Source organism: Hyla sarda, chromosome 1, assembly GCF_029499605.1.
Source record: "Hyla sarda isolate aHylSar1 chromosome 1, aHylSar1.hap1, whole genome shotgun sequence".
NCBI lineage: Eukaryota > Metazoa > Chordata > Amphibia > Anura > Hylidae > Hyla > Hyla sarda.
Genome location: NC_079189.1, coordinates 286,131,187 through 286,275,365, shown reverse-complemented (window position 1 = coordinate 286,275,365; position 144,179 = coordinate 286,131,187). Strand labels below are relative to the sequence as shown.

The window sequence follows — 144,179 nt, the reverse complement described above, 5'->3', positions numbered from 1 at the left end:
CCCTCTGCGCGACCTTCAAAAAAAGCCTATCCAGTAACATCAAAGATGTGCTGGCCGCACGAGAAATCCCTGCTAACTTGCATGAACTTATTCATCTGGCCACCCGCATTGACATGCGTTTTTCCGAAAGGCGACAGGAGCTCCGCCAGGATATGGACTTTGTTCGCACGAGGCGGTTTCTCTCCCCGGCTCCTCTCTCCTCTGGTCCGCTGCAATCTGTTCCTGTGCCTTCCGCCATGGAGGCTATGCAAGTAGACCGGTCTCGCCTGACACCTCAAGAGAGGACACGCCGCCGCATTGAGAACCTATGCCTGTACTGTGCCAGTACCGAACACTTCTTGAAGGATTGTCCTATCCGACCTCCACGTCAGGGAAGACGCACTCCGATTCCGCACAAAGGTGAGACAGCTCTAGGTGTGAACTCTGCTTCTCCACGTCTTACTGTGCCTGTGCGGATTTCTTCTTCTACCTTCTCCTTCTCAGCTGTGGCCTTCTTGGATTCCGGATCTGCAGGAAATTTTATTTTGGCCTCTTTCGTTAACAGGTTCAACATCCCAGTGACCAGTCTCGCCAGACCCCTCTACATCGCCTGAAATTTTATATACCTGTGTTGTGGTCTACCTGGACGATATTTAGATTTTTTCTTCTAACCTAGAAGAACACCGCCGGCATGTCCGCATGGTTCTTCAGAGACTTCGGGACAATCAGTTATATGCCAAAATGGAAAAATGTCTCTTTGAATGTCAATCTCTTCCCTTCCTAGGATATTTAGTCTCTGGCCAGGGACTCCAAATGGACCCGGACAAACTATCAGCCGTATTGGATTGGCCACGCCCCTCCGGACTCCGAGCTATCCAACTTTTCTTGGGGTTTGCCAATTACTACAGACAATTTATTCCACATTTTTCCACTATTGTGGCCCCCAATTGTGGCCCTAACCAAGAAAAACGCCAACCCTAAGTCCTGGCCTCCTCAAGCGGAAGAGGCGTTCAACCATCTCAAAACTGCCTTTTCTTCTGCTCCCGTACTCTCCAGACCTGATCCATCTAAACCCTTCTCACTGGAGGTAGACGCCTCCTCGGTGGGAGCTGGAGCTGTACTCCTACAGAAATATTCTTCCGGACATGCTGTTACTTGTGGTTTCTTTTCTAGGACCTTCTCTCCGGCGGAGAAAAACTACTCCATTGGTGATCGAGAACTACTGGCCATAAAACTGGCTCTCGAGGAACGGAGGCATCTGCTGGAGGGATCCAAATACCCAGTTATTATATACACCGATCACAAGAATCTCTCTTATCTTCAGTCTGCCCAACGTCTGAACCCTCGCCAGGCTAGGTGGTCGTTGTTCTTTGCCCGTTTTAACTTTGAGATTCATTTTCGCCCCGCTGACAAGAACATTAGGGTTGACGCTCTCTCTCGTTCTTCGGATGCCTCTGAAATGGAAGCTTCCCCGCAACACATCATTCCTCCTGACTGTCTGATCTCCGCTTCTCCAGCTTTCATTAGACAAACTCCTCCAGGAAAGACCTTCGTCCCTCCACACCAGCGCCTCAGGATTCTCAGGTGGGGACACTCCTCACACCTCGCCGGCCATGCTGGCATAAAAAAATCCGTCCAGCTCATCTCTCGTTTTTATTGGTGGCCTACCCTGGAAGCTGATGTTGCTGATTTTGTTCGGGCTTGTACAGTCTGTGCCCGGGACAAGACCCCTCGCCAGAAGCCTGCCGGTCTCCTCCATCCTCTGCCTGTTCCTGAGCGACCATGGTCTCAGATTGCTATGGACTTTATTACTGACTTACCTTTATCCCATGGCAACACAGTTATTTGGGTGGTCGTTGATCGTTTCTCCAAGATGGCACATTTTATCCCTCTTCCAGGTCTTCCTTCTGCGCCTCAGTTGGCGAAACAATTTTTTGTGCACATTTTTCGCCTTCACGGGCTTCCTACGCATATCGTCTCGGATAGAGGCGTTCAATTTGTGTCGAAATTCTGGAGGGCCCTCTGTAATCAGCTTAAAATCAAATTAAACTTCTCGTCTTCTTATCATCCCCAATCCAATGGGCAAGTGGAAAGAGTTAATCAGGTTCTTGGTGACTATTTGCGACATTTTGTTTCCTCCCGCCAGGATGACTGGGCCGATCTCCTACCATGGGCCGAATTCTCGTACAATTTCAAAGTCTCTGAGTCTTCCGCTAAATCCCCATTCTTTGCGGTGTACGGCCGTCACCCTCTTCCCCCCTCCCCACTCCCATGCCTTCTGGTTTGCCCGCTGTTGATGAGGTGACTCGGGACTTCTCCACCATCTGGAAAGAGACTCAAAAATCTCTCCTACAGGCCTCATCCCGGATGAAGAAACATGCCGACAAAAAAAGAACTCCTGCTGTCTTTTCTCCTGGAGACAAAGTGTGGCTCTCCGCCAAGTATGTCCGCTTTCGTGTCCCCAGTTATAAACTGGGACCACGTTATCTTGGTCCTTTTAAAATCAAATGCCAAATCAACCCTGTCTCCTACAAACTCCTTCTTCCTCCTTCTCTCCATATTCCTAATGCTTTTCATGTCTCTCTCCTTAAACCATTCATCCTTAACCGCTTCTCTCCTAAGGTTGTTGCTTCTGCTCCTGTTTCCGGGTCCTCTGACATCTTCTCGGTTAAAGAAATTCTGGCATCCAAGACGGTCAGAGGTAAAAAAAAAAATTCTTGTAGATTGGGAGAATTGCGGCCCGGAGGAGAGGTCATGGGAACCCGAGGACAACATCCTTGACAAGGACCTTATCCACAAATTCTCAGGTTCTAAAAAGAGGGGGAGACCCAAGGGGGGTGGGGGGGTACTGTTACGCCGAGCGCTCCGGGTCCCCGCTCCTCCCCGGAGCGCTCACAGCGTTCTCCTGTTCGCAGCGCCCCGGTCAGACCCGCTGACCGGGTGCGCTGCGATAATGTTCCCAGCCGGGATGCGATTCGCGATGCGGGACGCGCCCGCTCGCGGTGCTCATCCCGACCCGCTTACCAGACTCGCTCCCCGTCTGTGCTGCCCCGGCGTGCGCGGCCCCGCTCCCTAGGGCGCGCGCGCGCCGGGTCTTTGCGATTTAAAGGGACGGTGCGCCACTGATTGGCGCATGGGTTTTAATTAGTGTCTTCACCTGTGCACTTCCCTATATTACCCCACTTCCCCTGCACTTCCTTGCCGGATCTTGTTGCCATTGTGCCAGTGAAAGCGTTCCTTGTGTGTTCCTAGCCTGTGTTCCAGACCTCCTTGCCGTTGCCCCTGACTACGATCCTTGCTGCCTGCCCGGACCTTCTGCTACGTCCGACCCTGCTCTTGTCTAATCCCTTGTACCGCGCATATCTCAGCAGTCAGAGAGGTTGAGCCGTTGCCGGTGGATACGACCTGGTTGCTACCGCCGCTGCAAGTCCATCCCGCTTTGCGGCGGGCTCTGGTGAAAACCAGTAGCAACTTAGAACCGGTCCACCGACACGGTCCACGCCAATCCCTCTCTGACACAGAGGATCCACCTCCAGCCTGCCGAATCCTGACACACAGTTGTTTTTTTTTAAATGGGAAAAGGGGGGTGATTGAAACTTTTATTAGGGAAGGGGTTAAATGATCTTTATTCACTTTTTTTTGCAATGTTATAGCTCCCATAGGGACCTATAACACTGCACACACTGATCTTTTACATTGATCAATGGTTTCTCATAGGAAACCACTGACCGATGATTCTGCCGCTTGACTGCTCATGCCTGGATCTCAAGCACTGAGCAGTCATTCGGCGATCGCACAGCATGGAGGAAGGTAGGGACCCCCCGGGCTGTCCTGTAAGCTGTTCGGGATGCCGGGGTGCGGCGATCCCGAACAGCTCCCTATTCTAACCGGCATTAGTTTACTTTCACTTTAGACGCTGCATTCAACTTTGAACGCCACTCCTAAACCGTGATCAGTGCCGTGCGCTATTAGCCACGGGTCCCGGCCGTTGTTAGAGGCCGGGCCCGACCCGCTTGGCGTGGCCCTTTGTTACAAAATGGGAGCGGACTCATAATGTACATGTATGTCATGGGTCCTGTAGGGGTTAAGGGGTTTAGTTTCCCAAAAAGTGTGCCATGTGTTTTTTTTATTTTTTGCTGTTCTGGCTCCATGAGGGCTTCCTAAATGCGACATGGCCCCCAAAACCATTTCAGCAAAATTTGCTCTCCAAAAGATCCTTGCCTTCTGAGCCCTCTAGTGCACCCACAGAGCACTTTACATCCACACATGAGGTATTTTCATACTCGAGAGAAATTGGGTTACAAATTTTGTGGGGCTTTTTCTTCCTTTACCCATTGTAAAAATGAAAAAAAGGGCTACAAGATTTTGAGTTCTCTCCTCTACTTTGCTGCTATTCCTGTGAAACACCAAGGGGTTAATAAACTTTCTGAATGTCATTTTGAATACTTTTAGGAGTGCAGTTTTCATAATGGGGTCCATTTTGGGGGATTTCTAACATAAAGACCCTCAAACCCTTTAGGTGTTTCACAGGCATAGCAGTAAAATTTACATTTTTTACACTGGCATGTTCTTGTAGACCCAGTTTTTGAATTTTTACAAGGGGTAATAGGAGAAAAAGCCCCCCAAAATTTGTAACTTAATTTCTCTCGAGTAAGGAAATACCTTTATGTGAACATAAAGTGCTCTGTGGGTGCACTAGAGGGCTCAGAAGGGAAGGAGCGACAATGGGATTTTGGGAGTGAATTTTGCTGAAATGGTTTTTGGGGGGCATGTCACATTTAGGAAGCCCCTATGGTGCCATAACAGCAAAAAAAAAAAAACACATGGCATACTATTTTGGAAACTACACCCCTCAAGGAACGTAACAAGGGGTCCAGTGAGCCTTAACACGCCACAGGTGTTTGACAACTTTTCGTTAAAGTCGGATGTGTAAGTGAAAACATTTTTTTTTTCACTAAAGTGCAGTTTTTCCCCCAAATTTACCATTTTTACAAAGGGTAATGGGAGAAGATTCCCCTCAAAATTTGTAACCCCATTTCTTCGGAGTATGAAAATACCCCATTTTAGGACGTAAAATGTTCTGCGGGCGAACTACAATGCATTTGGCTTTTGGAAGCAAATTTTGGAAAGCAAATTTTTCTGAAATGGTTTTTGGGAGGCATGTCATTTAGGAAGCCCCTGTGGTGCCAGAACAGCAAAAAAAAAAAAAAAAACACCCACATGGCATACTATTTTGGAAACTACACCCCTCAAGGAACATAACAAGGGGTACAGTGAGCCTTAACACCCTACAGCTGTTAAAGTTGGATGTGTAAATAAAATGTTTTTTTTTCACTATAATGCTGGTTTTGCCTAAAATTTTAACCCCTTAAGGACGCAGACCTTTTTCACCTTAAGGACTGAGCCCTTTTTCGCAATTCTGACCACCGTCGCTTTACGAATTAATAACGCGAAAACGCTTTTACCGAATATTCTGATTCTGAGATAGTTTTTTGTGACATATTCTACTTTATTTTGGTGGTAAATTGTCGGCGTTACTTGCATCCTTTTTTGGTGAAAAATCCCAAAATTTCATGAAATTTTTGAAAATTTTGCATTTTTCGAACTTTGAAGCTCTCTACTTGTAAGGAAAATGGATATTCACAATAAATTTTATTTTTATTCACAAATACAATATGTCCACTTTATGTTGGCATCATAAAATGGACATATTTTTGCTTTTTGAAAAAATTAGAGGGCTTCAAAGTAGAGCAGCAATTTTCAAAAAATTCATGAAAATTGCTAAATCTGAAGGGACAGATGTTACAGAACTACAACTCCCAGCATGCCTGGGCAGTCCAGGCATGCTGAGAGTTGTAGTTTGGCAACATCTGGAGGGCTACCGTTTGGGCACCACTGTAACGGTGGTCTCCAAACTGTGACCCTCCAGATGTTGCAAAACTACAACTCCCAGCATGCCCAGACAGCCTTTGGCATGCTGTGAGTTGCAGTTTGGCCTTCCTAGTGGTTGCCACAGTAAAGATCGTTTTACTTTCTCTTTCAATTCCCCCCCACACCGTCGCTTCCCTACCTGATCCAGTATCCAGCAGTCTCCAGCGAAGATCCGGGGTCCCCAGGCATCTTCTCCTGCAAGTACCGGCCTCCATCTTCTTCCCACAATCCTCTCGACATCCAGGGGTGGGCACAATGGGGGGTTGCCATGGCAACCCACTGTTCTGCTCTGCCATTGGTCAGAATCAGTTCTGACCAATGGCAGGGGATAGGAGGAGATCGCAGCTCTGCAACCTCACTCCTAGCCCTCAAGATGATCGGGGCTGTCATAGGAGAATATGCCCCCCAAAATTTGTAACCCCATCTCTTCTGAGTATGGAAATACCCCATGTGTGGACGTCAAGTGCTCTGCTGGCGCACTACAATGCTCAGAAGAGGAGGAGCGCCATTGAGCTTTTGGAGAGAATTTGGTTGTAATAGAAGTCAGGGGCCATGTGTGTTTACAAAGCCCCCCATGGTGCCAGAACAGTTGACCCCCCCCCCCCCACACACACATGTGACCCCATTTTGGAAACTGCACCCCTCACAGAATGTAATAAGGGGTGCAATGAGCATTTACATCCCACTGGCGTTTGACAGATCTTTGGAACAGTGGGCCGTGCAAATGAAAAATTACATTTTTCATTTTCACGGACCACTGTTCCAAAAATCTGTCAGACACCAGTGGGGTGTAAATGCTCACTGCACCTCTTATTACATTACATGAGGGGTGTAGTTTCCAAAATGGGATCACATGTGGGGGGGGGGGGTCCATTGTTCTGGCACTATGGGGGCTTTGTAAACACACGTGGCCTTCAATTCGAGACAAATTTTCTCTCCAAAAGCCCAATGGCGCTCCTTCTCTTCTGAGCATTGTAGTTCGCCCGCAGAGCACTTTACGTCCACATATGGGATATGTTTTTTTTCCCTATTTTCCCTTGTGAAAATAAAAATTTTTGGGTAACACCAGCAATGTTTTTTTCATTTTCCCATCCAACTTTAACGAAAATTCATCAAACACCTGTGGGGTGTTAAGGCTCACTATAACCCTTGTTACGTTCTGTGAGGGGTGTAGTTTCCAAAATGGGGTCACACGTGGGTATTTATTTTTTGGGCGTTTCTGTCAGAAACGTGATCATAATTCTGTCAATAGTGATCATAATATAATACATTATAACTTGTTCTTCAATAAGGGAATCTCTCAAGGGGCCACAAAAACAATGAACTTTAGGAAGGCAAAGTTTGATCAGCTCAGAGAAGCCCTTAACAATATAAAATGGGATATTGTCCTCATAAACAGGAATACTGACACTAAATGGGAGACTTTTAAAGATATCTTAAATTATCATTGTGATAAGTACCGTATTTATCGGGGTATACCACGCACCGGCCTATAACACGCACCCTCATTTTACCAAGGATATTTGGGTAAAAAAAGTTTCTTACCCAAATATCCATGGTAAAATGAGGGTGCGTGTGTGCGCGTGTATACCCCGATACACCCCCAGGAAAGGCAGGGGGAGCCGCTGCCCGTTCTGTCCCCCTGACTATCGGTGCCGGCGACCCATTGCACCGGTGCGTCCCCTGCGTCATTGCCATGCACGGCGCAGCGCACTGACGTCATGCGCCGCGCCGTGCAGCGCATAGCAACGACGCAGGGGATGCACACCGGAGGCCTGCAGCAGCGCGGACCCGACCCCGGCAACAGGTAATTATGCCACCGGGGATGGGGGGAGGCAACGGGGCAGCGGCAATGGGGCGCCGGCACCGATAGTCAGGGGGACAGAACGGGCAACGGCGCCGATAGCCAGGGGGAGAGAAGGGCCGGCAGCAGGGCTCTAGACCCCAGGAAAGGCAGGGGGAGAGAAGCGGGCAGCGACGGCCTCTCTCCCCCTGCCTTTCCTGGGGGTGTATCGGCGTATAACACGCACATAGACTTTAGGCTAAAAATTTTAGCCTAAAAAGTGCGTGTTATACGCGGATAAATATGGTATATACCTTATGGGAATAAAAGGGTCAGAAATAAAAGAAAACCAATATGGATGAATAAAAACATTAAAGGGGCAATAAATGACAAAAATAAAGCATTTAAAATACTAAAACAGGACAGCAGTGAAGAAGCATTAAAAAGCTATAGAGAAAAATGTAAAATATGTAAAAAAAAACTAATAAAAGCTGCAAAAATAAATACAGAAAGACTCATTGCCAAAAAGAGTAAAACTAACCCCGAAATGTTCTTTAACTATATTAATAGCAAAAAGGTCAAAAATGAAAGTGTGGGCCCCTTAAAAAATGATGAGGAAGAAATTATAAACGGGGATCAGGAAAAAGCAAATATATTAAACAAGTTCTTCTCCACTGTATTCACCGAGGAAAATTAAATGCCAGGTGAAATACAATGTGATAAGGTAAAATCCCCAGTACAGGTCACCTGTCTAACCCAGGAAGAAGTACAGTGCCGCCTACAAAAAATCAAAACAGACAAATCACCAGGTCCGGATGGCATTCACCCCCGTGTTCTAAAGGAATTAAGAAATGTTATAGACAGACCACTATTTTTATATTCCGGAACTCTATAGCAACAGGGACTGTTCCCCTGGACTGGCGCATAGCAAATGTGGTACCAATATTTAAAAAGGGAACAAAAAGTGACCCCGGGAATTATAGACCTGTTAGTTTAACCTCTGTTGTATGTACATTGTTTGAGGGTTTTCTAAGAGATGCTATTTTGGAATATCTTGATAAAAATAAATGTATGACCCCATATCAGCATGGCTTTATGAGGGATCGGTCCTGTCAAACTAACCTGATAAGCTTCTATGAGGAGGTGAGCTTCAGACTGGACCAGGGGGAATCGCTGGATGTCGTATATCTGGATTTTTCCAAAGCATTTGATACGGTGCCACATAAAAGGTTGGTGCATAAAATGAGAAGGATCGGGCTGAGGGACAATGTGTGTAAGTGGGTAAGTAACTGGCTCAGTGATAGGAAACAGAGGGTGGTTATTAATAGTACTTATTCTGATTGGGTGACTGCTACAAGTGGGGTACCACAGGGGTTCGTCTTGGGTCCTGTTCTGTTTAATATATTTATTAATTGACCTTGTAGAGGGGTTGAATAGTAAAGTAACAATCTTTGCAGATGATACTAAACTCTGTAAAGCGGAAAACACAATAGAGGACAGTGCACTGTTACAACTGGATCTGGATAGGTTAGAGGTTTGGGCTGGGAAGTGGCAAATGAGGTTCAACACTGATAAATGTAAGGTAATGCACATAGGGAGGAAAAATCCGGGCTGGGATTATGTATTAAATGGGAGAACACTTGGGACGACTGACATAGAAAAGGACTTAGGAGTCTTAGTTAACAGTAAATTTAGCTGTAGTGACCAGTGTCGGGCAGCTGCTGCCAAGGCTAATAAAATCATGGGGTGCATCAATAGGGGCATAGATGCCCATGACAAGGAAATAATTCTACCGCTGTACAAATCACTAGTCAGACCACACATAGAATACTGTGTACAGTACTGGGCACCAGTGTACAAGAAAGATATAGTGGAGCTGGAGAGGGTTCAAAGACGGGCAACCAGGGTAATACGGGGAATGGGATGACTACAGTACCCAGAAAGATTATCAGAATTAGGGTTATTTAGTTTAGAAGAAAGAAGGCTTAGGGGTGACCTAATAACTATGTATAAATATATCAGGGGGGCCATACAGAGATCTCTCCCATGATCTATTTATACCCAGGACTGTATCTATATCAAGGGGGCATCCTCTACGTTGAGAGGAAAGAAGGTTTCTACTCCAGCACAGACGGGGGTTCTTTACTGTAAGAGCAGTGAGACTGTGGAATTCTCTCCCGGAGGAGGTGGTCATGGTGAACTCTGTAAAAGAGTTCAAAACGGGTCTGGATGCATTTTTGGAGAGTAATAACATCGCTGGTTATGTATACTAGATTTATAGGGACAGAACGTTGATCCAGGGATTTATTATGACTGCCATATTTGGAGTCGGGAAGGAATTTTTACCTCTAGTATGAGGGTTTTTTGCGGTCCTCTGGATCAACTCAGTATGGACTCAGTAGGGATATAGGTTGAACTTGATGGACTCTGGTCTTTTTTCAACCTCATGAACTATGTTACTAGAACTGCTATAAAATCAGCCACCCCTGTGAAAATCACCAATTTAGGCCTCAAATGTACATGGTGCTCTCACGCCTGAGCCTTGTTGTGCGACCGCAGAGCATTTTACGCCCACATATGGGGTATTTCCGTACTTTGCTTTACAAATTTTTGGGTTGTAATGGGGCAACATCAGCATGTTAGTGTAAAAAAATGAAAACATTTACACAGGCTGGTGTAGACCCCAATATTTCCTTTTCATAAGGGGTAAAAGGAGAAAAAGCCCCCAAAATTTGTAACGCAATTGCTCCCAAATATGGAAATACCCCATATGTGGCCCTAAACTGTTTCCCTGAAATACGACAGGGCTACGAAGTGAGAGAGTGCCATGCATATTTGAGGACTAAATTAGGGCTTGCATAGGGGTGGACATAAAGGTATTCTATGCCAGTGATTCCCAAACAGGGTGCCTCCAGCTGTTGCTAAACTCCCAGCATGCCTGGACAGTCAGTGGCTGTCCGGAAATGCTGGGAGTTGTTGCTTTGCAACAGCTGGAGGCTCCGTTTTGGAAACACTGCCGTACGATAAGTTTTTCATTTTTATTGGGGGGGCAGTGTGAGGGGGTATATATGTAGGGTTTTACCCTTTATTATGTGTTAGTGTAGTGTAGTGTTTTGGGGTACACTCACACGGGCAGGGGTTTACAGTGAGCTTCCCGCTAGGTGTTTGCACTGCGGCACAATATTTGCCGCAGCTCAAACTTGAAGCAGGAAACTCACTGTAAACCCCTGCCTGTGTGAATGTTCCCTGTACATTCACATGGGGGGGGGGGGCTAACCTCCAGCTGTTACAAAACTACAACTCCCAGCATGCACTGAGAGAACGTGCATGCTGGGAGTTGTACTTTGCAACAGCTGGAGGCACACTAGTTGGAAAACCTTGAGTTAGGTTCTGTTACGTAACTCAGTTTTTTCCAAGCAGTGTGCCTCCAGCTGTTGCAAAACTAAAACTCCCAGAATATACTGATCGCTGAAGGGCATGCTGGGAGATGTAGTTATACAACAGCTGGAGGTACGCTACTACAACTCCCATCATGCCGAGACAGCAGTTTGCTGTTCGTGCATGCTGGGAGTTGTAGTTTTTCAAGATTTAGAGGGCCACGGTTTAGAAACCACCGCACAGTGATCTCCAAACTGTGGCCCTCCAGATGTTGCAAAACTACAGATCCCAGCATGCCCAGACAGCAAACTGCTGTGTGGGCATGCTGGGAGTTGTAGTTTTGCAAGATCTAGAGAGCCACGGTTTAGACACCACTGTATAGTGGTCTCCATACTGTAGCCCTTCAGATGTTGCTAGGCAACAACTCACCGGCTTCCGTAGTCTGTACCAGGGAGCCACACCTCATTGCCACCGATAAGTGACCGCCGGTCACAGCACAGTTTCCCTGTTCTGCTCGGACTACAGTGGGTGGTGAGAGCGGGGGAACCGTACTTTAACGGCCCCGCTATTGGTCGGTCTCTTCTGACTCATCAATAGCAGGGATATGAGGGGTGGCACCCCTCCCTCAGGGGGATCAGGGTGTCTTGGACAGCCCTAATCCCCCTTATTTTCCGGGTCACCGGAGACCCGTATGACCCGGAATCGCCGCAGATTGTGGGTCTGAATTGACCGTGATCACCGTTACGATTTCAGCAGGCATCCCGGTCTGGTCCCTGCCAGTTGAGTGTCAGGGACCAGAATTCCAATGGGCATACAGGTACGCTCTGGGTCCTTCAGGTACGCTCTGGGTCCTTAAGTACCAGGGAGCCAGGGCGTACCTGTATGCCCTAAGTCCTTAAGGGGTTAAAGGGGTACTTCGCCAGAAACATCTCAAACACATTACTGGCTGTCACGCCCCCTCCCATAGTCCTGAATGGAGGGGACGTGGCATCATGTACGCGGAAGCTGCAAGCCTACGCGTACCGGATGCCGCCGCTACCGGCCTGGAGATCACTGGGGTCCCCTGCGATCTAACATCTAATCCCCTATGTTTGGATAGGGGATAAGATGTTTCCAACAGACTACCCCTTTAAGGTCAAAATGAGCTTCGTTCTTAAAGGAGATCTGCAGCCATAGAGACTTATCCCCTATCTGCAGGATAGGTAATATGTTCTGATTGCAGGGAGTCCAAATGCTGGGATCTCCGCAATCTCCTGTACGAGGCCCCGGCCCCCTCCATGTATCTCTATAGGAGAGGCTGAGATGCAGCGTTCATACATCCCCACCTCTCCCAAAGATCTGTATGGAGGGGGCGTGTCGTCGTCTTCAGTGAGGTCGACAACACGCACATTAGCAGTGCAGAGCTGCGGTAATTCTGGTGAAATGAAGAAAACTGTGTCCCTGTAGCGGAATGTGACCCTCCGCACAGGAACACACTTTTCTGCTTTACGGCCTGCTCCCTCTCACTCCTCAACCCTTATCCTAACCCCTAACAGCAATCAGCACTGAGAAGGTCTCTGAGCACTGAGCTCAGATCACATTCGGCTACGGGTCACAGTATCACCGAGTCCCCATACGTTCCAACGTTCGGAATCCCCACAATCAGACACTTATCCTCTGCGGATAAGGCCCAGATTTATCAAACTGTGTGAGAGAAAAAATAGTGTTTTTCCCACAGCGACCAATCTCAGCTAACAACCTCTGGAAAAGTGAAAGCTGAGCTGTGATTGGTTCTTGTGGGAAAACTACTCCATTTTTTCTCTCTCACATAGTTTGATAAATCTGGACCTAAGTATCACAAAGCTGAAGTTGATTTCTTATTCGGCCAGTTTCTTATTCACTGAAGTTGGTTTCTTATTCGAGCATTGTCTTATAGATGACTATGACTAATAGACCTTTTCTCCACTTACTTCTCTGCAGTAAAACATTTTTATACATAAATGTTAAATATTATTTGGGAACAATCAGATTAATAAAAAAAAATCTAGATTGTTTGTGCATTTACTGAAAAAAACAATATTAAACAATGGATGAAAAGGTTTGCATTTTGAATAAGTAACTGATTAATTTAAGGGGTTAAACGCCGTTGGGCCACTAATCTAAGGGTTGAAATAGAAATAGTAAGGGCCCCTCCATAATACACAACTGTATCCAGCCTGGCCCAAACTGTGGATTGGCATGAAAACATGTGTCAACCTTGCCAACTATATATGTTTTCTACATTTTGAATAAGTAACTGAGGACTTTCAGGGGTTAAACGCCGTTGGGCCACTAATCTAAGGGTTGAAATAGAAATAGTAAGGGCCCCTCCATAATACACAACTGTATCCAGCCTGGCCCAAACTGTGGATTGGCATGAAAACATGTGTCAACCTTACCAACTATATATGTTTTCTACATTTTGAATAAGTAACTGAGGACTTTAAGAGGTTAAACGCCGTTGGGCCACTAAACTAAGGATGGGAATATAAAGTGTAAGGGCCCCTCCATAATACCCAACTGTATCCAGCCTGGCCCAAACTGTGGATTGGCATGAAAACAGGTGCCAACCTTGCCAGCCATATACATTTTCCACATTTTGAATAAGTAAATGAGGTATATCAGGGGTTAAACACTGTTGGGCCACTGACCTAAGGGTGCAAATAGAAAGAGTAAGGGCCCCTCCATAATACCCAAGTGTATCCAGCCTGGCCCAAACTGTGGATTGGAAGAAAACAGGTGCCAACCTTGCCAACTATATACAGTTTCAGTATTTGAATAAGTAACTGAGGAATTTAAGGGGTTAAACGCTGTTGGGCCACTGACTTAAGGGTGGAAATAGCAAGAGTAAGGGCCCCTCCATAATACCCAACTGTATCCAGCCTGGCCCAAACTGTGGATTGGCATTAAAACAGGTGCCAACCTTGCCAACAGTATACATTTTCAGTGTTTTGAATAAGTGATGAATATAAGGGGTTAAACGCCATTGGGTCACTGAATTAAGGGTGGAAATGTAAAGAGTAAGGGCCCCTCCATAATACTCAACAGTATCCAGCCTGGCCCAAACAGTGGATTGGCATTAAAGCAGGTGCCTACCTTGCAATTTATATACATTTTCTGCATTTTGAATAAGTAACTGATAATTTTAAGGGGTTAAACGCGGTTGGGCCACTAACCTTAGTGTTGAAAAATAAAGAGTAAGGGCCTCTCCATAATACCCAACTGTATTCAGCCTGGCCCAAACAGTGGATTGGCATGAAAACAGGTGCCAACCTTGCCAACTTAAAACATTTTTTGCTTTCTGAATAAGTAACAGGTGATTTCAAGGGGTTAAACGCTGTTTGGCCACTGACCTAAGGGATAAAAAATTCATAGTAAGGGCCTCTCCATAATACCCAACCTTATCCAGCCTGCTCGAAACTGTGGATTGGCATTAAAACAGGTGCCAACCTTGCCAACTTTATAAATTTTCTACATTTAAACGCTATTGGGCCACTGACCTAAGGGATGAAATATAAAGAGTAAGGGCACCTCCATAATACCCAACCGTATCCAGCCTGACCCAAACAGTGTATTGGCATTAAATCAGGTGCCAACCTTGCCAACTATATGCATTTTCTACATTTTGAATAAGTAACTGATGAATTGAAGGGGTTAAACGCAGTTGGGCCACTGACCTAAGTGTTAAAAAATAAAGAGTAAGGGCCTTTCCATAATAATCAACTGTAGCCAGCCTGGCCAAAACTGTGGTTTGGCATGAAAAGAGGTGCGAACCTTGGCAGCCGTTTACATTTTTCTACATTTTGAATAAGTAACTGAGGGATTAAAGGGGTTAAATGCTGTTGGGCCACTGACCTAAAAAATAGAAAGAGTAAGGGCCCCTCCATAATACCCAACTGTATCCAGCCTGGCCCAAACTGTGGATTGGCAGGAAAACAGGTGCCAAGTTTGCCAACTATATACATTTTCTACATTTTGAATAAGTAACTGAGGAATTTAAAGGGTTAAACGCTGTTGGGCCACTAAAGTGAGGAAAGAAATAAGAAGAATATTGGCCCCCATGTTTTTTTTGGCCCCCCATTCTTTTTTGCTTACAAAAGTCGCTCGTGAGGCTAAGCAATTTGATGTGCGACTTTTGTGGGTAAGCATAAAGTACCAATCAGCCCTACCTAAGAAATTTTCAGTTTTCACTTTGCTGTGGTCGGGAATTTATCAAGTGCGAAAGTCGCACTTAAGCAAAAAAAATAAAAAGTTGCAAATCCCCTTTAAAAAGTTGCAAGTGTAAGCAAGGTCAGACCTAGCTTAAAAAAACTTGCTTTTGATAGCATTTTTAAAAGTCACTTAACCACTTAAGGACCAAGGGCGTACCTGTACGACTGTGGGAATTTCGGTCCCCGCCCGATCAGCAGACACCCTGCGCAAATGCCAAGGGGGGGTCATCAGACCCCCCCATGTCAGCAATCGCCGATAATTGCAAGTGAATACACACTTGCGATTTGCGGCTATTTCGGGTCATACGGGTCTATGGTGACCCGGAAAATAAGGGTGATCGCGGTTGTCCAAGACACCTACGATCCCCCTAAAGTGATAGGAGTGAGGTGGCAGGGGTGCTACCCCTCCTATCCCTGCTGTTGGTCGTATAGACGCAACAACCAATAGCAGATCTGGGGCGGGGGTGTTAACTTTCGGTTTACCCATTCTGCCCACCCACAATAGGCGGGGCAGAACGGCGAAACCGAAGAGGACCGGCGACGAAGTCCACATACCCTGCGGGCGACGATTGGTGTCGGAGATCGGCGGGCGGTGATGTCGTGCGGCAGGCTCCCTGGATTCTACAGAAGCCGGTGAGTTGCCTAGCAACATCTGGAGGGCTACAGTTTGAGACCACTATACAGTGGTCTCAACTGTAGCCCTCCAGATGTTGCAAAACTACAACTCCCAGCATGCCCAGACATCTATTTGCTGTGTGGGCATGCTGGGATTTGCAGTTTTGCAACACCTGGAGGGCCACAGTTTGGAGATCACTGCAAATCCGAGCATGCCCAAACAGCAAACAGCTGTCTCGGCATGCTGGGAGTTGTAGTTGCGTACCTCGAGCTGTTGCATAACTACATCTCCCAGCATGCACTTTGGCGATCAGTACATGCTGGGAGTTATGCACAAATAAACAGAAAATAGAAGAAAGTTAACAAAATCTTTATTAAAGTGTATCATTGATTAGAAAACAATAGTACAAATACATAATAAAAACAAGGCACCGAAAAACACTACAGATGGGTAGGTGAGGACTGGAACTAAGTATAGAGAGGTAATAAATATAAATATGAGGTCAAAGGGCAATAAGAGTGAATGTCAGAAGTGAAGACGCACCAAATTGCTGCTGAACGCAAGCACGAGGGCAAGGAGAAAATAAACAAAGGGATCAGACCCAAGGACCAGAGGGAACAAGTATGCCAGACCTTACCTACCAACCCCAACGATTGTTTCACCACTAGATGGCTTCCTCACCCTCACACCCCCTGAGGAAGCCATTTAGTGGTGAAACGATCGTTGGGGTTGGTAGGTAAGGTCTGGCATACTTGTTCCCTCTGGTCCTTGGGTCTGATCCCTTTGTTTATTTTCTCCTTGCCCTCGTGCTTGCATTCAGCAGCAATTTGGTGCGTCTTCACTTCTGACATTCACTCTTATTGCCCTTTGACCTCATATTTATATTTATTACCTCTCTATACTTCCAGTTCCAGTCCTCACCTACCCATCTGTAGTGTTTTTCGGTGCCTTGTTTTTATTATGTATTTGTACTATTGTTTTTTAATCAATGATACATTTTAATAAAGATTTTGTTAACTTTCTTCTATTTTCTGTTTATTTGTGCATAATTTTTTCTGTATTTTTGGTGGTGCTTCTATCATGCACATTACTTACCTCTTTGAGGTATAGTCTCTTATGTAGGTGTCTACATGCTGGGAGTTGTAGTTTTGCAACAGCTTGAGGCACACTTGTTGGAAAATACTGAGTTAGGTAACAGAACCTAACTAAAGGTTTTCCAACCAGTGTGCCTCCAGCTGTTGCAAAAGTTCAACTCCCAGCATGCACGGTCTGTCAGTACATGCTTGGAGTTGTAGTTTTGATACAGCTGGAGGTTTGCCCCCCCCCCCCCATGTGAATGTACAGGGGCAGGTTTACAGTAAGTTTCCGGCTTCAAGTACGAGCTGCGGCAAATTTTTCGCCACACCGCAAACTCCTACTGGGAAACTCACCGTAAACTCTGCCTGTGCGAATGTGTCCTAAAAACACTACACTACACTAACACATAATAAAGGGTAAAACACTACATATACACCCCCTTACACTGTCCCTCCCAATAAAAATGAAAAACGTATTGTATGGCAGTGTTTCCAAAACAGAGCCTCCAGCTGTTGCAAAACAACAACTCCCAGCATTTCCGGACAGCCACTGACTGTCAAGGCATGCTGGGAGTTTAGCAACAGCTGGAGGCACCCTGTTTGGGAATCACTGGCGTAGACTTCCGCTATGTCCACCCCTATGCAATCCCTAATTTAGTCCTCCAATGCGAATGGCGCTCTCTCACTTCAGAGCCCTGTTGTATTTCAAGGAAACAGTTTAGGGCCACAAATGGGGTATTTCCGTGCTCGGGAGAAATTAAACTACATATTTTGGGGGGCTTTTTCTCCTTTTACCCCTTATGAAAAGGAAAAGTTGGGGTCTACACCAGCCTGTTAGTGTAAAATGTATTTTTTTTTTTTACACTAACATGCTGGTGTTGCCCTTTACTTTTTATTTTCACAAAAGGTAAAAGGAAAAAAAGACCCCAAAAATTTGTAACGCAATTTCTCCTGCTGACACTAATATGCTGAGGTTGCCCCATTACAAGGAAAAAATTTGTAAAGCAATTTCTCCTGAGTACGGAAATACCCCATATGTGGGCGTAAAATGCTCTGCGGGCGCACAACAAGGCTTAGGAGTGAGAGAGCGCACTATGTACATTTGAGGCCTAAATTGGTGATTTGCACAGGGGGGGGGGGGGCTGATTTTACAGCGGTTCTGACATAAACGCAAAAAAAATAATACCCACATGCAACCTCATTTTGGAAACTACACCCCTCACGGAACGTAACAAGGGGTATAGTGAGCCTTAACACCCCACAGGTGTTTGACGAATTTTCATTAAATTTGGATGGGAAAATTAAAAAAAAATGTGTTCACTAAAATGCTGGTGTTACCCAAAATTTTTCTTTTTCACAAGGGAAAATAGGAAAAAAGCCCCCCAAAATTTGTAGCCCCATTTCTTCTAAGTAAGAACATACCCCATATGTGGATGTAAAGTGCTCTGCGGGCGAACTACAATGCTCACAAGAGAGTGAGTGCCATTGGGATTTTGAAGAGAAAATTTGTCCGGCATTGAAGGCCACGGGTGTTTACAAAGCCCGCATAGTGCCAGAACAATGGACCCCTCCCACAGGTGACCCCATTTTGGAAGCTTCACCCCTCACGTAATGTAATAAGGGGTACAGTGAGCATTTACGCCCCACAGGTGTCTGACAGATTTTTGGAACAGTGGTCCGTGAAAATGAAAAATGTAATTTTTAATTTGCTCAGGCCACTGTTCCAAAGATCTGTCAAATGCCAGTGGGGTGTAAATACTCACTGCACCCCTTATTACATTCTGTGAGGGGTGTAGTTTCCAAAATGGGGTCACATGTGGGGGGGGTCCACTGTTCTGGCACCATGGGGGGCTTTGTAAACGCACTTGGCCCCTCCCTTTCCAAAAGCCCAATGGCGCTCCTCCTCTTCTGAGCATTGTAGTGCGCCAGCAGAGCACTTGACGTCCACACATGGGGTATTTCCATACTCAGAAGAAATGGGGTTACAAATTTTGGGGGTAATTTTCTCCTATTACGCCTTGTAAAAATTGAAAATTTGGGGGGGAAAAATGCATTTTGGTGAAAAAAACATTTTTTTTTATTTACACATCCAACTTTAACAAAAAGTTGTGAAATACTTGTGAGGAGTTAAGGCTCACTGTACCCCTTGTTACGTTCCTTAAGGGGTGTAGTTTCCAAAATAGTATGCCATGTGTTTTTTTTTTGCTGTTCTGGCACCAAAGGGGCTTCCTAAATGCGACATGCCCCCTAAAAACCATTTCAGCAAAATTTTCTTTACAAAAGCCAAATGTGACTCCTTCTCTTCTGAGCATTGTAGTTCACCCGCAGAGCATTTTACATCCTAACATGGGGTATTTCCATACTCAGAAGAGATGGGGTTACAAATTTTGGGGGGCATTTTCTCCCATTACCCTTTATAAAAAAAGTAAATTTTGGGAAAAAACTGTACTTTAGTGAAAAAAAAATTATTTTCATTTACACATGCGACTTTAACAAAAAGTCATCAAACACCTGTGGGGTGTTAAGGCTCACTGGACCCCTTGTTACGTGCCTTGAGGGGTGCGGTTTCCAAAAGGGTATACCATGTGGGGTTTTTTCTGCTGTTCTGGCACATAGGGGCTTCCTAAATGTGACATGCCCCCCAAAAATCATTTCAGAAAAACTCACTCTCCAAAATCTCATTGTCGCTCCTTCCCTTCTGAGCTCTCTACTGCGCCCGCCGAACATTTGACATACACATATGAGGTATTTCCTTACTCGAGAGAAATTGGGCTACAAATTTTGGGGGGCTTTTTCTCCTATTACCCCTTGTAAAAATTCAAAAACTGGGTCTACAAGAACATTCGAGTGTAAAAAGATTTAGAATTTTCTCCTTTATTTTGCTGTTATTCCTGTGAAACACCTAAAGGGTTAACACACTTACTGAATATCATTTTGAATACTTTGAGGGGTGCAGTTTTTATAATGGGGTCAGTTGTGGGGTATTTCTAATATGAAGGACCTCCAAATCCACTTCAAACCTGAACTGGTCCATGAAAAATTCAGATTTTGAAAATTTTGTGAAAAATTGGAAAATTGCTGCTGAATTTTGAAGCCCTCTGATGTCTTCCAAAAGTAAAAACACGTCAACTTTATGATGCAAAGATAAAGTAGACATATTGTATTTATGAATCAATATATAATTTATTTGGAATGTCTATTTTCCTTACAAGCAGAGAGCTTCAAAGTTAGAAAAATGCTAAATTTTACATTTTATCAAATTTTGGAATTTTTCACCAAGAAATTATGCAAGTATCGACAACATTTTACCACTAACATAAAGTAGAATATGTCCCGAAAAAACTTTCTCGGAATCAGAATGAAAGATAAAAGCGTCTCAGAGTTATTAATGCTTAAAATGACAGTGGTCAGATGTGAAAAAAATGCTCGGGTCCTACAGTGAAAATTGGCCTGGTCCTTAAGGGGTTAGAAAGTTGCAGGACATGCTGGGAGTTGTAGTTGTGCTCCTTGGGTAGACGATGTGTGGCGGGTGACAAGCTTGTCACCCCCCTGCACATCACGACTACATCTCCCAGCATGCCCTTACTGTAAGGAGTTGTAGTTGTGCTGCACAGGCGGGAGATGTGCAGACAGGTGACAATAAATTTACTAACCTTACTAACCTGTAGGGTTTTTTGGGTTCTTCTCATTTCAGATCTGTTTATTCTGTGGACCACTTCAGATTTGGTGGACTACATTGATGACCAGAGTTTTTTTTTTTTGTTAATGTTAATAAAATGGTTAATGAGAGCTTGTGAGGGAGTGGTTTTTGGAATAAAAATATTTAAATCTGTTATGCTTTTTTTTTTTTTTTCTTTACAGGCTTAGTAGTGGAAAATGTCTTATAGACAGAATCCATTACTAAGCCAGAGCTTTGAGTTAGCCCCAAAAATTAACCCCCAATTATTACCCCGGTACCCAACGCCACAGGGGTGCTGGGAAGAGCTGGTACCAACAGACCTCGAGTGTCAAAAATTATGCTCCTGAGCCTAGGCGGTAACAGGCTGGCGTTATTTAGGCTGGGGAAGGCCAGTAACAATGGTCCTCGCCCGCCCTGGTAACATTAGGCTGTTGCTGCTTGGTTGGTATCTGGCTGAGAATTAAAACATGGGGAACCCTATGCGTTTTATTTATTTTTATTAAAAAGAAATACATGTGGTTCCCTGTATTTTCATTCTCAGCCAGATACCAACCAAACAGCAACAGCCTGATGTTACCAGGGTGGGCGACAACCATTGTTACTGGCCCTTCCCAGCCTAAATAACGCCAGCTTGTTCCCGACACCCCTGTTGTGGTGGGTACCAGGGTAATAATTGAGGGTTAGTGCTAGCTGTTTTTGTGGCTAACGCTAAGCCTGGCTTAGTATAACAATAAAAAGGGAGAAAATGTATATAGTTGGCAAGGTTGGCACCTGTTTTCCTGCCAATCCACAGTTTGGATTCAGTTGGGCATTATGGAGGGGCCCTAACTCTTTAGATTACTACCCATAGATTAGCGGCCCAACAGTGTTTAACCCCTTAAAATCACCAGTTCCTTATTCAAAATGCACAAAATGTATATGGCTGGCAAGGTTGGCACCTCTTTTAATGCCAATCCACTGTTTGGGCCAGGCTGGATACAGTTGCATATTATGGAGGGGCCCTTACTCTTTCTATTTCCACCCTTAGGTCAGTGGCCCAATAGTGTTTAACCCCTTACATTCCTCAGTTACTTATTCAAAATGTAGAAAATATATATAGTTGGCAAGGTTGGAACCTGTTTTATTGCCAACCCACATTTTGGGCCAGGCTGGATACAGTTGGGTATTATGGAGGGGGCCTTACTCTTTAGATTCCTACCTTTAGATTAGTGGCACAATGGCGTTTAACCCCTTAAATTCCTCAGTTACTTATTCAAAATGTAGAAAAAGCATATAATTGTTAAGGTAAGCACCTGTTTTAATGCCAATCCACTATTTGGGCCAGGCTGGATACACTTGGGTATTATGAAGGGGCCCTTACTCTTTATATTCCCAATCTTACCGTAATTCAGTGGCCTAATGGCGTTTAAACCTTTAAATTCCTCACTTATTCAAAATACTGAAAATGTACATAGTTGGCAAGGTTGGCACCTGTTTTAATGCCAATCCACTGGTTGGGCCAGGCTGTATATGTCTGGTTATTATGGAGGGGCCTTAATCTTTCTTTTTTAACCCTTAGGTCAGTGGCCTAACCGCATTTAATACCTTAAAGGGGTACTCTGGTGCTTAGACATCTTATCCCCTATCCAAAGGATAGGGGATAAAATGCCTGATCGCAGGAGTCCCGCCGCTGGGGACCCCCGTGATCATGCACGCGGCACCCTGTTTGTAATCAGTCCCCGGAGCGTGTTCGATTACCGGCGACTACAGGGCGGGCGGCGTGTGACGTCACGCTCCGCCCCTCAATGCAAGCTTACGGGAGGGGGCATGACAGCTATCACGCCCCCTCCCGTAGGCTTGCATTGAGGGGCGGAGCGTGACATCACACGGGGCGGGTGCGTGATGTCACCCGCCACCCTGTAGTTGCCGGTAATCAGTCCCGGAGCGAACACGCTCCGGGGACTGATTACAAACAGGGTGCCGCGTGCATGATCCCGGGGGTCCCAAGCGGTGGGACTCCCGTGATCAGGCATCTTATCCCCTATCCTTTGGATAGGGGATAAGATGTCTAAGCACCGGAGTACCCCTTTAAATTCATCAGTTACTTATTCAAAATGCAGAAAATGTATTTAGTTGGCAAGGTTGGCACCTAATTTCTTTCTAATCCACTGTTTGGGCCAGGCTGGATACAGTTGGGTATTATGGAGGGGCCCTTACTATTTGTTTTTCAACACTTCAGTCAGTGGCCCAACCTCGTTTAACCCCTTAAATTCATCAGTTACTTATTCAAAATGCAGAAAATGTAAATAGTTGGCAAGGTTGGCACCTGTTTTAATGGCAATCCACAGTTTGGGCCAGGCTTGATACAGTTGGGTATTATGGAGGGGCCCTTACTCTTTCTATTTCCACCCTTAGGTCAGTGGCCCAATAGCGTTTAACCCCTTACATTCCTGTTACATTTTCAAAATGTAGAAAATGTATATAGTTGACAAGGTTGGCACTTATTTTCTTGCCAATCTACTGTTTGGGCCAGGTTGGATACAGTTGGGTATTATGGAGGGGGCCTTACTCTTTAAATTCCTACCTTTAGATTAGTGGCACAATGGCGTTTAACCCCTTAAATTCCTCAGTTACTTATTCAAAATGTAGAAAATGCATATAGTTGGCAAGGTTGGCACCTGTTTTAATGCCAATTCACTGTTTGGGCCAGGCTTGATACAGTTGGGTATTATGGAGGGGCCCTTACTCTTTATTTTTCAACCCTCAGGTCAGCGGCCCAACAGCGTTTAACCCCTTGAAATCACCTGTTACTTATTAAAAATGCAGAAAATGTATATAGTTGGCAAGGTTGGCACCTGTTTTAATGCCAATCCACTGTTTGGGCCAGGATGGATACAGTTGGGTATTATGGAGGGGCCCTTACTCTTTACATTTCCACCCTTAATTCAGTGGCCCAATGGCGTTTAACCCCTTAAATTCATCACTTATTCAAAACACAGAAAATGTATACTGTTGGAAAGGTTGGCATCTGTTTTAATGCCAAACCACTATTTGGACCAGTGTGGACACAGTTGGGTATTATGGAGGGGCTCTTACTCTTTATATTCCCACCCTTAGATTAGTGGCCCAACAGCGTTTAACCCCTTAAAATCACCAGTTACTTATTCAAAATGCTAAAAATGTATAGTTTGCAAGGTTGGCACCTGTTTTCTTGCCAATCCACTGTTTGGGCCAAGCTGGATACAGTTGTGTATTATGGAGGGTCCCTTACTCTTTCTATTTCCACCCTTAAGTCAGTGGCCCAACAGCATTTAACCCCTTAAATTCCTCAGTTACTTATTCAAATACTGAAACTGAATATAGTTGGCAAGGTTGGCACCTGTTTTCATGCCAATCCACAGTTTGGGCCAGGCTGGATATGGTTGGCTATTATGGAGCAGCCCTTACGCTTTCTATTCCCACCCTTAGATTAGTGGCCAATGGCGTTTAACCCCTTAAAATAATTAGTTACTTATTCAAAATGCAGAAAATGTATATAAATGGAAAGGTTGGCACCTGTTTTAATGCCAATCCACAGTTTAGGCCAGGCTGGATACAGTTGGGTATTATGGAGGGGCCCTTACTCTTTATATTCCCACCGTTAGTTTAGTGGCCCAACAGCGTTTAACCTCTTAAAATCACCACTTATTCAAAATGCAGAAAATATATATAGTTGGCAAGGTTGGCACCTGTTTTAATGCCAATCCACAGTTTAGGCCAGGCTGGATATGGTTGGGTATTATGGAGGAGCCCTTAGTCTTTACCTTTCCACCCTTAATTCAGTGGTCTAATGGCGTTTAACCCCTTATATGTCTCAGTTACTTATTCAAAATGTAGAAAATGTATAAAGTTGGCAAGCTTGGCACCTGTTTTCTTGCCAATTCACTGTTTGGGCCAGGCTGGATACAGTTGGGTATTATGGAGGGGCCCTTACTCTTTATTTTTCAACCCTTAGGTCAGTGGCCCAACAGCGTTTAACCCCTTAAATACCTCAGTTACTTATTCAAATACTGAAACTGTATCTAGTTGGCAAGGTTGCCACCTGTTTTCTTGCCAATCCACAGTTTGGGCCAGGCTGGATCCAGTTGGGTATTATGGAGGGGCCCTTACTCTTTCTATTTCCACCCATAAGTGAGTGGCCCAACAGCATTTAACCCCTTAAATTCCTCAGTTACTTATTCAAAATGTAGAAAATGTATATGGCTGGCAAGGCTGGAACCTGTTTTCATGCCAATCCACAGTTGGGCCAGGCTGGATACAGTTGGGTATTATGGAGGGGCCCTTACTTTTTATATTCCCACCGTTAGTTTAGTGGCCCAACGGCGTTTAACCCCTTAAAATCACCAGTTACTTATTGAAAATGTATATAGTTGGCAAGGTTGGCACTTGTTTTCTTGCCAATCTACTGTTTGGGCCAGGTTGGATACAGTTGGGTATTATGGAGGGGCCCTTACTCTTTATTTTTCAACACTTAGGTCAGTGGCCCAACCACATTTAACCCCTTAAATTCATCACTTATTCTAAACACATATTTTTTTAATCTATTTTTTACTGTAGTTTTTTTCAGTAAATACACAATCTAGATTTTTTCTTCTGAATCTGATAGTTCACAAATAATATTTAACATTTATTTAAAAAAAACAAAACAGATTTACTGTAGAGCAATAAGTGGAGAAAAGGTCTAATAGTCATAGTCATCTATAAGACAATGCTCGAATAAGAAACCAACTTCAGCTGCAGTACTCCTTTAACCCCTTAACGACCACGGACGTAAATGTACGTCCTGGTTTGGCGGGACTTCCCGCACCAGGACGTGCATTAACATCCTGTGTATGACCGCGAGCATCGCGCGGATGTCCGCCATTAACTCCTCAGATGCCATGATCAATACAGATCACGGCATTTGCGGCAGTGCGGTACTTTGAATGGATGATCGGATTGCCCGCAGTGCTGCCGCAGCGATCCGATTATCCAGCATGGCGGCTGGAGGTCCCCTCACCTGGCTCCAGCCATCTCCTGGGGTCTTTTGCTCTGGTCTGAGATCGAGCAGACCAGAGCAGAAGATGACCGATAATACTGAGCAGTGCTGTGTCCTATGCATAACACTGAACAGTATTAGCAATCAAAGGATTGCTATAGATAGTCCCCTATGGGGACATAAAAAGTGTAAAAAAAAAAAAAGTTGAAAAATGTAAAAATAAAGTAAAAAAAAGTGAAAAATCCCCTCCCCCGATAAAAATGGAAATTGTCCGTTTTTCCCATTTTACCCCCAAAAAACGTAAAACATTTTTTTAATAAACATATTTGGTATCGCCGCATGCGTAAATGTCCGTACTATCAAAATATGTTAATTATCCCATACGGTGAATGGCGTAAACGTAAAAAATTTAAAAAGTCCAAAAATGCTGCTTTTTTGTCACACTTTATAAAAAAAAATATAAAAAAATGATCTAAAAGTTTTATATATGCAAATGTGGTATCCATAAAAAGTACAGATGAAGGCACAAATAATGACCCCTCATACCGCCCTATATACGGAAAAGTTAAAAAGTTATAGGTGGTCAAAATAGGGCGATTTTAGATTACTGATTTTGTACAAAAAGTTTTAGATTTTTTTTAAGTGGTACAAAAATATAAAAGTATCTAGCCATGGGTATCATTTTAATCGTATTGACCCACAGAATAAAGAACAAGTCATTTACCGTAAAGTGTACAGTGTGAAAACAAAACCCTCCAAAATGCGCAAAATTGTGGTTTTCATTTAAATTTCCTCCCTAAAAATTTTTTGGGGGGGGTTCGCCGTACATTTTATGGTAAAATGAGAGGTTTCATTACAATGTACAATTGGTCACGCAAAAAACAAGCCCTTATATGGGTCTGTAGATGGAAATATATAAAGGAGTTATGGATTTTAGAAGGCGAGAAGGAAAAAACGAAAACTCAAAAATAAAATGGGCTTGGTCCTTAAGGGGTTAAGGGATTAAATAGCAAGGGTTAATTTCCGCTGTAAATTCTGGGCAGTGAAGATCCACTGAGTTCAGGTAAGAATTTTCATAGTGTGCATTGGGCCTTATGAATTAAAAACTGTGAGGAGGAAAAATGTAAACGCAGAAATCCGGCTGCGCCTTAAGGGGTTAATGTTATGGCTGCTCGGTGCATATATGTATACATGCAGCTGACTACAGAAACGAAAGGCCAGAGCCCTCACAGCCAGGAATGTTCCCGCAACCACTGCACCGCAAATATCAGACACGCGGACCCGTCGTTTCGCCTCACACACTATGTACGCCATTTGTACCTCGGAGTCCCTACACCCCGGTCATGTGATCACGGGCACGTGACCTGTGACGTCAGGTCCTTCTAGGGGATGGGAACTAGCCGCTACGGTGAGGAATGGTGTTGTTAAGATGGCGGCGCTGCAGGAGGAACGGAGTTACGGACTGTCCTGCGGGAGTGTCGGCGGAAGGGTGTCCGTCTTCCATGTGAAGCTAACCGACAGCGCCCTACGAGCCTTTGAAAGCTACCAGAACAGCCAGGTACACGGGGCAGGTAGCCAGGAGGCGGGCAGGACTGGGGTGACCCCTTGTTGGGGGGCTCCCCTGCTGACCGAGCACCCCTAACCCCACCTCCTCTGTACGGTAAAGGGGGCACCGGCATGTATAGTGTTTAATGGCATTGTGGGGCCTTGTACCTGACTTTACTTTGGCCAGGAGGCTGGTCTCTTAGTGCCTGCCAAGTAAGTGCAAGAGTTGGGTGACCTCCTTATAAGGACCTGTTCTAATCCTCCATCCACCCCTCCCCGGGCACTGTGTGACCCAGACAGCTTCTTCACACTGGCCCTATGTAGAGTCCAGTATTCCCTCACTCCAAGGTATGCCCCCAGCATTACCTCAGGAAGTTGGCATGTGCACCTGTGCCTAGGCACAGGGTGTGTGACCTGGCCCCCACTAGGTGCTGCCCCCTGGGCTTTATATATAGAGTGGTCAGACCTGTGTGTGCGCCACTTGTCTCTATAGAGGGGCATATAGTTTCTTTACCTTTGTATTGCATGTATTCTGCTTGGGCACCGGAGGGACATTGCTCTTTACTAGCGGATATAGGGGGTGGAATTACAGTGATCCCTCAAATTACTTGTTCCAGGATGACCATTGTATGAACCTGTTAATTGCTTCTGAAGACACCAAAATGTCATCCAAAAATAAGAAAGTGAGTTAAAGAAAAATAAGTAGAATTTTGGTAAAGCAAGTCCTTACATATAAAAGTAATATAGATCTGCTGGAAGATGTAAATCACTGTCTATGTAGAGGACAGGAGCTTATTCAGGATCCTGTACAGTACACACAGGGTCCTAAAAAGGTAAAAACGGAACCTCCCTCACCTTGTGTCCAAAGATGTAGTCAACAATGGCACAGGTAAATAGTAGTACAGAACATGTGGTACCACCCTGTACTGTAGGGGGCGCTGCCAGACAGCCAGTCAGTGCATGCACTTCAGTAATACCGGTGTTGTACCAGTGAATGCCCGTTCTAATTGGTCAGATCTTCCAGCCATTGACATGTTTCACAGATCTGGACTGTCCATAGCATTGTATGTTGAGTCTGGTTTCAAGTTACAATGGTCCAGAAAAGTTGAGGCATCACTGTATCTAGATTAGTGATCCTAATTCAGTGGTTTTTTAGCCATTTCAAAACTAGAACTCTATGCTTGGTGTTGTAGTCTCACAACATCTTGCCAGCATTTCCCTTTCAGTTTGGCTACCGTCACTCTTTAGAACGTGTGTACCGTTTCTGGCACTGCCATTGTTCAGCCTTGCACAATTCTGGGCATACAGTTGGTCCTAGGCTTCAGCTATGTCTCATTTTGCCCATATATTGTGAGTATCTGTCAACAGCCTGTCAAAAAGGTGTCGGTATTTACCACAGTGTACTCCAAGTGGGCCTATTGAGTTTAATACTATACGGGTGACTGTATAGTCTGTTTACGGAATGTGTCCTCTGTCTGTGCAAGACCCTAATGCACGGTGTGCTGTGTCCTGCCCGAAACAGTACTTATGTGGAAAATAGTCACTGTTAGGCCCTTTTCAGACAGGCATATTATCACTCCTATAAGGAGCATTTTACACAGGCAGGGCTGCATGAACGATTGCTGGACCATTCGTATAGTTCACCTTCATCATTGTTGGCAACACGTCTCCTGTTAACATAGGGAGACATGTGGCCAACCAATAATGATTCCTGAGGCTTGCATAAACAACTAGCTGACCAATGAGCGTTTCTTACTGGTCCTATCCCCGCAGAAAGCCACGCCCGGGACTCTCCCTCCATGTATCTCTATGGGGTACATAGAGGGGCGTGTCGGCCGGCGCTCCATGTGGGGGTTAACACGCCTCTTTCCAGCCCCTGCAGGAGAACTTATACCCTATCCTTGGATAGTGATTTTTCACCAGACAACTCCTTTAATGGGGAGATGTATCAAAACCTGTGCAGAGGGAAAATTGACCAGTTGCCCATAGCAACCAATCAGATTACTACTTTGATTATTTTTTTTTTTAGAAAGGTTTCTGAAAAATGTATGTAGCAATCTGATTTCTATGAGCAACTGATCAACTTGCTCTGCACAGGTCTTGATGAATATCCCCCAGTGGGCATACTGGGAACTAGGGATCGACCGATTATCGTCCGATAATCCCGATTTGGGGCATTATCGGTATTGGCAATTACCTTGCCGATAAGCCGATAATGCTCCGCACCGCCCGCCCCCCGACCTGCCGCACCGCGACCGCCCCCCAGACCCACCGCACCGCGTCGCACCCCCCACCGTAGTGCTGGGCGGTATACCGGTATGGATTTTTGCCCATACCACTATACCGGTCAGGCCCCTCCCCCACCCTCCGAGTCAATAAAAAAAATTAAACTTACCCGTAATGGGGGTGGTCCGGGCCATCCATCCTTCCTGTAGTGTCCGGCGGCATTCCAGGTGGAGGGTGAACCGGTGAAGCGGCGTCTATGCAGCGTACTAGGCCGGAGCCTGCCCGGAGTGGAGAAGAGGACCCCCGGAGAAGGACAGCCTGGACCGGTTCACCCTCCACCCGGAATACCGCCGGACACTACAGGAAGGAAGGATGGCCCGGACCACCCTGACAGGTAGGGGGAGAGAAGCGGGTGGTGGTGGCCTATGGCACCGCAAAAGCCACTGCAGTGCATTGATTTAAAGTGCCCGCTTTAAATCAATGATCTGCAGCGGTGTCGCGGGGGGATAAATAGCCGATAACTTATACCGGAATATCGGTATAAGTTATCGGCTATCTGCCCTAACCTCCACCGATTATCGGTATCGGCCCTAAAAAAACGATATCGGTCGATCCCTGGGAACACACCATGCTAAACATCTGCATCAGAAATGATCTGCTAAGAAATGCATTGCCGTCTGTGGGGATCTCCACATTGTGAACCCTGCCTTAGGGTGTGTTCACACACTAGTAACTAGCAGCGGGTTTCCCGCTGCGAGTTACGCTACCATTCATTTGAATGGGTCCGTGGACAGTTCACAAAACTGACACTATTGCGGGCTGTCTGTGGACCCATTTAAATCAATGGTAGCGAAACCCACTGCTAGTAATAGTGTCTTGAATGGGACACTGCTCTCTCTAAAGGGAACCTGTCACATTGAAAAGTCCAATCTGAAGACATTGTTATCTCATGAATTAGTGCTGGGCGATATGACCAAAAATAAGTATCACAGTATTTTTATAAAGTTTCACGGTATTTTTTTTTTTTTTTTTTTTTTACATTGAGACTTGCATTGAGGTGGAGTAGCGGAACTAAATGGGCTTTTGGAACTAAATGATCTGAACACTGGGGCAGTGGCGTACCCTTTTAAATAGATGTAACAAGCAACCCTACAGCCTCCAGCTGTTGCAAAACTATGTTTGACTATATAGCAGAATATAGTATAGGTCAGTGTTTCCCAACCAGGGTGCCTCCAGCTATTGCAAAACTACAACTCCCAGCATGTTTGACTATATAGTAGTGTATAGTATAGGTCAGTGTTTCCCAACTAGTCGTGCTTCCAGCTGTTGCAAAACTACTACTCCCAGCATGTCCGGACAGCCATTGGCTGTCCGGGCATGCTGGGAGTTGTAGTTTTGCAACAGCTGAAGGGCCTCAACAGCTGGAGGTCCTACTGTAGGTATAGTATATTATACAGACCCCTGTCCATCCCAGAACCCTGACTCACCTTCCCAGTTGCTGCAGGGACCGTCCGGGGAGGGTGGTCCGGGCCATCCATCCTTCCTGTAGTGTCCGGTGGCATTCCGTGTGGAGGGTGAACCGGTCCGGGGTCCTCTTCTCCACTCCGGGCAGGCTCCGGCCTAGTAACGCTGCATAGACGCTGCTGCGCAGCGACGCACCTTACTAGGCCGGAGCCTGCCCGGAGTGGAGAAGAGGACCCCTGGAGAAGGACAGCCCGGACCGGTTCACCCTCTTTAATTCTTACTGGTAGCCTTTACCATTTGTGTAGGAGGTTTTAGCTGGAGCTTGTGGTTTAAGTCCACATCTCTGAAGTTTAAACTTTCATTGCCAAACATAGCCGTCTGATCGTTGGCAGCTGTTCTAGAATCCTGTTAAAGGAGTAGTGCAGTGAAAAATAACTTATCCAAAGGATTGGGGATAAGTTATAGATCATGGGGGGGGGGGGGGGGTCTGAGCTCTGGGACCCACCGAAATATCCTGAACTGGGGCCTGGCAGTCTGCTGGAAGCGGCCGTTCCAACCTTCCCCCTCCATGTATCTCTATGTGGGGGTCGGCACTCCCCCTTCCAGCAGGCTTTTGGGGCCCTATTGAGATCATATGGGTGGGGGGGGGGGGGTCTCTAGTGCTCGGACTAGTGCTGGGCGGTATGACCAAAAATGTGTATGACGATATTTTTCAAACTTATGCTGGTTCCACGGTATTTGACAGTAAATGTTAATATTTTTTTCCCCACTAATTTCCCCCTAACCATCCCCCTCTAATGAATTATCATCTGCAGTGGGCTGGGGAACTAATCATATATGACCCGCGGGCGCTGCTCTGCTTTTCCTCCTCTGACCCCCCCCCTCCACCGCAGCTGCCCAAATATTTGTGAACATTTTTCTCCAAAATCACACAAAAACAATTGATCAACTCCTCCCTTGTCTTTATATTCTAGTTAGGGAAATCAAGGTTTATTCCGGTGAAAAACTATATATTTTTTTTATCAATTGGTTCCAGAAAGTTAAACAGATTTGTAAATTTCTGCTATAAAAACTTAATCCTACCGGTACTTATCAGCTGCTGAATTTGAGTTATGTGTTTTTTTTATTTTATTTATTTATTCCCCCCCCCCCCCCCCCCTTTCTGACAACAGTGCTCTCTGCTGACACCTGTCTGTCTCAGGAACTGTCCAGAGCAGCAGATGTTTTCTATGGGGATTTTCTCCTGCTCTGGACAGTTGCTGAGACAGACAGAGGTGTCAGCAGAGTGCACTGTTGTAAGACAGAAAAGAACTCAACTTCAGCAGCTGATGGGTATTAACCCCTTAAGGACAAGGGGTTTTTCCGTTTTTACATTTTCGTTTTTTGCTCCTTGCCTTTAAAAAATCATAACTCTTTAAAATTTGCACCTAAAAATCCATGTGATGGCTTATTTTTTGCGCCACCAATTCTACTTTGTAATGACGTCAGTCATTTTGCCCAAAAATGTACGGTGAAGCGGGAAAAAAAATCATTGTGCGACAAAATTGAAAAAAACAAAACGCTGTTTTGTAACTTTTGGGGGCTTCCGTTTCTACATAGTACATTTTTCGGTAAAAATGACACCTTCTCTTTATTCTGTAGGTCCATATGATTAAAATGATACCCTACTTATATAGGTTGGATTTTGTCGGACTTCTGGAAAAAATCATAACTACATGCAGGAAAATTAATACGTTTAAAATTGTAATCTTCTGACCCCTATAACTTTTTTATTTTTCCGTGTATGGGGCGGTATGAGGGCTCATTTTTTGCGCCGTGACCTGAAGTTTTTAACGGTACCATTTTTGCATTGATAGGACTTATTGATATAAGTATAAATGATATAAAAAGTGACCAAAAATGCACTATTTTGGACTTTGGAATTTTTTTGCGCACGCCATTGACCGAGCGGTTTAATTAATTATATATTTTTATAATTCGGACATTTCCGCACGCGGTGATACCATATATGTTTATTTTTATTTACACAGTTTTTTTTTTTTTTATTGGAAAAGGGGGGTGATTCAAACTTTTAATAGGGGAGAAGTTAAATGATCTTCACTTTTTTTTTCCACTTTTTTTTTTGCAGTGTTATAGGTCCCATAGGGACCTATAACACTGCACACACTGATCTCTAATGCTGATCACTGGTTTCTCATAAGAAACCAGTGATCAACGATTCTGCCGCATGACTGCTCATGCCTGGATCTCAGGCACTGAGCAGTCATTCGGCGATCGGACAGCGAGGAGGCAGGAAGGGGCCGTCCCGCTGTCCTGTCAGCTGTTCGGGATGCCGCGATTAGCCGCGACTATCCCAAACAGCCCGACTGAGCTAGCCGGGAACTTTCTCTTTTAGCCGCGCGGCTAAAGGGTTAATAGCGCGCGGTGCCGCGATCGGCGCTGCGTGCTATTAGAGGCGGGTCCCGGCTTCACTATGACGCCGGGCCCGCCGTGATATATCAGAAGAGCAGGTACCGGTACGTCCTTGGTCCTTAAGGGGTTAAAGGTGTATGGGTGCGTTCACACTGCGGAATTCCGCGCAGTAAACGGTACCATCAGTGTGAATGGGTCTTCCACGAATGTTCATTCTTCTGCCGACAATGGTGACGGGGCAGTGCCCTGCGGTCCAATGCCGAAGTATTTTTGGCGGAATTCCGCAGTGTGAACATACCTTTATGGGGAAGCACCATTCATATAGCACTGGGTCCTGTCCAGGTGCCCCGCTCCCCTCACCCAGCTGTACAGAAAGTTATAAGAATTCAAGTGAATTGGGCCTGCTGCAGAAACAGTGCTGCATCCCCTTCATTTTCACAGTTGGTAGCACTATATAATCATTTACTGAGATGGGGAAAAGCCCTTTGACAATTAGGTCCCATTCACACCGTGGAAATTCCACTATGTAATTCCACTATTCACAAGGCAGAATATCCTCAGTTGGTGCTAGGACTGCTCAGACATGTACTGTCTCCATTCCCTGCAATGCACCTCCAAGTGGATTCTGCTGAAAGAATAAACATGTTCATTCTTTAAATGGAGTCCGGAATTTGAATTTCCACTGCTTCCCACTTTATGACGGCACCAATATGGAGGCTGCTCCTTACATCACTGTAGGAACTGGAAACAGAGAGGTTTAAAAGGGCCCCTGCCCTTACACCCAGTGCTTTCCTGTTTCTACAGGGATAGGGCAAAGAGAAGCATGGATGCACTGAAGATCTCGTGGGGATCGGTTGATTGGGACCTGCTTAAGGTCTCCTTCCTCCATGCAAGTTCCCCCCAGGCCAATACTCTCCCCTGTAGAGAGTCCCCTGTCCTGGGGGGGGGGGGGGGCTCTGCAGGTGGCTGAGCAGCTGCAGGGCTCTTAAGGCCTAGCATGTCCCGCATGACAGGGTCACAAGGAGGTATGCGATTAGAGATGAGCGAACTTACAGTAAATTCAATTTGTCACGAACTTCTCGGCTCGGCAGTTGATGACTTTTCCTGCGTAAATTAGTTCAGCCTTCAGGTGCTCCAGTGGGCTGGAAAAGGTGGATACATTCCTAGGAAAGAGTCTCCTAGGACTGTATCCACCTTTTCCAGCCCACGGGAGCACCTGAAAGCTGAACTAATTCATGCAGGAAAAGTCATCAACTGCCGAGCCGAGAAGTTTGTGACGAATCGAATTTACTGTAAGTTCGCTCATTTTTATATGCGATGCATAATGATGGCACCAGCATGGAGACCGGTGCATATGTACCTGTGATTGTAGGCTTTTCTCAAACGTGGAATGCCACACAGGCCTGCTTGTCTCAACATCCGCTCTGACTACAAGGCACCACTATGGCTGTAAACGCCTTATCAATTCCGCCCTAGTGCTCGGACCTAAAATCTCCTTTTGGCTGTGTTCACATTGTAGAATTTCTGTGCTTCCGCTTAGACTCCTTTCTGGCAGTGGATATTTTTTGCAGTTTTGCAGTTTCCCTGCAGAATGTGCATGGAATTTGTTTTGAATTTGTGCTTAACACAGATTCCAGATGGAATTCAGTCTCCTTGACATCAATGGACCCTGCTGAGGAGTTCTTAAAAAAAAAAAAAACGATAGACCGATTAAATGTTTTAGCAGAATCCGTAATGCAGGCTTTTTTTAATTTTTATTTGACATGTGTCTCTTTGACATTAGAATGCTTTTTTCTGGGCAGAGCGATTGAGATTTAAAAACAAAAATTAAAATGTTTGTGACATATTGTACTTTATATAGGTAGAGCAATTTTTGTTGACACATGCAGCATTTTTTTTGTGAAAAACTGGAAAATTTCTGGCGTTTTTTTTTTTATTTTTTTTTTATGGTGTCCAGTGTGCGGTAAAAGTGATGTTATCTTTATTCTGTGGGTCGGTACGATTACGGCGATACCCATTTTATATAGCTTTTTATGTTCTTTTTCCTTTTCTGAGCAAAACAAATTTTTTCCTTTTTTTGTTATTTTCAGACAGCCGTAACTAATTTTATTTTTATTTTTTTATTTTTTGTCCAACGCCATTGAGTGAGGGCTTATTTTTTGAGGGACAAGCTGTACTTTTTTGGGTGTTATTTTTGCAATACATGCTACATTTTGTTCGTTTTTTTTTTTCTTTTTTTATTTCGCTATTTGTACCAAAATTGGCAAATTGTGTGCTCTTTTATTTTTTTTATATACATTGTAGCTTTATAGTACACGTCATTATGGACGTTGCAATACCTAGTATGTATATGATTTATTTATTTTATAAAAATTTTTTGCTAATGCAGGGGCATTTATTTTTATTTTTACACTTCATACTTTTATTGAAGAACCTTTTATTTTATTTTTCACTTCTTACAGGTTATACTATGCTGCAATACATTTGTACTGCAGCACAGTATCACCTGATTAGCTGCACACACTACAGCCTGTGCGATACAGCCTGTAGCTGGATCTCACAGGCTTCCGTAGCAGGCATGCAGGAGGCTATGATCTGGCCTCCTGCTGCCATAGGTGCCGCCTTAGTGAACAGGGGGAGCACTCTCCCCTTGTCAACACCATAGATGCCGTGATCAGGCTTGATCACGTCATCTATGGGGTTGACCCCTTAAGGACCCAGGGCGTACCTGTACGCCTGTGGGAACTCTGGTCCCCGCCGCGTGCCGAGCGGGAACCAGACCGGCATGCTTGCTGAAATCATTTAGCAGGCACCCCGCGCAAACCTCTGGGTGGGGTTCTGACAGCCCAGGCCCCCCCCCCCCCATCTATGTCGGCGATCAATTCTGATCAGCAATTCCTGGGCAATCGGTTCCCTAGTGACGCAGAAAAAAAGTGTGATAGTGCCTTCCGAGACGGCACCTATTACCCTTTTAGCAGCAGGAGTTAGGTGGCAACGGCCAACGAATCGGGACTCCTGCAGTGGGGGTGTCCCTAACGGCACTCGCTCTGCCCCTATTCCAGAGGGTGAGAGTGGGTGCCGGGAGTCCTCACCTGGACCTGGGGCCCCAAATCTCCAGCATCGGCGGTGGGATCGGCGGCAGTGGTGGTGGGATCAGGCGGGATCCGGCAGAGCAGCAGCAGAGCTTCTGTTTCCTAGCAATAACTCCCAGCATGCACAAAAGGGCATGCTGGGAGTTGTTGCTTTGCAACAGCAGAAGGCACAACTACAACTCCCAGCATACCCTTTGGTAGTTTGTGCATGCTGGAGGTTGTAGCTATTTGGGATCGACCGATTATCTGTTTGGCCGATATTATCAGCCGATATTCACGATTTTGGACGTTAACGGTATTGATAATTACCTTGCCGATAATGCCCCGGCCAGAGACGACCACCGCTGCTGCCCTATTGCCTCCCCGGACTTATAATCACCTGTTCCTGGGGTCCGCGCTACTTCTGGCTCCTGCGTTGTTGCTATGCGCTGCGCAATGACGAGTGATGTGCTCAACGCGACAACAGCGCAGGACGCTGCCGGAGCTAGAAGTAGTGCGGACCCCGGGAACAGATAATTGTAAAACCGGGGATGGGGGAGGCAATGGGGCAGCGGCGGTAGTTGGAATCAGGACCGGCAGGGGGAGAGAAGTGGCGGCGGCGGTCTCTGGCCAGAGGATAGGCGGGGGGCAGCGGCGGTGGTGGTTGGACTAGGGAAGACCCCAGGACAGGCAGGGGTATAGAAGTGGGTGACGGCGGTGGTCTTTGACCCCGTAAAAGCCACTGCAATTCATTGAGTTAAAGCGCCCACTTCAAATCATTGATCTGCAGCGGCTTCTGGGGGGTTGAAATAGCCGATAACTTATACCGGAATATCGGTATAAGTTATCGGCTATCGGCCTGAAAGGTCACAGATTATCGGTATCTGCCCTAAAAAATCAATATTGGTCGATCCCTAGTAGCTATACAACACATTGTTTCTATGAAAGTGTGCCTCCAGCTTTTGCATAACTACAACCCCCAGCATGCACTGACAGCCAAAGGGCATGCTCTGAGTTGCAGTAGTGTGCCTCCAGCTGTTGCATAACTACAAGTCCCAGCATGCTCTTCGGCTGTAAGTGCATGCTGAGAGTTGTAGTTTTGCAACAGCTGAAGGCACACTGGTTGAGAAACTGTTACCTGTGCTTACCAGTGTGCCTCCAGCTGTTGCAAACTACAACTCCCAGCATGCACTGTAAGAATGTACATCCTAGGAGTTGTAGTTTTGCAACAGCTGGAGTAGGGCTGGGCGGTATACCGGTTCATACCGAATACCGAAATTTTTGTGCTGCACGATAATAATTTTAACCCATACAGCAGTACCGGTTTGGCACCTCCCCCTTGGGAATGAAAGAATCAGCCCAGTGCTGTCCCCACATCGGGGAACTACTCACATGTCACCCGCAAGCGCTGCCCTCCAATTAATTATCAACCCAGCGCTGTCCCCATCGGGGTAAATAGATCACCCGCAAGCGCTGCCCTCCTCGTCCTCCTGTTTGTTGCGGCCGCCGGCGCTGACACTTTCAGCATGCCCGGACAGCCAACGGAGGTCCGCAGGTTGAAGACCACTGCTCTATACTGTGTGCGGTATCCCTATGCCTGTGCTACAAAAAAATAAACAAAATAAACTTTAACTCCCCTCCCGTTGGTCCGGTACCTGCCTCACCGGCGGCTTGGGGACGGGAACTTCGGACATCCGTCAGCCTATCACCGGCCGCAGGGATGTTCCGCCTCGGCCGGTGATAGGCTGAGCCCACTGTCATGTAAAAAGCCAGACAGAGCTCCTTACATGACAGTGGGCTCAGCCTATCAGCGGCTGAGGTGGAACATCACTGCGGCCGGTGATAGGCTGACAGCTGTACGACGTTCCCGTCCCCAGCGTAAGGCCGACATCTGAACATGCGTTTATTTTGTTTACCTTTTGCAGCCCGGGCATAGGGATACCGCATAGTATAGTGTCAGCGCCGCCGGCCGCAACGAACAGGAGCACAAGGAGGGGAGCTCTTGCGGGTGACATGTGAGTATATACCCCGATGGGGGCAGCGCTGGGCTGATAATTAATTTGGGGGGGGGGTACCGTTCTATACCGTGGTGCTGCCAAAAGTTAAAAAAATACCGCGATACACACATTTGGTCATACCGCCCAGCCCTAAGCAGGAGGCACACTGGTTGTGAGTTAAGTAACAAACTCTGTGTTTTGCAACCAGTGTGCCTCCAGATGTTGCATAACTACAACCCCCAACATGCACGGACAGCCAAAAGGCATGCTGGGAGTTGTATTTTGCAACAGCTGAAGGTTTGCCCCCCCAAGTGAATGTACAGGGTATATTCACATGGGCGGGCTTACAGCAAGTTTGTCTCTGCAAGTTTGAGATGCAGCAAACTTACCGCTGCAGCTCAAACTCCCAGCGGGAAATTCGCTGTGAATCCCCGCCCGTGTGAGTGTACCCTAAAAACACTACACTACACTTACACATAATAAAAAGTAAAACTATACATATACCCCTACAAAGTTACCCCCCCCCCCCCAAATAAAAATGAAAAACTTCTGGTACGGCACGGTTTCCAAAACGGTGCCTTCAGCTTTTGCAAAACAAAACAACTCCCAGTATTGCCGGACATTCATTGAATATCCAGGCTTGCTGGGAGTTTTGCAACAGCTGGAGGCACCCTGTTTGGAAAACGCAGCCGTAGGGTAATTTTTGTATCTGAGGCAAGTCTTATTCTTGCATCCGGGTCCGTCCCTATGTAAATCCCTAATTTAAACCTCAAATGCGCATGGCGCTCTCTCACTTCGGAGCCCTGTCGTATTTCAAGGCAACAGTTTAGGGCCACATATGGGGTATTTCCGTACTCGGGAGAAATTGTGTTTCAAATTTTACGGTGCTTTTCCTCCTTTACCCCTTATGAAAAGGTAAAGTTGGGGTCTACACCAGCATGTTGTAAATTTTTATTTTTTATTTTATTTTTTTTACACTAACATGCTGGTGTTGCACCATATGTGAATGTAAAGTGCTCTGCTGGCGCACTACAATGCTCAGAAGAGAAGGAGTGCCATTGGGCTTTTGGAGAGAGAATATGTCTGGAATTGAAGGCCACGTGTGTTTACAAAGCCCCCATGGTGCCAGAACAGTGGAATCCCCCCACATGTGACCCCATTTTGGAGACTACACCCCTCAAGGAATGTAATAAGGTGTAATTTTATTTATCATTTGCACAGCCCGACTGTTCCAAAAGTCTGTAAAATGCCAATGGGGTGTAAATGCTCACTGCACCCATTATTACATTACGTGAGGGGTGTAGTTTCCGAAATAGGGTCACATGTTGGTGGGGGTCCACTGTTGGAGGACCCCTCACCCTCCTTTTGGGTAGTTTAGTAATTGGTGGATCATAATCATTATTCTTTAATGGTTCAAATTTCCGCACACGGCATTACCAATACCAAATATATATAATTTTTTTTAGGGGAGGGGCTTATTTATTTGTTTGATAATTAATTAAATTATTTACACTTTTTGAGTTCCCCATAGGGGATTTCTGTATGCAATGCTGCTATGATATTGCGTAGCATTCCTTGGTGTTATCTGAGATCCACTGATCTGGCTCAGCAGTCTTTATAAGGAGATTGGAGCCGAACCTGCACAGAGCAGGTGAACTGACCTCTGGTGAACAATTCATCTGATTGGACCGCTGCATATATATGTTGCGGGGGTTGAACAATGTATCCTCAATCCACAGGAGTACTCATGTATCTGAAGCTCTCCCATAGAGATGCATTGTGGGGGCGTGTTGACCTCCGATCTGTTAACCAGAAGTCAGGCCCCTTACAAAAGAACACAGGGTGGTGCCTATAACAACCAGTTGGTGCCATATTTATTTTCTAGAGCGCTTTAAAAAATTTTTTTTGCCATGGGCATTTACTCTTGTATTGGTCCAAATGTCTACAGACTCATATAAGGGCTTGTTTTTTGCGTGACCAATTGTACTTTGTAATGAAACCTCTGATTTTACCATAAAATGTACGGCGAACCCAAAAATTTTTTTTTTTTTCTAGGGAGGAAATTGAAATGAAAACCACAATTTTGCACATTTTGGAGTGTTTCATTTTCGCATTGTACACTTTACGGTAAAAATGACATGTGTTCTTTATTCTGTGCGTCAATACGATTAAAATGATACCCATGGCTAGATACTTTTATATTTTGGTACCGCTTAAAAAATAAATAAATAAAAAATAAAAAAAAATTTTGTAAAAAAATCTGTCATCTAAAATTGCCCTATTTTGACCACCTATAACTTTTAAATTTTTCCGTATATAGGGCGGTATGAGGACTAATTTTTTGGTTCGTCGTCTGTACTTTTTATCGATACCACATTTGCATATATAGAACTTTTAAATCATTTTCTATTTTTTTAATAATTTTTTTTATAACAAAGCAAAAAAAGCAGCATTTCTGGATTTTTTTTGCGTTTATGCCGTTCACTGTACGGGATCATTAACACTATATTTTGATAGTTCGGACATTTGCGCACGCGGTGATACCAAATATGTTTATTAAAAAAAAATTACGCTTTTTGGGGGTAAAATGGGGAAAAACTGACAATTTTCATTTTTATTGGGGGAGGGGATTTTTCACTTTTATTTTTTTATTTTTACCATTACACGATCGCGGATGTTGGCCACTACCGGCAGGTCACTGGCTGCTGATAGCTGGAACCTGCCGTGTATGATGCGAGCACCGCTCTGATGCTCGCGGTCGTACACGTATGTAAATGTACATCCTGGTGCACGAAGTACCGTCAAACCAGGACGTACGCGGTGACGTGCACTATTAACCCTTTAGACGAGGCGATCAAAGTTGATTGCTGCGTCTAAAGTAATTGAAAAGAAAAAGCATTCCCAGCTGCTCAGTCAGGCTGATCGGGACCGCCATGGTGAAACTGGGGTCTCCCGATCAGCTGGGACACAAGCGGAGGGTCCCTTACCTGCCTCCGGTGCGTCCAATAAGCGATTGATTGCTCAAAGCCTGAAATCCAGGCTTGAGCAATCGACCGCTGATAACACTGATCAATGCATTGAAATGGCATAGCATTGATCAGTGCTGGCAATCAGTGTAATGCATGTTATAGGGGCTATAACATTGCAAATAAAGTTAATAAATGTGATTTAACCCCTTCCCTGATAAGTTTGAATTGCCCCCCCTTTACCCATTAAAAAAAATTATATATATATATGTGTGTGTGGTATAGCTATGTGTGTAAATTTCCGAACTATAAAAATATATTAATTAAACCGCGTGTTCAATGGCGTACATGTAGAAAAATTCCAAAGTCCAAAATAGCGTATTTTTGGTCACTTTTTATACCATAAAAAGAATGAATAAAAAGCGATCAAAAAGTCCGATCAAAACGAAAATGGTACCGTTGAAAACTCCAGATCACGGCGCAAAAAATGAGCCCTCATACTTCCCTGTTTGCAGAAAAATAAGTTATAAGGGTCAGAATAGGCCAAATACCTCATCTGAGTAGCTGAACTATATATAGATAGCATCACTGATTCTACATACAGGGTAACAGTCTTTATATAGCTGGGTGTCTAGTTTTCTGCCTTCTTGAAATTACAATAAGGGCATGCTGCAATACCAGAACCTCAGTGCTGGATTTAGTGGTGCAGATGACAAAAACAAACTTAAAGGGTACATTTGCAACAATTTACTTCTGCGGATTTCTCGCACAAGAATCTTGTAGCATGTAATTGGCAAGCTTTTGTGCTTGAAATTAGGGCTGGGCGGTATGACCAAATGTGTGTATCGTGGTATTTTTGTAACTTTTGGCGGTTCCATGGTATATAACGGTATTTCCTCCCCAGCCCAGCGCTGCCCCCATGGGGGTAGATACTCACATGTCACCCGCAAGCGCTGTCCTCCTGTTTGTTGCGGCCGCTGGCGCTGACCCTCTATACTATGCGGTATCCCTATGCCCGGGCTGAAAAAGGTAAACAAAATAAACGCATGTTCAGACGTCGGCCTTACGCTGGGGACAGGAACATCGGCCAGCCGCCAGCCTATCACCGGCCGCAGCGATGTCTGGCCGGCTTCTTACATGACAGTTGGCTCAGCCCATCACTGGCTGAGGCGGAACATCTCTGCGGCCAGTGATAGGCTAACGGCTGTACGACGTTCCTGTCCCCAAGAAGCAGGTGAGGCCGGTACCGGACCAACGGGAGGTGAGTTAAAGTTTATTTTGTTTATTTTTTGCAGCACGGGCATAAGGATACCGCACAGTATAGAGCAGTGGTCTTCAACCTGCGGACCTCCAGATGTTGCAAAACTACAACTCCCAGCATGCCTAGACAGCCGTTGGCTGTTCGGGCATGCTGAAAGTTGTAGTTTTGCAACATCTGGAGGTCCGCAGGTTGTAGACCACTGGTATAGAGTGTCAGTGCCGGCAGCCGCAACAAAAAGGAGGGCAGTGCTTGCGGGTGATGTGAGTATTTACCCCGATGGGGACAGCGCTGGGTTGATAATTTGGGGGGGGGGGGGGCAGCGCTTGCTGGTGACATGTGAGTAGTAGTGTCTGGGGACAGCGCAGTGCTGGGCTGATAATTCATTCATTCCCTAGGGGGAGGGGCCAAACTGGTATTGCGGTATGGGTTAAAATTCATATCGTGCAATGCAAAAATTTCGGTATTCGGTATGAACCGGTATACCGCCCAGCCCTACTTGAAATCTGCACTTTAAGCAGAGTATGCACAGAATTTTACACATGAAAACTTATGATTACCTGCGAATGCGGAAAATCCACAGCAAGTAAGGTGAATACACCCGGTTACCACCTTCCAACTGTAATCTGCTGTTTGGCATACACTTGCACAGTAGTTAGTTCAGCATGGAATTGCCATTTCCTCTGCACCGAATTCTACATAATATTGTGTTTCTTGTGTGTCCATAAAATGGTTTCACACCTAATATGTGCAGAACCTTCATTGTAGAGTCTGTAAAAAAAAAAAAAAAAAAATCATACAACGAAAACATTGTCTACTATGACTTGATATGTGGGGGAGAACGGTACAAAAAAAGAAACAAACAATGAAGGTCAGTGGGGAGTATACATCTAGTTTCCAAAAAAAAAAAAAGTTGTGTGAATGGAGAAGACAACATTGCATGCTTACAGCCAGCAGCCATCTGCCAAATAGTCCTTGAAATGATGGACTTTGATATGGTTTCTGTTCCGATACCAGGGCCACAGCCTACATATTCTTTCCTTTCAAACCTGTGTGATATATACTTGCCCTCTGACTGTATTTGTGTTTGCAGTAAATTATATAGTTGGTGCTTCTTACTTTAAATTCATGTTTATTTTCTTTCATGCCTGGAGCTAGTTGACTTTTCAGCAGATCTGTAATTGTATAGAAGGTAAAACAAGATCCCCCATGTGTATAAGTCTCTTAACCCCTTAACGACCACGGAAGTAAATGTACGTCCTGGTTTGGCGGTACTTCGCGCACCAGGAGGTACATTTATGTCTTTGTATGACTGCGAGCATTGGAGCGGTGCGAGCATGATACACTGCTCGCAGCCAGGGACCCGCCGGTAATGGCAGACATCCGCAATCGCGCAGATGTCCGCCATTAACCCCTCAGATGCCGTGATCAATACAGATCACGGCATCTGCGGCAATGCGCATGATAAAATAGCTGATCAGATCGCCTGCAGCGCTGCCACGGTGATCAGATCCTCTGTAATGGCGGATGGAGGTCCCCTCACCTGCCTCAGTCTGTCTCCCGGTGTCTCTTGCTCTGGTCTGAGATCGAGCTGACCAGTATTATCGGTGATCTTCTGCTCTGATCAGTGCTATGTCCTATGCATAGAACTGAACAGTATTAGGCAATCAAATGATCGCTATAGATAGTCCCCTATGGGGACATAAAAAGTTGAAAAATATTAAAGTGAAAAATCCCTTCCCCTAATAAAAATGAAAATTGTCAGTTTTTACCACCAAAAAGCGTAAATTTTTATAAGCGTATTATTTTTTTTTTAATAAACATATTTGGTATCGCTGTGTGCATAAATGTCCGAACTATCAAAATATAATGTTAATGATCCCGTATGGTGAACGGCGTAAACGTAAAAAAGAAGGTCCAAAAATGCTGCTTTTTTTTTTTTTTTGGTCACATTTTATTCCCCAAAAAATTTATAAAAAAATGCTATAAGTTTGATATATGCAAATGTGGTATTGATAAAAAGTACAGATGACGCAAAAAATGAGCCCTCATACCTCCCTATATATGGAAAAATTTTAGTTATAGGCGGTCAAAATAGGGAGATTTTAGATTAATGATTTTGTACAAAAAGTTTTAGATTATTTTTTTTTTTTTTTTAAGCGGTACAAAAATATAAAAGTATCTAGCCATGGGTATCATTTTAATCGTACTGAACCACATAATAAAGAACACATGTCATTTTTACTGTAAAGTGTATAGTGTGAAAACGAAACCCTCCAAAATGGGCAAAATTGTGGTTTTCATTTAAATTTCCTTGCTAAAAAAATATTTTTGGGGGTTTGCTGTACATTTTATGGTAAAATGAGAGTATTCATTACAAAGTACAGTTGGTCACGCAAAAAACAAGCCCTTATATGGGTCTGTAGATGGAAATATAAAGGAGTTATGGATTTTAGAAGGCGAGGAGGAAAAAACGAAAATGCAAAAATAAAATTGGCCTGGTCCTTAAGGGGTTAAAAGGTGTTGTACAACCCTTACAATGTGCCCTGCATTCACAATATGTTAACATACTGGCAAAAGGTATACGGACATAGACTGATGTGTACTCTAGCAATACCATTACATTTTTGTGGGAAGAACATATTCTAATAGTGACCATCTTCAAACTACTGTATATACTCGAGTATAAGCCGAGTTTTTGGGATAAAAACTCCCCCCATGGCTTATACTCGAGTGAACTCTCCGCCTGTCAATCCCTCCTCAGTGGTCTTCAACCTGCAGACCTCCAGATGTTGCAAAACTGCAACTCCCAGCATGCCCGGACAGCCATAGGCTGTTGTAGTTTTGCAACATCTGGAGGTCCGCAGGTTGATGACCATTGATGAAGGGATTGACAGGCGGTGATGATGAAGGGGGGGAGGAATGATGACATGGGGGGGATGATGTATTTCCCACCCTAGGCTTATAGTCGAGTCAATAACTTTTCCTGGGTTTTTGGGGTGAAATTAGGGGCGTCGGCTTATATTCGGGTCGGCTTATACTCTAGTATATACGGTATTTCAGATCGCCTACAATTTTTTTTTTTTGGGGACTCCAAACTGTAGTATGTAGTCACTAGAGGAATATGATCTCAGCAGATCTGTAATTGTCTAGAGTGTAAAACAAGATCCCCTCCCGTTTATATGTTCGTCATGCTTATAATAAAGGCCAAAGCTTGGGAATATGGTCTGCATCCCTTTCTGCCAGACACAGCAAGTCCAAATAATGGGGGAGATTTAACAAAACCTGTGCAGGGGAAAAGTTAAGTTGTCCATAGCAACCAATCTGATTGCTGCTTTCATTTCTCAGAGGCCTTTTCGAAAATGAAAGAAGCGATCCGATTGGTTATGGGCAACTTATCAACTTTTCCTCTGCACAGGTTTTGATAAATCTCCCCTATTGTGTCTGGTATTTCTGCTCAGTCCCATTTTACTTTAAAGGAGTTGACGTGCAATACCAAGCACAGTTCATGGACAGGTGTGGTTCTGGTTCTGAAAGAAGGCAGTCGTGATTTTCTTATCCTGATAAAGGGTAGGGTCAATATTGAAAATCCACATCTTTCACAATAGCAGCGAAGTGAATAAGGTTTAAACAATCTTATCTACTTATATGAATGATCACGTTGTCAATCTGCCATTACTCATATCCTCTTGTTGCAGAAAGAAATCTTCACACAATCAGTGTGGAAATTGACTTAGGCTATGTTCACATTGCCATTCGCATCTGACACGTTAAGGGTCCGATTGGCTTTATACATATATTATAAATTATTATGCAAGCGGCTATTACCAGGTCCCGACTGACCCCATTCACTTGCAATTAATTTTTCAGGAATTTAGTGGAGAAAGTGTTTGCATTATTTTTTTTCTCTGCTAAACTCCCGTCCTTCTGGTTGGGCGGCAATGCGAATGAGGCCTTACAAGTATGCATTTCACATTTGCAGCATCTGCTTTTTATGACTTATTTTCTGTGGAATTATTGCAGAATTTCTCCATTAACTTTCATGTTAAAGTGTAATTCTGCAATATTTATGTAGTGTTTGCTTGGATTTCCTCTCCAAATTCTGCAACTGCAGATATTTTAAGCACAGTTGTTTGCTTTTCTAAATTGACTTTGCATAATTCGTAGTAGTAACTACAAAGTACATTTACACTAAAATCTTTAGAATAGATGCACTTTTTATGTGGAAGTGCTGCACATTATATGTGGCTATACTGTAATGCTGAGGCTACACTGAGACTTTTTGTAGCAAGCTACTGCCATTTTGATGGTCCCCATAGCTCTCTGCTTCCCCCTATTTCCTGTGATAAATTGTCGCTGGCTGAGGCAGGTAACTGCTGAGGACATTGACTGTGAGTGGGTATTTCCAGGACAACACATCACAGGAACCAGAAAGCCCTTTAACCCTTAACCTGGTGGGGACAAAGGGCATATGCATACGCCCGTGGTGGACCGGACCGGGGTGACTGCTGATATCGATCAGCAGGCACCCCGCGCAAATGCATGCTGGAATATTTAGTTTTGCAACAGCTGGAGGGCTACAGTTTGAGACCACTATACATTGGTCTCTAAACTGTATCCCTCCAGATCTTGCAAAACTACAACTCCTAGCATGCCCAAACAGCTGTTTGCTGTCTGGGCATGCTGGAATTTGTAGTTTTACAACATCTGAAGAGCCAGTTTGGAGATCACGTGCAGTGAAACTGCAAAACTGCAAATCCCAGCATGCACGGTCTGTCAGTACATGCTGGGAGTTGTAGTTTTGAAACAGCTGGCGGTTTGCGCCCCCCCATATTATTGTACAGGGTGCATTCACACAGGCAGGTTTACAGTAAGTTTCCTGCTTCAAGTTTGGGCTGCGGCAAATTTTTCGCTCCCTCCCAATAAAAATGAAAAACGTATTGTACGGCAGTGTTTCCAAAACGGAGCCTCCAGCTGTTGCAAAACTCCTCCCAGCATTTCTGGACAGCCACTGACTGTCCAGGCATGCTGAGAGTTTAGCAACAGCTGGAGGCACCCTGTTTGGGAATCACTCTTGTAGAATACCCCTATGTCCACCCCTATGCAATTCCTAATTTAGTCCTCAAATGCGCATGGAGCTCTCATTTCAGAGTCCTGTTGTATTTCAAGGAAACAGTTTAGGACCACAGGGGTATTTCCGTACTCGGGAGAAATTGCACTACAAATTTTGGGGGGCTTTTTCTCCTTTTACGCCTTATGAAAAAGAAAAGTTGGGGGCTACACCAGCCTGTCAGTGTAAAAAAATAAAAATTTTGACACTAACATGCTGGTGTTGCCCCATCCTTTTTTAATTTTCACAAGCAGTAAAAGGAAAAAAAGACCCCCAAAATTTGTAACGCTATTTCTCCGGAGTACGGAAATACCCCATATGTGGGCGTAAAATGCTCTGCGGGTGCACAACAATGCTCAGGAGTGAGAGCGCACCATGTACATTTGATGCCTAAATTGGTGATTTGCACAGGGGCGGCTGATTTTAAAGCGGTTCTGACATAAACGCAAAAACAAATACCCACATGTGACCCCATTTTGGAAACTACACCCCTCACGGAACGTGACAGGGGGTATAGTGAGCCTTAACACCCCACAGGTGTTTGACGAATTTTCATTACATTTGGTTGGGAAAATGAAGAGAAATTTTGTTTTTCGCTAAAATGCTGGTGTTACCCTAATTTTTTCATTTTCACAAGGGAAAATAGGAAAAAAGCCCCCCAAAACTTGTAACCCCATTTCTTCTGAGTAAGAAAATACCCCATATGTGGATGTAAAGTGCTCTGCAGGCGAACTACAATGCTCAGAAGAGAAGGAGCGCCGTTGGGATTTTGAAGAGAAAATTTGTCCGGAATTGAAGGCCACGTGTGTTTACAAAGCCCCCATAGTGCCAGAAGAATGGACCCCCCCCCCCACATGTGACCCCATTTTGGAAACTGCACCCCTCATGTAATGTAATAAGGGGTGCAGTGAGCATTTACTCCCCACAGGTGTCTGACAGATTTTTGGAAAAGTGGTCCATGAAAATGAAAAATTAAATTTTTCATTTGCACAGCCCACTGTTACAAAGATCTGTCAAACGCCAGTGGGGTGTAAATACTCACTGCACCCCTTATTAAATTCCGATTTTGAAAATATTGTGAAAAATTGGAAAATTGCTGCTGAACTTTGAAGCCCTCTGATGTCTTCCAAAAGTAAAAACACGTCAATTTTATAATGGAAATATAAAGTAGACATATTGTATTTGTGAATCAATATATAATTTATTTGGAATGTCTATTTTCCTTACAAGCAGAGAGCTTCAAAGTTAGAAAAATGCTAAATTTTCAAATTTTTCATCACATTTTGGAATTTTTTTCCAAGAAATGAAGGATCGATGAAAATTTACCACTACCATAAAGTAGAATGTCACGAAAAACAATCTCTAAATCAAATTTATAAGTAAAAGCATCCCAGAGTTATTAATGCATAAAGTGACTGAGGTCAGATTTGCAAAAAATGCTCCTGTCCTTAGGGTCATAAAGGACCAAGCCCATTTTCACCTTAAGGACCAATATTATTTGTGTTTTCGGTTTTCCCTCCTCGCCTTCTAAAATCCGTAACTCCTTTTATATTTCCATCTTCAGACTCATATAAGGGCTTGTGTTTTTTTTTTTTTTTTTTTTTTTTTTTTTTTTTGTGGGTTCGTTTTCACACTGTACACTTCACGGTAATTGACATGTGTTCTTTATTCTGTGGGTCAGTACGATTAAAATGATACCCATGGTTAGATACTTTTATATTTTTGTACCGCTTAAAATCTAAAACTTTTTGTACAAAATCAGTAATCTAAAATCGCCCTATTTTGACCACCTATAACTCTCATTTTTCCATATATAGGGCAGTATGAGGGCTCATTTTTTGCGCCGTCATCTGTACTTTTTATCGATACCACATTTGCATATATAATACCTTTTTAGATAATTTTTTTTGATAAATTTTTTGGGGAATAAAATGTGACACAAAAAAATCTGCATTTTTTTACTTTTATTTTTTACGTTTACGCCATTCACCATACGGGATCATTAAAATTATATTTTGATAGTTCAGACATTTACACATGTGGCGATACCAAATATGTTTATAAAAAGAAAATTATGCTTTTGGGGGGTAAAATGGAAAACGCTGACAATTTTCATTTTTATTGGGGGAGGGGATTTTTCACTTTTTTTTTACTTTTTATATTTCTCAAACTTTTTTTTAATGCTGCTAGCAGCCGGAACCTGCCATGTATGACGCGAGCACCATTCAGATGCTCGCGGTCATACACAGGACGTAAATACACCTGGTGCGGGAAGTACCGCCAAACCAGGACGTACATTTACGTCCGTGGTAGTTAAGGGGTTAAAATCACAGGTGAGAACTTTTTTTTTTCCTGGCAATGTAATAGATCAGCAGCATTTTACCAAGTTAACGACTAGAACATGTGGATTCCTTGCCATCCTGCAGAAAACAGGGCTGTTTAGCATGTATCTGAAGGTTTGGCCAATTCTTTCCCTTTTGTCATTCAGTGCATGCTGTGTCCTGAGTGAAAAAGCACTGTTTTTATTTAACACATTTTTCATTCTGTCAGTCTAGGAATTGAGCCAAAACCCATAGCCAGAAATTGTACTGTTAGATTATGGCATGACTCAGACATGTTATTGTAAAACCAATTGCTGGAAACTGGGGGATGGGGGTTTCAACATATGTCTGTCTCTGCAGATCAGTGTACACAGCTACCATCTCTGCGTGTTCATATCTTATGCCTCAGTTTATTAGAGAACATTATAAAGGAGTCCCTTCTACCCCTTATGGCTCCCAAACCAAAAGAGAAACCATAAACTGTATTCTCCTGTGGCCAACTTTAACTGCAGTGTGCTTGCTTGGTGGTGGCTACCGAATACACTGCACTCTTAGTACATTCACTAGTTAGTGAGTAAACACAAACTTTTCAATGTGGTTCTGTACATTCCTGGTTAAAGTTTGGTTCTTCAAGTTAGGCTGGGTCCACACTACGTTTTGTCCCATGCGCTTTTACAACCGGACCTAAAACCGTGGTTGACCACAGTTTTAGGTCCGGTTTAAAAGCGCATACGGCGCAAAAATGAGCCGACCGGACCGAACGTTTCACTCCGGTCGGCTCATTGAAGTGAATGGCATACGGGAACGCATACGGTCACATACGGGAGCGCGAGGTTTTACCTCCCTCCTGCCGTATGCGCTCCCGTATGGGACAAAACGTAGTGTGGACCCAGCCTTACATGGTTTTCTCCCAGAGCATATGCTGAAGTCGGTGTTCAATTATCATTGTATGGACAGTGAAGTGGGTACACATTCAGTTAGTCTTACATGATGGATTTGAAACAGATTTTCCTATGTAAATAGGTTGTCTTACCCTAATTCTTGGATCATTTTACATAGAATTATTTTACTCTCCCTGGAATAGTTCTGGCATTTATTTTCCTGTCCTGTGGTGTAGACAGTCCGTCTTAGACCGGGTCTCCAGACAACAATAACAACAAGATTAACAACCAAAACAGTCATTTAGATGAGTCGGTAGCAGCATTTTATTTTTATCCTCTTTTTTTTTTTTTTTTTTTTTTTTTTTTTTTCAATTGGCAGCATATTAATCTGCTTTGAATTGGACAGGTAATGTAGTCAGACTGCAACTGTAGCATATGTACAGTAGACATTGGTCTTGGGGTCCCTATATATGCAAATGTTATGTCTGGTATCTAGAAGTGTAAGGTTGTAAAAAAACACAAATATACACACATACTGATTGATCCCACATATTTTGTGGGTCATAGATTTAAATAACATTTTCATAATTTAGGGTAGGGTCACACATTGTGTATAGACACGCTATTTCACATTGCGCAAAATCCGTAGGGCAGCGGGGAAATCCGCTGCATATTCTCCTTTGAGCAAACACACAGGGCTACCATGGGGCATCCCTGTGTGTGCAATGAGGTTTGGAGGTGGAGCCAGCACACCAACGTAACTGACGCACAGGCCTGCCGCCAAACTTCACTGCGCACACAGTTCTGCCACATGGTAACCCTGTGTGTCTGCTCATAGAATTCAGTGGATTTTGCGTCGAATGAAATACGCTGTGTATATGCCATGTGTGACCCTACTCTTAATATAAATTCAAAACATAGGCTATGAGGTTTACATGGAGCGTTTATTGGCTGAACAGGCCAATATCTCCTTGTGTAATAGGACCACAAATAGCTGATTAACAAGCAAGAAGCAATGAAGCAAAAGCCTGCATAAACAACTCAGCCCTGCTCATTTGGTTCTCCCCACATCATAGTCAAGCCTTTTTGTAGGCTCTTTAAACTAATGATGATCTATGAGGTCAGCGCTCTTTTACAGTGTATATCAGGGCCCGAAGTCTCCATACTTGGCCTAAGGTCTAGATAAGATCCCACTAATAGGCCAGATGGACAGAATTTTTTTCTTTAAACTGTTCCTATTTTATGATTATAATTTTTCTTTTCTTTTTACATTATCACTGTGATATTAATTTTGCCATCTTGCGGAGCAGTTTTTACGGCATGTAAAATTATTCTTTACAGCAAGCCCCATAGACATATGGATAGTAGTCTGGCCCAGACACTATTCAGTTGTCAATCACAGAGCAGGAGGTGTGGTTAAAGGTGTGCTGTGCTGAGCATAGACTCTGACTTGGGTCATGACCTTGGGGTCATCCATTTGCATGTGGCAGAGCGATTAGTTTTGTATGGAGAGACCTGTTCTTTAGTCTCCACTGCCATTGGTATGTTTATACAAAATTGTTCATTCCCTGCACCCTGTTCCCAGAAGCTTCATATAGAAATTGCTGGTGACAAGTTCCCTTTAAGAGGGATGTCTGACAGTTAACTGATCTGTGTGTCCCACAGCCGGAACCCACAGTGATCAGCTTAATGTGTTAGGAGTCAACCTGCAAGTGTTCTATTCCTCTGCAACACCACCACCACCTCTCATACACACACACATATAAATTATATATATATATATATATCTATCATAAAAAATCTCTGTCCCTATTATCAAAACTGAGATAAAAACTTTCTGCTTTTTTCTCAGCATGGAAGTTGTTCGTCTTGCATGCCCTTAGTGACATCACCGACACATAAATGAGTAATTCTTTACAGCCAGTAGAGCTAAATTCCTGGAGCCTGATGTGAATTGTCTGCTGTCATACACTTGCCTCACTAGACTGGAAGGTGAGGAATTCATTAAGGTCTTGCATCTGTATGACTAGCCTATCTGCCAGGAATTCTGATTCATCTCAAAATAATGGTAAAATGGACTTCTGAGACTCAAATTGTATACAGAGAATATTGAAAATCTTGTTTTATGGTTTGAGATTCATTAGATTGTCTGTCTTTGTTGTCCTGCTTATTGTAATTGCTATGTATGGACTTTACATATGAAGTCTTTTACTAGTGGTCCAAAGTGTCAAAGGTCTCATTGACTGTAGGCATATAGCCTGCTTTACTGTGCTTGGCCAATATCCAGTATGCCCAGCATTGCCATCCCCCATCACTACTTGCCTCCTTCTTCTGCATTTGACTGGCAGTTTAAAGGGTTACTCCACCCCTAGACATCTTTATCACCTATCCAAAGGATAGGGGATAATATCTCTGATCGCGGGGGGTCCCGCTGTTGGGGACCCCTGTGAATCTCAGCTGCGGCACCCCAGACATCCGGTGCACGGAGCGAACTTAGTTTAATACCGGATGACTGGCAATGTGGGGCGGGGGCTCGTGACATCACGGTCAATCCCCACTTTTCACGGCCATGCCCCCTCAATGCAAGTCTATGGGATTAATTACACTATGTGAAAGCATCGGACAGCTTATTTTTAAAGCTTTATAAAGGCAGATCTTTGTTCGCATATATTGCTGATTTTGACAGGATCTGCTAAAAAAAAGAAAGCTTGAATTAAACAGGTCTAGGTCAGATTGGGTTTTTACCAGTCTTTCTGACCGATGTGTGACATCTGTTAGGTGGAGAAATATGAAGTGGTCTTGGGAGCTTAACCCATTTTATACATGATGGGTGCAGGGTGCTATCTGCACATCAAATGCTGATCAATGCAATACATATGCATTGCATCGATATGAACTAGTAATGAAATCATTGCTTATAAAAGTTTCCCTTGTGTGGGTCTAAAAATGTAGTCAAAAATGTTTAAAAAAATATAACTAATCCTTTCTATAATAGTCCCCAATTTTACAAATAAAAAAAAAATTGGATTGTGACAGCAGTCGGACCATATTAAAGGGCCCTTAGATATAGCTCAGAATTTGTAATAGAAAAATACTGTACATCTGTTGTATGTCAAACTTCATTTAAGTAATGCAATATAAAAGTGTGTTTGGGGAAATACGCTGACTATAACATAATATTACAGAGGGATCTGGGGAAGCTGGGGGCTTAGGCACAGACATGGCAAATGAAGTTTAATGTGGAGAAATATAAGGTAATGCACTTGTGCCGTAAAAACAAAATGTACAATTTTGTGCTATATAACAAGACATTAGATAAAACTTCTACCGAAAAAGACATGGGGGGTACTGGGGGACAGTAAACTCAAGTTTAGCAACCAGAGCCAAGCAGCGGCTGCCAAGGCTAAAAAGTCATGGGATGTACAAAGAGAAGCATAGAGGCTTGTGACAAGGACATAGTTTTGCCGCTGTATAAATCACTAGTCAGACCACATAAGGAGTATTGTGTTCAATTCTGGGCACCTGTATATAAGAAGGACACGGCTGAACTGGAGAGGGTGCAGAGGAGGGCGACAAAGATTATTAATGGTATGGGAGGATTACAGGACCAAGACAGTTATCAAGCTTGGGATTATCTAGTTTAGAGAAAATACTTTTTTAGGGGCAATTTGATCACAATGGGGGAAAGTTATCAAAACCTGTGCAGAGTAAGAGTGCTGCAGTTGCCCACAGCAACCAATCAGATAGCTTCTTTCATTTTAGAAAAGGCCCCTTTAAAAATTAAAGAAGTGATCTGATTGGTTGCTATGGGCAACTGCAGCACTCTTCCCCTGCACAGATTTTGATAAATTTCCCCCAATGTACCAATTATGTGATTGGACAATACCGAGAGTTTTATACCTAGGCCGGGAACCATGACAAGGGGCATCCTCTACTTCTAGAGGAAAGAAGGTTTCACAATCCTCACAGACGGATTCTTTTCTGGAAGAGCAGTGAGACTATAGAATAGGGATCGACCGATTATTGGTATGGCCGATGTTATCGGCCGATAATCACGATTTTGGGCATTATCGGTATCGGCAATTACCTTGCCGATAATGCACCGCGACCGCCCCCCCCCCCCCCCCCCGAACCGCCGCACCGCGACCGCCCCCCCCCCCGACCCGCCGCACCCCCCACCGTAGTGCTGGGCGGTATATCGGTATGGATTTTTGCCCATACCGCTATACCGGTCGGGCCCCTCCCCCACCCTCCGAGTCAAAAAATGTTTAACTTACCCGTAATGGGGGTGGTCCGGGCCATCCATCGTTCCTGCAGTGTCCAGGGGCGTTCCGGTTGGTGAAGGGTGAACCGGTCCGGGCTGTCCTTCTCCGGCGGTCATCTTCTCCACTCCGGGCAGGCTTTGGCCTAGTAGCTGCATAGATGCCGCTGCGCCGTGAAGTCAGGTGCGTCGCTGCGCACGGGCGTCACTGCGCAGCGTCGTCTATGCAGCGTACTAGGCTGGAGCCTGCCCAGAGTGGAGATGACCGCCGGACAGCCCGGACCGGTTCACCCTCCACCCAGAATGCCGCCGGACACTACAGGAAGGATGGATGGCCCGGACCACCCTGACAGGTAGGGGGAGAGAAGCGGGTGGTGTTGGCGGCGGCCTATGGCAGCGCAAAAGCCACTGCAGTGCATTGATTTAAATCGCCCGCTTTATATCAATGATCTGCAGCGTTGTCGCGGGGGGATAAATAGCCGATAACTTATACCGGAATATCGGTATAAGTTATCGGCTATCGGCCCTAACCTCCACCGATTATCGGTATCGGCCCTTAAATACGGTTCCCGTATACGGCTGGGAGGAGGGGGGGGGGGGGCTTAATCGCGGCACCCACACTCCGCCGTATTCGGGAACCGTATTTAATGTATGTCTATGAGCCGACCGGAGTGAACCGCAGCCTCCGGTCGGCTTCGTTTTCGCCCGTATGCGGTTTCCCGACCGCAGGCAAAACGTGGTCGACCGCGGGAAACCGCATACGGCCGAAAACTAAGCCGATCGGAGGCTGCGGTTCACTCCGGTCGGCTCAAAAAACGTGCAGGTGCCGCGATTAAGCCCCGCCCCCTCCTCCCAGCTGTATACGGGAACCGTATTTAACAAAACGTGCTGTGAACCCAGCCTAAAGGGGGCATTTGGCATCAGCTTCATGGGGAGTTTTTGCCTTCCTCAGGATCAACACAGTAGGGTTTAGGTTGAACTTGGACTCCTGTCTTTTTATTTATTTTTTCAACCTTACAAACTGTGTTAGCCTGGGTTCACACTATGTTTTGTCCCATACGGGAGCGCATACGGCAGGGGGGAGCTAAAAGCTCGCGCTCCCGTATGTCACCGTATGCGCTCCCGTATGTCATTCATTTCAATGAGCCGACCGGAGTGAAACGTTCGGTCCGGTCGGCTCATTTTTGCGCCGTATGCGCTTTTACAACCGGACCTAAAACCGTGGTTGACCACAGTTTTAGGTCCGGTTGCAAAAGCGCATACGGCGCAAAAATGAGCCGACCGGACCGAACGTTTCACTCCGGTCGGCTCATTGAAATGAATGACATACGGGAACGCATACGGTGACATACGGGAGCGCGAGATTTTAGCTCCCCCCTGCCGTATGCGCTCCCGTATGGGACAAAACGTAGTGTGGACCCAGCCTTACTGTGTTCGAAGTTCTTTTCAACAATTCAGTATAATGGAGTGCTTTTATCACTACTGTGCAGAGTCCTCTTTTATATGTACTATGCTGGAAAACATTTTAATTGTATTTTTTTCAACTCAACTGATGCCAAAAAGTTATACAGATTTGTAAATTACCGGTACTTCTATTTAAACATCTGAATCCTCCCAGTACAGCTTATACTACAGAGGAAGTTCTTTTCTTTTTGAATTTTTCAGTCTGACCCACAGTGCTCTCTGCTGACACCTCTGTCATGTCAGTAACTGTTCAGAGCAGGAGAGGTTTGCTATTGGGATTTGCTTATTCTGAACAGTTCCTGACACAGACAGAGGTGTCAGCAGAGAGCACTGAGGTCAGAAAGAAAATAACTTCCTCTGTAGTAGACAGCAGCTCAAAGTTGAACGGCGCGTCTAAAACGAAAGTAAAAGCTTCCCGGCTGCTCATTGAGGCTGATCGGGACCATCGCAGTGAAAATGCAGTGTCCCGATCAGCTGGGACACGAGCGGAGGTCCTTCCTCCGGCACGTCCGATCGGCGTTTGATTGCTCCAAGCCTGAGATCCAGGCTTGAGCAATCGACCGCCGATAACACTGATCAGTGCAAAGTTATGGCTTTGCAGTCAACAGTGCTGGCAATCAGTGCATGCAATCTTATAGTCCCCTATGGGGGCTATAACATTGCAAAAAAAGTGTAAAAAAAATAAATAAATAAAAAAAATGTGATTTAACCCTTTCCCTAATAAAAGTCCAAATCAACCCCCTTTTCCCATTTAAAAAATTAAAAATGTTAATAAAAAGAAATATAAAGATATGTGGTATCGCCACGTGAATAAATGTCCGTACTATAAAAAGAATATCATTAATTAAACCGCACGGTCAATGGCGTACACACAAAAAAATTCCAAATTCCAAAATATCGTATTTTTGGTCACACTTTTAAATCATGAAAAAATGAATAAAAAGCGATCAAAAAGTCTGATCAATACAAAAAGGTTACAAAAAAAAAATTATGATCATGGTGCAAAAAATGAGCCCTCATACCACCCCATATGCGGAAAATATAAGTTAAAAAATAAGTTATAGGGGTCAGACGATGACAATTTTAAACATATAACTTTTCCTGCATGTAGTTATTTTTTCCAGAAGAGCGACAAAATCAAACTTATATAAGTAGGGTATCATTTTAATAGTATGGACCTACAGGATAAAGATAAGGTGTCATTTATACCGAAAAATGTACTGCATAGAAACAGAAGCACCCAAAAGTTACAAAATTGCATTTTTTCTTCAATTTCGTAGCACAATAATTATTTATTTTTCCGTTTCGCCGTAGATTTTTGGGTAAAATGACTGATGTCATTACAAAGTAGAATTGGTGGAGCAAAAAATAAGCCTTCATATGGATTTTTAGGTGCAAAATTTAGTTTTGTTTTTTCCTCCTCACCTTTTAAAAATCATAAGTGGAAAAACCCGTGGTCCTTAAGGGGTTAAAGCTATGCTCTCAATCCTTTCTTCTTTGCAAGCTGTCCCTTGGTAAAATTTGGGGCTTACCTTGTCACACTTTTTACTGGGCACATATGAGGGAGCCATGTTTTTTTTTGTTACTTCCTGAACCTCGCACCCCACTAGTTCATATCTTCTCCCACCACTCATAACTGAAATGAAGGCTTTCAGTAAATCTTTCTATGGCTTTACTGGGGAAATCTCAGCAGGTGGCTTTCTAAGAAGATGGCCCCTTACAGTGGTCTCTGGGGAATCCATTGAGATTGCACTTTCAGAGGCAGCAAAGTCTCAATATTGTCATGCTAGCTCGACTAATAATGTATTGTAATCCAGCTGTGTAAATGTAGGCCATGAATAGATCATGCTTTCCTATGGTTTCTTCTTTAAATTGAGCTATTGTTTGTGAAGACATAACCCATTCATATGCTGGAGGTAGCACCACCATATTCAGTTGCACATGTTTTGGACACCATTTGGCAGAACTTTATAAAGTAAGTCTCATTGCTTTAGGGTGTGTTCGCACGCTAGTAGCGGGTTTCCCGCTGCGAGTTACGCTACCATTGATTTAAATGGGTCCGTGGTCAGTCCGCGAATCTGACACTATTGAGGACTGTCTGCGGACCCATTCAAATCGATGGTAGTGTAACTCACAGCGTGAAACCCGCTCCTAGTAATAGCGTGTGAATGCACCCTTAAAAAGAGAAAATACAGCCTGACCTCTACAGCCCTTGGGGAAAAGTGTTTTTTTCAGGACTACCATACTGGAGGCTTGTCCTTGGAAGCCAAGAATTAGGCTAGGTTTACATTTCTGCCGTTGCACCATTTTTGATTTGTTCAGTGGTGGTAAACAGAGCTGGGCCGTCTGTTCCACAGTGGACACCAAAATATCCCAAAGAATACTTTGACTTCAGGTGGGGTCTCCCGGGTTTCGTCTTGGTTGTTTACAGCTACTACTAGGAAATGCTTCCTGAATATTATTTTATTCAACCCTGCACAGAGAATGTTCAGTCCCTGTCCCGAATGTAACAATGTTATAGGAAGCATTTTTAATTTTTCAGTGTTTGTTGGAGTGTGGGAACAATATGGAATACCCACAGTGAAAACCTATAAACTATGCAGATTTTGTTCTTTGTTTCATAAAGGACGATATAACTCCTGTGAACATGGGCTTCATTTGGTTAGCTTTTTTATTTATTTATTTATTGCTTACATATCTCTATTTTTGCCTTCCAGGACTCCATAAGCTTGAAGCCAGCTATTCGATTCCAAGGTAACCAAGGGGTAAGATACAATTTTTTTTTAAATATTTTTTTTTTTTTACACCCCCACTGATACGCTTTAGTTTTTCAAAAGTCTAAATAGTCTTTTGAAAATGTTGTATGATTAATGGTCCGGTTAACCCTTTGTGGAATGTGTAAGAGTGCGTTCACACGCTATTACTAGCAGCGGGTTTCACATTGCGGGAAACCTGCTGCTAGTTAGGCTGCTTTCACACTATGAAAAGTACCCATTATATAACGCCCGTTATAAAATAGCGGTTGATTGCGGGGTTAAACGGCCATTAGAAAATCCCTAACGGACGTTAGAAAATCCCATTATAGGCTATGGGATTTTTCTAATAGCCGTTTTAACCCGTTATCGACTGTTATTAAGAACGGACGTTATTTTGTGACGGACGATGCAGGCATGCACTATTTCTCTCGTTACTATCTTCCATCACAAAATAGCTTTTCATAGTGTGAAAGCAGCCCTAAGGTGTACTGTTTTCACGGAGACCTTCAAATCCAGTATGCATATCTTGCCACATATTCAGGCAATATTTCTATCACAATTTCGCAGTAGTGCAGCTTAGTTTTACACCTCGGCACGGACGGGTGCTTGCCAGCACCAGTTTCTTGGAACAATATCAATCTACATCTGGCTGGTAAATATATATAGACATCTGTGTCTTTATTATGGACTTGAACCCATATGCCTATACTATTATGTGCAGACAGTGATTACTAATGCGATTCTATATTATCAAATGCTGGACTATTGAAAACATAGTGGTGCGATTATATTTTAAACTTTTATTGTTTATAAGTATTCACCTCCTCACAAGGGCCCTGTGATAGGAGAGTATTGTTAAATGAATATAAATGTGTTTTAATAAAAATTACCTATAATTTTCATCATACATCTGAAACACTGCTCATTCATTCTTTACCATCATATATCAGTTTATCTGATATTGTCCTTGAGGTTTATGGTCATTTTATTTTATTTTTTTCACAATTTACAAATCTGTTAAAATTTCTGGCACCAGTTGATTTAAAAAAAAAAAAAAATTCCACCAGACTACCCCTTTAAGGGGTTAATTGAAGCTACAATTCATGGGACACCATAGTGTTAAAAAGTACAGCATAGCTATTCTGTCTAGATATGGTTATATAATTTAGGCTGCCTTACTTTAGTGATTCCAGCCAAAATAAAGCGCTCATATTAAATGCTTTCAAAGGAATAAAATTTGCATAAACACTAAAATTGAAACAAGCAAATGGTCCTCTTGATTTCAGTCATCGTACCAATGGCATTTCACCCACTATGTTCATGTTGTGTGTGAATTCTATCTACTACCAATCATTTTTCATTCACTGACTGAACTGCTACTTGGTGTATATTCACATGAACTGTTTTGGTAGCTATTGTATTTTACTGCAGTGGCCAGATCTTGCGTTACAGAGAATTCGTTTTTTAATGAGTGTTCACATTATTCATTTTCAGCTGTGTAAAACATTGTCTCCCAATGATTTCCATGGGTCAAAAGTAATAATTTGAGTAGGATGTTTGTGGATGTACTGCTTATTTTCCTTTTTCAGCCCATCCTGGCCTCTGTTAAAAAATAAATAAAATTCATTGCCGGACGCCCCTTCAAATAGATCTTTATGTTGTGAAGGATTTTCTCCTATATATTTATTGTTTTGGGGAAATAGTGATTACGGTAATTCACAGGAGTATCTTAAAGGTTATCCTAGAATAGAAAGTTAAAGGGGTTATCCAGGATTAGAAAACATCTGATTTCTTAAAAATAAAAACAAAAGCAAATAAAACAGCACTACACCTGTCCCCATGTTGTGGGTGGTACTGCAGCTCAGTTCCGTTGAAATGAAATGAGCAAAGTTGTAATACCACATACAACCTGAGGACAGGGGCGGTGCTGTTTTAGAAGATATACACTCTGTTTATATATTCCTAGGTAACAACACCTTTATTTTCTTCTAAATTCAGCCCCTGGCCTATCCTTAGTTTGTGTGTAGTATTAACACATGGCTCCATTCACACTGCCGTTGTGATGCCTGTCAGGGGAGAATAGTGGGAGAAACAATACTGCTTGCACAGTCTTCTTCTCCTGCTATTTTTGTAAAAAAAAATAAAAATAAAAAAAGGCACCCAACCCATCACAGTAAACAGGAGCCGCCGGGACCCATTGTGCCACTTCAAGAGAACGGCTGTTTAAGGCACACACACAAAAACAACTTCAACGGCCATTCTTGATGGGACGCAATGGCAGTGTGAAAGGGGCCTAAGTTACACACAAGCAGGGGACCTGAGTGATGCTGTTTTGAGAAGAAAGCAGCTCTGTTTTCCTTATCCTGGAAAATGTAAAAATGTTGTATGTGCCCTTCCTGCAATAAAACAATAAAAGCCACTGTACCTCAAAGCACCACGCTCCTGCTTTGAACAAAACAGGAGATGTTTTGGCACAATCCAAAATGTAAAACTTGATGGGGGAGATTTATCAAAACCTGTTCAAAGTAGAAGTGGAGCTATTGCCCATAGCAACTAGCCAGCTTGCTGCTTCCAATTTTTTTAAACCTCAGAGAAATTAAGGAAATCTGGTTGCTTTGGGCAGCTGCACCACATTTCCTTTGCACAGGTTTTGATAAATCTCCCTAGACTTCTTTATTCAGCCTTGTTAAGGAACAGTTTGAGCATAAGGGCAGGGTCACACAAGGTGCATCTGCAGCGTATTTTACACTGCAGATGCGCCAACGGCAGTCAGAGGGACTGCAGAGCAAACACCTGGCTGTGTCTTATTAGCTGTGTGTGTCTGCTCGTTGCAGCGGATTTCTATGGCGGGAAATTTGCCGCTATGAGTAGACACATAGAGCTACCTGGCCGGGTGCCTTTACAGGTTGGTCAAATGGGTTTGACCACAGAATATAAGTAAGGTAAGTCATAAAATGTTTACATACAATGGATGGGCAGTTGTTTTTGTTTTTTTCCAGACCCTGCATAATGTTAAATATCCATAGCTACGTTCATTGTCTGTTAACGTAATATGTCATATATATTCTGAATGCCATGTTTATTTCACAGCAAATCACCATCCCTCGACCAGACTGCCCTACGGAAGTGCGAACTTTCACATTCTATCTATCAAACGTTGGCAGGGACAGCCCTCAAGGGAGTTTTGATTGCATCCAGCAGTATGTTCAGAGGTGAGCTATCCCCACTCTGTAACCGGAAAAACAGACTTCTTCATAGCCCATATTCTCCCTGAGGCAGCTTTTAATAATGTGCATCTGCAAAGAGACTGTATAAAAATACTTAAAAAAAAAAAAAAAAAAAAAAAAAAAAAGGGGGGGGGGGGTAGCACTATCTATGTTTCTTTCAAATAGCATTGATTTATTCATATTGTAATCTTAACAACAAAATATAGATTTTGTTAAAGAAATGCTGAGGGCGAGAGTGATTTTACACCTAGTGCAGGCCCTTATGGGGCGGTGCATGACACTGTGATTCATTAATCCTGTGATATACTGGCCACTTAGTACGCTTATGTCAGTTTGCCTGGAGTGTTCTTTTAAAGAGGAGAAACACTCCGATCTCCCATCAGGCTGGAATTCCACTTGTTTTTTTTGTTTTTTGGCCTGATGGTTCCAGCCAATCACAGCTCTCTGTGGGAAATAGGAATATGTGTGTGTATATACACGTCAGTGCAGGGGACCATAGAAGAGCGGCCGGCCACATCTATACATTATACAGGAGGATCACAGCAGGTGTCATGAGTGAAACCTGCTGTGATCTTTCCTTAACTGTGGGTACTACTGCTTCCAACATGGAGCACACTCTGCTCCGTGCTGGGAGCTGTAGTACCTACATTAATAGACAGATTGCAACAGGTGTCAGAAGTGACAATCGCTGCGATATGTCTATTAATGCAGGTACTATAGCTCCCAGCATGGAGCAGAGTGTGCTCCATGTTGGGAGCAGTAGTACCTGCAGTTAAGGAAAGATTACAGCAGGTGTCATTCCTGACACCCAGTGCCATCATCCTATCTATTGCAGAGATGCGGAGCGGCTCACTACAGCGCTCGCATCTCTGCACTATACTCCGGCCGGCCAGTGATATGAATAGAACATTACTGATTCATATTTCCCTGCCTGCAACCATCCGGCCAATCCCCACTCTGGGCGGAAAATATGAATGATGTGAATTTCTATTCACATCACTGGCCGGAATACAGTGCAGAGATGCGAGTGCTGTATAGAGCCGCTCCGCATCTCTGCTATATTATGGACGATCACATCGGGTGTCAGGAGTGACACCCGGGGCGATATGTCTTATTAGTACAGGCACTACTACTCCTATCATGGAACAGTCTGTTCCATGCTGGGGGTAGTAGTACTACCGTACCTAAAAAATGTAAAAAATAGAGAATAAGTTAAACACACACTTTATTAAAAAAAAACTAAAATAATTTGTTAACATTTTTTTTGCCATCACTACTGCAACTTTTTTTTTTTTTTCTGGTACCCAACATATTTTGAAAAAAAAAACTCCAAAGGGGCCAAAATGCAATTTCCACTCAAATGCAAGAATGTCAGAAGCTAGAAATTGCTCTGGCGTTTTATCTGGCGGAGTGGAATCCTTATCCTTATACATATCATTAGCAAAGGTTTTCTGTACAGAATTTCAGGGATAGAGTTGTACCTTATATTTATTTCAGCAGAATGCCCACTCTGAATTTGCTGCACTCTGAATGGTGGAATGAAGCTTTGGGCTAGGATCTAGTCAGAAGTAGGGGTGAGCATATCCTTTTGCCTTTTGTTGATGGTTCAAAGGTACAAGAGAATTGTATACATCTGATTTTCCTATAAACTTTCTAAAAGCAAATCTGGTAAGTTTGCCAATGCGTTCTAATGTGGGATGATATGACAGTTACGTTGAACAGTTGCGCACCTCTGGCCAGGAGCCTGAAATTTACACAGGCAGTTTTATATGCCGCATAAGGTTTTATAATACTGCCCAGCTAGAAGGAAAGGTGGACACAGCTTCTTGTAATGGTTAAGTTTAAGTCTCTCGCTATGTATGTACAGAGCCCACTGCTACCACACAAAGTAAAAGCAGAAATATCAGATCTGCATCTTGTCTCTAGTGAGAAGCTTCCTCCTCTAGTCTATAGTACACCAACAAATGAACTGCTAAATAACGTTTTCCAGCATGTTGTAAGGACAAATACCAGCTGGGATGTACACGGTGTACAAGTTCACGAGTGTCAGATTTGATAAAGAAATTTCAGCAACTATCATGTGAATGGGGCTTGCAGAAATCTTTGCTCATGCTGGCGAAATAATTCCGATGTGTGGAACTAGATGTTACCAAAATATGGACCCTACAGTAGGACCCCCAACAAACACTACTCTAGGTCTTTGGTGCTTGTGGGGTGCCGCTTCCATCGGTCTTAAATGGGTTCTCCACCATAAGGTGATTTTAGTACGTACCTGGCAGGCAGTAATGGACATGCTTAGAAAGAATCTGCTCTTGTCTTGGGGCTAAATGGCTATGTTGTGAGATTACCATCACACTGGCTAGTTTTTTGTAAACTTGTATTTCCTGTTCGACTTTTCTTTTTTTTGGCTACAAATCCCAGAATTCCATTCCCCCTCCCCCCCCCCCCTTCCACACATCAGCCACCCCACCCATTGAAACATAAATGAGGTGCATCCATTCAAAAGACCTGTGGTTTTCAGTCAGGGTGCTTACAGCTGTTGCAGATGGATCTCTCTCCCACCAAGCGATCGCTCCACCCATTCAGCTGACTAGTGAGTCAGGTCTCGGACCCATTGCAACCTGGGAAAAATCTGAGACAACAGTCCTTTTTTATGCTGGTAAAAATAAATAGTGTGGTGAAAATCGCATAAGAATTGTGAGAAAACAGTCACCCACAGGTACAGACACTATATTATGAACTACACTAACTTTACAGCCCCTGTAGCATAGTCAAATAAAAAAAATCCTGGAATACCCCTATAACCCCTTAAGGACTCAGCCCATTTTGGCCTTAAGGACTCAGACAATTTAATTTTTACGTTTTCATTTTTTCCTCCTCGCCTTCTAAAAATCATAACTCTTTTATATTTTCATCCACAGACTAGTATGAGGGCTTGTTTTTTGCGCGACCAGTTGTCCTTTGTAATGACATCACTCATTATATCATAAAATGTATGGCGCAACCAAAAAACACTATTTTTGTGGGGAAATTAAAACGAAAAACGCAATTTTGCTAATTTTGGAAGGCTTCGTTTTCACGCCGTACAATTTATGGTAAAAATGACATGTGTTCTTTATTCTGAGGGTCAATACGATTAAAATGATACCCATTATTACATACTTTTATATTATTGTTGCTCTTAAAAAAAATCACAAACTTTTTAACCAAATTAGTACGTTTATTATCCCTTTATTTTGATGACCTATAACTTTTTTATTTTCCCGTATAAGCGGCGGTATGGGGGCTCATTTTTTGCGCCATGATCTGTACTTTTTTTTGATACCACATTTGCATATAAAAAACTTTTAATACATTTTTTTTTTTTTTTAATAAAATGTATTAAAAAAGTAGGAATTTTGGACTTTTTAAATTTTTTTTCGTTCACGCCGTTAACCGTACGGGATCATTAACATTTTATTTTAATAGCTCGGACATTTACGCACGCGGCGATACCAAATATGTCTATAAAAAAAAAATTTGGACACTTTTTGGGGGTAAAATAGGAAAAACGGACGTTTTACTTTTTTATTGGGGGAGGGGATTTTTCACTTTTTTTTTTACTTTTACATTTTTTTTAAATTTTTTTTACACTTGAATAGTCTCCATAGGGGACTATTCATAGCAATACCATGATTGCTAATACTGATCTGTTCTATCGGTCATCTTCTGCTCTGGTCTGCTCGATCACAGACCAGAGCAGGAGACGCCGGGAGCCGCACGGAGGAAGGTGAGGGGACCTCCGTGCGGCGTTATGAATGATCGGATCCCCGCAGCAGCGCTGCGGGCGATCCGATCATTCATTCAAATCGCGCACTGCCGCAGATGCCGGGATCTGTATTGATCCCGGCACCTGAGGGGTTAATGGCGGACGCCCGCGAGATCGCGGGCGTCGGCCATTGCCGGCGGGTCCCTGGCTGCGATCAGCAGCCGGGATCAGCCGCGCATGACACGGGCATCGCTCTGATGCCCGCGGTTATGCTTAGGACGTAAATGTACGTCCTGGTGCGTTAAGTACCACCGCACCAGGACGTACATTTAGGTCCTGCGTCCTTAAGGGGTTAAAGAATCTGGCACAGCATCTTGGCTCCTGTTCTAAATGGAAGGAAGGAGCAATGTAAATGTAAACAGTCTTTGTCACTGCTGCATGTTGATAGCTGACTTCTGCTGCAGTCAGCTCAGCTGTTAAAAGGACAGCATCTGTGTTGCTGGCTTAGATGAGGACTTTTTTTCCCCCTTAAACATACTGTATGGATTTGAAAAATGTATTTAATATGTTTTCTTTATTAGTCTGACATTTCCTCTGCCTGAAACAGAGACAGGGCTCGGTAACACAGTGAAGTATCTTACTCTAAAACGCTCAGGCATTTTAGAGATTTCATGGTTTTTAAAGCCCCTGGGAATGGGGTAAGAAGTCACAGCTGCTTCTCTCCCCCCCCCCCCCCCCCAAAAAAAAAAAAAAAAAACCTGTGACCCGTGGGCACTGCTTCCCCCCTGGAAAATTTCAGTATTCGGTATGAACCAGTATACCGCCCAGCACTGTGTTGCACCTTCTTAAATTTTGTCTGGAGTGGTGGAAAAAAACTATAAATATTGCTCCACGAATGTCTGAAGAAGTAGAGTATTTTGGAGCAGTATGGAAGCTTATGAAGCCAGTACGTCTGACTAGAGGCTCAAAGTTGCAAATTTTTGCACAAACCCCTGACTTTTATTTCAGGTTTAGGCTATTTTCACACTGCCGTTGTCACCCACCCGTAACGGGTCCATTAGGCTCTTTGTTTGTTTTACCTTTAACTAGGGATCGACCGATATCGTTTTTTTAGGGCCGATACCGATAATCGGTGGAGGTTAGGGCCGATAGCCGATAACTTATACCGATATTCCGGTATAAGTTATCGGCTATTTATCCCCTCTCGACACCGCTGCAGGTCATTGATTTAATGCGGGCACTTTAAATCAATGCACTGCAGCGGCTTTTGCGGTGCCATAGGCCGCCACCACCCACTTCTCTCCCCTACCTGTCAGGGTGGTCCGGGCCATCCATCCTTCCTTCCTGTAGTGTCCGGCGGCATTCCGGGTGGAGGGTGCACCGGTCCGGGCTGTCCTTCTTCTCCGGGGGTCCTCTTCTCCACTCCTGGCAGGCTCCGGCCTAGTAACGCAGCTGCCGCTGCGCAGTAACGCCCATGCACAGCGACGCACCTGACGTCGCGGCGTCTATGCAGCGTACTAGGCCGGAGCCTGCCCGGAGTGGAGAAGAGCACCCTCGGAGAAGGACAGCCCGGACCGGTTCACCCTCCACCCGGAATGGCGCCGGACACTACAGGAAGGAAGGACCACCTCCGTTACGGGTAAGTTTATTTATTTATTTTTTTTCTTGACTCGGAGGGTGGGGGAGGGGCCCGACCGGTATAGCGGTATGTGCAGAAATCCATACCGGTATACCGCCCAGCACTACTGTGGGGGGTGCGACGCGGTGGGGGCGGTCGCGGTTGGTCGGGGCGGTGCGGGGGCGGGGCATTATCGGTTTATCCGTATAAGGTAATTGCCGATACCGATAATGCAAAAAAACATGATTATCGGCCGATAATATCGGCCATACCGATAATCGGTCGATCCCTACCTTTAACGCCCGTTATCTGGACGGGGTCACAACGGGCACAGCCAGATCCCATTGATTATAATGGGGTCTGTTGTTTTACAGGAGTATAGCGGGAGAAGAAGGTGCATGAACTAATTTTTCTCCCGCTATACTGCTGTCGTTTTGCAAAGTGTGAAAGTAGCCTTAGGCTGTGCTTGCAAAATGGGTGGCGCTTGACATAAAGTGGGTGTGGCCTCGTGCCTGATATACTACAATTTAGGCTACATAAATAGAGTAAATTGTAGCTAAATTCTTAGCTTGCTCATTGCTAGTGTAGATATGAAAAAAATGCAGTGCACAGAAGGTCACTGCAATTGCTTATTTATTAAGAGTTTAGCTCCTCTAAATAAAATAAGCAAATTGAAAAGTTAGTGGGAGTTAACTTAATACCTGCATGTGAAGCACCTATTGTCCACATTCTTTACGTTTTTGTCCTTAAAACCTATGGTGTGGGTAGGTATGACTGGCTATGTAATCCTTAACATTAGGCCTGCAGCTAACAATATTTTTTAAAATCGATTTAGTCTATTTTTGGTAAAATTAATTGGTTAATAACTAAAAATGATATTTTTTTTTTTTTTTTAGGCTGTAGTGTGATACTTCTATGTAGCCAAATGTTATTATGGAGTTGTCACTCAGCATGCCCTGACATCCTCTGATTTTAGGCATGCTAAGAGTTGTAGTTTTGCATCAGCTGGAAGTACACATATGGGGACACTGCTTTACAAGCTGCTGGGGAATTGTTACCTAGTGTAAAGTTCCCCACACTTGTTGCATTAGAGTCCAGATACTAAGTAGTAACTGGGACGGTTACTGGCACCGCCTGGCACTCTGTGAACTAAGGCGCCGTCCCAGTGTCTGGCACACTGAACTGAGGCGCTGCGGCAATACCTGGCCCACAATGAACTAAGGAGCTGTGGTCATGCCTGGCACATGGTATGCTGAGGCGCTGTCACCATGCCAGGCACATAGTGAAGTTATGCACGATCACTATGCATGCACTCATCAGCATGATAAACATGTATGTAGGAAAGCTGTTGTAAAAAATAAATAAATGTTGGTTACCATGGCATCTATAGATGACTGTACACGGCTCTCGGAGCACAGGGCTGAAGCGTGCTCCTGACAGTAGTGTGAACTACCAAAAACACAGCGGTCTCCAATGATGACACATGAATCCTACACACCAAGCACCCTGCAGACGCTGTTTGCTCTGTATATGGACATCCCTACAGTGTGAAGAGACAAAAACAAGCAGCTTTACGGTCTGTCGGATGTTCGTCCAGCCTCTCCATTATTCTCGCTTACTCCTTCCAGATTCCCGCTTGATTTCAGACCTCAGGAAAGACCGGAGGCTGTCCTTGTAACTTCCTGTGCCTGGTGTTAAAAAGTTTACTGCAAGTTCGTAGTAAACTGCAAGTGCATGCTCGTGACTGTTCTCCTTATGCTCCCGAATAGGCTTGGAGCGGGCGTTATGACATTTCAGCCCAACTACTAATCGGTTTGTTATTATTCAATAACTGAAATCACTGACAACTATTTCCTTTATCGATTTTAATTGATAACGTCGACTAATCGTTGCAGCCCTTCTTAACATTAATGGACTTGTTTGTACCATTTTTTTATATTGATCGACAGATTATCGGTTTGATAAGACTCAGGACCCCAGGACAGGCAGGGGGAGAGAAGCGGGCGGCGGCAGCGGTCTCTGGCACTGCAAAAGCCGCTGCAGGTCATTGATTTAAAGAGCCCCCTTTAAATCAATGATCTGCAGCGGTTTCGCTGGCGGAGGGGGCGATAAATAGCCGATAACTTATGCCGGAATATCGGTATAAGTTATGGGCTATCGGCCCTAACCTCCACAGAGTATCGGCCTGAAAAAATCTATCGGTCGATCCCTAATTTTTTATTAGAATGTTTACACAACACAATTTAAGGAAGTGCCCTAAATGTTGTTTTTATAGATTAAAGGGGTACTCTGGGGGAATGAATATATATATTAGCTACAGTTGATATACATAAAAATATATATATTTTTTTTTATTATCAACTGTAGCCAGAAAGTTAAACAGATTTGTAAATTACTTCTATTCAAAAATCTTAATCCTTCCAGTACTTATCAGTTGCTGTATACTACAGAGGAAGTTATTTTCTTTTTGTATTTCTCTTCTGTCTGTATACAATGCTCTCTGCCAACACCTCTTACTAAGTCAGGAACAGTGTTAGTAGAGAGCCCCGTGGACAGACAGAAAAGAAATTCAAAAAATAAATGAACTAATAAGTACTGGAAGGATTAACATTTTTTACAGAAGTAACTTGCAAATCTGTTTAACCTTCTGGCACCAGTTGATATTTAAAAAAAAAAAGTTTTCCACCGGAGTACCCTTTTAAGCAAAGTTTTCAGGGACAGCAACATTTTTCTAACCCCTTAACCATGTAACTGTTTTCACAAATGAAGCAAAGTTTTCATCTGGCACACCCTGGCATGAGAGACATAAGTTAGGTCTTGTCCTCTTAGTATCGGTAGCAGCTGCATTTGGTGGGCCTTATGCTGATTTCTATGCCCCTTGCGTAGATTAGTGGAAGGTCCCATAGTGCTCATTTTAAGTAGTGTTGCTAACAACTTGTTTACCAGGATCTGCACTTGGGAGTCTTCTAACCCCCCGTGTCTTATATAAATAACTTTCTCTGCAGCATGAACTGTAAGCAAGGATCAGATGGAAATATTTGGCCCACTCTATTGATGCTGTAAATCAGAAATTTGCTTCTGTGCTTCTTTAATTGAAGCTTTTTTTTGTGAGCAGGAACCCATTTTAAAATCTATTTTGCTTGTTATATACAGATATGTAGCTACTTCTTAAAGTGCATCTGTCACATAAGCCTAATTCAATCTTCTAACCTGCAATTCTTGGGCATACGCCTCTCATATCCCCACTCTAAATTATATCTGGATAACTACTATCCCCTTTTAACATCTATATCAAAAGAAGTGGACAGGATATCCTGGGTAACCAAAGTAGCCACTTTTTTTTTTCTTTAAATGTTCCTCCTACTGAAATTCCTTTTTTACTTCTTCGTACCCTCCCCCCTGCAAAACCAAACATGCCGGCGACCTTGGCACTCCTGATATCAGGGGCTACTACACTGGTCTTAGCATGGAAGTAGTGGTGGAGCAACTCCCTGGACCTATCTCCCTTGGATCTGAATTAAAAACTGCTGTTTCCTCCTTCGCAACTCATTAATTTTACCCTTTTGGAATATAAGGGATCCCGTCATCCGCAACCAGATTGTGAAGGCCTCCTATAGTGCTTGGCTGTATTATGTTTCTCTTTCCCAAATTTCAGTGGCCCCCGCCACGACTGACATCCTTCTTTCCCTTATCCAAGCCATAATTCCGGAGCTGGATTTGAGTTTGTGGATACAAAATGGTATTACTCATACTCTTCTTATATGAAGCTTCCAACTTGAAGCAATAGTAATCTTTGAAAACTGACTGTCATTTAGCACATGATTTTTTACAAATGTTTGAAAATACGCCACTTTCTCCACAGCCTTAAACCTTTGCGGTTTGTGGCCGATGGCTCCAACTTCCACCACCGTTCCTCTCCTGTTAAAGGTCTGAAATCTATTTATAGCAACCTACTCCAGTCAAATTCCTTTCATAAGTCCTACCTACTGCATACTTAGGAATGTGGGTTTGTCCTCACGTTTTCAACCGCAGATTGGCAATTGGCATTTAAATCTATGCCCAACCTTCCAATGCTCGTCTCACAGAATCTGCTTTAAAAACACAACTGTGCTGGTATTACACGCCGGAACACTTAGCTAAAATCTACCAGGCACTTTTCATAAAAGTTGGTGCGGGTGTGGCTCCTCTGGCACATTGTACCACGTTTTATGGACTTCCCCGCTCATACACTCCTTTTGGACCTCATACAAGCTCTTACTAATGGAGGAACTAGGAAATAATTTTCCTTGGACCCCACAATCAGTACTGCTTTTCCTACATCTACAATCAATATCTCCCTCTCTTAGATCTGTACTTTGTAATCTGCATCTTATCCAAGATCGCTATAGTTAGTAACTTGAAATCAACGACTATCCCATCTATAGACTCCCTGATCAATAAACAGAGCCTGATCACATATCTTAAATTTTTTTTTTTTTTTCAAGAGAATGTAGTATTCAATGCTCTCCTTTTCTAGGCGTTTCAGTTGGTCCACATCTGTACACTTTAAGGACATGCAGTCTTTGTTAACCTTTTTACATTATCACACGCATATAGTTGATTACCAGTTCAATTAATATTTCCAAGCATGGTGAACCATTCACCCCTTCGCTCTTCAGGAGCCTCCTCTTTCTATTTTTTTCTCACATCAGTTTACTGAATCAAGTATAAGGTACCCTCCCCTCTTTCCCGGGTCTATCATACCCACCTTTTCATCTGACCGTTTTTAATTACTCTCTATCTTCCTGCTTTATTTATATCATCATACCACCACTGGTGGTTCCTATTTTGTTTAGTTAGAGACACCGACATTGATTGTATGTTATTGTATAACAAAATGTATACCCGCTCATACTCAATGTGTATGCAATTTGCCGATCACTTTGCTATGTATACCTTGTTTTCTCTTGATTTTTGTGTATAGTTTTCGAAAAACTTTAATAACGTATTAAAGGGGTACTCCGGGTGGAAAACAACTTTTCAAATCAACTGGTGCCAGAAAGTTAAACAGATTTGTAAATTACTTCTATTAAAAAAATCTTAATCCTTACAGTACTTATCACTGCGGTATGTTCCAGAGGTAGTTGAGTTGTTCTTTTGCCTGATGACACTGCTCTCTGCTGACACCTCTATCCATGTCAGGAACTATCCAGGGCAGGAGAGGTTTGCTAAGGGGATTTGCTCCTACTCTGAATAGTTCCTGACATGGACAGAGGTGTCAGCAGAGATCACTGTGGTCAGACTGGAAAGAAATACACAACTTCCTCTTTAGCATACAGCAGCTTATAAGTAATGGAAGGGTTAAGATTTTTTTTTAAATAGAAGTAATTTACAAATCTCCAAATAGAACAGCCAGTGGCAAATGATGAAAGCTTTATTCAGAAAAAAGTGAAAAACCGCAAGGCAAGCGGTACAGCCAGCATAAAACCGCAACAGTAGAGACAGCGTGAAAGTTTTTCCGGTAAGACCCTTTGTCAATGCAATGCTAGAACTCAAATACAGGCAGGTGTGTGTATATATAGGGATCCAGAAGTGTGGAGGAGGAGCAGGGAAAGAACACCTCCCTTTAACCCCTACCACCCTACAAATGGATCAATCTGTACACAATTCAATCGTAATAAAACACGGACATGAATAAAAATACCATCAGACAGAGAAAAACTGACATTTACATAGAAATTATTACATATGGGACTCAGGCAAAATTGACATCTATCCTGAAATTATGAAAAAACAAAAAACCATCAGTTAGTAATGAAGTATTGGATCTGTTCTGTAATTTAAGCCAAACGGTTGGGTAGTGTGTAAAGTGGGTATTCAAAAGACCTCTGTTTTGCAGCAACTTTACATGATCACCGCCTCTCCACGGTTTTCGTACCAGCTCCACGCCATAGAAGCTTAATGAAGAGATGTCAACTAAGTGAATGTCACGGAAGTGCCGAGAGGCACCCGAGATGTTCAAATGGTGCTGATTCGTTATAGCACAAATGTGCTCCTGAATCCTCTTCTTCAATGGACTTATGGTACTACCAATGGACGTTAAATTACATGTTGTAGCAAAAGTTTGGGATGAAGTCCTCATGGTGTGTTCTTTAAAACGAATGGAAATGTTACTTATTTCTGAAGCTTCATAGCGGGTCGGGCCCGGCACCTAGCAACAGCCGGGACCCGTGGCTAATAGCGCATGGCACTGATCACGATGCCGCGTGCTATTAACCCTTTAGATGTGGCATTCAAAGTTGATCGCCGCGTCTAAAGTGAAACGAAACTGCTGCCGGTTAGCTCAGGGGGCTGTTTTGGATCGCTGCGGGGAAATCGTGGCATCCCGAACAGCTGTAGGACATGAGGAGGGTCCCATTACCTGCCTCCTGGTGTCCGATCGCCAAATGACTGCTCAGTGCCTGAGATCCAGGCATGAGCAGTCAAGCGGCAGAATCATTGATCACTGGTTTCCTATGAGAAACCATTGATCAATGTAAAAGATCAGTGTGTGCAGTGTGATAGCCCCCTATAGGAGCTATAAAAAAAAAAACAGAAAAGGAGCGCTCCATGGTGTAATATCGCCAAAACAAAGTAAGACACTAAAAGATAGTAGCGCTTACCAGAACAAGTTGTGCATAAGCCAGCACAACTTGGGTGAAGATATGTAACAATGGTCCACTGCTGCCGTGCCACCGTTGTAGCAATTGCAAAACAAAAACCTCGAAGGGAAAGTGGACTTCAGGCGCTGAAGGACCAGACAACGTGGAGACAGTAAAACATTTATTCCCAGTATGCAATGCGTTTCGCGCATGTGCGCTTCATCAGGCATACAGGAGCTATAACACTGCAAAAAAAAAGTGAATAAAGATCATTTAACCCCTTCCCTAATAAGTTAGAATCACCCCCCTTTTCCCATTTGAAAAAAAAAAGTGTAAATATAAATAAACATATCTGATATAGCCACGTGCGGAAATGTCCGAATTATAAAAATATATCGTTAATTAAACCGCAAGATCAATGGCGTACATGCAAACAAATTCCAAAGTCCAAAATAGCGTATTTTTGGCACTTTTTATATCATGAAAAAATTTAACAAGCCATCAAAAAGTCTGATCAGTACAAAACTTCAGATCACGGTGCAAAAAAATGAGCCCCCATACCGCCCTGTACACGGAAAAATAAGTGTTAGGGGTCAGAAGATGACAATTTTAAACATATTTTCCTGGAACCAATAGAAGCGGCAGGCAGCCGCGAAATGGACATTGTTCCAATCTGTCTGCTCCCTCCCCCATACCGATGTCTCTGTCCTGTCCTGTCTAATGTAAGTGAATAAAATTCTTTACTTAATCCATGTTTCCTTCTATATGGGATTATTTGCTATCACTATCTCTTTGGATTGAGCACCGCTATCAATGGAATATACCGTAGCAATACACCTGTGCCTCCATAGGATCTAAAACCCTGTGTTGTAGTCAGTAGTGCTGACCCCCACATTTTTCTTGTGTCTTCTTTGAAGATGATGATTCCGGAGCACATTTGGACTACAGGGTGGGCCATTTATATGGATACACCTTAATAAAATGGGAATGGTTGGTGGTGTGGTTGTGGTTGGTCACATTAGTATATGTGATGGGGGGGGACTTATGAAGATGGGTGGTTACCATGACGGCCATTTTGAAGTCGAACATTTTGAATCCAACTTTTTTTTTTTTTTCAATAGGAAAAGTGTCATGTGACACATCAAACTTATTGGGAATTTCACAAGAAAAACAACAATGATTTGCTTGGTTTTAACGTAACTTTATTCTTTCATGAGTTATTTACAAGTTTCTGACCACTTATAAAATGTGTTCAATGTGCTGCCCATTGTGTTGGATTGTCAATGCAACCCTCTTCTTCCACTCTTCATATACACTGACAGCAACACCGCAGGAGAAATGCGAGCACAGGCTTTCAGTATCCGTAGTTTCAGGTGCTGCAGAATGGGCAAAACAAAAATTGGAACAGGACCCTCAGTTTATGCAGAAGATTTTGTTCAGTGATGAGGCAAACTTTTATGTGAATGATGAAGTTAACAAACAAAACCACTGCTATTGGTCTGACACAAACCCACATTGGATAGATCCCTTCAAGACTGTTGGAACACAAAAATTGATGGTATGGTGTGGTATATGGGGTTCAAAGATAGTGGGGCCATTCTTCATCAATGGAACCTCAAGGCCACTGGATATGCGAAATTGCTACATGATGATGTGTTTCCCTCTTTATGCACTGGAGCTGGCACATTCCCCGAGTTTTTCCAGCAAGATGGTGCACCACCACATTATGGTTGTCAGGTCCGAGCATTCCTAGATGAACAGTTTCCTGGAAAGTGGATTGGTCGTCGTGGGCCAGTTGAATGGCCCCAAGGTCTCCCGATCTGACCCCCTTAGACTTTTATCTTTGGGGTCATCTGAAGGCAATTGTCTATGCTGTGAAGATACGAGATGTGCAGCACCTGAAACTACGGATACTGGAAGCCTGTGCTAGCATTTCTCCTGCGGTGTTGCTATCAGTGTGTGAAGAGTGGGAGAAGAGGGTTGCATTGACAATCCAACACAATGGGCAGCACATTGTACACATTTTATAAGTGGTCAGAAACTTGTAAATAACTCATGAAAGAATAAAGTTACAAAAACCAAGCACATCATTGTTTTTCTTGTGAAATTCCCAATAAGTTTGTGTCACATGACCCTCTTCCTATTGAAAAAACTAAAGTTGGATTCAAAATGGCCGACTTCAAAATGGCCACCATGGTCATCACCCATCTTGAAATGTTTCCCACCTCACATATACTGTGCCACAAAACAGGAGGTTAATATCACCAACCATTCCCATTTTATTAAGGTGTATCCATATAAATGGCCCACCCTGTATAACGAATCGGGACCATGTGAACATCTCGGGTGCCTCTCGGCACTTCCGTGACATCCACTTAGGTGACATCTCTTCATTAAGGTTCTATGGCGTGGAGCTGGTACAAAAACCGCGGAGAAGCGGTGATCTTGTAAAGTTGCAAAGTTGCTGCAAAACAGAGAGAGGTTTTGGATACACACTTTACACACTACCCAACCGTTTGGCTTAAATTACAGAACAGATCTAATACTTCATTACTAACTGAAAGTTTTTAGTTTTTTCATTTTTAGAATGGATGTCAATTTTGCCTCAGCCCCATATGTAATAATTTCTATGTAAATTTCTTAGTTTTTCTCTGCCTATGACTGTATTTTTATTCATGTCAGTGTCTTATCAAGATTGTATTGTGTAGAGGTTAATCCGTTTGTAGGGTGGTAGGGGTTAAAGGGAGGTGTTTTCTCTCCCTGCTCCTCCTCGATAGATAATTATAACTGTATTCAAGTTCTAGTGTGCATTGACGAAGAGTCTTACCCGAAACGTGTCCACGCTGTCTTTACTGTTGCGGTTTTATGCTGGCTGTACCGCTTGCCTGTTCTACTGTCTGGCTATACGTTTGGAGTTGAGCCATGCTGGTGATCGTGTGACCAGACCTACCTCCTACTGTAATTTACAAGTCTGTTCAACTTTCAGGAGCCAGTTGATATGAAATTTTTTTTACCACCGGAGTACCCCTTTTAACAAACAAAAAATGTATGGCATGATAGGCGGAAAGAGGCATTACAGCTCCTGGAGTGTAGTGGCCCTGCCTCTTCCACTGTCGTGGATGATTTCTGGACAATTTACAAAAGTGTTATTTATGGATATACAGCACCCCAAATTATCATCAAAAGTATGCCTAGATTAGGCATACAAATTCACTTTAAACCAGCCATACTTGACAGTATGAAGGCAGTTTTGGATTAAGTTTAGCTTGATTTTGTGTCTCCATTCAAAATGACTAGGGCAGGTTTTCCACCCACTGGTCATTTTATTGGTACTGATGTACTTCAGCTGATGCCTGACTGAGACCTAGCCAAATAAATAAAATTAACTGCCACATTCTCAGTTTGTGTGATGTCCTGTATGTCTTTTTAACAACATCTCTACTTTTTCTTTTATCATTTACTTTAGCAATGGAAATATCAAGCTCGAGTGTCTAGGCAGCATCCAGGATAAAATCACTGTATGCGCTACAGACGACTCCTATCAGAAGGCGCGGCAGAGCATGGCCCAAGCTGAGGAGGAGAACAAAAGCAGAAGTGCCATAGTAATTAAAATGGGTGGTCGGTATGGAGGTATGAGTGTAACTTTACCCTTTGCTTACTTTTTTTTAGATGATCCATTAAATAGGCTTTTCCAGCATAGAGATGCCGAACAGTTAGGACTTGCCATCACTCATTGATGTTGAACTTTTGAGTGCAGGTTTCCCACCTGTCCTGAGTGCAAAGAGCCTTAATGGAGCAGTTCTTTTCCCCCCTCAATTTTAACATTTCTGTTTTGTATTCCTAAACAAAAGAGCAATAATAAGGTTAGGAAAGAAATTTTAACTATAACAGTGTTCTGCTTTATCTGAACAAGTTTTTTTCCCCCCTTCTGTAATGCACCATAGGCTGATATTAAATCATGTAGTGGCTTTTATTTATGCCTTGTTTTTATCTATTTTACGTGTGACATGCATGGATCGTCAGCTATCTTGGTTCCTATTTCCCCAATTATATGATTTCCTAATGCTGACTATATTTCTCGTGATACCCATGGCTTTGCAGAGAGAGGATGTAGTCTTATCACTGCACTAAGTGCAGTGACTGATAGATCAGTGACAGAGCTTCTGTCCACATACATTAGAGAGTATCATATGAGATACCACTCATGTCTCATTTTCTCACTGTTACTGTAGTTTTTACAGAAGAGTAGTTTCAGGCTTCATCTTAAGACACATTATGGAATCTCCTTACAGCACATAGCAGAGAGACAGTGTGGTCAGGGTAGTGTTATAACTGCAGCTAATCACTATGGTATCAACTACTACTACTACTACTACTACTACTACTACTTCTGTATGTCCCTGCCTCTCTTGCCCTATAGAGATAGCAATGGAGGGAAATAGATATAACTGGGAGGAGAGGGACCCTAGAGTTGCCAGGAAAAATCTGGTATGTGATCATCCTGTAGTTCACAGGAATCTGTAACACTGGAGACATACATTTTCTGTCTAGATATTAGTGCATGTAAAATCTAGTGGTCAATGTACTGGTCACAAGACCTAGCTGCAATTATGAAATTTGTGGATACAGCTGAGGTGGAATGAAACGGCTGAGGCTGAAGGAGTTAGCTTTAGATTGCCAAAAAAAAAAACAGGAGTGCTTCTTTAATGTTAGTCAAGTGGACAGTACAGTATAATGCTAAACAAAATATTTGTACGCAATTTTGATACTTCCAATATTCTTAGTCTATTGTATGTTATTCAGTTGACTCTACCAGCCAAATCACATTTGTGCGCTTATTTTTCAAAATAAAATTTACAAACAGAATTCTGAAGAAAAATCATGTGCCATGCTTCATTCCTATTTCATACGATTGTCTTCACGTCTATGAGCACCGTACCGGAGTGCTATCCCACCTACACGATCACAGTACAATATATTCCGTGTAATCCACAATTCCTTTCAAAAGAACTGGTTTATACCATGCCAAAAATACTTGTGTTATAACTCCTCTGTTAAATATTACATATGGCAACACAGGTTTTGACAGAAAACATTTTCTCGGCATCCACTGCATATAGATGGGGCAGCATGCTTAAATTTTCTAGAAAACATGTTATTGCAGCTTTTTTTTATTTTACAGTGTTGGTCTGGGTGCAGTGTAGTAGTGTGTGTCCATGAGATAATAATTTTATTGTACACTGTCATTTGGTTTTGCAGGTTTTTCATGTATTTAAATTTGCAAAGTTTCTGACCAGGCACCTGATGAAGAGGGGTGCCATCTCCTCGAAACAAACTGTCCGAGTATATTGGCAATTAAGGTTTATTTTAAAATAAATGAATAAAAAATCGAATGAGTGCTAAAGCAGCATCATTTTGTTTCTGCAATAAGATGATTATCCACTCTCTACATATTTATTGAGGCCTGTGTCTCTAAGTAAATCTGGCAAATAAAAAGCCAGCAGGATTTTACTAAAGACCAGCATCTAATACATAGTTTTCGTAAATTTCCCCCTTTGACTTTGAGTGTAGTTGCCTCTGCTCATACTTGCAAGCATGGAGTGTATTGAGATGTATTGACACTGGTGTAAGAAAAAAGTCCTTCAAGCTATGTAAGATACAGCAGGGGGTGGCCTTAAAGGGGTATTCCGGCCAAAAACATTTTAGCCCCTATCCAAAGAGAGGGGGCGTAACGGCCGCAACGCCCTCTCCCATAGAAATGGAGGGGGCGTGGCGTGACATCACGTCCCCGTCTCGGAGGCCTGGAGCTTTCAGAAAAAGCAGACTCAACGCATGCAGGCTGCTGCAGGGAGATCGCGGGGGGTCCCAGCGGCGATCAGTGCCCCCCCCCGTGATCAGACATCTTATCCCCTATCCTTTGTTCCATGATGGGGGTAGTAGTACAAACACTAATGTAACCTCCCCAGCCACTGGCAGACTCCTGCAGTGGGGAATTACTACTCCCATCATGGAAACAAGTCTGTTCTATAATGATGGTGGTAGTAGTCCCTCAGCACTGCAGGAGTCTGCTGATGTCACCTCTTCTGAGCAAGCAAAATCTGTAAGCCAGGGTTGAGCTGGAGTAAATATATGGCATTTTTGATGATGTGAGACTTTTTTGCGACAGTCACACGTTATAAATCTGACTACTGCAATTCCATTTTCAAAACTTGCTTACAAAACTGAAAAAACTTGCTCTTCTCGCTCTGCAGGCATAAAGTCGCTCAAAAAACAGTGTAGTTGCCCAGGAGACATTTGAGAGACAATTATAAGCAAGAAAAAGGGAGTAAATCCTTTTATAAATGTCCCCCTATGTCTTTATTATATAATGTTTGCCTTTTGTTATTCATGACCATTGGACTTTATTGGGGGTGGATCTATACTCCCTAGTGCTGCTTTTATCCTTGCTGACCTATACGAATTAGAAATGGACCGCCTTGTCGATGTTGCGGACAATAAATAGTCGTCTTATTTGATTGTTACATCTGTTTATTCCACTTTCTTTATTTCAATACGGCTTTAAATATCCTGTGTACATTGGATTGCATTTATTGTATTTATTATATTTGAAAAACTTAGTGTAAATTTCATTAAAAACAACCTTCGACAAGTTGATCAGACGCATTAAAAGTTGTTGATTGCATCGGGTCTCACTCCTGACACCTGCTGCGATCGTGAGTCATTAGTTGGGGAAGAAGCGGCTTTGCGTTCCACTCAAAGGCCGCCTGAGAGGTCCATCCAGAGAAAAGTATGAAATGAAACGAAGATACATTAAAGGGAACAACCATTATTTTGTCTTCCCAGTCATGGTAGCCACTCACAACTATTTACACAGAGCAGTTAGTTTCTTCAAACAGTTGAGTAATCTCATGCACTCTAGATGAAATCAGCTGAACCTGGATGTTACCAATCAAACAACTATCACCACTGTCTGTGGATCAGCTTATTGCCCTTGTTGCATGCATGCTTGGCTGGAAGAGTTTGCCCATACTTTATAAATATGCCACTTTATAAATATGGAGGTTTTGAAACCCCATTCATATATATTCTTCACAACAAGTCTACCACATCTGCCTTAAATAGGCGCTGTCAGATACAAAAACCTTGGCAAACATTAACCTTTCTAATATACTTCATAAGAAAATTGTAGTTCCTTTTTATAGAGATTATGGCTCATAAAATCATGGCTTTGTCCAAGCTGTAGCACAGGCATGGACAAAGTCCAGTAAGTTAGGGTGGGCTAGTACTCCTCTGTGCTTTCTTCTGTCTGATACTTCTCCTCTGTGCTCTCTCCTGTCTGATAGCATTCCTCTGTGCTCTCTCCTGTCTGATAGCATTCCTCTGTGCTCCCTCCTGTCCTATAAGACTGGAGAGAGCACAGAGGAGTACTTGCCCACCCTCATTTACTGGACTTTGTCCCTGCCTGTACTTCAGCTTGGACAAAACCACGAATTTATAAACCATGATTTCTATAAAAAGGAAATAACATTTTATTAAAAAGTATATTAGAAAGGTTAATGTTTTGCCAGGATGTACAACAGTCTCATTTAACATCTTCAGGACGCAGGGCCTACTTGTATGCCCTGAGTCTGCTCCCTTTCTATAATGCAGGGCCACTGCATGGCCCCCATCATAGCGGGTCAGGCCCGGCCTCTAACACCGGTACCTGTAGCTATTAGCGCGCAGCACTGATCACGGTGCTGCGCACTATTAACCCTTTAGACGTGGCATTCAAAGTTGATCGATGCGTCTAAACTGAAAATAAACTACTACTGGCTAGCTCAGTGGGCTGTTCAGGACTGTTGCGGCGAAATCGCGGCATCCCGAACAGCTGGAGCACAGGAGGGGGGCCCCTATCTTCCTCCTGTGTGTCCGATCGCCGAATGACTGCTCCGTACCTGAGATCCAGGCATGAGCAGTCAAGCGGCAGAAACATTGTTCAATGTTATCCTATGGGATAACAATTATCAATGTAAAAGATCATTGTGTGCAGTGTTATAACCCCCTATGGACAAAAAAAACAAAAAAAAACGTAAAGATCATTTAACCCCTTCCCTAATAAGTTTGACTCCCTCATCTTTTCCCGTAAAAAAAAAAAAAAAAAAAAAAAGCAGAGCCGTAGCTGTCATGAGGTGACTGAGGCAGTCTCCTCAGGCGCAGCTGAGAGTTCTGTAAGGGGGGGGGGGCGCAGATGCGGACTATAGGTACTATAGGTACTCTCTTACCGGCGATAGACGTCAGGACCGGGCCGCCCCTTGGTGGCGCTGCTGTGGCCTGGGCCGCCTGCAATGGTTGCTGGGAGCAGACGTGCACCGTGCAGGCACGCACGTACACTTGCCCCTGAGGTGTCTCTGTGCCGGGGCGCCGGTGAAGAAAGAGTCCATGCTGCTAGCTGTGAGCAACTGAGCATCGCCTCTGAGCCCTGATGCCGGGACCTCAGCGCTGATCTCCACTCATGGCTGATGCAGGTGGGGGGGCATTTTGTTAGTGGATGCAGTGTGAGGAAGGGGGCATTGTCTGAGGGGGGGGGGGGGGTTGGTTTGCATGTGTGTGATGTGTGAATATGTATGTGTGATGGGTGTATGTAATGTATGATGTGGGGGGCAGCGGTGGGTGTATGTATATGTGCATGCATGATGTATATGTATGATGTGTGTGTGTATGTGTGATGTCTGTAATATATGATGTAGGGGGGCAGCGGCAGGTGTATGTGTATGTCTGATGTGTATATGTATGTCATGTATGATGTGAGGGGGCAATGGCGGGTGTATGTATCATGTGTATGCATGATGTGTGTGTGTGTGTGTGTCTGTCTGTGTATATATACGTATGTGTGTCTGTGTGATGTGTATGTAATGTATGATGTGGGGGCAGCGGGGGGTATATGTGTATGTATGATGTGTATATGTATGATGTGTATGTGTGTATATGTATAATCTTTATTTATATAGCACACACAGATTCCGCAGCGCTGAAAAGGGGCAAAGTGGTTGGGGTGTGTGTGTATGTATATGTATGGTGCGTGAATGTAATGTATGATGTGGGGGGGCAGTGGCAGGTGTATGTGTATGTATATGTGTATGTAATGTATGATGTGGGGCAGCGGCAGGTGTGTATGATATATGAATGCAGTGTGTGTGTGTGTGTGTGTGTGTGTGTGTGTGTGTGTGTGTGTATATATATATATATATATATATATATAATATATATAAAATATTAGTGTGACGTATATATGATGTGTGATGTATGTATGTGTGATGTGTGTGATAGATGTGTATCTAAAAATGCGCTGCTGCTACTACTTTTACCTACCTAAAGTGGGCTATATGTTCTACATATATATATATATATATATATATATATATATATATATATTATAGTATACCTTCCACTACTATATATGGGGGTTGCAACAATATACTGGAGACTTCAACTTAATAAAGAGAGGCTACAATGGGACCTACCTAGAGGGAGTAACCCTGCAGGAGGCTGTTACTGCCTACAGGGAGTAAATTCCTACAGGTATCTACATGGGGACCTACCTACAGGCACTTACCTACTCGGAGCGCCTCGGTAATGGGGGAAACCATGTGAAGGAATCTACTTAATGGGGGTACCTATCTACTCTTTCCGTAATCCGCTAATCTACTTACTCTGCTGTGTGAGACACCAAGGGGTTATTATTACTGTATGAAGCGCTAATGGTGCTTAAAGAGTGCGGGTCTTAAAATGTTTGTCTGGCAGGTTCTGTGGAGACGTATTGTCGATGGGCCGCACTGACTGTCTGGGACACATTGAGAAGAAAAAGAAAAGTGATCGACTCCAATTGGAGAAGACGTCACCTGATGTAACTGTATGTAATCGCTAATATGGTCTGTAGGGCCTGTGTAGAGCGGGGGTCACTGTATGGGGGATATTGTATTGGTGTTGTTGGTGATATTGGTCTGTGTACAGTGGTGTTATTGGTAATACTGGACCGTGTATAGTGGTTTTATTGGTCATTCTGGTCGGTGTACAGTGGTGGTGTTGGTAATACTGGACCGTGTATAGTGGTTTTATTGGTGATTCTGGTCGGTGTATGTACAGTGGTGGTGTTAGTAATACTGGACCGTGTATAGTGGTTTTATTGGTGATTCTGGTCGGTGTACAGTGGTTATAGCAGTATGGTAATATCGAGTCTCTCTATGGTGGTAATAGTAGTGGTCATGGTGTGGTGCAATTTATGTCCCTTGTATAGTGGTGATAATGGTCTATGTAGTGATTTTATTCAGTATCAGTATGGTAATGTTATCGCTTCATTTATATGGTGGTAGTGGTCATAGTGTAGTGGTATTATCTGTCCCTTGTATAGTGGTGTAATTGGTGATATTGGTCTGTGTATAGTGGTTTTATTCAGTATCAGTATGGCAGTATTATCCCGTCACTATATGATGGTGGTGGTCAAAGTGAGGTACAATTATTTGTCCCGGATTATGGTGGTGGTGTTGGTCTCTGTATAGTTTTTTTTATTTTATTTACGAACAGTATGAATGTATTAGTCACTGCCACATACCTAACCACCACCCCACCCACCTTCCAACTTAATTACTGAATCCTTACTCTGGGTTAGGAAAATGTGTCCCCTATCAGAAGAATAGGGTATAAGTGTTGAAATGGGGAGGGGGGGGGGGCGATAGCTACAGCTCTGCAGTCAAGTTCTACTTGTGTTGTGCACATGGCTAGATGAGCTCACCGCTGCTATGACATGTTTATGGGACTTGTGCTAAGTTTTCAGCTGGCCAGGATTCTGGTAGTATGACCTCACCCCACAAGTATGTGAACTAGTATACTGAAGCTGTAAGCACTGGGACATGCCAGATGACATCACTGGACAGCACTGCTTGGCTGTTTGCCTACAGTAGTACTTAACTACACTACATTTCTTGGCCCCAGAGACTGTATGGTTATAAAGCAGCTAGTCCAGGAGTGAGCACTTAATAACTTGACTGGCTGACAAGAAGTCCAACTTCTTGCTTGCATATTCTTTGTCACATTATTTTCACTTAACCTTTAGCACAACTCTCCTGTGGATAAGTCTTGGCACAAGGGAGGGGAACAAAAATTGTCATAAAATAGTTTACAATTCAGTCTGAGAGTACACTAATGTGTTGGCATGTTCTTTTTAAAGAGAACCTGTTAACTGGTTTATCAGCAGTAAGCCAGCTCCATCATGTTAGGTGTAATACCTCTTCTAGCATATTTTTCTCTTTATTCTGATAAATGGTTGTAAGTGCGCTTCCTATACTACCCTAAAGTAGCAAAGACAGTGGTGCATATAGTCATGCAGCCCCCTCTGGTATGTTGATCACACCTTGATAGGTTTGTTTACAAAGAGGTTTCAATATCAAAGAATCACTGCTTCTGGTGCATGCGCTGTGCAAGTACATGTAGCTTCCCTCTGCATTCAGCAAAAGGGGAATACCGAATGTTGTAGATTTCATCCTGTGACTCCAGACTCTAAAATACTGTATAGAGCCAATAATCTCTCAGTTGTGCTGGAAAAGTGGAGGGCACTCTACTTTATATGTCCATGTTTAATTTCTGGGAAGAGTGCTCATGTTTCTTTTACATTTACTTGACCTTACCATGAATACATATTGGAAAAAAAATACTTTTTCTATGCCAGCAGGTCTCCTCAGAATAGAGATAGTAAATGGCCAATTACCATCCTAAACAACTATAATATAAACCGCTCGCAAGAAGGTCATTCTAGCCTATCTACTTATTACTTAGGGTTAGCTCACAGCTGGGTAAAGCATGTTTGAGTCAATTGTAGAAACGGAATAAAATAAGATGATAGTGGTATTCTGTGAAATGATGGAAACACAAAAATGCATTTTACTGGACAGAACATTGTCCAGTTGTTAGGATTACCTCAGCCTCAGATTTTAAATTTTTTTTTATTTCTGGGATGATATATGCTCTATTACATCTGATTCACTGAAATGTTGCTTGACTGTACTTAATGCTTTGTGTACCCGTTTATTACTGAAAACTCACATTCAAATAGACAGGTTTTTGCTGCCAACATCCACCCTGCTATTTTCTTAGAGGTTCCTGATCCTATAAAGTTGGTTTCCAGTTTGTGTTTACCAGTAACCCCTTTAATGCTAATCATGCTGCATTTGGGGTTTCCACACCTGATGGCTGTAGGCTGGAATTCCACTTTTTTATTTATTTATTTTGGTTGGAAAAATGCCAATTCTGCCGTATGGCGGTTTTTCGGCCAAAAAACCACTGCGGCCAGATGTTAGCTGTAAATCAATGAGAAATTGCAAAATTCTTTTTCCACTTTGCGTTTTTCAGTTTGGCGTTTTTTTTTTTTTTTTTTTTATCCTTTTGGCATTTTTTCACTCTCTTTCAGCTCCTTGGCGGTTTGGCAAAATCGCAGCATGTTGAGCCTATGGAGTTTTTTCCCCTGAAATGTGGGTTTAAATTTTTAACCCCTTAACGATGTGTGCCGTAAATGTACGTCCTGGTGAGGTGGTACTTAACGCACCAGGACGTACATTTACGTCCTAAGCATAACCGCGAGCATCGGAGCGATGCCCGAATCATGCGCGGCAGGTCCCAGCTGCTGATCAGCCAGGGACCTGCCCGTAATGGCGGACACCCGCGATCCCGCGGATGTCCGCCATTAACCCCCTCAGATGCCGTGATCAATACAGATCAGGGCATCTGCAGCATTGCAGTCACTAAAATGGGTTATTGGATCGCCCGCAGTGCTGGCACGGTGATCCGATCATCCAGCACGGCAGATGGAGGTCCCCTCACCTGCATCCGCTGCCTTCCCGGCGTCTTCTGCTCTGATCTGCCTTCCCGCAGACCAGAGCAGAAGATGACCGATAATGCTGATCAGTGCTGTGTCCTATACATAGCACTGAACAGTATTAGCAATCGAGTGATTGCTATAAATAGTCCCCTATGGGGACTATTAAAATGTAAAAATAAAAGTAAAAAAATGTGAAAAAAACCCTCCCCCAATAAAATCGTAAATTGTCCCATTTTCCCTGTTTCACCCCTAAAAAGTGTTAAAAAAAAAAATTTTTTATATAAATATTTGGTATCGCTGCGTGTGTAAATATCTGAACTATTAAAATAAACTGTTAATGATACCGTATGGTGAACGTAAAAATAAAGTCCAAAATAGATGCTTTTTTTTATAACCTTTTATTTCCAAAAAATTTATAAAAAATGGATTAAACGTTCTATATAAGCAAATATGGTATCAATAAAAAGTACAGATCACTGCGCAAAAAATGAGCCCTCACACCGCCGCTTATACGGAAAAATTTAAGTTATAGGACTTCAGGATTTTAAACGTACTAATTTGGTTAAAAAGTTTGCGATTTTTTTTTTTTTTTTTTTTTTTTTAATTTTTTTTTTTTAAGCGCAACAGTAATAGAAAAGTAGGGTATCATTTTAATTGTATTGACCCAAAGGATAAAGAACACATGTAATGTTTACCATAAATTGTACGACGTGAAAAAAAAACCTTCCAAAATTAGCAAAATTGCGGTTTTCTTTTTAATTTCACCACACAGTATTAGTATTTTTTTGGTTGCGCCATACATTTAATGGTAAAGTGAGTGATGGCATTACAACGGACAACTGGCCTCGCAATAAACAAGCCCTCATACTAGTCTGTGGATGAAAATATAAGAGTTATGATTTTTTGAAGGCGAGGAGGACAAATGATAACGTCAAAATTAAATTGTCTGCGTCCTTAAGGGGTTAAACGGATCAATTTGTGTGTGAGCAGGGCACAAAAAATTTAGCCAACAATAATAAAAATGTAGTGTGTGTGTGTTTAACTTCTTTTTGACATTTTTTTTTTTAGTACTACTACTACTCCCAGCATTGAACACACTGTTCCATGATGGGAGTAGTAGTGCCTGTACTTATTGACAGATCGCCCTTTGCGATCCTCCTGTATAATGTATAGATGTGGCCAGCCGCTCTTCTATGGTCCCCTGCACTGCCGTATTTATACACCTATTCATATTTCCCGCAGAGAGCTGTGATTTGCCAGATGGTTCAAGCCAATCGCAGCTCTCTGTGAGATATATGTGTGTGTGTGTATATATACACGTCATTGCAGGGGACCATAGAAGAGCGGACGGCAGCATCTATACATTATACAGGAGGATCACAGAGGGTGTCAGGAGTGACTTCCCCAGTGATCTTTCCTTGACTGCAGGTACTACTGTTCCCAACATAGAGCACACTCTGCTCCATGCTGGGAGCTGTAGTACCTGCATTAATAGACAGATCGCAACAGGTGTCAGAAGTTACACTCGCTGCTATCTGTCTATTAATGCTGATGCTACAGCTCCCAGCATGGAGCAGAGTGTGCTCCATGATGGGAGTAGTAGTACTTTCAGTTAAGGACAGATCACAGCAGTTATCCTGACACCCGATGCGATCGTCCTATCTATTGCAGAGATACGGCACGGCTCTGTACAGCGCTCTCATCTCTGCACTATACTCCAGCTGGCCAGTGATATGAATAGAACATCACTCATTCGTATTTCCCTCTGAGAGCGGTGATTTGCTGCAACCATCCGGCCAATCCCCACTCTGGCAGGAAAATATGAATGAGTGATGTGAATTTCCATTCACATCACTGGCTGGAGTATAGAGCAGAGATGTGAGTGCTGTATAGAGCCGCTCCGCATCTCTGCTATATTATGGATGATCGCATCAGGTGTCAGGAGTGACACCCGGAGCGATATGTCTATAAGTACAGACACTACTACTCCCACCATTTTTATTTTTATTTTTTCAGTGAAAAAAAAGTGGAATCATTACCTTATGTTGAGTGTATCCAGAAATAGATGTTGAGTCTATCCACGAATTTCTGTGTCTGAACTGTTTAAAATATAACATTATTTATCCTGTATGGTAAATGGCGTAAATTCTGAAAAAATATAAAACCCCAGAATAGGTTTATAACCTCATACCCCGGAATAATAAAAAAAAAAAGGCCTATCAATTCCACAATGGTATTGAGAAAACTTCAGATCACTGCACAAAAATAAGCCCATTAAACACAAAACTAAAAAAGTTATGGTGCTCAGAAAATAGCAATTAAAAAATATATATATATAAAAAACATGATTCAACTATACAAATTGGATATGTTTTTTTTTTTTTTTTGCCTAAACCAAAAGTATCAGAATGACATGTTAGTTTGACCGCCCTGTGAATGGCATAAAAAATAATCCACTCATTTTTCCTTTTTATTCTTTAATGGTTGGGTTTGTTTGTCCTTCCAGTTAAAAAGGTTCAAGTCCGAAAACCTGCACCAGGAGTTCCAGATGCTGTCCCATCTCGAAAAAAGCCAACGCCAGTCAACCTGGCCAGCGCAATCAAAAAGAGCTCCAGTGTTACGGCACAGCGACCCTTTAAAGATAGGGTCATGCACTTACTGGCCCTCAAACCGTACAAGAAGCCGGAACTTATTCTGCGCCTCCAGAAGGATGGCCTTTCCATGCAGGACAAGGATTCCCTGGATAGCCTCCTGCAACAGGTCAGTGTATTAAGAAAATACCGGCACTTGTCACTGTTGTCTGTACGCTCATAGTCCAGTTATTAGTCTTTTATAAAGCTTGCTTTTTTAAGTTGACTATGTATTCTGAAATTTTACACTGAATGTATTTCAGAATTGCAAAGGGTAGACTTACCTATAGCTACACTTCTGTATTGGCGCATATCTATACAATGTAACCGTTAATGATGGGTATCCATTGGAATAATTCTAATGACTGATCTACACATGATCAAAAATATTAAAATGAAAGTGACCATGGTACTGCAAAAATGTTTCCTATTGCCAGCGTTTACATAGGCTGCACTTCTGTTTTTATTAGCAAATGCTGTACAAAGTACTGCAGCGCTGTCCTATTCACTTTAGGCTAAAGTCCGCTCCTCAGAGAAAATGCCAAACTGGATGGTTATTGCTGGATTATACTATAAATACTTTTCACAACTTTTGAGATGGGTGTAAAAAGTTTTTGAACCAAATAATACATTTGGCACATACTAGATAATTTTTGGTGCATCTTGCTTAGATCATCTACCACTGTAAGAAAAAGATATTAGCACAATCCTGTACAGTGATCCCTCAACTTACAATGGCCTCAACATACAATAGTTTCAACATACAATGGTCTTTTCTGGACCATTGGAACTTGAAACCAGACTCTGCTATGGAATACAATGCTATGGAATCTGCGAAACATGTCAATGGCTGGAAGAATCGACCAATCAGAATGGACATTTTACTGGTAAAACCCCTGTATTCCTAAAGTGCATGCACTGACTGGTGTCTGGTAGCACCCCCTACAGTACAGGGAGGTATTACATGTTCTGTACTCTTTACCTGTGCAGGGTTTGCTGCTCCTTTGTACACCAGGTGAGGGCGGCTCCATTTTCCTTATTTTTTTATTTTTCTTTTTTTAGGACATTGTGAGTTCTGTACAGGACCCTGAAGAAGCTTCTGTCCTTTACATATACCAGTGTTTCCATAAGAGGGTGCCTCCAGCTGTTGCAAACTACAACTCCCAGCATGCCCGGACAGCCTTCGGCTGTCCGGGCATGCTGGGAGTTGTAGTTTTGCAACAGCTGGAGGCACCCTCTTTGGGAAACACTGATATAGACAGTGATTTACAACTCCCAGCAGATTTTTCTTTTATATGTAAGGATTTGCTTTATCTATATTAGTTATCTACTTATTTTTCTTTAATCCTCACTTTTTCCTATTTTTGGATGACATTTTGGTGGCTTCAGAACCAATTACCAGGTTTCCATAGAGTAATGGTCTCAACATACAATGGTCGTCCTGGAACCAATTAATATTGTAACTTGAGGGACCACCGTACTTATTAACTGTACAGACTTGGGGGACGTTCACATATCCAGTGGGTCTGCCGAAAGTTTGCAATAGTTGCAGACTGCTGGCAGACTCATTGAAGTGAATGGTAGCATAACACTAGGAGTTACAATTGGGTAAACTAACTCTTCTAGGGGCCCTTTTGGCAGTATAGACACAAAGGGAAAATGTATCAAACCTTTTGCAAAGGAACGGCAGAGGAATAGACATGGTAACCAATCAGATGGCTTCCTAAATAAAATAAAACACCTTTTGAAAGATGAGTTGCTATGGGCAACTGCACAAGGTTTGAAATATCTCCTCCAAAGTCATGAATGAGATTATACCCTGCCTGCTTCATGGTGCACAGCCTTAAAATGCTGGTTGGGTCATGGTTCTTCCTCACCACACTACCAGCTGGAAGTGAAGACTGAGCAGTATATCTAGAGCCATTTATCATATTGTTGTTGTAATATAACTTTTCATCAGACTTTACTGTGGGGTAAACTCTAGTGAGTATGTTGAACTGGAGTTTAGCAGGACTTGGCCAACTGTCCATTCCATCTAGATTTTGCACTCCGTGATGAATGAAATATCATAGATGAACAGTTCTGGGCTTGGCATGACTACACAGTGCACATCTGCATTGCTAATTCTTGGCACATTCAGCTAGTGTAGGCTGAATGGAAGGCAGCATACTTTGGATGGCTTTGTGGCATGCCACTGTTAAGCCATAGAGTGGTATTTACTTCTATTGTCCTCTGTCTGGCTCTAGGAACTTTCCTGACACGTGGGGAACAGTCACACAAGGTTTCACAATATGACATACAAAAAGCAGAAGGGGAAAACCTTTATAAAGTCAGAATTACAGTTTCATTTTTGTGTGTTGTAGAACAGAATAAAGATGTATTTTGCACCTAACTACATGTGTATTATGTCTATTACCCATGTCCCATTGACTTCAATAGGAATGTAAAAAAAACAAAAACTTGAAATCAATGAAGGAACTAATTAACAAACCTTATACACGCCTGCCTGCCAATGAAAAGACACCTCCTGTAAGATATGTGTAACATGCATATTGGAGAAGAATTTCTAATCTGAAATACATGCGTTTTTTCTGCATCTATTTACCACTGTGTGAATGCAGCCTAACAGACTAATGTTACTAAGAAATATAAGTGAACCATACTCTAGTCTAGCATTATACTGTAGAGCCTGTTTAAATATGGTGTAGCTTGCTGACTTGTACATTCTTTATTTTAAAAAATAAATAAATACGGTACTTCTGTCCCTCCAAAGCCGTACATTTTATTACTTCCACTTAGATTGATGAAAATCTCCGGCAGTGCTCTAGCTAGCAGGCCAAGGATCTGTCTAGTGATTGGGAAATGCTGATTAAATGGAGCATAAAGCCTGTAATGTGAATTTATTAAACCCACAGTGTCTTTGTTCATCAATAGGATATTGGACGTTAAGCACTTTTAATGCATTGGCTCTGGTCCAGCATTCATGCTTGTCAGTTCTTTGGCTCTCAGGAAATGTATGTGTATCTTAGTCCAGCAACATATGGAAGGTGCCATATGCAGAATGTGCATGCCAGTAACTGGTGCATATTTATGTCCATTTTCATCATGGCCAGTCCTTCAGACATCTCCTTGTTCAATAAAGAAAGTGAGGCATCTGCCTGCTCACCAAACTATCAAGGTTGCAAATAAGACTTCAGGTTGAAAATGGTAGCGATAATACAGTACAGTAACCACCCGACATGCGATGGCCCCGACATATGATCAAATCGACATACGATGGCCTCCGAGGCCATCGCATGTCGATGTCCGCATCGACATACGATGCTTTTATATGTCGGGGCCATCGCATTAACTGCTATCCGACAGCGCAAAATGCTTAAGCTGCTGTCGGATAGGTTCACTTACCTATCCCCGCTGCTCCGGGTCCACTTTGCGATCCTCCGGTGTCTTCTGCATCTTCTCCGGGGTCCGGGCCTTGCTTTCCGGCGTCGTTATTACGTCGCTGCACACGCTGACGTAATAACGTCACCAGAAAGCGAGGCCCGGACACCGGAGAAGATGCGGAAGAAGCCGGAGGATCCCGGAGCAGCGGGACAGCATCAGGAGCCCCTAGAACAGCATCAGGAGCGGTCCAGAGCGGCGGGGACAGGTGAGTATTAAATGCACTTTTTACATTGCACGAATCCCTCAACATACGATGGATTCGACAAACGATGGATCGTTTGGAACAAATTACCATCGTATGTTGAGGGGCCACTGTAACCCCCCCCCCCCCCCTTTTAACCCCTTAAGGACACCACGTGCAAACTCCTGGGGGGCGTCCTGAAAATCCAGCTGTTGCATAACTAGAACTCCACACATGCACAGACTACCAAAGGGCATGCTGGGAGTTGTAGCAGTGTGCCTCCAGCTGTTGCAAAACTAAAACTCTCAGCATGCCCTTCGACTGTCAATGCATGCTGATTGTTACAGTTTTGCAACATCTGGAGACACATTGGTTGTGAAACAGAGTTTGTTACCTAACTCAATGTTTTGCAACCAGTGTGCCTCCAGCTGTTGCAAAAATACAACTACCAGCATGCACTGAAACTGTACATGCTGGGAGTTCTAGTTTTGCAACAGCTGGAGGCACACTGGTTGCGAAACACTGAGTTAAGTAACAAACCCTGTGTTTCGCAACCAATGTGTCTCCAGCTGTTTCATAACTACAACTCCCAGCATGCACTGACAGACCATACATGCTGGGAGTTGTAGTTTTGCAACAGCTGGAGGATTGAAATGCCTTCCCCAATGTGAATGTACAGGGTACATTCACACGGGCGGGTTTACACCGAGTTCTGCTGCAAGTTTGAGATGCGGCAAATTTTCCACCGCAGCTCAAACTCACTGTAAACCTGACCGTGTGAATGTACCCTAAAAAAAAACACTACACCTACACAAAATAAAAACTAAAACACTACATAGACACACCCCTAAACAGTCCCCCCCCCCCCCCCAATAAAAAAATGAAAAAACGTCTTGTACGGCAGGATTTCAAAATCAGAGCCTCCAGCTGTTTAAAAACACCAACTCACAGTGTTGCTGGACAGCCACTGACTGTCCAGGCATGCTGGGAGTTTTGCATCAGCTGGAGACACCCTGTTTGGGAAACACTGCCGTAGGGTATTTTTTGGCGGATTCAAATTCCCAATGTAGGCCTCAAATGCGCATGGCGCTCTCTCACTTCTGAGCCCTGTTGTATTTCAAGGAAACAGTTTAGGGCCACATATGGGGTATCTCCGTACTCGGGAGAAATTGCGTTACAAATTTTAGGGGGCTTTCTCCTTTTTACCCCTTATGAAAAGGTAAAGTTGGGGTCTACACCAGCATGTTAGTGTAAAAAAAAATTATTTTTACACTAACATTCTGGTGTTGCCCCATACTTTAAATTTTCACAAGCGGTAAAAGGAAAAAAAAAAAAAAAAAAATCTGTAACGCAATTTCTCCTGAGTACAAAACTACCCCATATGTGGGCTTAAAGTGCTCTGCGGGCGCACAACATGGCTCAGAAGTGAGAGCATGCCATGTACATTTGAGGTCTAAATTGGTGATTTGCACAGGGGTGGCTGATTTTACAGCAGTTCTGACATAAACGCAAAACAATAATTACCCAGATGTGACCCCATTTTGGAAACTACACCCCTCACGGAATAGTGAACCTTAACACCCCACAGGTGTTTGACAAATTTTCGTTAAAGTTGGATGTGAAAATGAGAAAAAAATAATTTTCACAAAAAATGCTGGTGTTACCCTACATTTTTCATTTTCACAAGGGAGAATAGGAAAAAGCCCCCCAAATTTGTAGCCCCATTTCTTTACATTTACATACCCCATATGTAGATGTAAAGTGCTCTGCGGGTGCACTACAATGCTCTGAAGAGAAGGAGCGCCATTGGGCTTCTGGAGAGAGAATGTGTCCAAAATCGAGGGCCATGTGTCTTTACAAAGACTTCATAGTGCAAGTGGACCCCCCCCCCCCCACGTTACCCCATTTTGGAAACTACACCCCTCACGTATTGTAATAAAGGTGGGGGGGTGGGGGGGTGGGGGGGGGTTACAGTGAGCATTTACGCACCACAGGTGTCTGACAGATTTTTGGAACAGCGGTCCGTGAAAATGAAAAATTTTATTTTTCATTTGCACAGCCCACTGTTCCAAGGATCTATCAAACGCCAGTGGGGTGTAAATGTTCACTGCACCCCTTATTAACCCCTTAAGGACCAGGCCAATCTTATTTTTGCGAACAGGGTGGGCTTCTGGTTGCGGAATTCATCGGCGCTGACCGGGAGAAGGACATCAGACAGGTAGGATACCAAGAGCAAACTCGAGTTTCGGGTCAGCTTTAGTTCTCTGAATCCTTGTACACTGTGATACAACAGCATTCTCCCCTTCAGCAGGAGAGATGAGATCAGACAGGCTTTTCTGTGCAAATATGGAAAACTGCCTTTCACAGAGGGTACTACGTCAGTTGTTTTACATCCATATGAATATGTAAACCAAGTTTTAATGAGACATTGGCCCAGATTTTCTAAACAGAAAACAAACACTTTCTGTAATTTGGTGCAAATTTTCCCATAATGACGCAACTGAATGCAGAGAGGCGCACCTCCAAAACAAACAAGTAGATGGAATGTGAAAGCAAACCCTAATAAAACTGGCAATTTTAGTAATTGTGTGCCATTGAGTTCTGCTTCCAGATTCATGGTTTGAATTCTAGGAGAGCAGTTGCTCAGGATGTGGGGGTGTTTTGCAGCATATCAGCAGTTTTTTTTTTCACATCAACAGACTTGGCTTTATTAATTGGTTATTGAAAATGTTAACTTGGTGAGCTCTATTTTTGATGCAGGTTTTTATTTTTATCTCTTAGGTAGCGATTCTGAGTGCCAAAGACTGCACTTATACATTGAAAGACTGTCTGTATAAGGAGCTGCAGAAGGACTGGCCTGGTTACTCTGAAGGAGACCAGCAGCTGCTAAAAAGGATTCTTGTCCGGTAAATTTTGCATATTTAGTCCCAGGACACTAGCCTTGAAGCTCTTTGTCGCGTATAGTGGTATTTTCAGAGATGGATAGGTATATATATAGTATGTATCATTTTTTCTTTCTTTCTTCCTTCCTCCTTTGTTTTCTTTTCTTTTCTTTTTTTCTTTCATTAAAGGAAATATCTCATGGATAAGATAGATTTTCAGCACTGTAGCCCCCCACGACCTCCTGTATGTATGCCCAGTGCTCTCATGTATCTAAGTTTTTATACATGACACTACTCCTTTAAAGATCTGCAGCCATGTTCAAGAAAGGTAGTTAGCGGTGAGTACTAGGGCTGCATACTGGGCCTCCTAGTAAAGCTGGGTTCACATCACGTTTTCTCCCATACGGGAGCGCATACCGCAGGGGAGAGCTAAAACATCGTGCTCCTGTATGCTTTCGTATGCTTTCCCATATGTAATTAGTTTCAATGAGCCAACCGGAGTGAAACGTTCGGTCCAGTCGGCTCATTTTTGCGCTGTATGCGCTTTTTAGGTCTGGTTGTAAAAGTGCATACGGCGCAAAAATGAGCTAACCGTACCGAACTTTTCACTCTGGCATGCTCATTGAAATGAATTACATACGGGAGCGCATACGGAAGCGCAAAGTTTTAGCTCCCCCTGCCGTATGCGCTCCGGGAAGGGAGAAAACGTTATGTGAACCAGCCCTAGCAGGTGCTTGGAACATTTCAGATCTATTGAGCCCAGAAGAAAATGTAGATTTTATCTCTTAGTATCTAACTACAATCCTATGGGACCCACTGGTTTCCATTTTTTTTTTTTTTTTTTTTTTTACTTGTATGTGGTTTAGGGGAGGATTGGCTTATACAAATTTAGGCTAGGTTTGCACTGCGATTTTGAACTTCTTTTAACATGCACACCATGTAAGGCTCCCAAAATATTTATATTAAATAGTTTGTGACAGATGCATCCAGTACCATCCACAAATGTGATTTTGTTTAATGGACTTGACATGAAAAAGCTCACAGTTAAACTCTTCCACACCAAGTCAAATCCATTAAACACTTGTTGTTAGTTTTTATAAGTAATGGATATCACTGTTGGACATCCATTTTTGGGTTCACACATGCATAATCTGCTGTGGAATTCAAGCTTTAGATTTGACGCTGCAGACTTTTAGAATTGCCGTATCATCCTTCGAATGAAATCCGCAGCAGATTATGTACATGAGAAGTATGCATCATTCGCAACTAATACTGCAAATACAATTTTCAAATGACCAGGTTTATCACAGGGGCTCAGGTTTTTTGATAAATCTGTCACCTTTATAGCTGTATTGTTAAATTTAGACCAACCATTAGTAGCTATATATACATAATATTGTATTAAATTTCTGCCAATTTTTTTGTTGGGCTAAAATCCAGCCATATTTGTCTTGTATAACAAAAAAGAAATACAGCGCTCCATGGTGTAATAAAAGATAAACCTGTGAGGTACACGTAATTGCTATAATAACCGCTCACATTACCGTGGCTGTGTAGCCGCATACACAACAATAGTGAGCACATATAGGTATAGTGTCCGCAGCCGACCGGTAACGGTGGATAAAAGCAATGGTAGTTTATTCTCCCATCATGCAACGCGTTTCACTGCCTATAATACCTAAAATATCAAAGTATCATAGAGTGAAAAATAAGAAACAGATTGGTCTTGTCTCTTCCAATATACAAAAAAAATTCACAGAAAAAAGGTAATAATCTATTCAAATATAATTTCATCACAAATTACAATAGAGCAGTCCCCCCCCCCTCATACATAACATTTTTAAATGGAATTGGCACATTATTCTCAATGATCTAGTACTCAAGGATATAGTCCCCACCAAACCGGGGATTACATACAGAAGATCCAAAAATCTTCAAAATTTACTAGCTCATAGTAGGTTAAAAAATATGTTATCTATTGATGCATCGCCAAACATTTTGATTAAGGAATGCTCACCCTGCAACAAGATTCGTTGCCTATGTTGCAATATGATGGATTCTTTAAGCAATAAATTTTCCTTTTTTTATGCCAAAAAAATCTTTAATATTAACCAAAATTTTAATTGCAATACTCAATATGCAATTTATTTATTATCATGTAGTTGTAATCTACAATATGTAGGACGTACAATTCAAACAGTTCGTTGTCGCATGTCCAAACACCGTTCGAATATTAAGAACAAGTTCACATTAGATAGCGTCTCACGTCATTTTACTTTAGTGCATGATAATGACATATCTTCCTTGCATTTGGTTATTTTAGTCTGTCCCTTTGGACAGACCCAATCGTTTTCAGCATTTGATTAACCGTGAGTCTTATTGGATTTTTACTTTGTCTATGTTAATGCCGCATGGTTTGAACAAGACCATAGAGAACGTACGTTAGTTCTCTGTGCTCCTGTTCTAATCATGACATTTCTTATGCTTTATATTTTTATATTCTTTATATTTTTCTATTCTTATACATATGGTCTTGTTGTATATGTACATCTATGCAGCCTATTGTGATAACTGATTTTAAGATTTCCTTTTTGGAAACGGTACAGATTTTTATCTTTTATATATATATATAATATATATATATATATATATATATATATATATATATATATATATATATAATATATATTTATTTTTTTCTCTTTTAGTTTTTTCCATGTATCTCATGGATTCGGTGACTAATTTATTTTATACGGATTTACCTGTAAAATGTTATATGCCTGGGTTTGGATTGGTCCGTTGGGGCTCATCCCCCTGGCGCACTCTCCCATTCTCCAGATAAATTCACTGTCCATGTGTCTCTAACTATGCCTGATGAAGCTGCTGTTGCAGTGAAACACATTGCATGATGGGAGAATAAACTACCATTGCTTTTATCCACCTGTTTGATGCTCTGTGTCCAGCGCCACGCTCAGATCGCCGTCCTCCGTTGAAGCCTCCTTCTACATATTTGTCTTGTGACTGAGACCAAAAGCAGAACATTTGCTCACTTTGTACTGTGACATGCTTGGTACACTCCTGACCTCACATTGCACTAAATTCTTCTGTTTGAAATGGGATTTTAAGTCTACAGATTGGTGGCAATTTCTTTGCAGACTTAGATTTTAAAGCCGAAAGTGGTGAAGTTTGTTCTTAATACAACATCTAAAACTTAATCTTGCAGTTAGTTTCCTATGTTTCTAGACAATAAACTAAAATGATGTAGATTGTATTACCTGCTGTCTTCATAAATGTGCCACTAGGCACAGGACATGTTGTGAACATTGGATAGCACTTAGAGCTGTAATATTCACACCTAGGATACACTGATGTACATTATACTACTGGTCCAAGAATGCCCCGTTTTTTTCCTCCACAGTTAAATACATAAAATGCTTAACACATCTGACTAGGGTGCACATTTAGGTCTGTGCCTGTTACACTTGGTAGCGGTCTTTCTGTGCCATAGCACTTCAGCTTATTTGCTCTGTTCATTGGCTGCTGTTTTTTTTCCAAAGGAAGCTCTGCCAACCACAGAATCCTGGATCAGGGGGTGACGGTGCTCCTCTAAGCCCCCCCAAAGACAATGTGAATTCCTCTACTCCCTGCCCTCAGGTAAGTTAAGGCTTCTTTGTTGTGTCCATGTAGGTCAACAAGAGTCAGCAGATATAGTATTCTAATTCTTCTGATGTGAACATTTCCTTTCTAACTCTGCATTTTATCCAAAAGAAGTCTAAGGGTCTATGCACACTACAGAATTGAGGGCAGCCATTTAAAACTGATTTAGATGTCTGGCAGTCCTAGCGTCAACTAAATGTCAGCAACGGCCACTCTGGAGATCACAAGAGCAGCCATCGCCAACTGAATTAGTTGACACCAGGACCGTGCAGACAAGGCTGGTTTCCATATCCTGCAATGCATTTCACTCTGTATTACACTGAAAGAATGAACATGTTTGTTCTATCGGGAGATGAATTACAGCTCCACTGCTGAAATTTAGTATTGTGCACTGTGCAGCGGAGTCTCATTATCAGCAATGGGACTTGGCATTTTAAAGAGAAATTTCTCCACTCAGAAATTCCATAGTGTGCATGGGCTTTAACCTGTTGGGGACCAAAGGCGTATGGATACGCCCTTGCGTCCTGGTACTTAAGGACGAAGGGTGTATCCATACGCCCGTCATTAGCCCCCCCCCCCCCCCCCGCCCATGTCGGTGATCGGCGCAAATCGCAAGTTAATTCACACTTGCGATTTGCGCCGATTCCGGGTCATTACTGGTCTATGGTGACCTGGAATAGAAGGGGGATCGCGGTTGTCTAAGACAACTATGATCCCCCTGAAGGGATAGGAGTGAGGTGGCAGGGGTGCCACCCCTTCTATGCCTGCTATTGGTGGTCTAGACGCGACCACCAATAGCAGATCGGGGCGGAGGGGTTTACTTTCGTTTTCCCCGTCCTGCCCACCCACAATAGGCGAGGCAGAACGGGGGACCGAACACCGAAGGTCCACTTACCCCTCCGGAGGCTGCGGGCGACGGTGATCGGCGGGTGGCGACGTTGTGCGGCAGAAGACGGCTCCCTGGATCCTACGGAAGCCGGTAAGTTGCCTAGCAACATCTGGAGGGCTACACTCTGAGACTGTAGCCCTCCAGATGTTGCAAAACTACAACTCCCAGCATGCCCAGACAGCTGTTTAGGCATGCTGGAATATGTAGCTTTGCAACAGCTGGAGGGCTGCAGTTTGAGACCACTATAAAGTGGTCTCTAAACTCTATCCCTCCAGATGTTGCAAAACGACAACTCCTAGCATGCTCAAACAGCTCTTTGCTGTCTGAGCATGCTGGGATTTGTAGTTTTGCAACATCTGGAGGGTCACAGTTTGGAGATCACTGGGCAGTGGTCTATAAACTGTAGCCCTCCAGATGTTGCAAAACTGCAAATCTCAGCATGCCCAAACAGCAAACAGCTATCTCAGCATACTGGGAGTTGTAGTTGCGTAACCTCCAGCTGTTGCATAACTACATCTCCCAGCATGCCCTTCGGCGATTAGTACATGCTGGGAGTTGTAACAGAACCTAACTGAAGGTTTTCCAACCAGTGTGCCTCCAGCTGTTGCAAAAGTACCACTCCCAGCATGCACGGTCTGTCAGTGCATGCTGGGAGTTGTGGTTTTGAAACAGCTGAAGGTTTGCCCCCACTCCCCATGTGAACGTACAGGGTACATTCACACAGGCAGGTTTACAGTAAGTTTCCTGCTTCAAGTTTCGCTGCAGCTCAAACTTCTACCGGGAAACTCACCGTAACCCGCCAGTGCGACTGTACCCTAAAAACACTACACTAACACAAAATAAAGGATATAACAATACATATACACCCCCTTACACTGTCCATCCCCCCCCCCCCCCCCCCCCCCACAATAAAAATGAAAAACGTATTGTACGGCAGTGTTTCCAAAACGGAGCCTCCAGCTGTTGCAAAACAACAACTCCCAGCATTTCTGGACAGCCACTGACTGTCCAGGCATGCTAGGAGTTAAGCAACAGCTGGAGGCACCCTGTTTGGGAATCACTGGCGTAGAATACCCCTATGTCCACCCCTATGCAATTCCTAATTTAGTCCTCAAATGCACATGGTGCTCTCTCATTTTGGAGCCCTGTCGTATTTCAAGGAAACAGTTTAGGGCCACATATGGGGTATTTCCGTAATCGGGAGAAATTGCACTACAAATTGTGGGGGGCTTTTTCTCCTTTTACCCCTTATGAAAAGGAAAAGTTGGGGGCTACACCAGCCTGTTAGTGTAAAAAAATAAAAAAAATAAAAAAATTTACACTAACATGCTGGTTTTGCCCAATACTTTTTATTTTCACAAGCTGTAAAAGGAAAAAAAGCCCCCCAAAATTTGTAACGCAATTTCTCCTGAGTACGGAAATACCCCATATGTGAGTGTAAAATGCTCTGCGGACGCACAACAAGGCTCAGGAGTGAGAGCGCACTATGTACATTTGTGGCCTAAATTGGTGATTTGCACAGGGGTGGCTGACTTTACAGTGGTTCTGACATAAACGCAAAAACATAAATACCCACATCTGACCCCATTTTGGAAACTACACCCCCACGTAACTTAACAAGGGGTATAATGAGCCTGAACACCCCACAGGTGTTTGACGAATTTTCATTAAATTTGGATGGGAAAATGAAAAAACGAAAATGCTGGTGATACCCTACATTTTTCATTTTCACAAGGGAAAATGGGAAAAAAGCCCCCTAAAATTTGTAACCCCATTTCCTCTGAGTAAGAACATACCCCATATGGGGATGTAAAGTGCTCGGCGGGCGCACTACAATGCTCAGAAGAGGAGGAGTGCCATTGGGATTTTGAAGAGAAAATGTGTCCGGAATTGAAGGCCACATGAGTTTACAAAGCCCCCATAGCATCAGAACTAGAGATGAGCGAACTTACAGTAAATTCGATTCGTCACAAACTTCTCGGCTCGGCAGTTGATGGCTTTTCCTGCATAAATTAGTTCAGCTTTCAGGTGCTCCGATGGGCTGGAAAAGGTGGATACAGTCCTAGGAGACTCTTTCCTAGGAATGTATCCACCTTTTACAGCCCACTGGAGCACCTGAAGGCTGAACTAATTTACGCAGGATGAGTCATCAACTGCAGAGCCGAGAAGTTCGTGACTAATCGAATTTACTGTAAGTTCGCTCATCTCTAGTCAGAACAATGGACCCCCTCTCTCCCACATGTGACCCCATTTTGGAAACTACACCCCTCATGTAGTGAATTAAGGGGTACAGTGAGCATTTAAGCCCCACAGTTGTCTGACAGATTTTTGGAACAGTGGTCCGTGAAAATGAAACATTACATTTTTCATTTGCACAGTCCACTGTTCCAAAGATCTGTCAAACGCCAGTGGGGTGTAAATACTCACTGCACCCCTCATTAAATTCTGTGAGGGGTGTAGTTTCCAAAATGGGGTCACATGTGGGGGGGTCCACTGTTCTAGCACCACAGGGGGCTTTGTAAACGCACATGGCCCCTGACTACCATTCCAAACTAATTCTCTTTCCAAAAGCTCAATGGCGCTTCTCTTCTGAGCATTGTAGTTCGCCCGCAGAGCATTTTATGTCCTAACATGGGGTATTTCCATACTCAGAAGAGATGGGGTTACAAATTTTGGGGGCATTTTCTCCGATTACCCTTTGTAAAAATGGTAAATTTGGGGAAGAAACTGCACTTTAGTGAAAAAAAATTTTTTTTTTCATTTACACATCCGATTTTAACGAAAAGTCGTCAAACACCTGCGTGGTGCTCACTGGACCCCTTGTTACGTGCCATGAGGGGTGTAGTTTCCAAAATGGTATGCCATGTGGGGTTTTCTGCTGTTCTGGCACCATAGGGGCTTCCTAAATGTGACATGCCCCCCAAAAACCATTTCAGCAAAATTCACTCTCCAAAATCCCATTGTTGCTCCTTCCCTTCTGAGCCCTCTACTGCGCCCGCCGAACACTTGACATACACCTATGAGGTATTTCCTTACTTGAGAGACATTGGGTTACAAATTTTGGGGGGCTTTTTCTCCTATTACCACTTGTAAAAATTCAAAAACTGGGTCTACAAGAACATGCAAGTGTAAAAAATGAAGATTTTGAATTTTCTCCTTCACTTTGCTGCTATTCCTGTGAAACACCTAAAGGGTTAACAAACTTACTGAATGTCATTTTGGATACTTTGAGGGGTGCAGTTTTTATAATGGGGTCATTGTGGGGTATTTCTAATAGGAAGGCCCTTCAAATCCACTTAAAACCGTAACTGGTCCCTGAAAAATTCCGATTTTAAAAATTTTGTGAAAAATTGGAAAATTGCTGCTGAACTTTGAAGCCCTCTGATGTCTTCCAAAAGTAAAAACATGATGCAAACATAAAGTAGACATATCATATGTGAATTAATATATAATTTATTTGGAATATCTATTTTCCTTACAAGCAGAGAGCTTCAAAGTTAGAAGAATGCAACATTTTCTAATTTTTCATCAAATTTTTGAATTTTTCACCAAGAAATTATGCAATTATCAACACAAATTTACCATTAACATAAAGTAGAATATGTCACAAAAAACAATCTCTGAATCAAATTTATAAGTAAAAGTATCCCAGAGTTATTAATGCTTAAAGTGAGAGTGGTCAGATTTGCAAAAAATGCTCCCGTCCTTAGGGTCATAATGGGCTCCGTCCCCAAGGGGTTAAAACAGTACCTGTCATAATCTTAATCTTAATAACTGTTTTAATCCTCCCAGTTCACTCCCCCAGCATGATAAACCACCCCCACCTTTATTTTATTATTTTTGAAACTGTGCTGTATTTTTATTACTTTTGATACTGTGCTGTATATTCTGTTAAGTCCCAGACAGTTCCACAGACTGGAAAGGGGCATTCCCCAGCAGGCATGACATCATGAGCCTAGAGCAGTTCAGTTTGTAATGGGCTGTGATTGGCTCTGTATATAAGAAGGACATGGCTGAACTGGAGGAGGTACAGAGGAGGGAGACAAAGATAAATAATGGTACGAGAGGATTATCATGCTTGGGGTTATTTAGTTTGAAGAAAAGACGTCTTAGGAGTGATCTGATCTAAATGTGCAAATATATGCATGGGCACTACAGAGATCTTTCTAGTGATCTTTTTATACCTAGGCCGGTAATCATGACAAGGGGGCATCCTCTACGTCTAGAGGAAGGAAGGTTTAACCATCATCACAGACAGAGATTCTTTACTGTAAGAGCAGTGAAATTATAGAACTCTCTGCCCTATGATGTTGTGATGTCGAACTCAATAAACAAGTTCATGGGGGGCCTGAATGATTTTCTGGAAAAATATAATATTACAGGTTATGGATAATAGATTTATGTAGATAGAAGTTTATCCAGCCATTTATTCTGATATCATTCTGATGTCATATTGGAGTCAGAAACGGAATTCCCTCTGTCAGGGGGCAATTGGCATCAACTTCATGTTTTTTTTTTCCTTCCTCTGATTCAACACAGTAGGGTCTTAATAATAAAATAATCACAGTCCTCAGTGTTCTACCCACTAGGGGTATATGATGGAAATCAGATGCAAGAATGGTATATAAAAAAGGAAATATTTATTTCTCTTCTCAAAATTTAATTCACATAAATTAATATATAATAAAATGTTTTACGCAGGGCCCTTTCGTGTTTAAACAACATGGACCAAAATATAAACATACATGGATCATAAAAGGTGGCAATATGTGTATATAATGTGTCCACCTAGTAAAAATGAACGCATCCACCTGAGAGGATTCACCTATAGAAACAACTAGAGTAATCCACCTAAAGACAAACATATCAAGTCTATAGGGTATAGTTCAATCACTCAATGTCACTTAGGGTAAAAAGCAGGTTGTCAAAATGCACTGTCCCGTATAAGGTATTAGGATGCACAGTCCCGTATCAATAACAGCAGAGTGGATAAGTCCCACCAGTGTCCACTATTGCACTCGTTGATTGATCGATAGAACCACAAGTCTAAGACAGAGATGGCTTAATTTTGGCACTATGTGCCACTCACCGCTCCACGCCGGGGCTGCGGGTCCTGTACGGAGTTCTATCCAGCAGTGATTGGTCTTCAAACAGCCGTGTGCCTGTCGGCGTTTCAGATGTACCTCATGGCTGTGAGCTGGAGAGCTTCCGGTGACTGCGGTCAGCTGATTGCAGGTCAGCTGACCGAGATGTGACGTCAGATGGAAGATGATCGTTCCGTCAGGTGGAAAATAGCTTGTGGTTAGCGGTGGTGGTCTCCAATGGCAACAGACCTCAATAGTGGAGAAATATAGCTGGTGGGAAGATGTAGCTTATCCACAACTTAGATAGAACCGGTAGAAATGATGGTCAACCCTTGGTATCCCAGTTAGGCATCCAAATTGATAACGCACAATGTAAACGGCATTCATGTGCAAGAACAATAGCTGCAGCAAACTAGTTTCACCAAACGTGTTTCGGGGAATTAGAAATCAAGTCAGAACCCCTTCCTCATTGGTGCATAAATGAAAGTCTAACATGGCATACATTTTATACCCTCCTCAATCAATCAGGTTTACATTTGCATGGGAGATCCCAAAAAACTGGTGTGGATCCGAGAAAAAGAAGGCAAAAGGAATATCATAAGGTTATTCCTGTATGGAACTTAAAAGGTGTTAACATTACCCTTCAAGAATGTGTCAGTATAGCGACATATTAAACATTATCAGAGACATATTAATTGACACATGTCACTATATTAACACATTCTTGAAGGGTAATGTTCACACCTTTTAAGTTCCATATAGGAATAACCTTATGATATTCCTTTTGCCTTCTTTTTCTTGGATCCACACCAGTTTTTTGGGATCTCCCATGCAAATGTAAACCTGATTGATTGAGGAGGGTATAAAATGTATGCCATGTTAGACTTTCATTTATGCACCAATGAGGAAGGGGTTCTGACTTTATTTCTAATTCCCCGAAACACGTTTGGTGAAACTAGTTTGCTGCAGCTATTGTTCTTGCACATGAATGCCGTTTACATTGTGCGTTATCAATTTGGATGCCTAACTGGGATACCAAGGGTTGACCATCATTTCTACCAGTTCTATCAAAGTTGTGGATAAAGGGAAAGCTACATCTTCCCACCAGCTATATTTCTCCACTATTGAGGTCTGTTGCCATTGGAGACCACCACCGCTAACCACAAGCTATTTTCAACCTGACGGAACGATCATCTTCCATCTAACGTCACATCTCGGTCAGCTGACCTGCAATCAGCTGACCGCAGTCACCGGAAGCTCTCCAGCTCACAGCCGCGAGTTACATCTGAGACGCCGACAGGCACACGGCTGTTTGAAGACCAATCACTGCCCTCTCACCCCCCTTTAGTTCTGTACAGTACTCACCTCCGCTCGGCGCTGGTCCGGCCCTGCAGGACTGTCCGGTGAGGAGGTGGTCCGGTGGGATAGTTGTTCCGGGCTGCTATCTTCACCGGGGAGGCCTCTTCTAAGCGCTTCGGGCCCGGCCTCAGAATAGTCACGTTGCCTTGACAACGACGCATAGGTGCGTTCATTGCCAACGTTCTTCTGCGTCGTTGCCAAGGCAACGCCTCTATTCCGGGCCGGAAGCGCGGAGAAGAGGCGCCCCCGGTGAAGATAGCAGCCCGGAACCACTATCCCATCGGACCACCTCCTCACCGGACAGCCCTGCAGGACCGGACCAGCGCCGAGCGGAGGTGAGCACTCAGAACTAAAGGGGGTGAGAGGGGGCTGGATGATGTCGAAGGCCGCAGTGGTCTTCAACCTGCGGACCTCCGGAGGTTTCAAAACTACAACTCCCAGCAAGCCCGGACAGCCGATGGCTGCCCGGGCTTGCTGGGAGTTGTAGTTTTGAAACCTCTGGAGGTCCGCAGGTTGAAGACCACTGAGGGCGAATGATGAGAAGAGGATGATGAAGGGGGGGGGTGGGGTGTGGGATGATGACAAGGGGATGATGAAGGGGGGATGTGTGGGATGATAAGGGGATGATGAAGGGGGATGTGCTTGATGATAAGGGGATGATGAAGGGGGGATGTGTGGGATGATGACAAGGGGATGATGAAGGGGGGATGTGTGGGATGATGACAAGGGGATGATGAAGGGGGGATGTGTGGGATGATAAGGGGATGATGAAGGGGGGATGTGTGGGATGATGACAAGGGGATGATGATGAGGATGTTAATGACGGGTCTGGATGATGACAGGGGGGGATGATGTATTTCCCACCCTAGGCTTATACTCGAGTCAATAACTTTTCCTGGGATTTTGGGTTGAAATTAGGGGTCTCGGCTTATACTCGAGTATATACGGTATATATTTATGTGAATTAGATTTTGAGAAGAGAAATAAATATTTCCTTTTTTATATACCATTCTTGCATCTGATTTCCATCATATACCCCTAGTGGGTAGAACACTGAACTGTGATTATTTTATTATTTAGTCATTTTCGTATTTTTCCCTCCCGGGTCACAGTTAACCTCGTGTTGTGTGTTTTTGTGAGCTCCACTTTCCTATACATTAGGGTCTCAGTTTATAAGGTAAAAAAAAAGACAAGCCTATCGAGTTCAACCTATGTTACAAACTGTTACCATTTTAGATTGGAATGTTTCCTACTGTGGCAGCACTAAGTACCAGGATTTAGGGCATCTCCAGCTACAGAACCCACCTGTAAGGGTACATTCAAACCATGCTTGTGCAATACGGCTGACGAATCCGCACCGTACCCCTTTCCTTTGAATGAGCCGAACGAAGTAAATAGTGACTCTGATCAGCTTATTTTTGGACCGTATCCGGTTTTATTGGCGGACTGAAAACTGGTCTGCCACTGTTTTTTAAATGTGTGCTTGGCAGAGGCTGCATATGATGTGGAGAATTTGGGATGAAGTTGTACACTAGAAGGAGCTTAGTATTGCTTCATCTGCTCATGGCTGTAAATGACTACAGGATGTGAATCATCTGAGGATTACAGGACTTGGCTCCAACCACTTAGGGGTCTGATTCAACTTCCTGCTGAGCCTGGCTCCTGTGGACAGCTATTTACATCTGCTGGATATCAATGATTGCTACGCATTTGGCTTGTCACACCCTCTCTTATGGTTACCCAGTTATTATGCTTTTAACTGGACACTAAAGCGTATCTTTACCAAACACCTAGGGCTCAGTTTACTTCAGCCATATTCTTCATGTGAAATAAGGCAGAATTTAAGACCTCCCCTAGGCAAATGTGAACAGAGCCCAACTTTGCTGTTCATTTTTTGCAGTTTGTCAACCATCGAAGAAGAAACTGGTTAATGTTCTTTATTTGCAATTACTGGTAGAAACCTTCTTCCTCCATAATACCAGCTTTGTTTTAGATCTCAATTTTTAGAACCTTCTGAAATCTTTACAAATGTGAATGACATAAGGGGTTACTTATATTAACATTGCTGCTTATTTTGGGGTTCCTGTCATAGTTGCCCTATATATGCTCAGTAGGAGCTGTTCTTTCTGACTCTTCCATGTATTCATGTTATTACATCCCATAAATGTTCTTTAGCATTTACCAATTAATATAAATGATATGCTAACTTATGGCGCAAAATCATAGTTTTAGGCTTTCAATGTTTTGTTTTTTTTTGCACATCCAAAAGAAATGGTTAGTTCAGGGTTTCCCAACCAGGGTGCCTCCAGCTGTTTCAAAACTACAACTTCCAGCATGCTTGGACAGCCAAAAGCTGGGAGTTGTAGTTTTGCAACAGTTGGAGGCTCCCTGGTTGGGAAACACAGGGTTAGTTGCTTTTAGCTACTACTTTTGAGACCTCCATAATTTCTCTCAAAAGGAGAGAAATCATTATTAATGTGGATGTTTTAAAGCAATGCCATCTAGTGGCAGCCTAAGTGTTGTACAATTAAAATGGCTCTACTTGTAGCAGAGTAATACTGGCGTTATGTGGATTGATCAACATAATTAATTAGTTATTTCTAGTGTTTCCATTACATTCTGAATTTTACAATTGTCAATTGACTGAACGCTTATTTATTTTTTGGTCTTCCCTCAGAAGCGACCTCAACAAAACCCAGAATTCATTGACCCTTTAGCCAACAAGAAGCCACGCATTTCCCACTTCACACACAGATCACAACCTAACTTCAATGGAAAGCTAAATTCTTCCAATGGAAAGGATTCACCAGCTCCCCCAACGTTGCCTCCAAGTGTGGATCCAGTCAGCTCAAGTTCCCACCTACCACCCCCCCATGAACCTCTTTCAGACTCCAGCACTGACACACAACACAAAGACTGTGAAGGCCAAGAAGCCTCTGAGAGGCTTGGCCACCCTCTAAAGACAGACTGTCCCAAAGAGGCCAAACAGAACTTTAACCCTACACGTGCAAAGCCCAAAAAGAAATCTCGAAAGCACAAAGTGCGAGATCGAACCAAGGTAAAATGCACGGAAGAGAAACACAGCATATTGGGCAAAAGCTCTGGCTTCATCAGTGGCTCTCCCCATGTAGTGCTTGGTGAGTATGGTTCACAGAACATGTATAAGCAGTATGGTGTAGTATGCAGAACTAAAGTATAATAATAAGCTGAGCAAAGCTTTTTCTCTATTCTTCATTCCCTGTTCTCATATGCAGGAGACCATTGGAGTTATCATTTAAGGGCAGGGGGGAGGGTTTGCAGCCTAGGGCACTTCCTAGGTTCAGCAGTGCCCAGTGGACACTTGTCAGCTCTTCAGTATACAGCTCTTCAAGTATAAAAAGCTTCATTACTTCTCCTTTGGCAGGGACCAATATGTATACACAGATGACAGATCTGTGACCACCTTCTTCAGTTTTCTATTAACGATTGATACCCATTTTTACACCAGTACTGCCATTGTAAGGGCATCAGTGGTGTTACTATGCATAATACACAAGCTATCTGGTGCTAGCATTGTATAGCGTTATGTACCAAGGGGTTAATTAATTTAGTAGCTGATTGGTCAGTCATGTGACCTCAAATACATTCAGCTAGCCTAAAGATTGGAGTTGTAATGACAGCTCTGCCCCATCACCTTCATACGCAAACATGCACTTCAGATTAATTCACTGCTAAGCACAAGTTACTGGAAAATGACAAGTTAGTGCAGTAAAGTTTAGCATTTTACTTAGGAAATAGAACATAAACTAAAAAGCGGTTTTAGTTTAGAGGTTGTCTCATCAGAGAGCTAAATGTATTTTTTTACTTTTCATTTTTTATGGCATTCACTGTACAGTAAAAATTTATTTTTATTCTGTGGCTCAGTACGATTATGGCGATACTCAATTTATATAACTTAATGTTTCTTACTTTTTCATATTATTATTATTATTATTATATTTTATTTTTTATTTATATAGCTTTTTATGTTTTTTACTTTTCACAACAAATCCATTTTTCTGACCAATATCTTTTTTTATTTTATTAATTTATATATATTTTTTTTTTCATTCAACACCATTGTGTGGACCTCACAGGCTGCTGTACTAGGCAGACAGGAGGCAATCAGCTGGCCTTCTGCTGCCATGGCAACAAAGGAGATCCCACAATCATATTGCACGGTTACCATTGGTGAACAGGGGAAGCCCTCTACCCGTGTCAGTCCCATAGATGCTGTGATCAGGACTGATCACTGCATCTGTGCGGTTAATCATGCCAAGATCGGCGTGACCCCGGTCTCAGCAGCTGTGGCGGGGCCCTGGCTGTGATTGACAGTCAGGTCCTGCTGGCAATCTCTTGCAGCGCATCGGCTGAGCAGGATATCGTTGGACGTATGCATGCGTCCAGTTGCGTTAGCATGCTGGCAACTGCGACATATGCATACGTCCTGGGACGTGAAGGGGTTAAAAAAATAAACTCATTGCAAATTTTTGGATACTTCACATATCAAAACAATTTATTAAAAAAAAAAAAGGGGTGAGGAGATTTTTAACTGCAATTAAAAAATACTTTTACATGCAGTCATTACACTGTATTTAGATCGGCACTTCACTCATACAACCTGACTAAGCCTGGAAGGGGACACTCTGTGGCTATATTAGGCTCATCGAATCTCTGCGATGTGGTTATGGGGGTTAGATGAGCCCACTGAGCTAGCCTGGATGTGTAATTTATTTAGCATGGATGTATAATTTTATTTAGAAGCTGTGATCTGCATTGATTACACCGTCTAAAGGTTTAGTGACAGGGAGCTGCGGGATTGAAGCTTAGCATCAATAGCAGTACTTAGCATCAATAGCCTACTGATAGTAGCCGGCACTCACTGCTATGAAGTGAGCGCAACTCTTGCGCATGCTTCAAAGTCACTTAATGCTCCAGGGCGTACACTTACACCCTGGTGTGTTAAAGGGGTTATCCACCACAAGGTAATTTTAGTAAGTACCTGGAAGACAGAAATGGACATGCTTAGGAAGGATCTGCGTTTGTCTTGGCGCTAAATGGCTATGCTGTGAGATTACCATAATACTGTGGCTAGCTGTTTGTGAACTGGTATTTCCTGTTTGACTTTTCTTCTTTTGCCTACAAATCCCATAATTCCATTTTCATCCCACGCATCAGCCACCCCACCCATTGAAACATAAATGAGCTGCATCCATTCAAAAGACTTGTTGTTTTCAATCAGGGTGCCTACAACTGTTGCATTAGTTGCAGATTGATCCCTCCACCCATTGAAGCTGATGGTCTCACTGTCATCAGCTGACTAGTGAGGTCAGGTCTCGGCTGCATTGCAACCTGGGAAAAATCTTAGACAACAGTCATTTTGTATGCTGAAAATCACAGAAGAATTGTGAGAAAACCATCACACACAGATACAGACACTATATATTATGAACCACACTAACTTCACAGCCCCTGTAGCATAGTCAAATAAAAAAAAATCCTGGAATACCCCTTTAATTACTGGACACCAAGGGCATAAATTTACGTCCTCTGATGCTGCACTTGCTCATCTCTGGGGATTAAAACATGGGGGGCTCAAAACGGAAAAGGTGTGTGGAAGTACTACTACCCCCATCATCCCCCTACACTTGCAGGATGGTATGAGAGATCTTGCTTCTTGAGTAACACACCCGGCTCCAGCATGCCTGCTCACTAACTGTCCGTGCAGCATCAGCATTCAATAGTGTAATGAAGGGTATGTCCATTTAACATATTCACGGACATTCAGATAGGGTACAAAAACCTTCATATCTCTGTAGTGGGAGGCATATTAATAACACTCGTAGACTCAGGGCACCCTAAGCTTTCAGGGGTCCCTACTTGACAAGAGAGGAGCGAAGTTACAGTGATTCGATTCGTCACGAACTTCTCGGCTCGGCATCGAATCACTGTAACTTCGCTCATCTCTATCTGACACCGTGCTGTTCTTATGGTGGTCTGCTTCTCCAGCCCTGTTCTGCAAGCTAGAGAAGCAGAGTGCCAATAACACTGATCAGTGCTGTACTATAGCACAGCATTTAAGTGTTTTCATTCTAAGGACTGCAGGAAATAGCCCCTATGGGGATTTAAAAAAAAAAAAAAAGTGTAAAAAAAAATTTCAACAATAATAAAAAAAATGCAATAGTTGTAAATATATCCTCCCCATGAAAGTTGACATGGCCCCTATTTTTTAAAATAAATTAATCTAAACCAAAATAAAAACACACGTTGTATTGCGATGTGTGGAAATTTTTCAATAAACAGAAAACTGGACAATATAAAAGTGCAAGATCCGTAAGGACAAAAGTAAAAACCATGACAAGGTATAAAGTGCAAGAGACATCTATCCATAGCAAGAAAGGAATTCAATACAATAAAATAAAAATAACCCCCCTCCCCCCTCAAAAAGGAAGCAATCACTTATCGTCCCTGAAGAACAAGAGATGGTGTTCCTACTAGTAAATGTCCTCAGTCGCCATAATATGGTCATTCGGAAAAAGGTTAGTATATCTCAGGAAGAGAAGGAAACATAGTAAGGTTGCTTCCTAGGTCCCAAACAATACAAGTGAGTACTAGGGATCGACCGATTATCGGTATGGCCGATATTATCGGCCGATAATCACTATTTTGGGCATTATCGGTATCGGCAATTACCTTGCCGATAATGCCCCGACCCGCCGCACCGCGACCGTCCCCCGACCCACCGCACCGCGTTGCACCCCCCACCGTAGTGCTGGGCGGTATACCGGTATGGATTTTTGCCCATACCGCTATACTGGTCGGGCCCCTCCCCCACCCTCCGAGTCAATAAAATTTTTTAACTTACCCGTAATGGGGGTGGTCCGGGCCATCCATCCTTCCTGTAGTGTCCGGCGGCATTCCGGGTGGAGGGTGAACCTGTCCGGGCTGTCCTTCTCCGGGGGTCATCTTCTCCACTCCGGGCAGGCTCCGGCCTATTACGCTGCATAGACGCCACTACGCGGTGACGTCAGGTACGTCGCTGCGCACGGGCGTCACTGTGCAGCGGTGTCTATGCTGCGTTACTAGGCCGGAGCCTGCCCGGAGTGGAGAAGATGACCCCCGGAGAAGGACAGCCCGGACCGGTTCACCCTCCACCCGGAATGCCGCCAGACACTACAGGAAGGAAGGATGGCCTGGACCACCCTGACAGGTTGGGGGAGAGAAGCAGGTGGCGGCGGCCTATGGCACCGCAAAAGCCACTGCAGTGCATTGATTTAAAGCGCCCGCTTTAAATCAATGATCTGCAGCGGTGTCGCGGGGGGATAAATAGCCGATAACTTATACCGGAATATCGGTATAAGTTATCGGCTATCGGCCCTAACCTCCACCGATTATCGGTATCGGCCCTAAAAAAAACTATATCTGCTATAGCTGCAGTCAGCCTCAGCCATCGCTCCTCTGACTTCCAGGGGATCTAAAGTAAAAACAATCTTATTGAAGTGCAAATACGCAGACTATATTAAATATCCGGTAAACTCAAAGCCCCTAGGGAACCTCTGAGATTCCACACCATACCAAGAGGTGTATCTAAATGGTCGAACAATCGCAGTGATCCCCTGAGAGTCAAAGTAAGTAACAATAAAGGATTTCCATTTCTGAAGAAAATGCTTTGCGCCTGAGTCAGTAACATAGTTCATAAGGTTGAAAAAAGACCTGAGTCCATCAAGTTCAACCTATAACCCAAATGAGTCCCTACGGAGTTTTAGATCTAGAATCCATAACCTGTGATGATGTTCTCCAAAAATGCATCATCTTTTAAATTTATTTTAGAGAGTTACCCATGCCCACCTCCTCAGGCTGAGAATTCCACAGTCTCACTGCTCTTACAGTAAAGAATCCCTTTCCGAAATGTAGAGGATGCCTCCCCTGTTATAGATACAGTCCTGGGTACAAATAGATCATGGGAGAGATCTCTGTACGGTCCCCTGATATATTAATACATAGTTATTAGGTCTCCCCTAAGCCGCCTTTTTTCTAAACTAAATAACCCTAATTCTGATCTTTCTGGGTACTGTAGTCCTCTTATTTCCCGTATTACCCTGGTTGCCCGTCTTTGAACCCTCTCCAGCTCCACTATATCTTTCTAGTACGCTGGTGCCCAGTACTGTACACAGTATTCTATGTGTGGGCCGACTAGTGATTTGTACAGTGGTGGAATTATTTCCTTGTCGTGGGTATCTATGCCCCTATTGATGCACCCCATGATTTTATTTACCTTGGCACCAGCTGCCTAACACTGGTCACTACAGCTAAATTTACTATTAGCTAAGACTCCCAAGTCCTTTTCCACGTCAGTCATCCCAAGTGTTCTCCCATTTAATACATAATCCCAGCCCGGATTTTTCTTCCCCATGGGCATAACCTTACATTTATCCGTGTTGAACCTCATCTGCCACTTCCCAGCCCAAACCTCCAACCTATCCAGATCCATTTGTAACAGTCCTCTATAGTGTTTACCGCTTTACAGAGTTTAGTATCATCTGCAAAGATTGCTACTTTACTATTCAACCCCTCTACAAGGTCATTAATTAATATATTTAATAGAAGAGGACCCAACACTGACCCCTGTGGTACCAAACTAGTAACAGTCACCCAATCAGAATAAGTACCATTAATAACCACCCTCTGTTTCCTATCACTGAGCCAGTTACTAACCCACCGCACACCTTTTCCCCCTGTCCAAGCAGTCTCATTTTATGCACCAATCTTTTATGTGGCACCATATCAAATGCTTTGGAAAAATCCAGATATACGACATCCAGCGATTGCCCCTGATTCAGTCTGGAGCTCACCTCCTCATAAAAGCTGATCAGGTTAGTTTGACAGGACCGATCCCTTATAAAGCCATGCTGATATGGAGTCATACATTTATTTTTATAAAGATACTACCAAAACAGCATCCCTTAGAAAACCCTCAAACAATTTGCATACAACGGAGGTTAAACTAACAGGTCTATAATTCCGGGAGTCACCTTTTGACTCCTTTTTAAATATTGGATACTGTTACTATAGAGTCCCTGAATATAAAAAATAGGTGTCTATTACATTACTTAATTACTTTAGAACAGGGGTGGGGGGGTGGGGCGGGGTGAATGCTATCTGGACCTGGTGATTTGCCTATATTTTTAATTTGTAGGCAGCTTTACTACCTGGGTCAGACAGGTGACCTGTACTGGGGAGTTTACCTTATCTCGCTGTATTTCACGTGGCATTTCATTTTCCTTGGTGAATACAGTGGAGAAGAACTTAACTTATTTGCTTTTTCCAGATCCCCGTTTATAATTTCTTCCTCATCAATTTTTAAAGGGCTAACACTTTCAGTTTAACCTTTTTTTGCTATTTATATAGTTAAAAAACACTTTGGGGTTAGTTTTACTCTGTTTGGCAAGGAGTCTTTGTCTCTCTTTTTGTGGCTTTTATCTGTTTTTTACATATTTAAAATTTTTCTCTCTAGCTTTGTAATGCTTTTTAACTGCCGTCCTGCTTTAGTAGGTTAAATGCTTTATTTTTGTAGTTTATTGCCCCCTTAACATTTTTATTCATCCATATTGGTTCTTTTATTTCTGACCATTTTATTCCCATAAGGTATATACCTCTTACAGTGAGAATTTACCCGTCACATCCAACATATATTTTTTTAAATATTTCACTCACCTAATCCTGACCATGTACATCTATTTTTTGTGTGTCTAGCGTCTTTATTTTATTTTTTTATTACACTTTTACTTTAGCTAGTCTGAATTCCTCTCAGGTAGGGGGCGTGGCCTCACTGTACAGGTCTCTGCCCCCTCCCCCAGTATGCAGTCTGCTCACATCTCCCCTAGCATTTGCAAAACTACAACTCCCAGCTTGTCGTTACTGACAGTAGTGGGACACAAGCTGACAGTGGGAGGTATTTTCCTCCAGCTGTGAGCCCTGCGCTCACAGCTGTCAATCAAGGAAGTGGGTCCATGGCATAGGTGATGACGCATGGACACAGCAGGACTAGTATGTGTCCGAGCAGGCAGGGGGGGTAGTTGTTTGACTGGCTTTTTCAGTATGAAATACAAAAACTTTTGATATGTTGTAAAGCATGCAAAACTAATAGGTTTTGCAATTGCTTTCATTAGAAAATTTTCAGTATCTGATAGTGCCCATTTAAGTCTCCCATTTAGTGTCAGTATTCTTGTTTTTGAGGACATTATCCCAATTTATATTGTTAAGGGCTTCTCTGAATTGATCAAATTTTGCTTCCCTAAAGTTAATTTTGTGGCCCCTCGAGAGATTCCCTTATTGAAGAACAAGTTATATTATGATCACTATTTCCTAGGTGTCCTTTTACTTACACATTAGTTACTCCATCAGGTCTGTTGGTTAATATGAAGTCCAGTAGGATGCCCCCTCTGGTCGGGCCCTGCACCATTTGGGACAGATACTTGTCTTTAGCTATAGTCAGAAACCGGTTTCCTTTTGAGACTCACTGGTCTCAGTCTCCCAGTTTATATCAGGATAGTTAAAACCCCCAATTATTATCACCTCATTCTGATTTGCTGCCTTTTTTTGCCTCAATAATTGAATTGAAACCCCTATCAGAATAAATTTTTATCTCCATATATTTCTACCCATAATGACTTCAAATTATCGTTTACCTCCCATATATCCTCCCGCAGTGCGGCCTTCAGACTCTATTTCATATAAAGACAAACTCCTCCCCTTTCCATTTTGGCCGATCCTTCCTAAATAGACTGTAACCCTGAATGTTGACCGCCCGGTCAAAGCTATCGTCCAACCAAGTCTCTGTTATACCCACTATGTCATAATTTTCCTCAGACATCAACCACTCCAGTTCCTCTGTTTTATTGGACAGAATTCTGGCATTAGTCATCATGCAATTCAAAGGTGTATGTTTTTTCTTCCAATGAAGCCTATCCCTGTTAACTTTTCTAACCCCTCCCTCCGCTCCACCCCAAGTACATTAAGAAGTCCCCCCTCTATCTACTCTATCTTCCCCCTCTGTTGTAGGTTCCCTCCCCCAGTCCCTTGTTTAAACACTCCTCCACCCTCCTAGCCATCTTCTCCCCAAGCACAGCTGCACCCTCCCCATTGAGGTGCAGCCCGTCCCTACGGTACAGCTGGTATCCGACAGCTAACCCCTCCTTCCTACACCAGCTTCTGAGCCACTAGTTTATCTCCCTAATCTACTGCTGACTCTCTGGTGTGGCTCGTGATACAGGTAATATTTCAGAAAATATTACCTTGGAGGTGCTTGCCTTAAGCTTGTAGCCCAAGTCCCTGAAATAATTTTTAAGGACACTCCACCTACCTCTTACTTTGTCATTGGTGCCAATATGTACCATGACTGCGGGGTCCTCTCCAGCCTCACCCAGCAACCTTTCAACCCGATCCGTGATGTGCCGAACTCGAGCGCCAGGAAGAAAACACACTATTTGGCAATCCCGGTCTTTGTGACAGATCGCCCTGTCTGTCCCCCTAATAGTCGCCCACTACCAGTACCTGTGTGGCCTGCCCTGCACTCCTCCATCCCTCCTTACTGGAGCAGATACCACCCTGGCGGTCAGAGGCAGAGTCCTGCTGCAGTACTGCTAGCTCTGAATTGGCATCCCCCTCATCTGCCTACTGGGCAAACCTGTTGGGGTGTGCCAGATCAGGACTAGCCTCCCTGAAACTATTCCCTCTACCCCGTTTTCTAACTGTAACCCAGCTAGCTGCCTGACTGTCCTGCACCTCCGTCCCACTATCCTCCCCCACCTCTACCCCAGAGAGTACTTGCTCAGTGAGCACGAGACTCCTCTCCAAAATGTCACTGCATCTCAGTGTTGCCACTGAGTCGATGAAATGGGATAGTTTGCTTGTAAGGGAGCCAATATCAGATACGATGGGTCGCCCAGGCGGTTCCTTGGTGCACTTGTGGATTTTGGGCAGATGGTAAAAAAACGCTGTTTGTGGTGAGCTGATAGTTAGGAATTGCTTCTCTCTTTTTGGTGAGTATCCCCTACATGTAAGCTAAATTGATAGGATCCATGTACTCTTTGTTGTATAAAGGAGAGGGATCGGTCGGTAGTAGGTATAGTATGAGGTGTCCGACAGGATCCGGAGGGATTCTGTTTGATCAATCCTGTCTTGAATGACGATCCCTCCACCTTTGTCAGCCCGATGTTGAGGTTCTCCTTGAGTGTTTTTAATTGTTTTCTTGTTGTTTTTGAAGTTGGACTTTTTCTTTCTATTTCGGTGATTATGGGTGGTAGTGGTCAGACCCTTTTTTTTTTTTTTAAACCCTTTTATATATGAAAAAACTTCCCCCGCAATGGGGCGTTTACTTTTATATTTATTGAGATATATATATAATATAATGTAAACTGTACATTTGTCTGTATGCATTTTCCAGTTATTATTGTGGACCTGAGGAAGGCGTGAAAACACGCCGAAACGCTTTGTCCAGTCTTACCTTTTACTTACGAACAAAATAAAAAGAATCCTGTGTATCCATTGGCATCCTTACTCATTTACTCTGTAGCGCTTGGGAGACAGAACCCCCGTTTTTTCTGTGCTTCTAATTCCTTAATTGTCTTTTTCCGTGACCCCTCCTCAGGGGCACCAAGCAGCAAGCTGTTACAGCCCACCACACACCACGACAGAGTCGTGCCTTACCCATCGCACAACTGCTAGAGGTCAGTTCCACCGCACAGGTGTGGTGGTGGTTTTTTCCTTCTTTGTCTGTCTACCAACAAGTATCTAATTTACATCGCCAGAGAGCGTCCCGTATCTTTCTTTCTTTTTCCCTCCTTCCTCCTCTAGATCCAGGATCTGGGCTTCCAAATGAACAACTTGCACACATCTCGCCCAACAATATGCACCCTTAAACTGCTGTACAAGGATTGCATACATTGTTCAAGATGCACACTGGACTGCCTTTTCCAACATGGAGGCCATACTAGATTACGGGATTGCAAAAATCAACAGTAAAAAAAAAATATATATATACTTCAATTAAACTAACAATCACTAACGCAGACAACCGCTTAGTATACTTTCTTTTATAGTTACCAGACACCACCTCTCCCTTCCACTGCTTGGAAGTGAATGCAAAGGGCTAGATGGCTGCAATTTATCAGCTGCTAATGAACTACTCCACCCACTCTCCACCGGTTTCTCTCAAAGAGAAAAAAAAGTGTCTCTCTCAGCATCCAATCGGTCAATCTCTAAAAAAGGACTTCAGTTGGCCTATCAGCAGTGACAAATCTGGAGTGACAGGGTTCAACCATTTGGCGAAAAGGCAACTTAGTGCTACTAAAATGATTACATGAAGAAACTGCGGGATTCTCACTTCCTCCCTCTGGTGGGCATAACTGGTGAAATAAGAATAATTGTGGTGTAAATGGGACTCTCACCCTCCAATGGTCCCATATGTATGACTGTATGAGGCGCCAGCATTCAGCTGTGTGGGGACACTCCCAGAATTAATTATACATATTAGTAAGCGGTGCCTTGCATTTGATGCAGTGGACTATCCTATCCGGGAAGGAAGGAGAAGGCAAGATGTTAAAGCCATATAAGGCTGAATGGGCTACAGTGGGGATCAAAAGTTTGGGCACCCCAGGTAAAAATGTGTATTAATGTGCATAAAGAAGCCAAAGAAAGATGGAAAAATCTCCAAAAGGCATCAAATCACAGATTAGACATTCTTATGTCAGCAAAAGTTAGATTTTATTTCCACCATTTACACTTTCAAAATAACAGAACAAAAAAAATGGCGTCTGCAAAAGTTTGGGCACTCTGCAGAGTTAATATCTTGTACTGCCCCCTTTGGCAAGTATCACAGCTTGTAAACGCTTTTTGAAGCCAGCCAAGAGTCTTTCAATTCTTGTTTGAGGTATCTTTGCCCATTCTTCCTTACAAAAGTCTTTCAGTTCTTTGAGATCTCTGGGCTGTCTGTCACGCACTGCTATTTTAAGGTCTATCCATAGATTTTCAATTATGTTGAGGTCAGGAGATTGTGAAGGCCATGGCAAAACCTTCAGTTTACACCTCTTGATGTAATCCCATGTGGATTACGAGGTGTGTTTAGGATCATTATTCATTTGTAGAAGCCATCCTCTCTTTAACTTCAGCTTTTTCACAGATTGCATCAAGTTAGCATCCAAAATTTATTGAATCCATTTTTCCTTCTACTCGTGAGAGGTTCCCTGTGCCACTGGCTGCAATACAACCCAAAAGCATCCGGGACCAAATAGTTTATGAAACATATACTTTCAGGTGTCTACTTTATTTTGACAGCATTTTTTTTAATTTATTTTTTAACAATTTAAATTAATTAGAAGCCTAACAATTTAACTTGAAATTTAGAAAATTTGAAAAGTACATCTTTTCAAACCACAGCCACACCCCCTAAAGTATTCATCTAGACCAAAAGTGAGTACTTTGAGTCCTTTTTGTGTGGCTGGAATGGATACAAAGTCAGTTTTTTGCACAAATGCATTATTTGTGGGACATATTTTTTGTACATTGCATCTGAAAAGTAGAAAACGAGCCCCATATTTTATTACACTTTTCGTCCCGTGTTCAGTAATACCCCCACTTAGGCCATATTTGGTTGCATGGCCACATGGTGGGACCCAAAAGGAGATTAGCACCATTTGGCTTTCAGGATATCATTATACAAATTATAGGCCCCACTTCACCTTGCAAAGCATTCTAGCTGTCAGAACAAAACCGCACCCCCAGATGTGACCCCATTTTCGAAACTACACCCCCTAAAGTATTCACCTAGGGCAAAAGTGAATACGTTGAGCTCTTATTGTGTGGCTAGAATTATTTCAAAGTCAGTGGAAAAAATAGCAATTGACTTTTTTCCCCTCAAATTCTTTATTTGTGGGGCATAGTTTTGGTAAGTCGCTTTTGAAATGGAGGAAATACGTCAAAATATTTTATCGCCCTGTTTGTCCCGGGCTGGGCAATACCCCTACTTAGGCCATATCTGGTTTCCTGACCACCTGTGAGGACAAAGAAGGAGAGGAGCCCCCTTTGGCTTTTAGGGCATCATTATATGAATAGTCCCCATTCATACTGCGTTTCTGCAGTATAGGCGTCTGTTGTCATGTCAAAAAAGGGATGCCAATGTATACTGTAGCAGTCTCATTCAGAAATAAATGGAGCTGCTACAGTATACGTCAGCAACACTCTTTTTGACGTGATGCTGACAGATACCTCTTACACTGCAGAAACACAGTATGAACGGGACGCAGTGTAGGGTCATATACAGCACATCCGTAGCATATTTCACGCCGCGGATGCCCCCCAGCAGTCACAAGGGGCGAGATCACTGCTGTGGCTGTGTAGCTCAGTATGTCTGCTCGTGACTGACGGCGGGAAATCCGCCGCTATGAGTGGACACACAAAGCTACCCAGCCGCAGCAGGGAGCTCATTATTGTGACTGTTGGCGGGCATCCGCAGCACGTAATATGCTGCGGATGTGCGCCGTGTGACCCTACACACTATAGATTTTTATTTTTCATTATATTTATTTAATAAATGTATTTTTATAAAAAAAAAAAATTTTTATATACTTTTATTTTATATATTTTTTCACTTTTTTTATGCTTTGGAATTCTTAGCATTCCAAAGCATTGCAGATATATGCTGCCTGCTAGTTTTACACTAGCAGGCAGCATATCAGAACATGCGTCTGGCACGTCCTGACAGGCAATAACCGGGGCAGACCTTGGGGGTCCTTGTAAAGACCCCCAGCTGCCCAGGTAACCAGCAGCACCCTGCGATCGTTGCGGGTGCTACAGGAGAGAGACACAGGGAGCCCCCCTCCCTCTGCCAAAACTCCTTACATCTCGCGGTCGCTTCCGACCGTGGCTGTAAGAGTTAAACTGCCGGGACCGAAGTATACATCGGTCCCGGCAGTGTGGCAGGGTCCTGGCTGTGTGTTACAGCCGAGTCCCTGCTGCGTGTTACAGCCGAGTCCCTGCCGCGACCTCGTGGGTGCACCCACGAGAACCATGGACGAGTATACACGTCCTAATGGCGGAAAGTGCATCCTGCCTGGACGTGTATACACGTCCATGGTCCTTAAGGTGTTAAACACTTTTTTCCTCACTCCTTATGTGGAGGATCCTATCTCACAATGTGCAATTCCCCCTCAAAATGGAAGAAAGCTGTTCGGGAGTATGCTCGGCATAGGCCGGATATTATATGTCTACAGGAGACACATTTTACCCATTGGTCTTTCTCTAAATTTCTTTATGGGTCATACTCTAGGATGTATCTGGCATCTTTTGAGACTAAAAATAGGGGTGTTCTCGTTTGTCTACGTAAGGATTTTCCCCTTGAAGTTACCAGTATGGTAATTGATCCTGAAGGGCGTTGTGGTTATTTTGGGCTCCCTCTATGAGCAGCAAGTTTGTTTATTTCCTATGCATCAAATGATGACCTTATTGCATATTTTGATACTCTGTGTCTGTATGTCTCTACATATGACACACTGCCTTGGGCTGGAGACTTTAACTTTGTTTTCAATGGAAAACTGGACCATTCTAGCATGACTGTTTCATTGCTCAGGCGCACAGCAGTGTCTCATTAACTCTTAACTTTCGTTCCCTTTTTTCTTAGTAGACATGTGGAGAGAACATAATGGGATGGCCTGGTGGTATTCGTACTATTCTTCTGCTCACAGAAGAATATTTCTACAAAATGAAGTATTTTTCTACAAAACGAAGTATTTCTCGCAGAAAAGGATTGCAGTAATTGTTTTTCCATACACGTTTATTCCCTTTGTGTGTATTGTAGCTAAACCATAAAAGGGAGGAAAAAAGCAGATTATAAATGTCGAACCAAACTCCAAAAAGGGTCTGGACAAAATTATTGGCACAGTTTCAAAATTGTGGAAAAATAACATTGTTTCAAGCATGTGATGCTCCTTTAAACTCACCTGGGGCAAGTAACGGGTGTGGGCAATATAAAAATCACACCAAGCATGGACAACAAAGAGAAGAGAACTGTCTGAGGACTTAAGGACCAAATTTGTGGGAAAATATCAACAATCTCAAGGTTACTAGTCAATCTCCAGGGATCTAGATTTGCATTTGTCCAAAGTGCACAACATTATCAAGAATCAACTCATGGCACTGTAGCTAATCTCCCTGATAGTGGACGGAAGAGAAAAATTGATGAAAGGTGTCAATGCAGGATAGTCCGGATGGTGGATAAGCAGCCCCAAACAATTTCCAAAGATAGTTCGCGCTGACACTGATGCTCCCTGAGCCTGCAGGACAGCTTGAATATCAGTTGACATTTAAATGAAATGAAACTCTATGGCAGGAGACCCAGGAGGACCCCACTGCAGACAGATGAGACCAAGATAGAGTTTTTTGGTAAAGCACATCATTCTACTTTTTATCGAAAACAGAATGAGGCCTACAAAGAAAAGAACACAGTACTTACAGTGAAATATGATGGAGGTTCAATGATGTTATGGGGTTGTTTTGCTGCCTCTCGCACTGGGGGCCTTGAATGTGTCCAAGGCATCATGAAATCTGTGGATTACCAACAGATTTTGGCTTGCACTCTACAGCCCAGTGTCAGAAAGTTGGGTTTGCGTCAGAGATCTTGGGTCTTCCAGCAGGACAATGACCCCAAACATATGTCAAAAAGCACCCAGAAATGGATGGCAACAAAGTGTTGGAGAGTTCTGAAGTGGCCAGCAAGTCCAGATCTAAATCCCATTGAACACCAGTGGAGAGATCTTAAAATTGCTGTTGGGAAAAGGCGCCCTTCCAATAAGAGACCTGGAGCAGTTTGCAAAGGAAGAGTGGTCCAACATTCCGCCTGAGAGGTGTAAGAAGCTTATTGATGGTTATAGGAAGCGACTGATTTCAGTTATTTTTCCAAAAGGTGTGCAACCGAATATTACGTTAAAGGTGCCATTTGTCCAGCCCATTTTTGGAGTTTGGTGTCACATTATGTCTAATTTGCTTTTTTTCCTCCCTTTTTTTGGTTTAGTTCCAATACACTCAAAGGGAATAAACATGTGTATAGCCAAACATATGTTACTGCATTCTTTTTCTGTGAGAAATACTTCATTTTCTAGACAAATTTCAGGGGTGCCAACATTTACAGCCATGACTGTATATTTTACTACTGCAACTCTAAATAAACGTGCTCGGTTTGTTACTAAAAAAATAAGCCCTAATACAACTTTTTGTCAGTGAAAAAATAAAAAAGTTCTGGGTCTTAGAATGTGAGGAGCAAAAAAACCTGAGCCCCAGGAAAAAAAAGACTGGGTTATTAAGGGGTTAAATAAAACTCCAATAGAAAATGTTGGCCATTATGTTACCCGGTGACTGTTATTGATATCTAGCCGTGCTAGATCTTTGACTATAGAAGTTTAGGCATTAGGCCGATAAACCTTTTATATTGCCCCTAAGAAATGAACATGATGTACACATCCTCAAAACCTTTATTCCCCATACTGGACCTTTAGGAACTCAATAGAAAAAACACATACTAACTTTTGGTGAAAGGATTGTAATATTGAAGGGCTTGTGCACTGGATAGGACAGCACTGCTCTGAAGAAAACTTTAGGGTGTCTATGATTTTATAAATCTGAAGGATTTGTTCCGGTCTCCTATTTGTCATGATGGTTTAGGAATTATTTTGACTGGTTTAGTGCTGTAGGGGTGCATTTACTAAAATGATGGCTTTGTTTAGTGGCAATGTAACTGAGCATGGCTTTGCACTCACTTGATTATAGGGTGGGTACCAAAGTGGATGTCTTCAGCCCATAGTAAAGCTTTTTGTACACCACTTCATATGGTAAAGGAATGGATTTTTCATTTTTTATTCTGTTCTTGGTACATGCAAAATGTGCAGAAGATTGCAATAAATGTTAAATTGTAGGCAAATTCTCTTAACATCCAGATATGAAATATATATGGAAACAGCTATATAAATATAGATATAGTGCCACAATTGCATCAATGCCACACTTCGGTCGAACTTTATCAATAAAGAACTAGAGGGTAAATATGGAATGGTATCGTAAGTGAGTAACACTGTATATAAAATAAAATGGGTTAATTCATATGTAAAATACTGTGCTTCAAGAGGTACAACATGGGGTGGAATATCAAGTACATTCTGGGGAGGGTGTTGGAGGCAGTAGTTATAGTCCTTTTGCCTGGATACCTAGTACTTAAGGTTAAAAAGACAAGAGTCAATCCATTTAACCTATAACCCTACTAAGCCAGGTTATGCAGTTGAAAGCACAGCACTCATAACTGCATAGACAGCTGTAACTGAAGATGCTGAAGTAGACAAAGATCTATGCAGAAAAATTGCTGATGTGTTTGCCATTCCATAAGCAAGACATGCAGTATAGACAGAAGGCAGCAGCTCATGTTCAAAGATTCTCCATTGCCTACATACAGCGGGTGAAATAAGTATTGAACAAGTCACAATTTCCTCACTAAATATATTTGCAAAGGAACCAAAACAAATAAGCTCAGAAATAGTTATGTCTAATAATGCGAAATGTCACTGACAAAAAAATATTGAACATAACTGGTATTTATTTAATACTTTTATAAAAGCCTTTATTGGTAATGATAGCTTCAAGTTCCCTGCTTTTGGGGAAACTAGTCGCATGCATTGTTCTGGTGGGTTTCTGGCCTGTACAATATTCAAAGCTTAAAGGTTCCATTGCCCTCTTCTATGAATTATAATCTTCAGTTCTTTTCATAGACTTTCAATATGCATATAGAAAAAGTATGAAAAAATGTGGGATCATTTCAAATGCCACGAATCATTTACACTTAGTCAAGATTCAAAGGTTTATTAGAACACAATGAACAACTCTATAAAAAGACCTTTCTTTAGGTTATTGCATAGATTCGGGGAGACAGACACACTTGTTTATATCCATCTACCCCAATGTATGCATTAAACGAGTTTGTGTCTGTCTCCCCTAATATATACACTCAAGGAGGTGACAGGAAGTATACAGGAATTACTTTGGCACTGGACGCATGGAATTAGCCGGACCACGAGAGTAAAACCAGGTCTGTTTTAATGTGCAAAGATGCAATGTGTAATTCCTGTATACTTCCAGTCACCTCCTTGAATATATCCACTACAGGAAGGCTGCGGACGACATATTGTTTCCACACGCTCTCCATTGTTGTGTGTGAGTTCACACAACCTGTTTTGGTAAGCGGTTGTTGGTTCCCCTCCCCAACCCTGCCGGTTCGAGATCCTACACACGGAATGCCTTCTGTTATCTCTTTTTCTAATGTATACACAACCTGATGAAGGGTCTGTTACTAGACCAGAAACACCTTGTTTTGTGCATTCTAATAAACCTTTGAATCTTTACTTGTTTATGATTTAATGGCCTTTGAATGAACGCCCCTAACAATTCCACATTATTTGTGTTTTTTCTCAATGCTATTTGTCACGGCTGAATTACTCAGACCCAGGTAGGATGGTGGCTGCAATTCTATCCATCTGATGGCCCTATGTGAATAAAGCTTTTAGCACATCTGGTGTGTTCAGTCCACTATTGTATAGCATGAACTCTGGTTGCGTTGTTTACAAGAGTGAGTGTCCTTTTCCTTCATCGTAGATTTTAAGTGAGATGTATTGTTTCATCTTTATCATCCTGGTAGATGGTGGTAGATTTTTTTTTTTTTTTGTCAAGAATGTCTGAAAATTTGCCCATTCTTCCTTCCTTTCAATGTTTCCAAGTACTATTTGCTGAAAAGCAGCCCCAAACAATGATGTTCCCACCTCCAAACTTCACCGTTGGTTTGGTGTTTTTAAGGTCATGTGCAGAGCATTTCCTCCAAACATGGTGTGTATTATGGCATCCAAACAGTTCCATTTTGCCCTCATCTGACCACACAATTTCTCTTGGTTTCTTTGTATGTATGGATTACTTTGGCTGTTACCAACATCTAGTAAAAATTCTTGTCAATAGCCCTTTTGGAAATATTTAGTGAGAAAAATTGTGCAATACTAATTTCACCCGCTGTATGTAAATGTGTGGCTGTTTCTGAATGTCACCATTGTGCCCTCGTGCATGTTTACTGCTCCTATAAACAGGGTTTGTGATGCATTTAAACTGCGTTTTCTTCTACATCCTTTTTATTCAAGGTTTTTTTTTTTACCCTATCTTATCAAGCCAATGTTAAATAATATTTGGGTAATGTGAAAAATATATTTTTTCCCTTCTATCTAGATTTAAATGGGACATGCAGTAATTCCAGTATTCCCACATCTACATCAGAGATGCCAGATTATATTCTGTAAGTATATAACTCATTCTCTGCATTGTACCTTCAGCATGTTCTGTTTTCATGACTCATTTTATCTTTAATTCCTCAGGAAATATGCAGCAATCGCATCGCAGGAACAGCGTCAGAGTTACAAAAATGACTTCAATGCAGAGTATAATGAATACAGAGATTTACATGCAAGAATAGAGAGGATAACAAGCAGATTTACCCAGCTAGACTCCCAGCTGAAACAGCTGTGCCCGGGCTCTGAGGATTACAAGGTAAACATTACTTGTTCACATGGCAGATGCTTAGGAGAAGGGATGAAAAATACAGGGGGCACTCCCTGGTGAGGTGTATCCACTGGTGTACCCTACGCCACATCCAGGTGATATACCAACCTTAGAGGTTATTGTGCTGGACTATGCTGCGCTTGAGAGGGTGGCGGTGTTCGGAGTTGTTGGCTGCTGCACTCTTACCGGTATCAGGCCACCAAGAATGGTGTCCGATAGAAGGCAATGGGAGTATAGATAGGAGGATAAAAGAGGACTCGAGTAGCACAGGACAATGAAAACTTTATTGATGTATTAGGGAGAACGCGTTTCGGCATCCACTGATGCCTTCCTCAGGTCCATTTACAGCTCTAAAAGAATACATATAAACACATGTAGAAGGTGTATACATTCTGGAAGGATAGAGAAGGGGTTGTATAAAAAAAGCTGTGGAGTACAAATAACCATAGAGTAACTTTAAAATATTTAAAAGTAAATATATCCACTGCTAGGATTGCAGGGCGTTAAGTGGGTGATTAGTAGTACATTGGTATCGCTTTAGAAGCAAAAATTATTATTATTATTAGGTGTGGTGGTGCCAAACTTAAAATAATAGTAGTAGTAGTAGTATGCTCTGAGTAACCAAACGGGATGCTAGAAGCTGTTCTATATGTATATATGCAGATCATGAGGGAACTGACCAATTAGAGTATGTTGTATTAATGGCACAGTGGCTTCAGGTTTAATGGCGTCGAATTTAATGGTGTGTTGTGATTTATTCAGAATGTTAAAATATATATATATATATATATATATATATATATATATATATATATATATACACATAAAAGCTGATGGATAGATAGATATAGATACAAGAGCATATGCATGTCATGGGTGATATACTCGGATGAAATGTAATATCATGCGGGGAGAATAAAGTTAGTCGGCCTGAAGGGGGGCATGGCACAGATCCACATATGCAAATGCACAAATACACGTGCGCCCTGTACCATACAGAACACCGCTTGTTATCAATAGGTGACATAGATATATTAAAATTTTTCAGAGTATTATGAAAGGACAGTATATGTAAAGACAGTATTTATAGTTTGTCATCCTTTGGATGGGCTCACTTACCCCGGTGTTTGCTATGCGCTGGGTTGCTGCAGGAGGGATACAAAAGGGTTAAGGATGCTTCCCAAGATGGCGAGGGTAAGGAGATTGGGTGGGGGGGTGGAACAGTTACCTGAAACTGAGTCCTGTAGTGTATCTCTGCATGTCTCAGTCCGTGGCAGCGTGCCGGGAGCGCATGCTTGAAGGCTGAGAAGCCGCCAGTACGTCCCTTCCGGCGCTGGTTGTCACGGATACCGTGGACGCTGTGGGGATATGCGCAATCCTGTACTTGTATGCGCTGTGAGGATGTGCACACAGATCATGCACAGTCTGACGCTTGTGTGCTGCCTGGCGCTGGTGTAGGGACCTGTGTAGGCAAATATACATCTAGAACAGCTTCTAGCATCCTGTTTGGTTACTCAGAGCAAACTACTTCTATTTTAAGTTTGGCGTCACCACACCTTTTATAATTTTCACTTCTAAAGCGATACCAATGTACTATCACCCACTTAACACCCTGCAATCCTAGCAGTGGATATATTTACTTTTAAATATTTTAAAGTTACTCTCTGGTTATTTTTACCCCACAACTTTTTTTTTTATCAATGAACTTCAGCTGCTTTTGAGGGGCCAGAGACCGCCGCCGCCACCCACTTCTTTCCCCCTGTCTGTCGTGGGGTCTTCCTGAGTCCAACCCCCCCATCCTCTGGCCAGAGACCGCCGCTGCCCGCTATTCTCCCCCTGCCGGTCCGTAGTCCAACCTCCACTGCCCCATTGCCTCCCCCATTCCCGGTTTAATAATTACCTGTTCCCGGGGTCCGCGCTACTTGTGGCTCCGGGGCGTCCGGAGCTGTCACTGTGCGCACTGGCGGTGACGTTGTGTTGACGTCACTCATCATTGCGCTGCGAGGCGCGCAGGACGTCGCAGGAGCCAGAAGTAGCGTGGTCCCCGGGAACAGGTAATTGCCGATACCGACAAGGTAATTACTGATACCGATAACGTCCAAAATCGTGAATATCGGCCGATAATATTAGCTAAACCGATAATCGGTCGATCCCTAGAACTTGCTGCTCATCTGCATATATTAAAACTTGTGGAGAGAACCACGTTAGATGGAGAACTTCAATAAGGATGTAGGGTGATGAAAACACTCTTAAGACTTAAAATTCCTTTTTAAAGTTTTATTCACACATGTTTGTAGTTCATGTATTGTTTCCATATTATGACGCAACTCCTGGATCAACTGTAGGTTTAATTATCCAAACTGAAAGCTGTTCAAGCACGTGGTCAGGCCACTGATCGTCCTTAATATGTTCCTGTGTGGGGACCCACATGTAGTATTTGGTTCAGTAGTTGTAGACAATACCAGAAGTAGAACAAATATAATGGAAAGACTTCCACTTACTTCTGTGTTTTGGACCCACTCTTGGTTTTGGCGACAACTACTGATGAAAATACTATGTGTAAACCTAGCCTAAAGCTTTGTGCTGCTTGTAAAGCTTTTTGCTACTAAAATATTTTTGACCACTAGAGGTCAGCAGACAGCTTTTTAAAGTTTAGTATGTGCTACATTGCCACTCTGTATTCTGTATTCTGTCATGTCATCATCAATTTTCATTTTTCAGACTATCCATGATCAAATTTTACAAGAATACCGTAAAATTAAGAAAGTAAGTAGTCTTGCTTTATATCATATGTAATAACACAATTTCCAAACATCATACTATAGATTTTATTTCTATTGGCTTGTTAAAAAAGGCAGTAATTCCTTGGTTCATATACCCCGTATCAGATAATCATTTTATTTTTATTTTTTATTTTTTTTACACTTTTTGTAAAGTTTTATTAAGTCTCTTTTTTTTTTTTTCTGGGCAAACTATGAATTTCATTTGTTACTTTGGATCATTAGATTAGCTTTGAAATATCAAAATTATACTAAAAATAGAATAATTTCACAGTCTCTCTACACGTGTATACATATGTTATGAGTCATTTTGCTCAGTGGAATTGTACTATGTAATGTCCTATCATAATTCATATTGCCCCTGAACGATGTAGCTTTGTTCATAGCTTCTGAATACATCTTAGGGTGCATTCACACCACGTTTTGTTCATACAGTCACCATCTCATTCATTTGAATGAGCCGACGGAGTCAGACAGTGACTCGATTCGGCTCATTTTTTCCCCGTATCTGGTTTTCTGACCGGACTGAAAACCATGGTATACTACGGTTTTCAGTCCGGCCACAAAATCTGATACGGGGCGAAAATGAGCCAACTGGAGTCACTCCGTTCGTCTCATTCAAATGAATGAAATAAGTGCCGGGCCCGGTTGGGTTACGGGAGTGCCCGGTTTTAACCTTTCCCAGCCAGATCTGGTGGCCGTATGAAAACGGGGTGTGAATGCACACTCAAAGGGGTTTTCAATGTTTGCATTACAGATGGGATGTGCATGGAAGGACCATTACAAAAACAAAAAAAACCCTTGGTTCTTACAACTCAACTTACTACTGTTTTTGTCTGGATTCCCCCACTGAAAGGGCTTCAGTGATGTTCCCATACATAGGGCATGTGACACTGCAGTCAGTCACTGGCCTTATCGGACACGTCGCATGTGCCAAGGCCATTGATTGGCTGACGCATCATATAGTTTATCATCTTAAGGAATCATTGTTTCCAATGCACACTATTTACAGCTCATATGGGTATTAAACAATATTGTTGTCAGAGTTAGTCTGCATCATTGATCTCCTACCCTGTGGCTCTCAAGTTGTTGCAATCATGTAATGCTGGGAGGTGTAGTCGCCATTCCTGGTGGATCGGATCTGTTGAGGGAAATTCCTCACTGACTTTACAGAATACATATACCCAAGCCAGAGATGAAATGTTGTTTTCCACAAGCCCTAGTAATTAATAACCATATAAAAGTCTTTGTTGTCCATAGCAACTTGTCACACCACAGCTTTCATTTCATCTAGTACTTGAATGATGTGGTTGGATGCTATTGGAAACAAAGACTTGTTTTTCTTTTTAGATAGTTTTCATAGTTCTGCTCTATTGTCTTACAGAAACACCTTGTGCCTTCTTACTGATCTTGCAATGGTTTATTTTCTTCTTGCAGTCAAATCCAAAATACGGTGAAGAGAAGAACAGATGTGAATACCTTCATAATAAACTGGCTCACATAAAGAAACTCATTGCACAGTATGACCAACAGCAGTTTCAGTCTTGGCATTAATGGCCACATCCAGGTAGCAGTATCTTTGCACCTGGGGAAGTGACTGTATTTACATTTTTTGTTTTCATTGAAATCTCTGTTCTGGTGATACCATTTCTCCGGCCAACACCAGTGAAAGTATTTACCGTAAGGAGACGTCAGCCTTTTGGCTGAGTTCTTGGAAGTTTTTCTTCTGCCAGATCAAGTAGTGGAAGCTGCACTTGGTTTAGGCACTTTTTCCATAAATGCAGTTTTAATATAAAACTTATTTTATTATAATTTTTATTTTTTATTTTTTTTTGTCATCCCTTGCCCCCTTCCCTTTTTTTCATCCCTTTTAAACATTGGTTGGACTACTAAGAACTATACAAATGCCAAAAGAAGATATGCTATTTTTATTTCATGAATTATTGCTGGAATCCAATAATAAATCAATTAATACTGTTGAATGTATGCTGCAACTTGAAAAGTGTGGTTTTCACTAAATCCTGCATGTAAGTAATTCTGACTGTGTAGGGATTCATACATGTTTTGGAAAGTCACACCTAGGGCTTTCCCTCTTTTATACTATGATGGTGTCACCAGGGGATTACGGTTTAGTAGCAGGAATAATTTACAGGGAATCTGGCAGCTGGATCTACTACTAAAAGTTGTTAGGGTATAAAAATAAACTGTACCTGTCCACAAGCTTTTTATTAGCTAAATGTCAAGCAAGTGTGGCTAAGCTACTACAGCCTTGCATTTCTCCCTGCTCCTCCAGGCCCCTCCTTGACTTTATATACAGGGTGCTGTACATCATTCAAGAGGTGGCTAGGAGGTGATGGTAAACAAGAAACCTGCTAGGTTGTGGCATTTGAGGAGCTCAGCTCTGCCTCCATGACACTTAACTGAGAAATATGACACATTTTGGAAACCACTATTTGTTCTGGGAAAATACAGTTAGGATATAAATGCAATCAGCTACGCAACAGTTATCTGCAGCTCTCAGCAGCAAATTCATCTAACAGATTCCCTTTAAGGACATTGTCACACCATAACGATTGCAAACATGTGCCATGAGCTGAATGATGAACTATACTTGATCGTATAGGGCCCCATTGACCAAAACTAATATCGCAACGTATGAGGTTGTCTGATATAGCATGCTTGGGCTTAACGCAGTATTGTCATTTATACTTAAAACTTTTGCCATGTTGCCTAGACATGTTAAAACTTGAGATTTTACTGGGTCCCACTCCTGAGACCAGCTGGGATCGCAAGTTATAAGCTGGTGAAGGGCATGACCGAGTGCTCTGCTCATTGATAAGATGCCAGATCTGACCTTCTCACTGCAGAGAAAATATCAGATTTTATTGACAGCTGGGGAGTGAAACATGCTCTGCCACACACTTCACATGGCTGTAACTCATGATCTCAGGACCTCGACATTTGACATGAGTGGGATTCTGAAACTTAAAGAATGTATAAAAAGGACACCTGTCTTATCCTGTTTTTTTGGAGGCAATTGTCCCTCAGATTTCAGTTTTGCAATACAGAGCTCCAGTGTGACCCAAGCCATGTTACATAACTCATTGATTAGGCAGAAATGAGCTTCTATTTACTAAATTACACATTTATGGCTGTCTTCAAATGTTTTGCTCTATGTGCGATACTGTTGCAGTACCGTGCATGTTTTTGCTGTTTTTACTTCAAATATCTAACAATATTTTACCGTACGAATTACCGTAAATTGCTCAGTTTTGTCAGGACTTTGATCATTTGCCTTAAAAACTTGTGTGGTACTGCAAATAAGAATGAACATGTGAACACAGCCTTAATGTTTGCAAACTGCTTGCTCAGACATTTCCTAGAATGTTTAGCTTTCTCCTGTTTGCTAATGGCAGCTAGTCTACTAATAAAGTATAGCTGGATCAATACAGTAATGTTTCTGAACATTCCCTCATAAACGGTTCCCTTTTCCCATTTACTTTTTGTATTTGGCTGGGATTACATATAATTAGATAAACTCATTGTGACCACAGGGGACTAGCCCACAAAGTTTCAGGTTACCATCACAAACTGACAGACCACTGCAATTTGGGACTTTTAACTTATGGCCTAAGAAAATTATTTCACACACTCAAACTAGAGATGAGCGAACTTACAGTAAATTCGATTTGTCACGAACTTCTCGGCTCGGCAGTTGATGACTTATCCTGCGTAAATTAGTTCAGCCTTCAGGTGCTCCGGTGGGCTGGAAAAGGTGGATACATTCCTAGGAAAGAGTCTCCAGCCCACCGGAGCACCTGAAAGCTGAACTAATTTATGCAACTGCCGAGCCGAGAAGTTTGTGACGAATCGAATTTACTGTAAGTTCGCTCATCTCTACACTAAAACTATCGTTATGTAGTAGTATATCGTTATTATAAAGACACACTGAAGATGGCAACATTGTCAGGGACACGAAGGCTCTCCAAAAGCCTCAGCCTGACCACTAATCTGACTATTAACAGAACAGCTGTCTGTATGGGTCATGAGACAGTTATGCCAAGGTTGGCATTTAGGATACAGGTGCAAAATATGGTCCTAATAAACCCTTAGATTGGTGTGGTTTGTGCACCACCTGGGAGCATTTGCATAGGACTGAGCTGGTATTAAAGATAGAAAGGCCTGAAATTATGGAAGTTATTTTCCAAAGCCAGTTTTGTTTTTTCTTAAAATAGAAGATATATTTTTTTTTTAATGATAAATAATGTTTACAACATGGTAATCAAACTATAGAGCATTGAGACCTTTGTGAAAAACATCTAAGAATCTTTGTAAATTCTCCAGTTTTACCTGAAGACAAGAAAATTCTAGTACAATTAAAATACTGAAAATGCTATTTTAACACCTTAAGGACGGAGGGTTTTTCTTTTTTTCACTTTCGTTTTTTCCTCCTCACGTTTAAAAAATCATAACCCTTTACATTTTTCACCTAAAAATCCATATGATGGCTTATTTTTTGCGCCACCAATTCTACTTTGTAATGACATCAGTAATTTTACCCAAAAATCTACAGTGAAATGGGAAAAAAAAATCCTTGTGCGACGAAATTGAAGAAAAAACATAATTTTTTAACTTTTGGGGGCTTCTGTTTCTACGCAGTACATTTTTCAATAAAAATGACACCTGATCTTTATTCTGTAGGTTCATACGATTAAAATGATACCCTACTTATATAGGTTTGATTTTGTCGTACTTCTGGAAAAAATCATAACTACATGCACGGAAATTTATACATTTAAAATTGTCATCTTCTGACCCCTATAACTTTTTTATTTTCTGCATATGGGGCGGTATGAGGGCTCATTTTTTTGCGGCGTGATCAGAAGTTTTTAACGGTACCATTCTTGTATTGATCTGACTTTTTGATAACATTTTTGGTCGATTTTTATATCATGAAAAAAAGTGATTTTGGACTTTGGAATTTTTTTGCGCGTACGCCGTTGACTGTTGTGGTTTAAATAATTATATATTTTTATAGTTTGGACATTTACCCACGCGGTGATACCACATAAGTTTATATTTATTTTTATTTACATGGTGTTTGTTTTTACATGGGAAAAGGGGGTTTATTTGAACTTTTATTAAGGAAAGGGTTAAATCACTTATTAACTTTTTTTTTAGACTTTTTTTTTTTTGCAGTGTTATAGCTCCCATAGGGGACTATAACATTGCATACACTGATTGCCAGCACTGTTCACTGCAAAGCCATAGCTTTGCATTGATCAGTGTTATCGACGATCGATTGCTCAAGCCTGCATCTCAGGCTTGGAGCAATCAATTGCTGAAGGGACATGCCAGAGGAAGGTAAGAGGATCTCCCCTCGTGTCCCAGCTGATCGGGACACCGCATTTTCACTGTGGTGGTCCCGATCAGTCCCAATGAGCAGCCGGGAAGGTTTTACTTTAGTTTTAGACGTGGCGTTCAACTTTGAATGCCGCGTCTAGAAGGTTAATAGCGCGCGGCACCGCGCGCTATGAGCCCCGAGTCCTGGCTTCAGATACATGCCGGGACCGATCCGAGGGGTCACCGCGTCCTTGGTCGTTAAGGGGTTAAGCGCAATATGCATTTCTGTCTCTAGGGGCACTGCAGGAAAGAAATATTTCAGTGTAGTTTGGTTGTGACTGGGCTCCACCTTGTTGGTTTAACAGGAGTTCATGTTTCTGTCCTCTCGGATCAACCATTATTAACATGTATCTAGGTTATCTAGTACATTAGAATCTCCCAATAAGGGACACTCACGTGGAAAAACCTGTCCACTATTGAGAGATGTCCCCTATTGGGGGGAAAAAGGCTCCAAAATCTTTCTTAATGACCGAATACTGTCCTGTACTCACTCCAGAGTGTAATTACCTATAAAACACGAGAAAAAACATTACAGTAGAATCTCCCAGTGCCAGTTAATTACCCCTTATCACCCCCCTTTGTGCAATTTTATTACCCCTTTTGATCCCTTCAATGCAACTTTGTTTCGCCCCCCGAACCCCCTGTGCCATTTCATTCCCCTCTTTATTTCTGTTTGGCATAATTTCTCTTTGATCTTATTACACTCTTTGCAAATTCATCATCCCCTCTTTACCACCCCCTGTGACATTTAATTCCCCTTTATCCCACTGTGCCCTTTTATTCCCCCTGTGCTCGTGCCAAATCATCCACCCTTACCCCTTTCCCTTCATCTCCTGTTGTTCTTCTTACCTGACCAGCAAACACGGGTGCAGGGGCTCTCAGCGGGTTTGAGGTTCTCCTGACGTCCTCTGCGCTGCACTCACTGAGCGGTTGTGAGCAGTGACAAGCAGTGTACAAGGTAGGTCTAGAGTATGTGGATCAATTCCCCAAAGGACTTTCTATACAGCGCTTCTCCTCCCAGGAAAGATGCAAGGCAGCTGTCCTCAGTGTAAAATGAAGAACTTTATTTGCAACAATAGTTTCGAGCCTGTACTGGGCTCTTCTTCAGGCATACTGTCAGATTATCCGAAACACAACACTTAAAAAGCTTGGGGAGAGAACTTCAACTGGGTTAAAAGGTCACCATACAATAATTAAACATGTAAAATAAATTTGATTAGATTAAAACAGTACAAAAAAGCCAATCCATAGTATAATCCATATGGCAAACAAAATAAAATATTACCCAAAGGGGTGGAGGGGGGGAAGCTATATAATGTAATGTGGAGAGACTCCCACCACCCAGGTGGACTCATATAATATTCTCCCCCACTTTGTTGAGTCCTTTCGGGGAGATAGTAGACAGTTTGTACATCCAGAAGATGTAGTATTTCAAATTGATTAGCCAGATTGCTGGGTATGTGGTCGATTGGCATGACTGAGATGAGATTTTCACCCCCTGGATGTAAAATGGCACAGTGCCTGGATATGCTGTGAAGAATAAAATTATTCCTTATGTTTTGCCTGTGCTTATTCAGGCAGTTCCGCAGTGGCTGGATGGTCCGTCCCACATATTGTAATCCACAGGTGCAATCTAACAAATAGATCACAAAGGAGGACTGACATGTGAGCCTGTACTTTGCATTGAATTTCTTTCCAGTCTGGTTGGAGCAGAATTCCCTGGTCCCATTTTTTTACCTCTTTACAGCACAAACATCTTTTATGGTTGCATTTAAATGATCCAGGTGGTAATGTGGGATTGGTAGTGGGAATGTTGTGCTGTTTAAGAAGAACATCCTTGCACCGAGTATTAAGTGTTGGTGCTCTTCTGAATGTGGCCTGTTCTTTGAAGGTGCCGTCATCCATGCAATTTTTTCACACTCTCTTGTATTGCCCATAGGGGACATTCTTCAGCCACTGTTTATAGTGAGCGCTGTGATGGTCCAGATAACTATTCACATCCACCTGCTTAAAGTGTGTAGATGTAATAAAATGACGTGACTATTTTCAGCTCTTCTTAGATTTTAATCGCTTCATATGGAAGCTTACCTTACAACGGTTCTTTCTGATGAAAACTGACAACACTGAGAAAACAGACGGCCTCTGCTCCCTCAGAATCTTCAGACCAAATCAGACATCAACCGGTCCAATTAGCTTCTACTTTTTATCCAGAATATGCACAGGGAGAACACATTAAAGTCTTTCAGGAACTGGTTAATGAGGACTTCAAGAATCTCAACAAAAATAGAAATAAAAAAGGTAAAAACAACCTCACACAAAAAGAGAAGCTAGCCCTCCAGAGTTTGAAGAACAAAAACATCGTCATAAGGTCAGCTGATAGAGGGGGAGTGGTCATTATGGACCATGAATATTATGAGCAAGAAGCAAGGAACATACTATATGATGACTCCTTCCACGAAAGGGACATTGAGGACCCCTTTAACAAAAACATGGTGAAAGAATACAACAGTATTATAGACATAGGGGTACAAGAACTCTCTCTGGATAAAAACGAGCAGAAATATTTTCAGTATCAAAACACCAATAGACCATATTTTTACTTCCTCTGAAAAATACACAAATCCATCATTAACCCGCCCTGCTGTACCATAATCTCCAACACGAACTGCCTTGCCAGCCATTTATCACATTACATTGATCTGTTACTTCAGGACTATGTGGTTAAATTACCCAGCTATCTACGAAACTCAACACAGTTAATAGAAAAACTCATGACCATGAGATGGGAGCCGGCTTAAGAATCAATTGAGGAATTCCTGGAAAAACTGAATAATAACCTATGGGGCATCAAGTTCACTCTGGAGATGAGCGAGCAGCAAGTAAATTTCCTTGACCTCAGCATCTCCCACGATAAAGAGAATTTTATTACATCTACACACTTTAAGCAGGTGGATGTGAATCGTTATCTTGACTATCACAGCGCCCACTATACACAGTGGCTAAAGAATGTCCCCTATGGGCAATTCAAAAGAGTGCAAAAAAATTGCACGGATGACAGCATGATAAAGGATATAGGGAAATGATAAAGGGGATATATACCAAAGGGTATCCTAATGATAAAGGATATCGCCAATGATAAAGGGAATGTATAAATATATTATACTATTCCTCCTTCCTTCCTTCCTTTTTCCAAGTGTTAACAACTTACTCTTGTTTCCCTTTGTAGATGTACGGTTTAAGTAATTCCCAACACAGGGTTAATAATACAAAGGTTTATTCACTAACACACTATATAACTTTAGCTAACATATATACATATCCGTATAATATCAATGTATCTCAGTGTATACAACAATGGCAACTTCAATACATTAACATTATACTAGTCACATTACAATTTAACCCAATACAAAATCTTACCCACCCACCTAATTACACACCAATACACTCACACAGGCGCTCAATCCAGAACAGCTTTCTGTCCCTAAGGCTATAGGAGTTAGTGTGATAGTAATGAGAGGGTCAGTGCTTGAACAGGGAGAGAGGGGGTTTGTGAGTCTTGGGATAGGAAGGATAGGGTTAGACTGTGAAGTGGAGGTTACTAAGAGAGGGAAGTTGGGGCAAAGTTATAGGTTGCAGGGAGGAAAGAGGATGAGATTACTAAGAGAGGGAAGTTGGGACAAAGGTAGAGGAGGAAAGAGGGTGCCCAGGATTATACTTAGCAGATTATCAGAGTCTTTGGAGATGAGGCAGGACAGCAGTCTATATTTCTTGGGCCTGGATCCTCACTGCCTCATGGAGTTGTTCACGTGTTTGTAGCTGCCTCTCAGGATGACTCTTTCTCTCCCATTCAGCTTGGTATATATATCTAACATTATACAATATCCTAAGACCCTCCTATCTGGCCAGATATCCCCAGGCACCAACACAGGTTTGGTGGGCCCATACCAGAAACAATGCCACCTGTGCTTTGGACTCTCTATGAACTGGCCTGATATCCCAAGGCTACCATGATACATATATGAGACAGGTTAGGCCAGAATGTTTTAAAACACATCCCAAAATATACCCCTGGTCTAATGACCATTATATTGCATTTTATGACATGCCCCAAGTCATGTAAGAAAGGTAATTTATAGGGCATAGGCTGATGTGAGATAGATTGATATAAATATGATGATATGATGCTTCCCTTCACACAGCACCTTCAAAGAACAGGCCAAAATTCTATCTAACCGGTTTAAAGAAAAAAAATTATCCGGAGTCCATCATCAAGGATGCATACAAAAAAAAGTGTAAGATAAAAGCCAGAAGGAGTGTTTAAAACTGGACAATACAAAAAGTGTGGACATATATGCCAATGAGAGACAAAAACACAAAATTTTATCACCACGTACTGCAACTCGGCCACAGAAATTAAATGAATTCTGGGTAGCCATTGGCACATTTTACGAAATGACGACCTACTCGGTAACAAGTTACCTAGTATACCACAGGTCACATTCAGAAGAGCACCAACACTTAAGAACATCCTTGCCCCGAGTATTATTAAACAGCACAAAATTCCCAATACCAATCCCACATTACCACCTGGATTATTTAAATGCAACCATAAAAGATGTTTGTGCTGTAAAGAGATAAAAAATGGGACCAGGGAATTCTGCTCCGAACAGACTGGAGAGAAATTCAATGCAAAGTACAGGCTCACATGCCAGTCATCCTTTGTGATCTATTTGTTAGATTGCACCTGTGGATTACAATATGTGGGACGGACCATCCAGCCACTGCGGAACTGCCTGAATAAGCACAGGCAAAACATAAGGAATAATTTTATTCTTCACAGCATATCCAGGCACTGTGCCATTTTACATCCAGGGGGTGAAAATCTCATCTCAGTCATGCCATCGACCACATACCCAGCAATCTGGCTAATCGGTTTGAAATACTACATCTTCTGGATGTACAAACTGTCTACTATCTCCCCGAAAGGACTCAACAAAGTGGGGGAGAATATTATATGAGTCCACCTGGGTGGTGGGCCTCTCTCCACATTACATTATATAGCTTCCCCCCCTCCACATCTTTGGGTAATATTTTATTTATTTTGTTTGCTATATGGATTATACTATGGATTTGCTTTTATGTACTGTTTCAATCTAATTGAATTGATTTTACATGTTTAATTATTGTATGGTGACCTTTTAACCCGGTTGAAGTTCTCTCTCCAAGCTTTTTAAGTGTTGTGTTTTGGATAATCTGCTAGTATGCCTGAAGAAGAGCCCAGTACAGGTTCGAAACTTGTTGCAAATAAAGTTCTTCTTTTTACACTGAGGACAGCTGCCTTGCATCTTTCCTGGGAGGAGAAGTGCTGTATGGAAAGTCTTTCTTTTTGGAATTGATCCACATACTCTTACACTGCATCCAGCTGACCTTGCGGCATCTGTAAAGGACACCGTGGCTGCTGACCTCCAACTACAACTGCGAGTCTACACGCCTTATTACCTTAAACCGCCTGCACTTGGAGCGCACCTTGTTTTTTCTTTTATATCTATACAAGGTAGGTCTGGCACATAAGCCTGGTTGTCCCCTATTGGGTGTGTCCGTGTCCCCTATTAGCAGTGTGCAAATACATTAACATAGTTCATAAAGTTGAAAAAAGACCAAAGTCCATCAAGTTCAACCTATAACCCTAATAAGTTCCTACTGAGTTGATCCAGAGGAAGGCGAAAAACCCTCATACTAGAGGTAAAAATTCCTTCCTGACTCCAAATATGGCATCAGAATAAATCCCTGGATCAGCATTCTGTCCCTATAAATCTAGTATACATAACCAGCAATGTTATTACTCTCCAAAAATGCATCCAGACCCCCTTTTGAACTCTTTTACAGAGTACACCATGACTACCTCCTCTGGGAGAGAATTTCACAGTCTCACTGCTCTTACAGTAAAGAACCCCCGTCTGTGCTGGTGTAGAAACCTTCTTTCCTCTAAATGTAGAGGATGTCTCCTTGTTATAGATACAGTCCTGGGTATAAATAGATAATGGGAGAGATCTCTGTACTGTCCCCTGATATAGTTATACATAGTTATTAGATCTCCCCTAAGCCTTCTTTTTCTAAACTAAATAACCCTAATTCTGATAATCTTTCTGAGTACTGTAATCCTCCCATTCCCCGTATTACTCTGGTTGCCCATCTTTGAACCCTTTCCAGGTCTACTATATCTTTCTTGTACACTGGTGCCCAGTACTGTACACAGTATTCCATGTGTGGTCTGACTAGTGATTTGTACAGCGGTAGATTTATTTCCTTGTCGTGGGCATCTATGCCCCTATTAATGCACCCCATGATTTTATTTGCCTTGGCAGTAGCTGCCCGACACTGGTCACTACAGCTAAATTTACTATTCACTAAGACTCCTAAATCCTTTTCCATGTCAGTCGTCCCAAGTGTTCTCCCATTTAATACATAATCCCAGCCCGGATTTTTCTTCCCCATGTGCATTACCTTATATTAAATAGCACAGGACCCAAGACGGACCCCTGTGGTACCCCACTAGTAACAGTCACCCAATCAGAATAAGCACCATATCACCCTCTGTTTCCTATCACTGAGCCAGTTACTTACCCACTTACACACATTCTCCCCCAGCCCCATCCTTCTCATTTTATGCACCAACCTTTTATGTGGAACCGTATAAAATGCTTTGGAAAAATCCAGATATACGACATCCAGTGATTCACCCTGGTCCAGTCTGGAG

General features: G+C 42.8%; 1 protein-coding gene across 2 annotated transcripts; it reads left to right on the top strand.

Moving 5' to 3' along the window:
* The first annotated feature begins 26,991 nt into the window (after nt 1–26,991).
* On the top strand, nt 26,992–133,993 carry ELL (elongation factor for RNA polymerase II). 2 transcript variants are annotated; one of them, XM_056574424.1, is made up of 12 exons: nt 26,992–27,225; nt 59,361–59,408; nt 62,490–62,611; nt 78,079–78,242; nt 89,969–90,222; nt 96,499–96,623; nt 100,157–100,253; nt 110,266–110,725; nt 128,907–128,973; nt 129,053–129,224; nt 131,958–132,002; nt 133,454–133,993. In XM_056574424.1, the coding sequence occupies exons 1-12, from the start codon at nt 27,097–27,099 to the stop codon at nt 133,568–133,570; spliced, it is 1,800 nt and encodes a 599-aa protein (XP_056430399.1). In that variant the 5' UTR covers nt 26,992–27,096; the 3' UTR covers nt 133,571–133,993. The 2 variants fall into 2 exon arrangements, with proteins under 2 accessions (XP_056430399.1, XP_056430409.1); XM_056574434.1 differs by lacking the exon at nt 26,992–27,225 and adding an exon at nt 27,830–27,895.
* The last annotated feature ends 10,186 nt before the right edge of the window (nt 133,994–144,179 follow it).

Excerpts from the sequence above, each read along its gene's own strand:
- ELL (XM_056574424.1), top strand. The coding sequence starts at position 27,097 with ATGGCGGCGCTGCAGGAGGAACGGAGTTACGGACTGTCCTGCGGGAGT. Across the intron at positions 27,226-59,360 it reads AAAGCTACCAGAACAGCCAG|GACTCCATAAGCTTGAAGCC; the intron begins GTACACGGGGCA and ends TTTGCCTTCCAG. Across the intron at positions 78,243-89,968 it reads AATGGGTGGTCGGTATGGAG|TTAAAAAGGTTCAAGTCCGA; the intron begins GTATGAGTGTAA and ends TTGTCCTTCCAG.